The 144,179-nt window shown below is 43.0% G+C and overlaps 3 protein-coding genes across 3 annotated transcripts; all 3 read right to left on the bottom strand.

Annotated features, from left to right (window-relative positions):
- Positions 1-42,674: 42,674 nt before the first annotated feature.
- On the bottom strand, positions 42,675-64,825 carry LOC128591376 (solute carrier family 22 member 13-like). The gene is given in 13 exon segments (XM_053598833.1): positions 42,675-43,144; positions 50,888-51,001; positions 52,593-52,680; positions 59,538-59,647; positions 59,650-59,746; positions 60,204-60,304; positions 60,484-60,698; positions 60,914-61,008; positions 61,097-61,217; positions 61,425-61,593; positions 61,772-61,926; positions 62,125-62,228; positions 64,733-64,825. Coding segments are annotated over 13 exon segments (1,932 nt in total).
- A 3,472-nt stretch (positions 64,826-68,297) lies between these two features.
- Positions 68,298-116,166, bottom strand: SLC22A14 (solute carrier family 22 member 14). Its single transcript, XM_053598832.1, is given in 11 exon segments — positions 68,298-68,484; positions 70,072-70,272; positions 71,182-71,335; positions 73,130-73,344; positions 73,584-73,681; positions 73,909-74,029; positions 78,963-79,131; positions 80,148-80,302; positions 80,497-80,600; positions 80,767-81,258; positions 116,155-116,166. Coding segments are annotated over 11 exon segments (1,908 nt in total).
- A 6,829-nt stretch (positions 116,167-122,995) lies between these two features.
- On the bottom strand, positions 122,996-130,837 carry SLC22A13 (solute carrier family 22 member 13). Its single transcript, XM_053600080.1, has 10 exons — positions 130,416-130,837; positions 126,003-126,106; positions 125,650-125,804; positions 125,303-125,471; positions 124,975-125,095; positions 124,792-124,886; positions 124,362-124,576; positions 124,074-124,182; positions 123,369-123,584; positions 122,996-123,121 (listed from the first exon to the last, which is right to left on the bottom strand). Exons 1-10 carry the CDS (start codon positions 130,791-130,793, stop codon positions 123,028-123,030), a joined length of 1,656 nt encoding a protein of 551 aa, XP_053456055.1. The 5' UTR covers positions 130,794-130,837; the 3' UTR covers positions 122,996-123,027.
- Between the last annotated feature and the right edge of the window lie 13,342 nt (positions 130,838-144,179).

Raw genomic sequence — 144,179 nt, 5'->3', positions numbered from 1 at the left:
TCCCTTACAGTTACACAAATCAGCTGCCCATTTCTGCCTCTGTCATAACTGACTGAACAAGTCATCACTTTCTCCCTCTTTCTCCACAAGAGTCCCCTCCAGGGTGGCTCCACTGCTTCAGCTCCTAGACTCCTCAAGGTCACCAAAGCCAGCAGACCTTTCCCCAGCCTCACCTCTGTTGCCTTTGAGCCTGACCCTTCCCTTGTCCTTGAATCCTTGCCTTTCAGCACTCTTCCTTCTGGCTTTCTGACCATTTATCTAATGTCCATTTAACTGTCTCCTCTGGGGGTGCTAATGCCAGGGATGCAGAGGCTCTGCCCTTGGGTCCTTCTCCCAGGGAAATCCTACATATTCCCACAGCTTCAGGGCCCCTCCACCATGGAGGTCCCCTCCATATGCAGCCCATCAGATCCAGCCCTTTACCTGCCCTGTACTTGTTTGCTCACCAGATAGAAATGATGAGGGGGAACATAGGTGCCCCTCCCAGGAGAAACAGCAGCCTCCAGTGGTGAAGACTATAGGAAAGCGACACCAGGCTTAGGATACCCACAGAGAAACAGCAGTGTTCCAGGATGATGGCATGGGCCCGGTGCTCACCCACTAGCCACTCAGTAACTGTGAAGAGGTCAAGAGGACAAAACAATTGTCAGCTCAAAGTTCACAGGGTACCCCAGTATCCAACCTTTTCATATACCTGCCTTGATCTGGACAGTTTAGACTGGACACAGGGTTTTCTGCCTGGTTATGATCTGCACTAGGTCCAGAAACAGTCCTTCAAAGCCAGGAAGAGTGCCTGGGCTGCTTGCCTAATCTTCTGATCTCTCATACATAGCCTCCCATTTCTTCTCAATCTGGCTGATCCCTCTCAACTCCTCCTACCTAACCACATGCCTCTCATAGAGATGAGGTGCTATGCACAATATCCCACTTGTGGCCTGACACAGGGCAAGGCAAGCAATCACTGTCCTCCCCTTTGCTCTGAATCTATTAGTGCTCTGGCCATGAGGCCCAGGGCTCTATGGAGGACCTCCCAAGGAGAAGAGGTCACCTGCCAGGGAAGTCCGGACACATCCAGCATTTGCATTTATAAGACTGCACTCAGGGCTTCAGCATCACATAGGCCTCAGCTAAAATCCCAGCTTCTTCTCTGAAGTGCTGTTTGACCCTGAGCAAGTTGGTCAACTTCTCTGAAGTAACCTCCTCAGCTAAAGAAACTTTAGAATTTTTCCTACTTAATAGTGTCAGGATGAAATGAAACAATGCATATAAAGGGTTTAACAGCTGCCTGCCCCTTCTTCAGGCTCAATAAATGTAAGCCCTGGGGGTGGGATATGCAAGGAGGAAGTATTGGGGGAAGGAAAATGGGGGAATGTGTGACGTGTGAGGGGTTTAGGGTGGAAGATGAGGGTGTAAGGGCAGTCTGGGCACAGATGATCTGCCATCTTTAGACAGTGAAAAGTGGAGATTCTTTCCACTTCTGCTTTCCTAATTAGGTCCTGACTGTGTGTCCTGTGGGCTTCCACCAGGTCAGGCCCATACTGGAACACCCCACTCCTATGCCCCCACCAAGCTCACCATGGCCAGGCTGCCACTGTCTTTCAGCCCGGCCCTGCCCCTTTATGGTCACCTAAGGAGGTACTGGAGATGACATAGCCCACCATCGCCTGTGACACACAGAAGCGGAAGAACAAATATTGATGAAAACTGTTCACAAAGGCTGTCCCGAACCCGAAGATGACCAGCCCCATCAGCGACAGCAGGATGGCAGGGTGGCGGCCAAACCTATAGGAGTGAATGGGAGGATGCACAAAGTGCCAGGGTCTCCTTGGCTGGTCCCAGTCAGACTCCTGAGCCAGTACTTAAGCCTTACATGGAACCTGAGAAGACTGTAACACCGCCTCCCCAGCTTGAGAATCTTCACCTCTGAATGCCCAGGAGGAAAAGGCAAGGTATGCTGGGGAACGCTGGGGACTTACCTGTCACTTAAGAGCCCAAAGAAGAGAGAGCCTATCAGGATCCCTGCCACGAACATGGTCTTTACAATGCCCGTGTTCTGCTCCATGTCACACACCAGGTCAAACTGTGGGTCAGATACAGAGATCTGCCCAGGCTCTGCCTCCACAGGTTGACCTCAGGCTAATGGCTTCCCTTCTATGAGCCTCAGCTCCCCCACCTATTCAATGAGGGTGGGGGCATATCTCCGGGCCTGGGGGATAACCATGGATGACCCAGCACAAAGCACACCTCAACGTTCAGTGATCGCTTCGTGTTGCCAGGATAGATCCACCCATCTTGGCAAGTAACTGTGTCTTTGAGGCCAAACTGGATAATAGAAGGTAGATCCCAGGGCACAGGTAAGTACATGAAGCATGTCATAAAATGGCCACTGGAATCTCGGGGCACCGTCAGATTCAGCTGCTCATACTCTGTCAGGTTGGGGCCCACTGCCAGGATCCAGCTTGTGTTGCAATATGGCTTGTCATTTCTAAACACGAACAGGTCTGCAAACATGAAGAAGCCTGCCACGATGTTGGGGATGCAAGTGAGGGCCACCAGCCTCCACTGGAAAGTGCCAAACTCCCCGACTGCATCCAGAACATCAGAAAACTTATCATCCTGCTTGGTGAAAATGGCCCTCAATCTGTGTAACAGCCCCTCCAGAGACAGGGTATTGGAACATGTTAATGCCTCACGCCGGTTCAAGTTCCAGGAAGTGTCCTGGGATCCTCTCTTCACTTCTGGGTTGTTTTCTCCCGCCATCTGTTCAAAGAAACAATGCAGTTCAGTCTCTACTGATCCCTAATAGACTGGATATCAGACACCAGCGTGGGAGCCACTCACCAGAAATTGGTCTCTGGCTTCAAACCTTAATGTTACAAGTTCTTCCCACTTTTGCTTCTAAAGTTTTTTAGTTAGTACAATTGGTCCACCATTGGCCCAACCATCCCTGACTTTTAGTGCAAGGTTAAATAATAATGGTTTAGAAAGTGTTATTCTTCTGTTGTCATGAATGACCAAGTTCTGAGGACCGTTCCTACAACTTCCCCATGATCTAAACTTCCTTTACTCTAACAATGGACTTTCAAAAGGTAGGAGAGACTCTTTCTTCAACAAAACAAAGACCTGCATCGGCTCTTTTCCAGGAGCTAAGGCCCATGTGGAAGGCTGAAAGCCTTGGTCATAGTAAGTGGAGAGCCACACCTGGTACAGGGGACACCATAATAGTAGCGTGACAGACAGTAGCGTGGAGCCAAACTGCACAGGCAGGTAAGGTGGAGGAGGAAGGTAAGCAGTACTGACCATAAGGAGATTGCTACCTTGTAACTACATCAAGGTGCTAAACTAAGCTTAAAACTGCTTTGAGCCAAAACCTTCAGCAGACCTAAAAGCTCCTGGGCATGGCACACTTTGGCTCTGAGCAAAAGCAGAAACAAGCCTCCTCTGAAGGAAAATTTCTCCAAGTTGAGGCTTCAGGACTCCGACAGATGAATGTCAACTCAAGAGATTATGGCTTGAGAAGACAAGCCACTCTGACAGTGAACAGAATCCAAAGACAACAGACTTAAGACTGTTGTCTATTGGGACTGTCAGATACAGAACATAGAACATCTATTGTATCAACTTCCTAAAGAAATAAAAAAACAAATTGCAAAATGAACTTAGAATTCCTTTGGGAAGAAGACAGCAAAATTCTAAAAATCAAATCTTATTAAATGGGAATTTTAATTTTTGATGTTAAAAGAAGGTTAATCAAATTTGACACAAAGAATTAGTACAGGAGGCGGAGCAAGATGGCAGCCGAGTAACAGCTTCCTTGCATCTGGGCACCGTGAGTCTGGGGAGATAGGACTCCAGGCATCTCTGGCTGGTGGGATCTGCCTACCATCACCCCTGAGAGGATACAGGGAGTCAGCGAGAGACTTCTGGACCCCAAGAGGAGGACTAAAACAGTGGAAAACCGGAAAGTGGTCGCGTGTGTTCAATCCGTCTAAACCCGCCCGCAACTGTAAGTTCAGTAGCAGCGAGACTGCAAAGCAGAAAGGCCTTACCTGTGAACTGTTTTGGTGTCTTCGGACTTGGCACTCAGCTGAACTGCCTTGGGGAGAGCCTGAGCGGGAGTGTGGAGAACTTTGGCCTTTGTCTAGGGCCCCAGTCTGAGCCACTGAGCCAGATGGAGCTAATAGTGTTTGGCTCTGGGTCACAGGCAGACATTGTGAGCGATCTGCCCCGGCAAGCTCCACCCTTAGGGTCGCAGAGCTGGAATTGGGTGGGAGCTGGTAACCCAGCGACCAAGTAGCCTAAGGGCGGAGTCTGAGCCGCCTTGCAGCCCTAACCCTCGGGGGCAGAGGGAGACACAGGGTAAGTGGATAGCCACTTCAGCAGTGATTCCAGCGACAAGCACTTCCCTGAGAAAGCTTCTGCTCAGTAATTGAACAAGTTAAAAGTGCCTTTTAAGTGGGCTGAAGAGAGATTTAAGGTGTCTACCTGCTGGAGTTTGAGAAACTAGCAGCCTCCAGTCGTATCAGAACTGTGATTAACATCTCATACCCCAGAAGACCACGTGTTGCCCAGACAATATTCAATAACATATACATACTGCTTTGTTTTTGGTTGTTTTTTTGTTTTTTGTTTTTTTTTTTGGTTTGGTTGGTTTTTTTGTTTATTTTGATGTTGTGGATTGTTGTTTTGTTTTTTAAGTTCAACCTTTTCCATACAGATCCTTTTTCTTTCTCAATTTTTCTAGTTTAATTATAATTTCCCATTGCTGCCTATTTCAATAATTAGAACTTCATTTTTGTTACTGTTTCTACCGCTATTATTTGGTTTTTCCAGAAATTTTATCCCGTAAAGTTATCTGTTTGCTTGTTTGGGTTTGATTTGTAGCATTTTTGTCTTTCCTCTCTACTTGGTGGTGGTGGGGTACTGTGTCTGATCAGGTTAGCAAAGAGCTGCTGACCTCAAGGGAACCACCCAACTGGGCACCCCCAGAAGGTGGTTTTTTTTTAAGGTTGTATCAAAGTACCCTACTGTACACCTATATTGCTCTGTCTCCCTCTTTCTGTGCCTCTCTTCTTTTTGTCAATATTCCCTTTACCCACCCCCTCTCCTTTCTCTATTTTTCTTTTTTTTTCCTTATCACTTGGTCCTCCTTTCTTTCATCCCTTTTTTGCTCTTCAACCTTCTCACCCTTCTGGTCCTGTAACCCTTACTCCACAGGCACAAGAACTTAAAGAGCAAGAAGAAGTGAAAGGAAAATTAGGGCAAGGAAACAGACAAAAGAAATCACCCACGAGGAACAATCAGCAGAAAACTCCAGGCAACAGAAGAACCAGTCCAGAACAACCCCGCCAAGGGACCATGAGGTAGCTACTGCAGAGGATTCCACCTATACAGAAATGTTAGGAATGACAGAAAGGGAATTTAGAATACACATGTTGAAAACAATGAAAGAAATGATGGAAACAATGAAGGAAACTACTAATAAAGTGGAAAATAACCAAAAGGAAATCCAAAAACAGAATCAAATCAGAGATGAACAATATGAAGAATATAAAAAGGATATAGCAGAGCTGAAGGAAATGAAACAGTCAATCAGGGAACTTAAAGATGCAATGGAAAGTATCAGCAACAGGTTAGACCATGCATAAGAAAGAATTTCAGAGGTAGAAGACAAAGTTCTTGAGATAACTCAGATAGTAAAAGAGGCAGAAAAGAAGAGAGAGAAAGCAGAACATTCACTGTCAGAATTATGGGACTTTATGAAGCGTTCCAACATACGAGTTATAGGAATTCCAGAAGGGGAAGAAGAATGCCCCAGAGGAATGGAAGCCATACGAGAGAATATTATAAAAGAAAATTTCCCAAATATCACCAAAGATTCTGACACACTGCTTTCAGAGGGCTATCGGACCCCAGGTCGCCTCAACTCTAACCAAGCTTCTCCAAGACACATTGTGATGAACCTGTCCAAAGTCAAGACAAAAGAAAAGATTCTGCAAGCTGCCAGGAGTAAGCGCCAGTTGACCTACAGGGGCAAATCCATCAGAGTGACCGCAGACTTCTCTAATGAAACTTTCCAAGCAAGAAGACAATGGTCATCTACCTTTAATCTACTTAAACAGAACAATTTCCAGCCCAGAATTCTGTACCCTGCTAAGCTAAGCTTCAAAATTGACGGAGAAATTAAATCATTTACGGATATACAAACATTGAGGAAATTCGCCACAACAAGACCAGCTCTACAGGAAATACTTCAACCTGTTCTGCACACTGACCACCACAATGGATCAGCAGCAAAGTAAGAACTCAGAAATTAAAGGACAGAACCAAACCTCTACACTGATGCAAAACATAAAACTACGCAATGGACTCTCACAAAATAAGACGAATAGAATACTACCACACTTATCAATTATCTCAATTAATGTTAATGGCTTGAATGTCGCACTGAAGAGACATAGATTGGTTGACTGGATTAAAAAACACAAGCCATCCATTTGCTGTCTGCAAGAAACACACCTGGCTTCAAAAGACAAATTAAAGCTCCGAGTCAAGGGTTGGAAGACAATTTTTCAGGCAAATGGAATTCAGAAGAAAAGAGGAGTTGCAATCTTATTTTCAGATACATGTGGATTTAAAGCAACTAAAGTCAAAAAAGACAAAGATGGTCACTTTATATTGGTCAAGGGAAAAAGACAACAAGAAGACATTTCAATTCTAAATATCTATGCACCCAATTTAAATGCTCCCAGATTCTTGAAACAGACCTTACTCAGTCTGAGCAATATGATATCTGATAATACCATAATAACAGGGGACCTTAACACTCCTCTTACAGAGCTGGACAGATCCTCGAAACAGAAATAAAACAAGGATATAAGAGACTTAAATGAGACCCTAGAACAACTGTGCTTGATAGACGCATATAGAACACTCCATCCCAAAGATAAAGAATATACATTCTTCTCATCACCCCATGGAACATTCTCCAAAATTGATCATATCCTGGGACACAAAACAATTATCAACAGAATCAAAAGAATTGAAATTTTACCTTGTATCTTCTCAGACCATAATGCACTAAAGGTGGAACTCAACTCTAACAAAAATGCTCGACTCCACCCAAAGGCATGGAAACTAAACAATCTTCTGTTGAATAACAGATGGGTGCAGGAAGAAATAAAACAGGAAATCATTAACTTCCTTGAGCATAACAACAATGAAGACACAAGCTACCAAAACCTGTGGGATACTGCAAAAGCAGTTTTGAGAGGAAAATTCATCGCTTTAGACGCCTACATTCGAAAAACAGAAAGAGAGCACATCAACAATCTCACAAGAGATCTTATGGAATTGGAAAAAGAAGAACAATCTAAGCCTAAACTCAGTAGAAGAAAAGAAATATCCAAAATCAAATCAGAGATCAATGAAATTGAAAACAAAAGAATCATTCAGAAAATTAATGAAACAAGGAGTTGGTTTTTTGAAAAAATAAATAAAATAGATAAACCATTGGCCAGACTAACGAGGAATAGAAAAGTAAAATCTCTAGTAACCTCAATCAGAAATGATAAAGGGGAAATAACAACTGATCCCACAGAGATACAAGACATCATCTCTGAATACTACCAGAAACTCTATGCCCAGAAATTTGACAATGTGAAAGAAATGGATCAATATTTGGAATCACACCCTCTCCCTAGACTCAGCCAGGAAGAAATAAACCTCCTGAACAGACCAATTTCAAGCACTGAGATCAAAGAAACAATAAAAAATCTTCCAACCAAAAAAATGCCCTGGTCCAGATGGCTTCACTCCAGAATTCTATCAAACCTTCAAGGAAGAGCTTATTCCTCTACTGCAGAAATTATTCCAAAAAATTGAGGAAGAAGGAATCTTCCCCAACACATTCTATGAAGCAAACATCACCCTGATACCAAAACCAGGAAAAGACCCAAACAAAAAGGAGAATTTCAGACCAATCTCACTCCTGAACATAGACACAAAAATTCTCAACAAAATCCTAGCCAATAGATTACAGCTTATCATCAAAAAAGTCATTCATCATGACCAAGTAGGCTTCATCCCAGGGATGCAAGGCTGGTTTAACATACGCAAGTCTATAAACGTTATCCGCCATATTAACAGAGGCAAAAATAAAGATCACATGATCCTCTCAATAGATGCAGAAAAAGCATTTGATAAAATCCAGTATCCTTTTCTAATTAGAACACTGAAGAGTATAGGCATAGGTGGCACATTTCTAAAACTGATTGAAGCTATCTATGACAAACCCACAGCCAATATTTTACTGAATGGAGTAAAACTCAAAGCTTTTCCTCTTAGAACTGGAACCAGACAAGGTTGTCCTCTGTCACCTTTACTATTCAACGTAGTGCTGGAAGTTCTAGCCAATACAATTAGGCAAGACAAGGAAATAAAGGGAATCCAAATGGGAGCAGAGGAGGTCAAACTCTCCCTCTTTGCTGACGACATGATCTTATACTTAGAGAATCCCAAAGACTCAACCACAAGACTCCTAGAAGTCATCAAAAAATACAGTAATGTTTCAGGATATAAAATCAATGTCCACAAGTCAGTAGCCTTTGTGTACACCAATAACAGTCAAGATGAGAAGCTAATTAAGGACACAACTCCCTTCACCATAGTCTCAAAGAAAATGAAACACCTAGGAATATACCTAACGAAGGAGGTGAAAGACCTCTATAAAGAAAACTATGAAATCCTCAGAAAGGAAATAGCAGAGGATATTAACAAAGGGAAGAACATACCATGCTCATGGATGGGAAGAATCAACATTGTTAAAATGTCTATACTTCCCAAAGCAATCTACCTATTCAATGCCATTCCTATCAAAATATCAACATCATACTTTCAAGATTTGGAAAAAATGATTCTGCGTTTTGTATGGAACCGGAAAAAACCCCGTATAGCTAAGGCAGTTCTCTGTAACAAAAATAAAGCCGGGGGCATCAGCATACCAGACTTTAGTCTGTAGTACAAAGCCATAGTGCTCAAGACAGCATGGTACTGGCACAAAAACAGAGACATAGACACTTGGAATCAAATTGAAAACCAAGAAATGAAACTAACATTTTACAACCACCTAATCTTTGATAAACCAAACAAGAACATACCTTGGGGGAAAGACTCCCTATTCAATAAATGGTGTTGGGAGAACTGGATGTCTACATGTAAAAGACTGAAACTGGACCCACACCTTTCCCCACTCACAAAAATTGATTCAAGATGGATAAAGGACTTAAACTTAAGGCATGAAACAATAAAAATCCTCCAAGAAAGCATAGGAAAAACACTGGAAGATATTGGCCTGGGGAACGACTTCATGAAGAAGACTGCCATGGCAATTGCGACAACAAAAATAAACAAATGGGACTTCATTAAACTGAAAAGCTTCTGTACAGCTAAGGAGACAATAACCAAAGCAAAGAGACAACCTACACAATGGGAAAGGATATTTGCATATTTTCAATCAGACAAAAGCTTGATAACTAGGATCTATAGAGAACTCAAATTAATCCACATGAAAAAAGACAACAATCCCATACATCAATGGGCAAGAGACATGAATAGAACTTTCTCTAAAGACGACAGACGAATGGCTAACAACCACATGAAAAAATGTTCATCATCTCTATATATTAGAGAAATGCAAATCAAAACAACCCTGAGATATCATCTAACCCCAGTGAGAATGGCCCACATCACAAAATCTCAAAACTGCAGATGCTGGCGTGGATGTGGAGAGAAGGGAACACTTTTACACTGCTGGTGGGACTGCAAACTAGTACAACCTTTCTGGAAGGAAGTATGGAGAAACCTCAAAGCACTCAAGCTAGACCTCCCATTTGATCCTGCAATCCCATTACTGGGCATCTACCCAGAAGGAAAGAAATCCTTTTATCATAAGGACACTTGTACTAGACTGTTTATTGCAGCTCAATTTACAATCGCCAAAATGTGGAAACAGCCTAAATGCCCACCAACCCAGGAATGGATTAACAAGCTGTGGTATATGTATACCATGGAATACTATTCAGCCATTAAAAAAAATGGAGACTTTACATCCTTCGTATTAACCTGGATGGAAGTGGAAGACATTATTCTTAGTAAAGCATCACAAGAATGGAGAAGCATGAATCCTATGTACTCAATTTTGATATGAGGACAATTAATGACAATTATGGTTATGGGGGGGGGGACAGAAAGAGGGAAGGAGGGAGGTGGGTGGGGCCTTAGTGTGTGTCACACTTTATGGGAGCAAGACATGATTGCAAGAGGGACTTTACCTAAGAATTGCAATCAGTGTAACCTGGCTTATTGTACCCTCAATGAATCCCCAACAATAAAAAAAAAAAAAATTAGTACAGCTGAAATGTGAAGGAGAGGTTTATAGAAGGTTATAGATAGAAGGTTTAAAATGTATCTGACTGGAATCCCAGAAGGAGAAATGAAGAAGTATTATTAAAGAAATAAAAATAACTTTTCTAAAACATGAGAAATCTTGGGTTCAGGAAGCAACTGATGTCAAGGAGGATAAAATAGAAATAAATAAATAAGAAACCCATGGCTAGATTCATTGTAATGCAGCTGCAGGACACCAGTGAGAAAATATTTTGATAATCAGCTGAAGAGAAGACAATCACTGACTAATGAACACCTTCAGTGTCTGCTATCAAGAAGTACAGGCTGGCTCGGCACTTGTGTCTCAAGCGGCTAAGGCGTCAGCCACATACACCTGAACTGGCAGGTTCAAATCCAGCACAGGCCTACCAAACAACAATGATGGCTGCAACCAAAAAATAGCTGGGCATTATGGTGGGCGCCTGTAGTTCCAGTTACTTGGGAGGCGGAAGCAGGAGAATTGCTTGAGCCCAGGAGTTGGAGGTTGTTGTGAACTGTGATGCCATAGTACTCTACCCAGGGCGACAGCTTAAGGCTCAGTCTCAAAAAAAAAAAAAAAGAAAGAAAAGAAAGAAGAAGAAGTAGTACAGGCTGTTAAGCAACAAGGAAGTCAGAGATTATGAACAATACCTTCAAAATGGGTATCAAAAATTACGGTATGGCTAGAGTTGCTTACCCAGCAAAATTATTTGTTAAGAACTGTTCTCTTGGCCCCACACAGTGTCTCATGCTTGCAATCCTAGAACTCTGGGAGTCCGAGGTAGATGGATTGTCTGAGCTCAGAAGTTGGAGACCAGCCTGAGCAAGAGCGAGACCTCATCTCTAATAATAGCCGGGTGTTGTGGCAGGTACCTGTAGTCCCAACTACTCAAGAGGCTGAGGCAAGAGAATCACTTGAGCTCACAAGTTTCAGGTTGCTGTGAGCAGTGACACCATAGCACTCTATTGAGGGTGACAAAATGAGACTCTGTCTCAAGAAAAAAAAAAAAAAGAACTGTTATCTCTTTCTCTCTGTACATATGCCTTACCATGTGAACTTTATAATCAGTTATTGGTATTTAAAAAATAGCTGGCCGTACTTTTGATGAGATTGTATTGAATCTGTAGGTCAAATGGGACAGAATTTACATCTAACAACAGTATGAAATCCTCTAATCTAGGAGCATGGAAGGAAGACAGGTAGTTAGAAATATCTGCATTTCTTCAGTTAAAAAATCTTGTGGATACTTCGCAAGTGAAAGAAGAAATCACAGTGGAAATTTTAAAATATTCATAAATTATGAGTGATAAAATATAACATATTAAAACTTATTGGTATAGAGTTCAACTTTGTGGGAAATTTATAGCTTTAGGGTTTTATAATAGAATATTAAAAATATTCAAAATTGATCAACTAAACATCTAACGTAAAAAGTGAGGGAGAAAACAAACTAATAAATCAAACAAAGTAAAAGAAGGTGGTGATAAAGTTTAGACAAAAATAAATGAAATGTTAAACAAAAATATAGGGGAATTAACAGTCTGAAGTTATTTCTTAAATACATTAATAAGATAGACAAATCTGTGCTAAAATTATATAAAGAAATAAAAAAGAAGCCACAAATAAGTCTTATGTAAATACAAAAAGGAATATACAGATACAACAAAGTTTAAACATATTAACTAAATACTAACATCAACTTTATGCCAATAAATTTGAAAAGTTATGTGAATTAAATTCCCAGAAGAAAATTAATGAAAATAGAAATTAGAAAAAATAGCAGGTCTTCCAAGTTCTATAATGACTAAAGAAATTAAAGTAGAAGCTAAGAATCTCACCCCCCAAAAAACACAAGCTACCAAACTCACAAAGAACAACTTTTTTTTAGAGAATAAGAGGAGATATACTCCCAAGTCATTCTTACTTTGATTACAAAACTAGAAAACTGCAATACAAGAAAGTAAACTACAGATTTATTTCATTCATAAAAATAGATACAAAACCTCTAAAAACAATGTAGGTAAACCAAATCTGATAATCTATTAAATAAAAATACACCACTGTCAAGGTAGTTTTAACCAAGAAATGCGAACATAATTTTACTATTAGAAAATATAAAAATACTTCTATTACTAGATTAATAGAGTAAAAGCATGTGATCAGGTTTGTAGATGAAAAAATGTATTTGATAAAATTCAACACCAATTTATGAGTTTTTAGCAAAATCCTAGGAAAAATTGGAAATTCCTTGATGTAATAAAGAAAATCTATCCTCCCCACCCCCCGCAATTTCTGTGAGTGAAATGTTAAAATTATTCCACTGCAAATTAGGGAGAAGACAAAGATTTGCCCACAATCACTTCAACATTATACTGGTGGCCCTTGTTAGTGCAATTAGATAAGGAAATTAAAGGCATAGAGATTGAAAAGACAATAAAACCCCAAAGATACTGCAGATAACTAGAAACAACAGAATTTAGGAACGTAGCTATTTATAATGTGAATATATAAAAGACAATTACGTTGTTGTAAATCCCAAATAATTATAAAATATAATTTGTAAAAATATATATTCAAGGAAAAAAATATTCAAAGTCACTCAAAATTAGGGAAATGGAAACTACATCAATACTGAGAGAAAATTTCTCACCTATTACATTGTCAAAAGTTAAGAAATATGACAACACATTTGCTGGAGAGGCAATGGAGACCCAAATTCTTTCATGCTTTGCTAATGGGAAAGCAAAGTGGCATAACCTTTCTGAAGGACAATTTGGCAATATCTAATAGGCAAGAAAGAGTTAACCCAGGCAACCTGATTCACATGCACAGTTATCAATGTTGCACATTCTCAGAAGGTTCTTCTTGAGTGACTACTCCTTAGCTGGCTTCTGGGAATTGAGCTCTTGGAGTGTTCCCTGTGCTATCAGTGAAAGTGTAGTATTTTGCCTGCTTGGAGCCTTGAAACGCACTGTACCAACTTGTCTAGATAGTTTGTGCCTTATGATAAACATCTCCTTTCCTTCTTGTGGTCTGAAATTAGGCTGTAAATTTCAGTCACTACAGGTAACCATGAAGACATGGTGGACTCATGTAACCAATTCCTAATAAAAACCTTGGACTCTTAGGCACAAGGAGGTTTTCTGGCAGAAAAGACTTCATATATGTTACAGTTCACTGGTAGTAGAATAAAGGCATCCCAGATATTTCCACTAGGAAAGGACTACTGAAATATGGTACCTACTATCCTCCAAAGCCCAGACAATGTAACTTTTCCCTTTATGGACCTTGCATTGTACCCTTTTGCTATAATTAATTGCAGCAGTTAGTATATCAACCTTTGAGGTATGTGATACTTGTAGTGAAGCACAAAACCTTGCGGGTGGTTTGGAGGACCACTGGTACACCTAAGAAATGTATATATGAGGCTAAGCATATTGGCTCATGTCAGTAATCTGAGAGAACTTTAGGAGGCAGAAGCAGGTGTATCACTTGAGGCCAGGAGTTTGAGCCCAGTCTGGGCAACAATGCAAGAACTGTCTCTAAAAAAAAAAAAAAAAAAAAAAATTAAAAATTAAAAATAATCTATATATGCATTTACTTTTGACTTAGTAATCCCACATCCAGGAATTTGATCTGGAGATACAATTTCAACTCTAAGGAAATACAGGTGTACAAGGCTATTCGCTGCAGCTTTGACTATATTCCAAAATATAGGAAACAACCTAAAGTCAACATGTAGGACAGTGATTGAATAAATAGTGTGGTATATCCTCAAAATGCAATATTAAGATATTGCAAAAAAGGATGAGGAAAATTTTTGTGAACTGATAGGAAATGAGTTTCAGGCCATGGTGGTAAGTAAAAAATCAATATGCTCCATAGTATCTATAGTAAGAACACTTCATATAATAAATGAGGAAATAAGAGAATATACACATATCAGCTCATTTGTGAAAAAAATACAAGATAGTAAATCACAAATTAAGGAACTAGTTATCTATGAGGGTGAGTGGGTGGGAACAGGTGAAAAGAATGGGGAATGGAATGGGTGTGGTTGGGATGAGGGTAGAGACCCTTCTTTCAGTACAGCTTTTTATATAATTCTGACTCATAGAACCACAACAAAATTTAACATACACCTGCCCCTCAGGTAAGTAATTGATTAAAACCAACCAGGATGAACAGGGAAGCCAAACAATAACAAATAAACTTAACTGTAATACAAATAACACCATAACTACATTGAAGAGAGTAGGGAAGAAAAGAACTAACCCAGGTAACTTTGAAAAATAGCATATTGACTACTTATTGGAAAGCCAAGGATGAAAAGACCTCTGTACATAAATATTGTTACTCTAGTTAGTCAATTTCTCACAGAATGGGTTTGCAATTCTGAAACTCCTTTATGTGTATACTGGATTTAAGTATAAAGTAAATGTATTACACATATTGATAGTAATAACTAGGTTTCTGTCACAGAAAAGTGTTACAACTTTAAGTAGTGGGAAGATTAGAATAAAGACTGTGGTCTTTAATTAGAATCAAGGGTATAAGAATGAAATCTTGAAAGATGGATATGGAGATATGTGTGTCAATGGATACTTCCTACCTCTGCCCACTGAGAAGGCCCGGACACCGTAACACGTTAGTATCCATGATAACACCCAGTTCTCAGATCTTGGTTACTACATTTAAAAAATCAGGGTTTGTTTGGAAAAATGGTTGATTCCAGCCTAAAGTAGAGAAAGTACAATGCAATTATTAAATGTCTCATGGGGACAGAAAATAAGAATTGTCCCTAATATACTAGGACAAAACTGAACAAGTCACCAGTGGCCAAATACAGGACAATTTTAGTAACAACATAATAAAAGTAATAGAATATGACCCATAGGGTAGGTGGGAGACAAGATGGCGGACTGAAGCCAGCTTTCAACAAAGGCTCCCGTCCAGAAGGAGAGTTAAGGGACAGGAATTTAGTAAGTATCCTGGTGGACTTGAGCCTCACCAAGAGAGAAGGCTGAAGAACGCACATCAACACCGCTGAGGCAAATTGTGATCACAAGGACGCAAACAAAAGGTACAAAATCCACCACCAAGCGGACGGGAGTCCCCCTCCCCCATGAGACCGGCTCTAGAGCCCCACAATTGAACAAGCGGGCAGAAATTAAAGGCCCTCCCACTACACTCCACGGGAGAGACCTTCTAAAAACTGGACCTACCTCCCCTACTGGGGTGCCGTGGCGTTCTCCTGCCGGACATAGGGCTGAATAAAACTTAGGGAATCCTTTGCTGGCAACCCTGAATCCCCGGCGCTCCCCTCCCGCCCACTGAGGTCTGGAGGCCTGTCCACCAGGACTTCGGATCCTTGGGTGATTTCTCAAGGGGAGTGGACAGTCCCCGAGTTGCGACTGGTCAGCATTGACTCTGAGGCACGCCGAGTGAGGAGAGGGCACCGGGCTGAGGGGGAGTCATGCCTCGCGGCACTTCCCTGCGGTGCAGTGCAGCAACCCTCCCCAGGCATACGGGGCCCAAGACTGAATAAGACTCTGGCCTCCCCGCTGAGAGCTGAGAACCCCTACTCTCACTCGGGGTCTGAGGACCTATCCCCCAGGAGTTCGGCTCCTTGGGTGATTTCTCGAGGGGAGTGCACAGTGCCTGAGCTGCGTCAGCTCGAGGGGAGTGCACAGTGCCTGAGCTGCGTCAGGTCAGCGCTGACTCTGGGACACGTGAGCGAGGAGAGGGCACTCTGCTGAGGGGAAATCAAGCCTTGGCGGCACTTCCCTGCGGTGCAGTGCAGGAGCCCTCCCCGGACCGTAGTATTGCGTGAAACTGAATGAAACTCTAGCTTCCCCCCGCCCCACTCCCAATCAGGGTCTGGGGGCCCATCCCCCAAGAGTTCTGATTCTTGGGGGATCTCTTAAGGGGTGTGGACCCAGCACAAACTGCGGCCGCTCAGTGCTGACTCTGGGGCACGGGACAGAGCCCTTCTACAAGAAATTATGAAAGAAAATTTTCCAGACATGCCTAGAGAATCTGAAATTCAGATAGCAGACAGCTTCAGAACCCCAGCACGATTCAACCCCAATAAGCCATCTCCCAGACATATCATAATTAGCTTCACTAAAGTTAACATGAAAGAGAAGATTCTCAAAGCAGCCCGGCGAAAGAAAACTATAACGTACAAAGGTAAGAATATTAGAATAACTGCAGATCTCTCCACTGAAACTTTTCAAGCAAGAAGAGGCTGGTCATCAACTTTTAATCTCCTAAAGCAAAAAAACTTTCAACCCAGGATCTTGTATCCAGCTAAACTGAGTTTCATCTATGATGGAGAAATTAAATACTTCAATGACATTCATATGTTGAAAAAATTTGCCATAAGTAAACCAGCTCTTCAGGATGTTCTCAGACCTATCCTCCACAATGACCAACCCAATCCTATACCACAAAAGTAAACTCACTCAGAAACTTCGGATCAAACTCCAACTTCCACACTGGCGAAAGGATTAAAAATATCCACTGGACCTTTGAAAAACTCTATACCCAAAATTCCACCAGATTTATCAATACTCTCCATCAATGTGAATGGCTTAAACTGTCCTCTAAAGAGGCATAGGTTAGCTGACTGGATACAAAAACTCAAGCCAGATATTTGTTGCATACAAGAGTCACATCTCAACTTAAAAGACAAATACAGACTCAGGGTGAAAGGATGGTCATCCATATTTCAGGCAAATGGTAATCAGAAAAAAGCAGGTGTTGCAATTTTATTTGCAGATACGGTAGGCTTTAAACCATCAAAAGTAAGGAAGGACAAGAATGGTCACTTCATATTTGTTAAGGGTAATACTCAATATGACGAGATCTCAATTATTAATATCTATGCACCCAACCAGAATGCACCTCAATTTATAAGAGAAACTCTAACAGACATGAGTAACTTGATTTCCTCCAGCTCCATAATTGTTGGAGATTTCAACACTCCCTTGGCAGTGTTGGATCGATCCTCCAGAAAGAAGCTGAGCAAAGAAATCTTAGATTTAAACCTAACCATCCAATATTTAGATTTAGCAGACATCTACAGAACATTTCATCCCAACAAAATTGAATACACATACTTCTCATCAGCCCACGGAACTTACTCCAAAATTGATCACATTTTAGGTCACAAGTCTAACCTCAGTAAATTTAAAGGAATAAAAATTATTCCATGCATCTTCTCGGACCATCATGGAATAAAACTTGAATTGAGTAACAACAGGAATCTGCATACCCATACAAAAACATGGAAGTTAAATAACCTTATGCTGAATGATAGCTGGGTCAGAGATGAGATTAAGAAAGAAATCACCAATTTTTTGGAACAAAATGACAATGAAGACACAAGCTATCAGAACCTCTGGGACACTGCAAAGGCAGTTCTAAGAGGGAAATTTATAGCACTGCAAGCCTTCCTCAAGAGAACGGAAAGAGAGGAAGTTAACAACTTAATGGGACATCTCACGCAACTGGAAAAGGAAGAACATTCCAACCCCAAACCCAGTAGAAGAAAAGAAATAACCAAAATTAGAGCAGAATTAAACGAAATTGAAAACAAAAGAATAATACAACAGATCAATAAATCAAAAAGCTGGTTTTTTGAAAAGGTCAATAAAATAGATAAACCTCTGGCCAACCTAATCAGGAAAAAAAGAGTAAAATCTCTAATATCATCAATCAGAAACAACAAAGACGAAATAACCACAGACTCATCAGAAATCCAAAAAATCCTTAATGAATATTACAAGAAACTTCATTCTCAGAAATATGAAAATCTGAAGGAAATAGACCGATACTTGGAAGCACGCCACCTTCCAAGACTTAACCAGAATCAAGTGGAAATGTTGAACAGACCCATATCGAGTTCAGAAATAGCATCAACTATACAAAACCTCCCTAAAAAGAAAAGCCCGGGACCAGATGGTTTCACGTCAGAATTCTACCAAACCTTTAAAGAGGAATTAGTACCTATATTACTCAACCTGTTCCAAAATGTAGAAAAAGAAGGAAGACTACCCAACACGTTCTATGAAGCAAACCCACAGCCAATATCATATTGAATGGAGTTAAATTGGAATCATTTCCACTCAGATCAGGAACCAGACAAGGCTGCCCATTGTCTCCATTGCTTTTCAACATTGTAATGGAAGTTTTAGCCACCGCAATTAGGGAAGAAAAGGCGATCAAGGGTATCCATATAGGGTCAGAAGAGATCAAACTCTCGCTCTTCGCAGATGATATGATTGTGTATCTGGAAAACACTAGGGACTCTACTACAAAACTCCTAGAAGTGATCAAGGAATACAGCAGCGTCTCAGGTTACAAAATCAACATTCATAAGTCGGTAGCCTTTATATACACCAACAACAGTCAAATTGAAAAAGCAGTTAAGGGAGGAGAGACAAGATGGCGGACTGAAGCCAGCTTTCAACAAAGGCTCCCGTCCAGAAGGAGAGTTAAGGGACAGGAATTTAGTAAGTATCCTGGTGGACTTGAGCCTCACCAAGAGAGAAGGCTGAAGAACGCACATCAACACCGCTGAGGCAAGTTGTGATCACAAGGACGCAAACAAAAGGTACAAAATCCACCACCAAGCGGACGGGAGTCCCCCTCCCCCATGAGACCGGCTCTGTAGCCCCACAATTGAACAAGTGGGCAGAAATTAAAGCCCCTCCCACTACACTCCACGGGAGAGACCTTCTAAAAACTGGACCTACCTCCCCTACTGGGGTGCCGTGGCGTTCTCCTGCCGGACATAGGGCTGAATAAAACTTTGGGAATCCTTTGCCGGCAACCCTGAATCCCCGGCGCTCCCCTCCCGCCCACTGAGGTCTGGAGGCCTGTCCCCCAGGACTTCGGATCCTTGGGTGATTTCTCAAGGGGAGTGGACAGTCCCCGAGTTGCGTCTGGTCAGCATTGACTCTGAGGCGCGCCGAGTGAGGAGAGGGCACCGGGCTGAGGGGGAGTCACGCCTCGCGGCACTTCCCTGCGGTGCAGTGCACCAACCCTCCCCGGGCATACGGGGCCCAAGACTGAATCAGACTCTGGCCTCCCCGCTGAGAGCTGAGAACCCCTACTCTCACTCGGGGTCTGAGGGCCTATCCCCCAGGAGTTCGGCTCCTTGGGCGATTTCTCGAGGGGAGTGCACAGTGCCTGAGCTGCGTCAGGTCAGCGCTGACTCTGGGACACGTGAGCGAGGAGAGGGCACTCCGCTGAGGGGAAATCAAGCCTTGGCGGCACTTCCCTGCGGTGCAGTGCACCAACCCTCCCCGGGCATACGGGGCCCAAGACTGAATCAGACTCTGGCCTCCCCGCTGAGAGCTGAGAACCCCTACTCTCACTCGGGGTCTGAGGGCCTATCCCCCAGGAGTTCGGCTCCTTGGGTGATTTCTCGAGGGGAGTGCACAGTGCCTGAGCTGCGTCAGGTCAGCGCTGACTCTGGGATACGTGAGCGAGGAGAGGGCACTCCGCTGAGGGGAAATCAAGCCTTGGCGGCACTTCCCTGCAGTGCAGTGCAGGAGCCCTCCCCGGGCACAAGACTGAATAAGACTCTGGCCTCCCCGCTGAGAGCTGAGAGCCCCTACTCTCACTCGGGGTCTGAGGGCCTATCCCTCCGGAGTTCGGCTCCTTGGGTGATTTCTCGAGGGGAGTGCACAGTGCCGGAGCTGCGTCAGGTCAGCGCTGACTCTGGGATACGTGAGCGAGGAGAGGGCACTCCGCTGAGGGGAAATCAAGCCTTGGCGGCACTTCCCTGCGGTGCAGTGCAGGAGCCCTCCCCGGACCGTAGTATTGCGTGAAACTGAATGAAACTCTAGCTTCCCCCCGCCCCACTCCCAATCCGGGTCTGGGCGCCCATCCCCCAAGAGTTCTGATTCTTGGGGGATCTCTTAAGGGGTGTGGACCCAGCACAAACTGCGGCCGCTCAGTGCTGACTCTGGGGCGCGGGACAGAGGAGAAAAGGGTCGCCTGAGTGCCCACACCAGAGCAGCAGTTCCCTGGAGGTAGATCAACAGCCGTTTTTTCTTTAACGGCAGAACGCTCACTTCTGGATATTCTGAGGCCACACCCCCTGTCTCCCTGGGCAACCAGAGGAGGCCACCTGTGTCACGACTCACAAACCCAGAAGCCTCCAGGGCGGGGCCGACCCAGAGAGGGGTTCAGACACAATTCTCCAGCAGCAAAGACGTTTGAACTCAAAACAGCCCGTCTCCTGTAGGCGACGACAGGAACAGAGACAGAACCTCACAAAGTTGTCTGTTCTGTTCTGTTCTGTTAGCAGCATCCATCAGGGACGGGGCTAAGCCTGAGTGAACACCTCCTTCCCATCACCTGCATCAAACACTCAAAGATGTCAGGCCCCATCTCCTCCTGCTAGATAGCGGCAGTCTTCGGGGGCCTGGCAGACTTCCTCGCGATTCAGGCAGGTGCAAACCCCTGGAGTGTCTGTTCACTGCAGGCAACTGGGTTAGCCATCTGCAGAGATACCAGTGACTGGGTCCGACGGAGGGGCAAAGTGGGGAAGGAGACGTTAACCTTCCCAGACTGCTCTGTTTGCGGGGTGGCTCCTCCTGACTCCACGCTGCACTGGAGTGAGCTGTCTCAGAGGAGTCACCAGGCCCCTGTGATCCAGTTCCCAGAGACCTCTTGAACCCTTCCACCTGAGACAAGTGCCGATTGAGACAGTTGATTCGGACCTTTTGAACTGGGCTAATAGACTGAGGACTTTTCAGGTGGTGCCCTGGGTGTGCGATTGTAGGAAGGTTTGATTCTCCTTTTCCAACTGGGGCCAGAGGTGGGCAGGCAGGGTGACTTAATTGCTGATTTTTCCACACAGCTGAGACTTCAAGCCAGAGTAGAAGTTGCAATAGGATAGAACAGAAACCAGCTGAAAACAAGACAGAACCACTTTGCTCCACCACACCAGACAGGGCCCCAGTTTCTCAGGCCACAACACTGTACGGGCCCTCGATAAAACCCCAGGGGAAAAACCAAAGGGAGTAAACCATGGGGCGGAATCAGCGGAAAAACTCTGGTAACATGAATAACCAGAATAGATCAACCCCCCCAAGAAAAGATACGGCAGATGTGATTGAAGATCCCATTCATAAACAACTGGCTGAGATGTCAGAAGTCGAATTTAGAATTTGGTTTGCAGACAAGATTAATAAAATGGAATTAGGAATTCGTGGAGAAATTCAAAAACTGTCTCAAGAATTTAACGAATTTAAAGACAAAACCACCAAAGACTTAGACACACTGAAACAAGAACTTACAGCCCTCAAAGATATGAAAAATACAGTAGAATCCCTCAGTAACAGAATGGAGCAAGCAGAAGAAAGGATTTCTGACATTGAAGATAAAGTCTTCGAACGCTCCCAATCTCTCAAAGAGGAAGAGAAATGGAGAGCAAAAACGGATCACTCACTCAGAGAGCTCTCAGATAATTCGAAAAAACATAACATAAGGGTTATAGGAATTTCGGAGGCTGAAGACGTGGCAGCCAAGGGCACAGAGGCCCTTCTACATGAAATTATGAAAGAAAATTTTCCAGACATGCCTAGAGAATCTGAAATTCAGATAGCAGACAGCTTCAGAACCCCAGCACGATTCAACCCCAAAAAGCCATCTCCCAGACATATCATAATTAGCTTCACTAAAGTTAACATGAAAGAGAAGATTCTCAAAGCAGCCCGGCGAAAGAAAACTATAACGTACAAAGGTAAGAATATTAGAATAACTGCAGATCTCTCTGCTGAAACTTTTCAAGCCAGAAGAGGCTGGTCATCAACTTTTAATCTCCTAAAGCAAAAAAACTTTCAACCCAGGATCTTGTATCCAGCTAAACTGAGTTTCATCTATGATGGAGAAATTAAATACTTCAATGACATTCATATGTTGAAAAAATTTGCCATAAGTAAACCAGCTCTTCAGGATGTTCTCAGACCTATCCTCCACAATGACCAACCCAATCCTATACCACAAAAGTAAACTCACTCAGAAACTTCGGATCAAACTCCAACTTCCACACTGGCGAAAGGATTAAAAATGTCCATTGGACCTTTGAAAAACTCGATACCCAAAATTCCACCAGACTTATCCTTACTCTCCATCAATGTGAATGGCTTAAACTGTCCTCTAAAGAGGCATAGGTTAGCTGACTGGATACAAAAACTTAAGCCAGATATTTGTTGCATACAAGAGTCACATCTCAACTTAAAAGACAAATACAGACTCAGGGTGAAAGGATGGTCATCCATATTTCAGGCAAATGGTAATCAGAAAAAAGCAGGTGTTGCAATTTTATTTGCAGATACGGTAGGCTTTAAACCATCAAAAGTAAGGAAGGACAAGAATGGTCACTTCATATTTGTTAAGGGTAATACTCAATATGACGAGATCTCAATTATTAATATCTATGCACCCAACCAGAATGCACCTCAATTTATAAGAGAAACTCTAACAGACATGAGTAACTTGATTTCCTCCAGCTCCATAATCGTTGGAGATTTCAACACTCCCTTGGCAGTGTTGGATCGATCCTCCAGAAAGAAGCTGAGCAAAGAAATCTTAGATTTAAACCTAACCATCCAATATTTAGATTTAGCAGACATCTACAGAACATTTCATCCCAACAAAACTGAATACACATACTTCTCATCAGCCCACGGAACTTACTCCAAAATTGATCACATTTTAGGTCACAAGTCTAACCTCAGTCAATTTAAAGGAATAGAAATTATTCCGTGCATCTTCTCGGACCATCATGGAATAAAACTTGAATTGAGTAACAACAGGAATCTGCATACCCATACAAAAACATGGAAGTTAAATAACCTTCTGCTGAATGATAGCTGGGTCAGAGATGAGATTAAGAAAGAAATCACCAATTTTTTGGAACAAAATGACAATGAAGACACAAGCTATCAGAACCTCTGGGACACCGCAAAGGCAGTTCTAAGAGGGAAATTTATAGCACTGCAAGCCTTCCTCAAGAGAACGGAAAGAGAGGAAGTTAACAACTTAATGGGACATCTCACGCAACTGGAAAAGGAAGAACATTCCAACCCCAAACCCAGTAGAAGAAAAGAAATAACCAAAATTAGAGCAGAATTAAATGAAATTGAAAACAAAAGAATAATACAACAGATCAATAAATCAAAAAGCTGGTTTTTTGAAAAGGTCAATAAAATAGATAAACCTCTGGCCAACCTAATCAGGAAAAAAAGAGTAAAATCTCTAATATCATCAATCAGAAACAACAAAGACAAAATAACCACAGACTCATCAGAAATCCAAAAAATCCTTAATGAATATTACAAGAAACTTTATTCTCAGAAATATGAAAATCTGAAGGAAATAGACCGATACTTGGAAGCATGCCACCTTCCAAGACTTAACCAGAATCAAGTGGAAATGTTGAACAGACCCATATCAAGTTCAGAAATAGCATCAACTATACAAAACCTCCCTAAAAAGAAAAGCCCGGGACCAGATGGTTTCACGTCAGAATTCTACCAAACCTTTAAAGAGGAATTAGTACCTATATTACTCAACCTGTTCCAAAATGTAGAAAAAGAAGGAAGACTACCCAACACGTTCTATGAAGCAAATATCACCCTGATCCCCAAACCAGGAAAAGACCCAACAAGAAAAGAAAATTATAGACCAATATCACTAATGAATATAGATGCAAAAATATTCAACAAGATCCTAACAAACAGAATCCAGCAACACATCAAACAAATTATACATCATGACCAAGTTGGTTTTATCCCAGGGTCTCAAGGCTGGTTCAATATACGTAAATCTATAAATGTAATTCAGCACATAAACAAATTAAAAAACAAAGACCATATGATTCTCTCAATTGATGCAGAAAAAGCTTTTGATAATATCCAGCATCCCTTCATGATCAGAACACTCAAGAAAATTGGTCTAGAAGGGACTTTTCTTAAACTGATAGAGGCTATCTACAGCAAACCCACAGCCAATATCATATTGAATGGAGTTAAATTGGAATCATTTCCACTCAGATCAGGAACCAGACAAGGCTGCCCATTGTCTCCATTGCTTTTCAACATTGTAATGGAAGTTTTAGCCACCGCAATTAGGGAAGAAAAGGCGATCAAGGGTATCCATATAGGGTCAGAAGAGATCAAACTCTCGCTCTTCGCAGATGATATGATTGTGTATCTGGAAAACACTAGGGACTCTACTACAAAACTCCTAGAAGTGATCAAGGAATACAGCAGCGTCTCAGGTTACAAAATCAACATTCATAAATCGGTAGCCTTTATATACACCAACAACAGTCAAATTGAAAAAGCAGTTAAGGACTCTATCCCATTCACAGTAGTGCCAAAGAAGATGAAATATTTGGGAATTTACCTAACAAAAGACGTGAAAGATCTCTATAAAGAGAACTATGAAACTCTAAGAAAAGAAATAGCTGAAAATGTTAACAAATGGAAAAACATACCATGCTCATGGCTAGGAAGAATCAACATTATCAAAATGTCCATACTACCCAAAGCAATATATACTTTCAACGCACTCCCTATTAAAGCTCCACTGTCATATTTTAAAGATCTTGAAAAAACATTACTTCGTTTTATATGGAATCAGAAAAAACCTCGAATAGCCAAGACATTACTCAGAAATAAAAACAAAACAGGAGGAATCACACTACCAGACCTCAGACTTTACTACAAATCGATAGTGATCAAAACAGCATGGTATTGGCACAAAAACAGAGAAGTAGATATCTGGAATAGAATAGAGAACCAAGAGATGAATCCAGCTACTTACCGCTATTTGATTTTTGACAAGCCAATTAAAAACATTCAGTGGGGAAAAGATTCCCTATTTAACAAATGGTGCTGGGTGAACTGGCTGGCAACCTGCAGAAGACTGAAATTAGACCCACACCTTTCACCATTAACTAAGATAGACTCTCATTGGATTAAAGATTTAAACTTAAGACATGAAACTATAAAAATACTAGAGGAGAATGCAGGGAAAACCCTTGAAGAAATTGGTCTGGGTGAGTATTTCATGAGGAGAACCCCCCGGGCAATTGAAGCAGCTTCAAAAATACACTACTGGGACTTGATCAAACTAAAAAGCTTCTGCACAGCTAAGAACACAGTAAGCAGAGCAAGCAGACAGCCCTCAGAATGGGAGAAGATATTTGCAGGGTATAACTCTGACAAAGGTTTAATAACCAGAATCCACAGAGAACTCAAACGCATCAGCAAGAAAAAAACAAGTGATCCCATCGCAGGCTGGGCAAGGGATTTGAAGAGAAACTTCTCTGAAGAAGACAGGCGCACGGCCTTCAGACATATGAAAAAATGCTCATCATCTTTAATCATCAGAGAAATGCAAATCAAAACTACTTTGAGATATCATCTAACTCCAATGAGACTAGCCTATATCACAAAATCTCAAGACCAGAGATGTTGGCGTGGATGCGGAGAAAAGGGAACACTTCTGCACTGCTGGTGGGAATGCAAATTAATACATTCCTTTTGGAGGGATATATGGAGAACACTCAGAGATCTAAAAATAGATCTGCCATTCAATCCTGTAATTCCTCTGCTGGGCATATACCCAGAAGACCAAAAATCACAACATAACAAAGATATTTGTACCAGAATGTTTATTGCAGCCCAATTCATAATTGCTAAGTCATGGAAAAAGCCGAAGTGCCCATCGATCCACGAATGGATTAATAAATTGTGGTATATGTATACCATGGAATACTATGCAGCCTTAAAGAAAGATGGAGACTTTACCTCTTTCATGTTTACATGGATGGAGCTGGAACATATTCTTCTTAGTAAAGTATCCCAAGAATGGAAGAAAAAATATCCAATGTACACAGCCCTACTATGAAACTAATTTGGGACTCTCACATGAAAGCTATAACCCAGCTACAACTTAACAATAGGGGGAAGTGGGAAAGGGGGGGGTGGGTAGAGGGAGGGGAATCGGTGGGATCACACCTGTGGTGCATATTACAGGGGTATTTGCGAAACTTGGTAAATGTAGAATATAAATGTTTTGGCACAGTAACTGAGATAACGCCGGAAAGGCTATGTTAACCACTGGGATAAAAATGTGTCAAATGGTTTATGAAGTGAGTGTATGATGCCCCATAATCATATCATTGTATACACTTATGATTTAATAAAAAAATTAAAAAAAAAAAAAAAAAAAAAACAATAATATGTTACTTTCCCTAAGAGAAATAAAATGATGAAATTAGTGCATAAAAAAAAAAAAAAAAAAAGAATGTCAACAAAAAAATAGAATAAACATCATAACTTAATGGGGAAAAAAAAAAAAAAGAAAAAGAAAAAGCAGTTAAGGACTCTATCCCATTCACAGTAGTGCCAAAGAAGATGAAATATTTGGGAATTTACCTAACAAAAGACGTGAAAGATCTCTATAAAGAGAACTATGAAACTCTAAGAAAAGAAATAGCTGAAAATGTTAACAAATGGAAAAACATACCATGCTCATGGCTAGGAAGAATCAACATTATCAAAATGTCCCTACTACCCAAAGCAATATATAATTTCAACGCACTCCCTATTAAAGCTCCACTGTCATATTTTAAAGATCTTGAAAAAACATTACTTCGTTTTATATGGAATCAGAAAAAACCTCGAATAGCCAAGACATTACTCAGAAATAAAAACAAAACAGGAGGAATCACACTACCAGACCTCAGACTTTACTACAAATCGATAGTGATCAAAACAGCATGGTATTGGCACAAAAACAGAGAAGTAGATATCTGGAATAGAATAGAGAACCAAGAGATGAATCCAGCTACTTACCGCTATTTGATTTTTGACAAGCCAATTAAAAACATTCAGTGGGGAAAAGATTCCCTATTTAACAAATGGTGCTGGGTGAACTGGCTGGCAACCTGCAGAAGACTGAAATTGGACCCACACCTTTCACCATTAACTAAGATAGACTCTCATTGGATTAAAGATTTAAACTTAAGACATGAAACTATAAAAATACTAGAGGAGAATGCAGGGAAAACCCTTGAAGAAATTGGTCTGGGTGAGTATTTCATGAGGAGAACCCCCCGGGCAATTGAAGCAGCTTCAAAAATACACTACTGGGACTTGATCAAACTTAAAAGCTTCTGCACAGCTAAGAACACAGTAAGCAGAGCAAGCAGACAGCCCTCAGAATGGGAGAAGATATTTGCAGGGTATAACTCTGACAAAGGTTTATTAACCAGAATCCACAGAGAACTCAAACGCATCAGCAAGAAAAAAACAAGTGATCCCATCGCAGGCTGGGGAAGGGATTTGAAGAGAAACTTCTCTGAAGAAGACAGGCGCACGGCCTTCAGACATATGAAAAAATGCTCATCATCTTTAATCATCAGAGAAATGCAAATCAAAACTACTTTGAGATATCATCTAACTCCAATGAGACTAGCCTATATCACAAAATCTCAAGACCAGAGATGTTGGCGTGGATGCGGAGAAAAGGGAACACTTCTGCACTGCTGGTGGGAATGCAAATTAATACATTCCTTTTGGAAAGATATATGGAGAACACTCAGAGATCTAAAAATAGATCTGCCATTCAATCCTGTAATTCCTCTGCTGGGCATATACCCAGAAGACCAAAAATCACAACATAACAAAGATATTTGTACCAGAATGTTTATTGCAGCCCAATTCATAATAGCTAAGTCATGGAAAAAACACAAGTGCCCATCGATCCACGAATGGATTAATAAATTGTGGTATATGTATACCATGGAATACTATGCAGCCTTAAAGAAAGATGGAGACTTTACCTCTTTCATGTTTACATGGATGGAGCTGGAACATATTCTTCTTAGTAAAGTATCCCAAGAATGGAAGAAAAAATACCCAATGTACACAGCCCTACTATGAAACTAATTTGGGACTCTCACATGAAAGCTATAACCCAGCTACAACTTAACAATAGGGGGAAGTGGGAAAGGGGGGGTGGGTAGAGGGAGGGGAATCGGTGGGATCACACCTGTGGTGCATATTACAGGGGTATTTGCGAAACTTGGTAAATGTAGAATGTAAATGTTTTGGCACAGTAACTGAGATAACGCCGGAAAGGCTATGTTAACCACTGTGATAAAAATGTGTCAAATGGTTTATGAAGTGAGTGTATGATGCCCCATAATCATATCATTGTATACAGTTATGATTTAATAAAAAAATTAAAAAAAAAAAAGAATATGACCCATAGAATAAATATGCATGGGCGGAGACAAGATGGCTGACTGAAGCCAGTTTTCCACAGAGGCTCCCAGCCAGAAGGAGAGTTAAAGGACAGAAATTTAGCAAGTAACCTGGTGGATTAGAGCTGCACTAAGAGAGAAGGTTGAAAAACGCACATCAACCCTGCTGAGGGGAGCTGTGACCCCAAGGATACAAACAAAAGGTACAAAATCCATCACCTAGTAGACGGGAGTCCCCTCCCCCATGAGAACGGCTCGGAGTGCCCCACAAACAAACGAGCAGAGTTCAAAGGTCCTCCCACTACACTCCACGGGAGAGACCCTCTAAAAACTGGACCTACTTCCCCTATTAGGGTGCCACAGCGTTCTCCTACCAGGCATAAAACTGTATATATTCTCTACCTGCAACTCTGAGCTCCCAGCACTCCTCTCCACTCTCACTCTAAGGTTGGGAGGCCTGTCCCCCAGGAGTCCAGATTCTTGAGTGATAACTCGAGGGGTGTGGACAGTGCTTAAACTGCAGCTGTTCAGTGCTGACTCTGGGGCATGGGAGCAAGGAGAGGACAGTCAGCTGAGAGGGAACCATACTGGAGCAGCACTGCCCTGAGGTACAGAGCAGTAGCTGTCTTTTTGGCAATAATACAACTCACTCCCGGATATTCTGAAGCCACACCCCCATCTCCCTGGGTAACCTGAGGAGGCCGGGCATCTACTCAGGTGGCAACCACCACGGTAACAGATCTGGGACAGAAATGCAAGCCCTGTGAGTAAAGGGTTGGTCTGAGGTGGTACAGACCTGAGTGGAGCACCAGGACTAAAACCACACTCTCAGGCCAGAGAAGTTCCCAGGGCAGGGCTGACCCAGAGGACTGCTTTATTGAGCCTAAGACACACCCAGCCCTCAGGGGATCATCAGCCTATAGACAAAGGAAGGCAGCAAGCTAGAACTGACAGGTAACTGAATACAAACCTGCAGGAGCAAAGACAGGGACTAAGGCGCAGGCTCTGGGAACTCAAAACAGCTTCTCTTCTGCAGGGAAATTTAGCAGGGACAGTAACAAATTCCCACAAAGTTGTTTTGTTCTGTCAGTAAAATCAATCAGGGGCGGGGATGGAACTCAATGAACACCCCCCAGCCTCCATCAAGTGCCCGAGGTTGTCAGGCATCACCTCCTCCTGCTAGATAGAGGCAGAGCGTAATGGCCTGGCTGAGCAGAAATAGATTTCCTTGTGATTCAGGCAGGTGCAAACACCTGGAGTACCTGTTCACTAGAGGGAACTGGGTCACAGCCCTGTGGGGCTATCACTGACTGGGTGTGACAGAGGTGCAAGGTGGGGAAGGAGGCATCAACCTTCCCAGACTGATCTATTTGCTGGGTGGCTCCTCCTGATTCCACGTAGCACTGGAGTAAGCCATATCAGAATAGTCACCAGACCACTTTGATCCAAATGCCAGAGACCTTTTAAACTCTCCCAGCTGAGACAGGTGCTGACTGAGACAATTGATTTGGACCTCTGGACCTGAGCCAATTACCCGAGGACTATTCAGGTCATGCCCTGGGCATGTGGTTGTAGGAAGGTTTGATATTCCTTTTCCAATTGTTGCCTGTGGGGGGGGAGGGGCGGGGTGACTTAATTGCTGGTATTTCTCCACAGCTGACACTTCAACCCAGAGTAACTGTTTCACTAGGTCGAACAGAAACCAGCTGAAAACAAGACAGAAACACTTAGCCCCACCACACCAAACACAGCCCCAGTTTCTCAGGCCATAGCACTGTACAGGTCCTTGACAAAGCTCCAGGGGAAAAAATCAAAGAGTGTAAAACAATCATGGGGTGGAATCAGTGGAAAAACTCTGGTAACATGAATAACCAGAATAGAGCAATGCCCCACAAGGAAAGATATGGCAGATGTCACTGAAGATCCCATTCATAAACAGCTGGCCGAGATGTCAGAAATCGAATTCAGAATTTGGATTGCAAACAAGATTAATAAAATGGAGGAAAATTTGGAATTAGATATTCGAGCAGCAATTCAAAAGTCAGAATTAGAAATTCGAGGAGACATTCAAAAGTTGTCTAAAGAATTTAACGAATTTAAAGACAAAACCACTAAACATTTTGAAATACTGAAGCAAGAATTTGCAGTGCTCAAAAATCTGAAAAATACAGTAGAATCCTTCAGTAACAGAGTGGAGAAAGCAGAAGAAAGGATTTCTAACATTGAAGACAAAGCCTTTGAACGTTCCCAAACTCTCAAAGAGGAAGAGAAATGGAGAGCAAAAATGGATCATTCTTTCAGAGAGCTCTGGGATAATTAGAAGACTAATATCCAATTCATTAGAATCCCTGAAACTGATGAAGTGGCCCTGCTAGGCACAGAGGCCCTTCTCCATGAAATTATGAAAGAGAATTTTCCAGACATGCCAAGAGATTCTGAAATTCAGATAGCAGACAGTTTCAGAACCCCAGCATGACTAAATCCCAAAAAGACATCCACCAGGCATATCATAATTAACTTCACTAAAGTTAATATGAAGGAGAAAATTCTCAAAGCAGCCAGACGGAAGAAATCCATTACCTACAAAGGGAAGAATATTAGAATGACTGCAGATCTCTCTGCTGAAACTTTTCAAGCCAGAAGAGGGTGGTCATTGACTTTTAACCTCCTAAAGCAAAATAACTTTCAACCCCAGATCCTGTATCCAGCTAAACTGAGTTTCATGTATGATGGAGAAATTAAATACTTTTATGACATTCATATGTTGAAGAAATTTGCCATAACCAAACCAGCTCTTCAGGATATTCTCAGACCTATCCTCCATAATGACCAGCCCAATACTCTACCACAAAAGTAAACTCACTCAGAAACTTTAGATCAAACTCCACTTCCACAGTGGTGAAAGGATTAAAAATGTCCACTGGACTTTTGAAAAACACGATACCCAAAATTTTACCAGACTTGTCAATATTCTCCATAAATGTGAATAGCTTAAACTGTCCTCTCAAGAGGTACAGGTTAGCCGACTGGATACAAAAACTTAGGCCAGATATTTGCTGCACACAAGAGTCACATCTTACATTAAAAGACAAATTTAGACTCAGGGTGAAAGGATGGTCATCCATATTTCAGGCAAATGGTAATCAGAAAAAAAGCAGGTGTTGCAATTTTATTTGCAGATACAATAGGTTTTAAAACAACAAAAGTAAGGAAGGATAAGAATGGTCACTTCATATTTGTTCAGGGTAATACTCAATAAGATGAGATTTCAATTATTAATATCTATGCACCAAACCAGAATGCACTTCAATTTATAAGAGAAAGTCTAACAGACATAAGCAACTTCATTTTATCCAGCACCATAATAGTTGGAGATTTCAACACTCCTTTGGCAGTGTTGGATCGATCCTCCAATAAGAAGCTGAGCAAAGAAATTTTAGATTTAATCCTAACAATCCAACATTTGGATATAGCAGACATCTACAGAACATTTCATCCCAACAAAACTGAATACACATACTTCTCATCAGCCCACGGAACATACTCCAAAATCGATCACATCTTAGGTCACAAGTCTAACCTCAGTAAATTTAAAGGAATAGAAATTATTCCTTGCATCTTCTCGGACCACCATGGAATAAAAGTTGAGCTCAGTAACAACAGGAATCTGCATACTCATACAAAAACATGGAAGTTAAATAACCTTATGCTGAATGAGAGTTGGGTCAGAGATGAGATTAAGAAGGAAATTGCCAAATTTTTGGAACAAAATGACAATGAAGACATAAATTATCAGAACCTCTGGGATACCACAAAGGCAGTCCTAAGAGGGAAATTTATAGCACTGCAAGCCTTCCTCAAGAGAACAGAAAGAGAGGAAGTTAACAACTTAATGGGACATCTCAAGCAACTGGAAAAGGAAGAACATTCCAACCCCAAACCCAGTAGAAGAAAAGAAATAACCAAAATTAGAGCAGAATTAAATGAAATTGAAAACAAAAGAATTATACAACAGATCAATAAATCAAAAAGTTGTTTTTATGAAAATGTCAATAAAATAGATAAACCTTTGGCTAACCTAATCAGGAAAAAAAAGAGTAAAATCTCTAATCTCATCAATCAGAAACGACAAAGATGAAATAACAACAGACTCCTCAGAAATTAAAAAAATCCTTAATGAATATTACCAGAAAATTTATTCTCATAAATATGAAAATGTGAAGGAAATTGACCAATACTTGGAAGCACGTCACCTTCCAAGACTTAGCCAGAATCAAGTGGAAATGTTGAACAGACCCATATCAAGTTCTGAAATAGCATCAACCATACAAAACCTCCCTAAAAAGAAAAGCCCAGGACCAGATGGCTTCACATCAGAATTCTACCAAACCTTTAAAGTGGAATTAGTACCTATATTACTCAACCTGTTCCAAAATGTAGAAAAAGAAGGAAGACTACCCAACACGTTCTATGAAGCAAACATCACCCTGAACCCCAAACCAGTAAAAGATCCAACAAGGAAAGAAAATCATAGACCAATATCACTAATGAATATAGATGCAAAAATATTCAACAAGATCCTAACAAACAGAATGCAGCAACACATCAAACAAATTATACATCATGACCAAGTCGATTTTATCCCAGGGTCTCAAGGCTGGTTCAATATGCGCAAATCTATAAGTATAATTCAGCACATAAACAAACGAAAAAACAAAGACCATATGATTCTCTCAATTGGTGCAGAAAAAGCTTTTGATAATATACAGCATCCCTTCATGATCAGAATACTTAAGAAAATTGGTATAGAAGGGACATTTCTTAAACTGATAGAGGCCATCTACAGCAAACCCACAGCCAGTATCGTATTGAATGGAGTTAAATTGAAATCATTTCCACTCAGATCAGGAACCAGACAAGGCTGCCCATTGTCTCCACTGCTCTTAGCATTGTAATGGAAGTTTTAGCCACCATTAAAGGCTATCAAGGGTATCCATATAGTGTCAGAAGAGATCAAACTTTCACTCTTTGCAGATGATATGATTGTATATCTGGAAAACACCAGGGATTCTACTACAAAACTCGTAGAAGTGATCAAGGAATACAGCAGCGTCTCAGGTCACAAAATCAACATTCTTAACTTGGTAGCCTTTATATATACCAACAATAGTCAAGCTGAAAAAACAGTTAAGGACTCTATCCCATTCACAGTAGTGCCAAAGAAGATGAAATATTTGGGAATTTATCTAACAAAGGACGTGAATGATCTCTATAAAGAGAACTATGAAACTCTAAGAAAAGAAATAGCTGAAAATGTTAACAAATGAAAAAACATACCATGCTCATGGCTGGGAAGAATCAACATTGTTAAAATGTCCATACAACCCGTAGCAATATATAATTTTAACGCAATCCCTATTAAAGTTCCACTGTCATACTTTAAAGATCTTGAAAAAACAATACTTCATTTTATATGGAATCAGAAAAAACCTCGAATAGCCAAGATTTACTCAGAATAAAAACAAAGCAGAAGAAATCACGCTACCAGACCTCAGACTATACTGCAAATTGATTGTGATCAAAATAGCATGGTACTGGCACAAAAACAGAGAAGTAGATGTCTGGAACAGAATAGAGAACCAAGAGATGAGTCCAGCTACTTACCGTTATTTAATCTTTGACAAGCCAATTAAAAACATTCAATGGGGAAAGATTCCCTATTTAACAAATGGTGCTGGGTGAACTGGCTGGCAACCTCAGAAGACTGAAACTGGACCCACACCTTTCACCATTAACTAAGATAGACTCTCACTGGATTAAAGATTTAAACTTAAGACACGAAACTATAAAAATACTAGAAGAGAGTGTAGTGAAAACCCTTGAAGAAATCGGTCTAGGCGAGTATTTTATGAGGAGAACCCCCCTCCCCTGACAATTGAAGCAGCTTCGAAAATACACTACTGGGACCTGATCAAACTAAAAAGCTTCTGCACAGCCAAGAACACAGTAAGTAAAGCAAGCAGACAGCCCTCAGAATGGGAGAAGATATTTGCAGGTTATGTCTCTGACAAAGGTTTAACAACCAGAATCCACAGAGAACTCAAACGTATAAGCAAGAAAAGAACAAGTGATCACATTGCAGGCTGGGCAAGGGATTTGAGGAGAAACTTCTCTGAAGAAGACAGGCGCATGGCCTACAGACATATGAAAAAATGCTCATCATCTTTAATCATCAAAGAAATGCAAATCAAAACTACTTTGAGATATCATCTAACTCCAGTAAGATTAGCCCATATCACAAAATCCCAAGACCAGAGATGTTGGCACGGATGTGGAGAAAAGGGAACACTTCTACACTGCTGGTGGGAATGCAAATTAATACATTCCTTTCGGAAAGATGTTTGGAGAACACTTAGAGATCTAAAAATAGACCTGCCATTCAATCCTATAATTCCTCAATTAGGCATATACCCAGAAGACCAAAAATCACATCATAACAAAAATATTTGTACCAGAATGTTTATTGCAGCCCAATTCATAAATGCTCAGTCATGGAAAAAGCCCAAGTGCCCATCAATCCACGAATGGATTAATAAATTGTGGTATATATACACCATGGAATATTATGCAGCCTTAAAGAAAGATGGAGACTTTACCTCTTTCATGTTTACATGGATGGAACTGGAACATATTTTTCTTAATAAAGTATCTCAAGAATGGAAGAAAAAGTATCCAATGTACTGAGCCCTACTATGAAACTAATTTATGGCTTTCACATGAAAGCTATAACCCAGTTATAACCCAAGAATAGGGGGAAGGGGGAAAGGGAGGGGAGGGAGGTGGGCAGAGGGAGGGCGATTGGAGGGATTACACCCACGGTGCATCTAACAAGGGTATATGTGATGCTTAGTAAATGTAGAATGTAAATGTCTTAACACAATAACTAAGAAAATGCCAGGAAGGCCATGTTAACCAGTGTGAAGAAAAATGTGTCAAACGTTCTATAAAACCAGTGTATGGTGCCCCATGATCACATGAATGTACACAGCTATGCTTTAATAAAATAAAATAAAATAAAGTGCTACTTTTTCAAGTTATTCAAAGTATGATATTGGTGCTTTGATGGGGATTGTATTAAATCTATAGATTTCTTTGGGTAGTAGGGACTTTTTTTTTTTTTTTTAAGACAGAGTTTCACTCTGTGCCCTGACATTGAGTGTCATGGCATCATAGCTCACAGCAACCTCAAAGTTTGGGTTCAAAAGATCCTCTTGCCTCAGCCTGTCAAGTAGCTGGGACTACAGTTGCCTGCCACATCACCTGGCTATTTTTTAGAAATGGAGTCTGACTTTTGCTCAGGCTGGTCTCAAACTCCTGAGCTCAGGTGATCCACCTGGCTCAACCTCCCAAAGTCTTTTCAATGCTAGGATCATAGGTGTAAGCCAAGATGTTGAGCTGGTAGTATGGACATTTTAACAGTGTTGATTATTCCCAGCCATGAGTATGGTATGTTCTTCCATTTGTTAATGTCTTCTGCTATTTCTTAAGGTTTCATAATTCTCTTTGTAGAGGTCCTTCACCTCTTTTGTTATGTATATTCCCTAGGTATTTCACTTTCTTCGAAGCTACTGTGATGGGCATTGTCTTTGATGGACTTCTCAATTTTGCTGTTATTGACATATACAAAGCCTACTGATTTGTGGACATTGATTTATACCATGAGATGTCACTGTATTTCTTGATCACTTCCAGGAGTATTGGTGTTGAGTCTCTGGGGTTCTTTAAATATGAGATCATATCACTGGCAAAAAGCAAGAATTTGACTTCTTCTTCCCCCATTTGGATGACCTGAATATCCTTGTCTTGCCTGATTGCATTGGCTAGAACTTCCAGAAATATGTTGAATAGTGGTGGCAATAGAGAACATCCCTGTCTGCTTCCAGTTCTAAATGGAAAAGCTTTTAGTTTTATTCCATTCAGTATTATGTTAGCTGTGAGTCAGTCAAAGATGGCTTCAATCAGTTTAAGAAATGTGCCACTTATGTCCATTTTCTTAAGTATTCTTGTTAGAAAAGAATGCTGAATTTTGTCAAATGCTTTTTCTGCATCAATTGAGAGGATCATATGGTCTTTATTTTTGCTCCTTTTCACATGTTGACTTACATTTACGAATTTGTGTATTAAACCAGACTTGCATCCCTGGGATGAAGCCTATTTGATCATGATATATCAATTTTTTAATGTGTAGCTGTAATCTATTGACTACAATTTTGTTGAGTATTTTTGCATTGATATTCATCAGTGAAATTAGTCTGTAGTTCTCCTTTTTAGTTGGCTCCATTCCTCGTTTTGGTATTAGAGTGATGTTTGCTTCACGGAACATGTTGGGGAAGGTTCCTTCCTTCTCAGTATTTTAGAGTAGTTTCTGCAGTATAAGTACAAGTTCTTCTTTGAAGGTTTGATAGATTTCTGCTGTGAAGCCATTTGGTCCAGGGCTTTTGTTGTTGCTGGAATTTTTTTATTGTTTCTTCAATCTCAATGTTTGGTATTGGTCTGTTGAAGAGATCTAATTCTTCTTGGTTAAGTCTAGGGATACGGTGTGATTCCAGGTATTGGAAATTGGACAATTTCCTACAAATTGTAAAATTTCTGGGTGTAGAGTTTCTTGTAGTAGTCAGAGATAATCTCTTGTATGTCTGTGTTATAGGTTGTTATTTCCCCTTTTTTTGTTTCTGATTGAAGTTATTAGAGATTTTGCTTTTCAATTTGTAGTTGATCTGGTCAAAAGTTTATCAATTTTATTTATCTGTTTAAAGAACCAACTTTCTGTTTCATTAATTATTTCAATGATTCTTTTGTATTCAATTTCATTTATTTCTTATTTCAATTTGGCTGTTTCTTTTCATGTGCTAGGTTTGGGATCGGAATACTCTTCCTTTTCCATTTCCTTAAGCTGATTCATTAGACTGCTGATGTTCTCTCTTTCTGTTTTTCAAACGTAGGCATCTAATGAGATAAGTTTCCCTTTAGGACTGGTTTTGAAGTATCCCACAGTTTTTGGTAACTTGTAGTTTCATTGTTGTTATGTATTTAATAATTTCCTCGTATATCTTTTCCTTAACCCAGGTGCCATTCATTATAAGGTTGTTTACTTTCCATGCCATTGGTAGGCATGAAAATTTTTGTTGGATTTGAGTTCCACTTTTATTGTTTTGTGGACTGAAATGATAGAAGTTATAATTTCAATTCTTTTAATTTCATTGAAGTTTTATTTGTATCCTAGGATACAATCTATTTTGGAGTAGTTCCCATGGGCTGATGAGAAGAATGTATATTCCTTAGCTTTAAGATGGTGTGTTCTATATGTGTCTATTAAACCATTTTTTTAGGGTCACATTTAAGTCCCTTGTATCTTTGCTTAGTTTCTGTTTAGAGGATCTGTCCAGTTCTGACAGAGGAGTATCCCCAGCTATTGTGGGGTTATAGGATATCATAGTGCTCATACCAATCAAGGTCTGTTTCATAAATGTATGAGCATTTAAGTTGAGTGCATAAATATTTAGAATTGAAATGTCCTCTTATTGTGTTGTTCCCTTGACCAGAATTAAGTGACCAAGAACAACACATTTAGTAGAAAATATCAGGAAATATATCTCTGACTTTCATGTAAGAAAGAATTTCTTTTTTTTTTTTTTTTTATTGTTGGGGATTCATTGAGGGTACAATAAGCCAGGTTACACTGATTGCAATTGTTAGGTAAAGTCCCTCTTGCAATCATGTCTTGCTCCCATAAAGTGTGACACACACCAAGGCCCCACCCACCTCCCTCCTTCCCTCTTTCTGTTCCCCCCCATAACCATAATTGTCATTAATTGTCCTCATATCAAAATTGAGTACATAGGATTCATGCTTCTCCATTCTTGTGATGCTTTACTAAGAATAATGTCTTCCACTTCCATCCAGGTTAATACGAAGGATGTAAAGTCTCCATTTTTTTAATGGCTGAATAGTATTCCATGGTATACATATACCACAGCTTGTTAATCCATTCCTGGGTTGGTGGGCATTTAGGCTGTTTCCACTTAACCAAGACACAAAACCTATGCTATTTTACACCAATCATAACATTTTAAAATTATAAATTTGACTACTTCAATTGACCATCTTAAATGGTAGAAAATAAACCAGAACTTGGAGAAAATATGTCCAAACACATAACTGAAAAAGAATATGGAATGACCCCCACAAATCAGTAATTAGAGATAATAAAGAAAAAAGGCAAAAGACAGGAACAGGCATTTCATGAAGAGCAAACTTACATGGCCCACATGTGGGTAAAGAGATGCTAAATTACTCCAATAATGAGGGAAATTCAGTACTGTCAGAGATATAGTAGGAAATTAATAAATTCCTCAGACATGACAACAATGAAACCAAGAACATGGGTGACATTTACTATCACTTGATTGACAAAACTTGAGAAATTTGATAGTTCTGAAGGGTGCAGAGACTCTATCCTTTGCACATTTTTGGCAAGATCATCTGTAGGCCTACTTTGAAAAACAATTTGGCATTATCTTATGAAGTACGATAGTCCTATATATTGTGAATCAGTGATGCTGCTCCCAGGGTATATCCTAGGGAAATATTTATACACATGATCCAGTAAATAAGTATTTTATTGTTTAGCCCAACACACTTCAAATATGAAAAATACCCCAGCCCAAATGCACATCCACAGGAGAATGTCTAAATCATAGCACATTTATATAGTGAAATATAATACAGTAATGAAAAATAAACTTTAGCTCCATCCATCCATATGTAAGTCCCTAAAATATGATATAGATTGATAAAAGGAAGGCTTGGAACACTTTTATTCTTTTTATAAAGTTCAGAAAAAAAGCAAAACTGAAATCCAAAGGACCATTAGAGACTACTATGGGAAACTATATGCCAATACATTTTAAAACCTAGAAGAAATGAATGCATTCCTAGACACATACAGTTTACCAAGTCTGATCCATGAAGAAAGCTAAAACCTGAACAAACCAAACACAAGTAATGAAATAGAAGCAGTAACTAAAAGTCTCCCATCAAAAAGAAGCTGAGGACCCAGTGCCTTCACTGCTGAATTCTACCAAACATTCAACAAACTAATACCAATCCTACGTAAACTATTCCAAAAAATCAAAGAGTAGGGGATACTTCCAAACTCATCCTATGGGGCCTGATATAAGATCACCCTGATACCAAAAACCAAAGACACAGAAAAAATAGAAAACTATAGGCCAGAGAGGTTTTAGATTCTTCCTTCACAGGCTCAAAAGGAACCAATCCTGTGAAATCCTTCATTTTGGACTTCCAGCTCTCCAGAACACTGTGAAAAATAAATTTCCATTGTTAAATCGAAAAAAAAAAAAAGAAAGAAAGAAAAGAAAACTATAGGCCAGTATTTCTGATGAGCATTGATGCAAAAATCTTAACAGAACACTAGTGATCTGAATTCAACAACACATGCAAAAGGTTATTCATCATGATTAAGTGAGATTCATCCTAGTGATGTAAGGATAACTCAATATATGATGTATACGTCATACCAACATCAGGAAGGACAAAAACCATGTGATCATTTCAATTGATGCTTAAAAAGCATTCAATAAAATTCAACAGAACTTCATGATTAAAACTCTCAAAAAACTGGGTATAGAAACTCTCAAAAAACTGGGTTGAGGTTTAACCTCAACATTGTAAAAGTCATATATGACAGATTCATAGCTAGTATCTACTGAATGGGAAAAACTGAAAGCCTTTCCTCTAAGATGTGCAACAAGACAGGGTTGCCAATTTTCACTATTGTTGCTCAACATAGTACTAGAAATTCTAGCTAGAGCAATCAGACAAGAGAAAGAAATGAAGGGCATCCAAAATGGAAGGAAAGAAGTCAAGTACCTTTGCAGATGAGATGACCTTACCTCTAGAGTTACCTAAAAACTCCATTCAAAAACTATTAGCACTGATAAATTGAGTGAAGTTTCAGGAAACAAACTCAACATACAAAATTAGTAGCATTTCTATATATCAAGAGTAAACAATCTGTAAAAGAAACCAAGAAATGAATTCCATTTACCATACCTACAAATAAAATAAAATGCCTAGGAATAATGTAACCAAAGAAGTGAAAGATCTCTATAATGAAAATTATAAAACATTGGTGAAAGAAGTTGAGGACAATACAAAAAATTGGAAAGATATCCCATGTTTATGCATTGGAATAATCAAAATTGTTCAAATGTTCATACTACCCCCAAGTATCTACAGATTCAATGCTATCACCTTCAAAATACCAATGACATTCTTTAAAAACATGGAAAAAATAATCCTAAAACTTATAAAGAACCATAAAAGACCCACAGTAGCAAAATAATCCTGAGGAGAAAAAAGAGTGAAATTGGAGGAATCACATTATTTGGCCTCAAATTTTACTACAGAGCTGCTGTAACCAAAATAGTATGGTAATGGCATAAAAACAGACACATAGACCAATGGAACAGAATAAAGAACCCAGAAATAAATCTACACATCTATAGTGAACTTGTCTTCAATAAAGGTGGCAAGACTGTCCAATGGGGATAAGACAGTGGTGCAGGGAAAACTGGATATACATGCCCACAAGAGTGAAACCAGACCTGTATCTCTCACCATATACAAAAATAAAATCAAAAGGGCAGTAAATTTAAATCTAAGACCTGAAACTATAAAGATACTAAAATAAAACATTGGGAAAATGCCTCAGGACATTGTTCTGTACAAGGACCTCAAAAACATCCACAAAGGGCATGCAACCAAAGCAAATTTGGACAAATGAGAAATCAAGCTAAAATATTCCTGCACAGCAAAGGAAACAATTAACAAAGTGAAGAGACAGCCCACAGAATGGGAGAAAAATTGACAAACTATCCCTCTGACAAGGGATTAATAACTAGAATATATAAGGAGATCCAACAATCCAATAGGAAAAAAATAATTCATCTAAAAAATTGGCAAAGGATCTGAATAAACATTTCTCAAAAGAAGACAGACAAATAGGCAACAGGTATATGAAAAAATGCTCAACATCATTAGTCATCAGGGAAATGCAAATCAAAACTATGAGATATTATTTCACCCCAGTTAAAATGGCTTTTATCAAAGAGACAGGCAATACTAACTGCTGATGAGGATGTGGAGTGATGGGAACCCTGTACACTGTTGGTGGGAATGGGAACAAGTTCATCACAATGGAGAACAGTATGGAGGTTCTTCAAAAAACTGAAAATGTAGCTACCATGGGACCCAGCAATCCCACTGCTGGGTATATATCCAAGAAGGGGAAGTAAGTTTATTGAAAAGACATCTGGGGAGGGAGGCAAGATGGCCAACTGAAGCCAGATTTTGGCAAAGGCTCCCATCCAGAGGGAGAAATAATGACTGGAAATAACCCAATAAAGCAGAAGATCAGAGCTGAGCTGACAGAAAGCATCGATAGGTTCGCATCACTCTCCTACTGCAACAAACTGGGACTCCAAGGAAACAAATTACAGGTACAAAACCGATCCCAAAGAGAATGGGAATCCTTCCCTTCTTCCCTATCAGGAGAGCAGCTTGAGGCAAGTAGAGAACTGAGGATCTTTTGTTTCACAAAAAGGGAAAGAACAACTGAAGGCTGGGACTCCCTCCATGAAGAGATACCACTGCAAACCCAGGCAATCTCTTACCTGGGCCAAAAGTTGATCTAATATTCTCCCTACCTTCTTTAACTCCAAATCCACCCCTCCCCCCTCTCCCAGAGGTCTGGAAGACTACCCCCTGCAAAATCTGTTTGGCAGATTTTTGCTAGGGCAGGGCACCTCATGAGCTGTGGCACAGTTGCACTGAAACTATAACTTTAATACAGGTGGGGAGTCACAAGGGGAGAGAGACTTGCCCTGTGTTGGAAAGAACATAGCTCAGTCCTGCACTACTGACCACTGGGAACTGCAGCCCACTGGCTCCCCAGTTCAGCAGCCCCCAGTGGGTGGCTGGGCTCCCCACCAGACTCCTGCGACCAGCATATGCAGCAGTTACTGCCACCCAGCTCCATGGACCTGTGGCCGGCAACTCCTGCCCAGCTTCTGCGACCCACCACCCGTGGCCAGTGACTCCCGCCCAGGCCCTGCGATACATGGCCTGTGGCCGGAGACTCCTGCCTAGCTCCTGTGACCCATACACCTCACAGCCGCTGACTCCACCCTTTGGCTCCCCATCTGGCTCCTGTGACTCTTGCACCTGGGTGGCAACACCCTCCAGCTCCATGCCAGCTCCTGTGACCTGCACGCAGCAGTACCCCAGACTGGAGGCACCACTCCCAACAGTGACAGCTCCACTGTCCCTCCCTGTGGGGTCAAATAGAGCTGCCAGTGGACCCCTGCTGCCTAGATGCTGAAGACCTTTTGAACTCTCAAACCTGATGGGTGTTTGCGTCCACCAAGACAATTGGCTTGGTACTCTTGACCTGGGCTGATCACCCAGGGACCCACCAAATTTGTACCCTGGTTGTGTTCTTGTGGGAGTGTGGGATTCTCCCCTTCCAGTTGTCACCTTTGAGGGGATGGGTGGGGTGTCTTAGTTACTTCTATATCTCCACAGCTGAGATTTCAGCCCAAAGCCACTGATTCACTAGGATTAGACAGAGACTAGCTGAATACCAGTCAGCACCATCTAGCGCCACCACACCAAGCAGGTGCCCAGAGTTTCAGGCTGTAGTTCTGAATGGGACTTTTGTAAAGCTCTAAGGGAAAAGCCACAATCACCAGTCCCCGCCCGTTCTTTGGTAAAGGGCTCGTTAATTACAACTCCAGGAGCTCTCAATTCAGTTTCACCCTGCCAGCTTCTCTAGCCAAAAGGTGAAAAATAATCATGGGGTGGAATCAGGGGAAAAACTCTGGCAACATGAATAATCAGAGTAGATCAACTCCCCCAAGGAATTACAAAGGGGACACAAAAGAAGAGTCCATTTATAAACAAATGGCTAAGATGTCAGAAATAGAATTCAGAATTTGGATTGCAAATAAGATTAACAGAATGGAGGTAAAGATGGAAATAGAAATTCAAGTAGCAATTCCAAAGTTGTCTCAAGAATTCAATGAATTCAAAGACAACATCACCAAGGATTTTGACATTTTGAGACAAGAACTTGCAGCCCTCAAAGATCTGAGAAATACAGTAGAATCCTTCAGTAACAGAATGGAGCAGGCAGAAGAAAAGACCTCTGACACTGAAGACAAAGCTTTTGAATGCTCCCAAACACTCAAAGATGAAGAGAAGTGGAGAGCAAAAATGGATCATTCCCTGAGAGAATTGTAGGACCACTCCAAAAGAGCAAACATCTACCTCATAGGAATCCCTGAAGGAGAAGAGGATGGTCCAAAAGGCACAGATACTCTACTCCAAGAGATAACTAAGGAGAACTTCCCAAGCATGGCAAGAGATACTGAAATTCAGATAGGAGACAGTTTCTGAACCCCCGCATGACTCAAATTAAATAAAGCATCTTCTAGACACATTGTAATCAACATCACCAAAGTTAATATGAAGGAGAAAATCCTGCAAGCAGCCAGATGTAAAAAAATCATAACCTACAAGGGGAAGAATATTAGAATGACTGCAGATCTTTCTGCTATAACTTTTCAGGCAAGAAAAGATGGTCATTGATCTTCAATCTCCTAAAACAAAAAACCTTTCAGCCCAGGATGCAGTATGCAGCTAAATTGAGCTTCATTTGTCATGGAGAAGTTAAATACTTTAATGACATACACATGCTGAAAAATTTGCCATAACCAAACCAGCACATCAGGATATCCTCAGACCCATCCTCCATAATGACCAGCATAATGCTCTACCACCAAAGTAAACTCATTCTGAAATTTTTGACCAAAACCCAATTTCCACAGTGGTGAAAAGATTCAAAATTTCCACTGGACTTTTGAAAAACTTGACACCCAAAATACTACCAGGCTTATCAATACTCTCAATTAATGTGAATGGCTTAAACTGTCCTCTTAAGAGACATGGGTTGGCTGACTGGATACAAAAACTCAGGCCAGATATCTGCTGCATATAAGAAATCTCATCTTACCTTAAAGGATAAAAATAAAGTTAGGGTGAAGGGATGGGCATCTGTCATCCAGGCAAATGGAAATCAGAAAAAACAAGGGTGTCAATTTTATTCGCAGATACACTAGGCTTTAAACTAACAAAAGTAAGGAAGGACAAGGATGGTCACTTCATATTTGTTAAGGGAAACACTCAACATGATGAGGTGTCAATTGTTAACATTTATGCACTAAACCAGAATGCTCCTCAATTTATAAGGGAGACCCTAACAGACATGAGCAATTTAATATCTTCTAGCACCATAATAGTTGGAGAATTTAACACCCCTTTGGCAGTGTTGGATAGATCCTCCAATAAGAAACTAAGCAAAGAAATTTTGGACTTAAACTTCACCATAAAACAATTGAATTTAACAGACATCTACAGAACATTTCATCATAAACAAAACTGAATACACATTCTTCTCATCAGCCCATGGAACATCCTCCAAAATTGATCACAGCTTAGGTCACGAGTCCAACCTCAGCAAATTTAAAAGTATAGAAATTATTCCTTGTATTTTCTCAGATCATCATGCAATAAATGGAAACTATGGAACATGGAAACTAAATAACCTTATGCTGAACAATAGATGAGATTAAGAAGGAAATTGCCAAATTTCTGAAACAAAACAATGATGAAGACGTGAATTATCAGAACCTGTGGGATACTGAAAAGGCAGTCTTAAGAGGGAAATTTATAGCATTGCAAGCCTTCCTCAAGATAATGGAAAGAGAGGAAATCAATAACTTAATGGGACATCTTAAGCAACTGGAAAAGGAAGAACATTCCAACCCCAAACCCAGCAGAAGAAAAGAAATAACTAAAATTAGAGCACAATTAAATGAAATAGAAAACAAAAGAATTATTCAAAAGATCAATGAATCAAAAGTTGGTTTTTTGAAAAATTCAACAAAATGATAAACCTTTGGCCAACCTAACCAAAAATAGAAAATTAAAGTCCCTAATATCATCAATCAGAAATGACAAAAGCAAAATAACAACACACACCTCAGAAATTCAAAGAATCCTTAATGAATACTGCAAAAAACTTTATTCTCAAAAATATGAAAACATGAAAGAAATTGACCAATACTTGGAAGCACACCAACTTCCTAGATTTAATCAAAAAGAATTGGAAACACTGAACAGACCTATATCAAGTACTGACATCTAATCAACTATACGAAATCTTTCAAAAAAGAAGAGTCTGGGACCAGATGGCTTCACATCAGAATTCTACCAAACCTTTAAGGAGGAATGAGTACCTATATTACTTAACCTTTTCCAAAACATCAAAAAAGAAGGAATACTTCCCAACACATTCCATGAAGCAGATATCACCCTGATCCCCAAACCAGGAAAAGATCCAACAAGAAAAGAAAATTATAGACCAATATCTTTAATGAACATAGATGTAAAAATATTCAATAAGATCCTAGCAAACAGAATCCAGCAGGATATCAAACAAATTATACACATTATGACCAAGTGGGTTTTATCCCAGGGTCTCAAGGTTGGTTCAATATATGTAAATCCATAATACAATACGTCACATAAACAAACTAAAAAACAAAAACCATATGATTCTCTCAATAGATGTATAAAAAGCTTTTAATAATACCCATCATCCTTTTATGATCAGAACACTTAATAGGTATAGAAGGGACTTTTCTTAAACTGATAGAGGCCATCTACAGCAAACCCACAGCCACTATCATAATGAATGCAGTAAAATTAAAAACATTTCCACTCGGATCAGGAAGCAGGCAAGGTTGCCCATTATCTCCATTGCTTTTTAACATCCTAATGGAAGTCTTAGCCATTGCAATCAGGCAAGAGAAGGCAACGAAGGGTATACAAATAGGATCAGAGGAGATCAAACTTTCACTCTTCACAGATGATATGATTTTATACCTGGAAAACCCCAGGGACTTAACCACAAAACTCTTAGAAGTGATCGAGGAATACAGTAGCATCTCAGGATACAAAATCAATACTCACAAATCAGTAGCTTTTATATATACCAATAATAGTCAAGCCAAAAAAACAGTCAAGGACTCTATTCCCTTTATAGTCATACCAAAAAAGATGAAATATTTGGGAATTTACCTAACAAAGGACATGAAAGATCTCTATGAAGAGAATTATGAAACTCCAAGAAAAGAAATAGTTGAAGATCTTAACAAATGGAAAAACATACCATGCTCATGGCTAGGAAGAATCAACATTGTTAAAATGTCCATATTACCCAAAGCAATTTACAAATTTATTGCAATACCAATCAAAGCACCACCATCATACTTTAAAGATCTGGAATAAATAGTACTTTGTTTTATATGGAACCAGAAAAAGCCTTGAATAGCCAAGACATTACTCAGAAATAAAACAAATCAGGAGAAATCATGCTATATTATAAATCTATGGTAATCAAAACAGCATGGTACTAGCACAAAAATAGAGAGGTAGATGTATGGAACAGAATTGAGAACCAAGAGATGAACCCAGACACTTATCATCATTTGATCTTTGATAAGCCTATCAAAAATATAAATTGAGGGAAAGATTCCCTGTTTAACAGATAGTGCTGGGAGAATTGGCTGGCAACTTGTAGAAGACTGAAACTGGACCCACGTCTTTCACCATCAACAAAAATGTACTCTCACTGGATAAAAGATTTAAACTTAAAACATGAAACTATAAAGATTCTTGAAGAGAGTGCAGGAGAAAACACTCGAAGAAATTGTCCTGGGAGAATACTTTATGAGGAGGACCACCCCAGGGTAAAACCAAAGGAGGGATCTGATCAAACTAAAAAGCTTCTGACACAGTAAGTAAAGCAAGCAGACAGCCCTCAGAATGGGAGAGGATATTTGCAGGTTATGTTTCTGACAAAGGTTTGATAACCAGAATCCACAGAGAACTCAAACTTATTAATAAGAAAAGAACAAGTAATCCCATTTCATTGTGGGCAAAAGACTTGAACAGAAACTTCACTGAAGAAGATAGGCGCATGGCCTACAGACACATGAAAAAATGTTCATCGTCTTTAATCATGAGAGAAATGCAAATCAAAACCACTTTGAGATATCATCTAACTCCTCTAAGAGTGGCTCACATAGCAAAATCCTAAACCTTTAGACGTTGGCGTGGATATGGAGAAAAGGAACACTTTTGCACTGCTGGTGGGAGTGCAAGCTAATACATCCCTTTTGGAAAGAAGTATAGAGTAAGCTAATACATCCCTTTTGGATCTAAAAGTAGACCTGCCATTTGATCTTGCAATTCCTCTACTAGGTGTATATCCAAAAGACCAAAAATCACTTTAAAACAAACATATTTTCACCAGATTGTTCATTGCAGCTCAATGCATAATAGCCAAGTCATGGAAGAAGTCTTTAAGTGCCCATTGACCCATGAATGGATTAATAAATTGTGGTATATGTATACCATGGAATATTATGCAGCCTTAAAAAAGACAGAGACTACTTCTTTTATGTTTACATGGATGGAGCTGAAACATCCTACTTAGTAAAGTATCTCAAGAATGGAAGAAAAAATATCCAATATACTCAGTACTATTATGAAACCAATTTACAATCACTCACACTTTCATATGAAGAATATATCACAACTATGGCCCAAGATGAAGGAAGGAAGAGAGGGGTTGAGATGGGAGAGGAGAGGTCAGATCGAGGGAGGGTGAATGGTGGGATCACACCTATGGTGTATAATGCAAGGGTACATGTTGGATCTAATAGTATAGAATATAAACGTCTTAACATAATAATTAAGTAAACGAGATGAGGTATGTATTAACCAGTGTGGTGTAAGCGTTCCTAATTCTATATGAAATCAGCACATTTTACCCCATAAATGCGTTAATGTATACATGATCTATGTGTTTGTAATTTAATAAAAAAATAAAAATAAAAAAAATAAAAGACATCTGCATTCTCATGTTTATTGTAGCACTATTCACAATAACCAAGATACAGGTTCAACCTAAGTGTCCATCAACAGATGAATAGATAGAGAAATTGTGGTACTACATACATAATGGAATGTTATACAGCCCCCCCAAAAAATGAAATTCTGCCATTTGCAAAAACTTGGATGGAACAGGAGAACATTTCACTTCAGTTCAGTGAAATAGCCTAACATAGAAAGGAAAATCTTGCATATTCTCATACATGTGTGGGAGTTAAATATTAAAAACAATTGCTCTGGTGGGAACAGAGTAGAATGAGGTTTAACAGAGGTTGGGAAGAGTACAAGGAGAAGGAGGTAAAGTAGAGATGGTTAATGGATACAAAAATATAGTTATTATAAAGTTAGAAAGAACAATATTTGATAGCACAACCAAGTGACTCTAGTCAACAATAAGTTAAGCTATACATTCTAATAACTAAAAAAGTGGAATTGTAATGTTTCTAACACTAAAGACTAATAAATGCCTGAGGTAATGGATACCTCCATTACCCCAATTTGATTAATCCACACTATATACCTGTATCAAAATATCACATGCACCATACAAAGTTATACAACCATTTATGTACTGATAATAATAAAAAGCAAAATCTAAAGCAATTAAAAATTGAAAACAAAGAGAATTTTTAAAAAGAAACAAGCATGACTAGATAAGGTTATTGTTAATGTTTGCCATGTAATAAAACGGCCAAGTTTTTTAACACAAGGATGAAATTCAGATAATCATCTCTGCAAGGAGGCAGAGGGATGATGTCAGGAAGTGGTAGATGGAAGTCACTATTTATGCTCTGGGGATTTGCTTGGGTGATGGGTTCAGAAGTATCTGTATTTATTTTGGAAAAATATTGTTTCCAATGCCCTCTCCTGAGATAGTCACTCATTTTTCCTAAAGGGCCTCTTATCCTCTGATGGAGACTGGTAAAGGTGGCAGTCACACGCTGTGACTGCACGGTATGCCCTATTACTGAGATTTTGCCTGCCACTATGCTCTTCCTGTTTTCTTCAGCCAAAACTCACGGATCATGTCAATGGCTGCAGCTCTTTCATTACAGATCTGTTCACTTTATGGGTGCTGCTGGGCACCAGAGCTGTTTCCCACTGTCTCAGACAACTCTGCTGTACACATCAATGTGCAGAAGGCTCTCTGTGTTCCCTGGGCTAATGTCTACTCATTAGGATCATGATATAGCTCCTGCAGCAAGTGGTCACATTGTCCTACAGGAAGAGCAAACTGGAGTCTGCCCCACTCCATGAGGTGTTTTCTTCTCTACAGTCCCACCAGCATTGGCTTTGATTTTTGGTCATTTGTGGGTATGAGGAGACACCTTGTCTCTGCTGTGACTTTTTTTTTTTTTTTTTTTTTTTGAGGTAGAGTGCTATGGTGTTATAGCTCACAGCAACATCATGCTCTTGGGCTTAAGCAATTCTCTTACCTCAGCCTCCCAAGTAGCTGGGACTACAAGCACCCCCCACAACGCTCAGCTATTTTTTGTTGCTGTTGCAGTTACCTTTGTTGTTAATCAGGCCCAGGCCAAGTTTGAACCTACCAACCTTGGTGTATGTGCCCCACACCCTAACCACTGAGCTATGGGTGCCAAGCCTCTGCTGTGACTTTTTAAATACTGCTGAAGGCCAAGCACTCACATTGTCAAGTCAGGTATCCTCTGAAGAAACCCACATCCACATATTCTCACTTTTCCTATGCTTTGGTCTTTTGTGTACTTTTTTCCTAAGCACTAAGACCTATTTTCCAAAGGTGTCCAACCTTTTTTATTTTTCTACCATATACTGGAGGAAGAGAGTTGTCTTGGGTCACACATAAAATACACAGCACTAACAAAAGCTGATTAACAAAACATGGTCACACATAATTTTTGTGATATGCAATACCACAAATAAGCACAAAAAGTCCTCACAAAATCAGCATGTATCCTGCAGGACATATGTTGGACATCCCTATACATTTAAATAATAAACTAGAGCATCCTTACCAATCTCTAATTTCTGCCAAGCTTCCTGTGGATTCCCAGTATGCCAGGAACGTTTCTCCAGAGAAGTCTTTAGAGGAGAGGCCCTTGTCTGGTTGCAGGTAGCACACTGGTTGCCTAGAGGGTAGGGAGTTTAGGGGATCAAGTTATAGCCACAGAATCCACTCCCTACCCCTGATAGCAGGTGCCTCCACTGGGCTTTCTACCAAGATGCCTTGCCAGCCCCAGCTAGGGCTAGGACCTCTCTCAGAACCCCATGAGCCCTGCACTGCACTCTGGCACAGGGTAGCTGGGAATGGAGAAAAGCCCACTGTCTGGCTACAAGGGCACAGGCTCAAATCACATGCCTGAATACATCCCTTTTTGTCTGGGGACCCTACTTTCCTACCAGTAACACTTGAGGGCTGCTTGCTTCTCACTCTGTCACTCTGCTGTTCCATAATCCATGTGACAGGTGTCTAACTTGTTGCCGAGGGGACAAGCCCAACTTGCAGACACGTTACCCTTGGCTAGCTCATTTGGAGTGAGAATTAGTTGCCAACAGAAGATTCCAGAAAAATTCAGCATTTTCTTTTTGAACTTTGGCCAATGGGACACCATGCCCACATGGGCAACAACTGGCAAAGTGGACCAAGGACCCTTCTCTGGACTGAAGATCTGTTCTGCTTAGCCCAAGTCCTGCTACTTCTGATTTATTCCAGTGGGAAGTCCACAGGGGCTGGCACTGTGCCTGTTTGACTTGTCTATGCCTCTTGCCTCGCCCCAAAGTTCAGGATCTCCAATCTCAGCAGAATTAGAAGGTGTACAAGAGGCAGAGAACACAGAGGAACAGCATGGATGGGGGAGTGTGTGTCTTGTGAGCGCTGTGGGGAAGACTGAATAATGGTCCCTTTGAAGATAAATGTTTACCCTATGACGTGAATATGTTACCTTACATGGCAAGGGATCAGATTTGCAGATGAAATTGAAGTTACTAATCAGGTGACGTTCAAATAAATGAAGAGAGTATCTCAGGTTATCTGAGTGGGCCCAGTGCAATCATAAGATCCTTAAATGTGGAAGTGGGGCAGGAGAGCTGGCACCAGAAAAATGCAGGATGAGAAGGATTTGAATGTTCTCAGCTGGCTTTGAAGATACAGGGGTCTTTGAGCCAAAGAACCCCGCAGCCTCTGAATGTTGAGAAAAGGGAAGAAGTGATTCTGCCATGGAGCCTCCAGACAGGAACACAGCCCTGCCAACCCTTAGTTTTAGTCTAGTGAGCCCCATTTTGGACTGCTGATCACCAGAACTGAAGGAGACAATAAATTAATTCAGTTTTAAGCCACGAGGGGTGATAGTTTGTCCCAACAGCCAGAGGAGACAAACAGCATGTGCCTGTGTCAGGTTGGAGAGTGTAGGGGGAGGGGGTAGGAGACCTCCAGGGAGGGAGGGAGAAAACCATTGCTCTCCCCACAGAGACCTGCATTCCAGGCCAGAATCTGCCATATCAGCCTCCCCACAGTCCCCACTGTGTCCTCCCAGCACCACTTGAACACCCACAGTGGTCTAACAGTCTGAAGGCCCCAGAGCACTTACTCCCTCTTCTGACCCCTTGGTCTCTGCCAGGTGGACAGGCCCCCATGGGTTCTCAGTGAACAAAAGCAGAAACTAAAAGGTATAGCCAGGAGCAGCCCTCCTCCTGAGGGCAGAAGATGGCCAGCTACCTCACCTGAGAACTCGTGCTTCCCAGGAGGGCAGCCTGCTTCTTCCACAGATTTTCCACTGCCAAACAGGTACAGATCCTCTCCACATCTGTGCTAAGAATGTGGAACCATAGTTGTCAGTTATCATCAAAATTGTCACCCTCCACACCCTTCCTGTCCCTCCTTCCTGGATTTAGGACCATAAGCCAAAGCCAGTGCTCATCTGACTGCAGTCCAGACTCAGCCAGACCTTGGAAGTAGAACTCATGGGTTCCATTGGTGTCACAATGGTCCAGGGAGGTCCTTGGGCTAGGCTAGGAGTGGTGAGGGGCAGCATTCTACTCCATGGACACAACTGGCCACAGCCCCCAGGGACAGATTAGGCAAAATAGGCTGGGAAACTGCCACACGAGCCAGCCCCATGTGTCTGTGAACACTGTTCCCTGTGCCCAGAGCACACACCCTCTACTCAGGGACACGTTCCCGGCCTTCTAGATGTCTCTCAGTTGTCAGCTATCCCCCGAGCCTTCCTGACCCAATGGCTGGAAGTGGCTGTCCTGGTCCCGCACCCCTGTGCTCTGTCTCTCTGGGACACTCCTCCACCACCCTGGTTAGAGCTTCCTGTGTCTGGCCCATCTTCCCCATAAGCCAGAAGCCTCACTGCCAGCTTGTTTGACCAGGGCTCCAGTCTCTGTGCCTGGGGGTAAGGGGTGGGACACTAGGGTGGGGGAAATCAGCTCAGGGCCTGGAACACAGAAGAACTGGGGGGTGACTGACAGCCCTGGCTGGAGAAGGGAAAGCCTTGTACCTCTGAGCGAAGCTTCCCCTGCTGAAGCCCGCCAGCTTCACGCCTATTTCCTGGGGCTGTAGTAACAAAGAGCTCTTTTCTTCTCACCCCTGTCCAAGGTGTCACCCAGAGAAGCCCTAGTGAGAACAAGGAAGAGCAGCAAGGGAGGCTGGGCCCAGGTCTGCCTGATAGCCGGTCAGCAGATGCAGCATGTGCTCAGGACAGCAGCAAAACTGGGGTACTGCTACATTCTGAATGTTTGTCCCCACCAGAACTCACTGATGCTTCATCCCCAGTGTGACAGTGTGGAGAGGTGAGGCCTTTCAGGGGTGGTTGTGCCCTGTGACTACATTATGAAGGCCCCAGGCCTCACCTTGTGAATGGCTGAATAGGTCCTGAGTTAATGAGTTTTCATGGGAGTGGATCTGGTGGCTTTATGAGAATAGGAGAAGAGATGGGAGTGAACATGCTCAGCCCCGTTGCTCTGCAGAGAGTCCCCACGCCAGCAAGAAGGCCCTCACCCATGAGGCCCTTCAACTCTGGACTTGGCAACTTCTACAAATGTAAGAAGTAAATTCATTTTCCCCAACATCCTCTAGAAGTTTAAAAATAAAACGAAAGAAAGAAAAGAAATTCCTTTACTTATTTATTCTTAATTTTTAAAAATGTTCCTATTTATTTAGAGACAGAGCCTTGCTCATTCAGCCAGGCTAGAGTGCAGTGGTGTAGTTAGGAGCTCACTGCAACCACCAACTCTTCCTCAAAGTTATCCCTCAGCCAACTGAGGAGCTGGGACTACAGGCATATGTCAATGTGCCTGGCTAATTGTCCTATTGTTTGTAGAGATAGAGTCTCACTATATTGCCCAGGCTGGTCTCCAACTCCTAGCTTCAAGTGATCCTCCCACCTGGCACTCCTAAACTGCTAAGAATACAGGCATGAGGCAAGGCACACAGCCAAATTCATTTCTTTATAAATTACCCAGTTTCAGGTATTCTGATGTTAGCAACAGATAACACAAGTACTAAAACACTTAGATAATATTGAACAAATTTACTATATTTGAAAAAAGCCATCAAGGTATGAATCATAAGGAACCCAACTTATAGCTAATTTGTAGTTTACAATGGGTTTAGTATTCCCTTATGTGGGGGCAGGGCCCTTCAGGTTTCTTGGTGTCTGGGGTATCAGATCTTGTGTCTGACACTAGCACTTGTCTGATGTCTGTGAGTCACCTGAGTGGCTAGTCATAGGGCTCTCAGGCTCCCTAGAGTTCCCTACACTTAAGTAGAAGCCCTGGTGGGGTTACAGGTGGCATAGTGAACAACCAGCAGTCATGGTTGAGGCTGATAACTAGGGTGGGAGCACCCCATGCTTTGGTCATCTGAGACCTCATAACCTAGGCTCCATCTCTGGACTGTTCAGGTAGAGGGAAGCCCAAACAGCACAGATTAAATTTCTGATAATCTCAGTGAGATGACTTAACGAAAAAGTGTTCCTTGCAGATATACGTTTACAGAGTTAATAGTCATACTAGCTATAAAAGTCAATTATCTTGGTTAAATATTATGAAATCATTTTTGTTTCCCTTAATGACAAATTAAGAAGGCTAGTAACTATCAGGGTCCTTTCACACATCTGGACTGAATGCTCCCCATTCACCTAACTATCAAAGAACAAAAGCAACGAGGTAGGCAACCAGGGTCCAGGGAGGCCACCAAATCCAACCTGCAGGGCAAGGGCTAGCCTCAGGGAGTCCCTGGCACATCCTAGGCACCTGGGAAGCTGGGAATTTCTTACATTTAGACAACTGTCAGCCCAACTGTCACGAGTATCTGTGCCTGACACTAATGCTTGAATCATTGAGAGACCTCCAGGAGCAGAAGAAACCCCAGATGGAGCTACAGTCTCTCACCTGCAAAGAAACTTGAAGGCAAAGGCAAATTCAGTGCACAGGCTCCCCACTGACTGGCCTGAGGTAGAGGAAATAGAGAAGAGAGGTGGGGGGACCTTCAGCAGCTCCCAGGTCTTGGCAGGCAGAGGTGGGAGCAGGGGTAAGGGCCATGCCTGCCTCAGCATCACCACCACCTCTGTACAGGACAGTTCCTTCACTGCAGCAGAAGGGAGAGCAAAGGCACCTGTGGCTCAAGGAGTAGGGCGTCAGCCCCATATACCAGAGGTGGCAGGTTCAAACCCAGCCCTGGCCAAAAACTGCAAAAATAAAAATAAAATAAAATAAAAATAAATTAAAAAAAAAAAAGGAAGACTCAGAGGAAGGAAGTTTGTGGAGCTACTGTGCAATGGCCTCTCCCATCTCTGAAAGGAGGAGAAGGGATCTGCTAGGGGGGAGGGGGAGGGGAAGGATGCCGGAGCAGGGGTTAGAAATAGGCAGTGGTCAGAGCTGGACAACAAGCTAACTAGGGCAGCTGGGAGAAATTCTGGGTACTGCTGAAGACCCAATTGAGGAATGTGTCATGTGATTCTCAGAAGCAATGACTGGGAGTCTGGGGTGGAGGGAAAGGGAGGACAGACAATTGGGCTCACCTGCTGCTGTGGATTTGCTAGCTGGGTACAATATTGGCTACAGAGAGGATCACTTTGTCTGAAAAGAAATTAAAATGATAGCCTTCGTCCCCTAATCTGGGTAGAGAGGACAGTGAGAAGTGAGGAGAAAGTAAAAGGGTCAGGGGATCAGAAGGGCCATGAGGCATAAGGATGGTGCTATGGAAAGAAAGTTTGTCTCCCCAATTCATACATCAGAGCCCTAATCCCAATGTGGTGGTGTTTGAACATGGGGCCATTGGGAGTTAATTAGGTCATGGGGCCTTGGGATGAAATTAGTGGCCCTATAAGAACAGGAGAAGATGCCAGGTGTGGTGGCCTATGCCTGTAGTCCCAGCTACTCAGGAGGCTGAAGTGGGAAGAACCCCTTAGGCAGAGAGTTTGGGTCCAGCCCAGAGAACTTAGACTGACCTTTAAAACAAATAAAAAAGAAAAATAAAAACCCCAGTTAAGAGATAAACTTCTCTTTTTCCCTCTAGGTGTACATAACCATGAAAGGCCATGCAGGTGGAGGGGTGAACAAGAAGGTGGCCATGTGCAACCAGGAAGGGAGCCATCAACATAACCTGTATTCTGGCACCTGATCTCAGACATCCAACCTCCAAAACTGTAAGAAAATAAATTTCTATTTCTAAGCCACCTGGTCTGTGGTATTTTGTTGTAGCGGCTCAGGCTGAGTAAGACAGCTGGGAATAGTGGAGCAAACAAGCCAGAAAGATGGGAGGCTGAGATCAGAAAGTGAGAACTTTAAATGAGAGATTCACACATGTATTCACTTACATGTCAGACATTTTTGAGATGTTGGAGGTGAGGGCAGGGGTCGTGGTGGAAGAAAGGACCCTGAGATGGGTAGCAGAGTTTTAGATGGATAAGGATGGGTGACCTGGAGTTCCTGAGGTGGGAGCAAAGAGAGAGACCAGTTTCCAGAGGAGAAGTCTCCACAAGAAGGAAGAGTAATGCTGGCGAAGCAGCAATGGAGAGCTGGGGGTCCCCCACACCAGCTAGGACCTGGGAGAGAATGCACAGCCAGGGAGACACAGGGGATGAGAGCCACCAGGAAAAGGACTGAGAACCCAGGGCCTGTGCTGTATTCAGAGCCCTGGAACCAGAGACCCGGTATTGGATACTAGGGGGTAACGGGCTCAGGTGGGGATAGGCCTGAGTGTCAGTGTGGAGCTGGAGTCAGTGAGGACAGTGCCAAAGCAGTGAACTGCTGGCTGGCAAGTGTCGGGGTATCTGACACCGTGGACATGGGGTGTAGGGAACACTAGTGCTCAGTACACTGGTCTCAGTCTCCGAGATCCCTTGGTGGGGCGCAGCCATGGCACCTAGCAGCCAGGGTGCATCTTCTGCCCAGAAACAAAGAAGCCAGTCCTGTGTCCAGGTCACAGGCCAGAGGTGCGATTATCAAAGAGGCTTCACCTTCTCACAGGCTCTGAGATCCGCTGCTTCCCAGTTTCAGCACCATCAGCCCACTTCCTCACCAGCAGCTTGGGAGGATAAAGGAGGTGATAATGCTTGCTGTTGATTACTTTATTGCTGCAATGATGTCCTGCCTGGGTTGTCTGCTTCCACTTCTGCCCTCTTCCAACACATTCATCAGATAGAGCGAGATCTTTAAAATACAAATCTTACTGGGCCTTCCCCCAGCTTAAAGGAAAAAGAAATTCAGTGAGTATTGCCTTCAGAACTCAGTCCAAAATTAGAGATGTGGTCCTCCAAGCCCCACCCGTACCTGGTTCCTCAAACCCCCAGAAACCTTCCAAGCTGTAGCACCTGCCACCACTGCTCATTACCCAGTAAGAAAGCACTGCTGGAGCCCTGCCTGCCTTCTCTCCAACTGCCCTCAGCAGGGCCCTCTGCCTTATATGCTGGACCAGCTGCCTTGTTTAAAGCTACCATGTCCTCTCCTCTTCTCTTTGGCTCTTTTCCCAGGTTCTGGGGAGTCCTATGACAGCTACTGTAACCGTGGATCTTTGGACCCAGCATACAGGGCAAGTGACATGAGATCTTCCTAGCAGATTGGTGAGTGGGTCAGCAGGTGAGCGAGTGGAGGCAGGCATGTCCCCCCAATCTGTGCTGTCGGTGTTCAATAACACCAGTTTGGCACATGCTGGCCATGGCCTGACCCAGCGGGGCCCCTTCCTGTGGTGCTCCTCAGGGTAGAGAGCAGATCAGGACAGGACATCTTCTCCTCTGGGCCGATAATCTCAGCTGCTCACCTGCCATCAGCCACTGCTAAAGGACATTTACCCACTAAGCATAACAAGCTGCAAAACGTTTTTTTTTTTTTTGCAGTTTTTGGCCGGGGCTGGGTTTGAATCTGCCACCTCCAGTGAATGGGGCCAGCGCCCTACTCCTTTGAGCCACAGGTGCCACCCTCTGCAAAAATGCTTTTAAATATGAAGAGCAATTGCCCATAATCCTAATGAAAGAAAAGAAAAAGTCTCCAAAGATTCATCCAAAAGTTATAAGTGAATCTTTTTCATTCATGCTTCTGTCCATAAAATGTCCCTTTCAGTCTCTTCCTGGGAGTGATGGTCATTCTACCTCAAAGGCAGCAAGTGTGCACCTCTTAGAGCAGGAACTGACTTCACCTTGGAAATGGCCCTTCTCCTGCTTCTACCCAGAGATGTTTGTTGTTTTTTGTTTTCCTCACAAGTGGCAGTTTCAGCCCAGGTGACATATTGTGTCAAGAAAGTTGTGAGCATTCCGCAAGAGGACTCTGTGAATGGGTTTGCAGTGGGAAGCTAAATAGAACTTTTGCCCATCACTTGGAAGCTGGAAGCTCTAAGTAGGAAATATTCATGTGAAAGAGAAGAGCTGGGCACTTCCATGCTGGATTGAGTGACCTGGTCCATCGGCACACACCCGCTTCCCTGGGCTGTGTAGGAGAAGGTGAGCAAGTAGAAGGGACACACATTCCGAAAGAAACCTTCTCGAGCTGGGTGCCTGAAGGAAGGGAGATGGAAGCTTCTGCCTGATGGGAGGTCAGCTGGGGCATTGGGGCAGTGATGGGGCAAGCTCTTTTTCCAGCTTTTGGTGCACAAAGATGTATGGTGAAGGTTGAGGGGGTGAGGAGAGGGAGGCAGGGACTAGGTCCTGTTTGAGACACTTCTGGGATTGTGGTGGGTGGTGGGTGGTGGGTGGTGGGTCATGGCAGGTGTGCTGCCTCCATGAGCAAGGCTGCTCTTATCCCCATGTCCTCATGGTTCCTGGCCATGTCTAAGGGATGTTTGAGCCGCTCCCTGCTACTGATGGTCTAGCTCTTAGAGACCTCAGTCACACAAGTATGTGCTGCTCACAAAGGCCATCCCTGAGCAGGAGGTTCTTTCTGTGGGGTCCATTTCCTTTTCTTGGGGCATCAACTTAGGGAACTTGGAGGGAGAAGAAGCTTGTCACTGGCTGTCTAAGAATTGGTCCCCTGGCAAGGTCTCTCATCATCTCTGTCCCAAAGTAGGGAGAAACTGGCCCAATGCTAGGAAGACATCTGTGGGGTTGGCGGGTCCTATACTGGCCTGTTAGAAACCATGTCTAATGGTGAGGTGCAGGCCTAGGCATATAGAGAGGGGTAACCACTATGAGGCCAACATCCTGATTACAGAGCAAGCCAGCAGCTCACTGTGGGTGAGGCCTCTGTTCCCTTGATGCCGTCCTTCAGGCCCTGGCCACGTGTCTCTGGCAGCAGGATGCAAAGCAAGCCTACCACAATGGGGAAGCTGCCAATGATAGCAGGGGCAGGTTCACGTGGTACTCCTATAGCAGGATCAGCAGAGCCATGATGATGCCCCCAATCCATGAGAAGATGCCCACCAGCCCCATGACCATCTTCTTGGGGGAGGCCAGGGCAGGCTGAGCACACCTGTTCCCACCTCCAGGCCATACTCTGGCCCAGTTTACTTCCTCAGGAGAGCCAAGACCCATTCCTGAAGGGTCCCCAACTCCCATTAGCACATCCAGCACTCCTACTCCTGGCTGCTTCTCCCTCCTCCAGGCCTCTCTCTGCCTGCTGTACTCCAACTCACCTGCCAAAGGCTTCACCTCCTGAGCACCCCATTCCCCTTAGAAGTCCATTCACTCTTAGAAGTCCTGGCAGGGTCAGGGCATGGCCTAGTTCTATTATTTGTCCTCCACCAGCCTGGGGACAACTTGTGGGCTTATTTCTAGCTTCCCTGGGTTCCAACCAGCATTGTTGTCCTGGAGCCAGCCCCAGAGCTGTTTGTGAAAGGTGTGGGGGGGAGGGATGGCCACAACCAGAGTCTCTAGAGCAGAAGAAAAGAGGCCACACAGGCAGCTCTAAATGGATGGCAGTGGGGAAGAGCTCAATAGAGTACATGTAGGCAATGGTAAAGGCGGCAGCTGTGGTGATCTTTCCCACCACAGGTGCACCTGGGGGAGAATGCTAGCCAGCCACCAGACGGTAGATGGCCCCATCCCCTATTCCTACCCCTCAGTCTGCCTACCCAAGCTCCTCACCCCAGGGAAGCCCTTATTCCTGGAAACAGAACAATGGCCACTGGTCTAGCCCTGGCAACTGGGGTGGGGGGAGGGGCCGCCAGCCCTGGTACCTGCTGGGATGAAGATGATGGTGATACACATGAGGCCACCCAGAACCAGAGTCCCCAGCTGGCTCCATTTGCGGCCCCACTTCTGCATCATGAAGATGCTGGCATAGCGGGCAGGCACCTCCACTGCTCCAAAAATCAGCTGAGTCAGGTAGATGTCCAGACCAAAGTCTCCCACTTTGAGGCCCAGGCCGAAGTACCCAAGACTGCTCACAAACCTACAAAGTACCCAAGGGTCCATGTCACTGCTGGGGTTTGAGACATCATTGAACCTAGAGGGAGAGGCTACCACAGTCAGCAGTCACACAGAGACATGGGCACAGCTAGGGGAGACTGTACCAGAGAGAAGGACCGCTACTCCACTCATCCACGCCAGGAGACTGTCAGCCCTTTGGTGCTACCCATAGGGAGGGCATGGGCCCTGGGCACTCACCAGACACAGAAGAGAACCAGGGTCACCTTCCGGAGCTGGGGGTGTCTGAGCAGATCCAGGGCATTCCCTGAGGGTTCTGTCTGCTCTGAAACCAGCTGCAAGGAGGGTGCAGGGTAAGGCCCAGAGTGAGTCATACCTGGAGACAGCGCTGGGCAAGGGCTGGACCAGACCTATTGGAAGTACCTGGCTCAGGAGCTCTGGAGAGAGTTTCCGCTTGTTGACCAAGGCTGCCTTCTGGATCACTTGTTTAGCCTCCTCTATCCTCCCACGGGTCAGGAGCCACCGGGCAGATTCTGGCAGAGCCCTGTGGGCCAGGAATGGTGGTGACCTTGAGGCTGGGAGTCCTGTGGGGGGTCCCCACAGTTCTAGTGCAGGCTGAGCCCCACACCCCAGCCCTTAGAGGATCCTTCTCCAGCATGGCCTCTGTCATCCCAGGAGTGTGGGTGCTTCCCCCAGCCCAACACAGCATAGCTAAGCTAGGCCTGCTTGCTCCTGCCAGCTCTCTGCTCACCAGTAGTAGAAGAAGAGCAGTAGGACAGGGGCCGTGCCTGCGATCTGAAAGAGCCTCCAGTTGCGGACACCATAGGCAAGTCCTGCTAGTGCCATCTGCCCCAGGGCGAAGGCGCATTGGGTCAGGACCACGGCCTGGGTCCTCCATGAGGGCCCCACCCACTCTGTAACTGTGGGAACAGAGAATGAGACTGGGCCAGCTGGGCCAGCCCTGCCCACTCCCTCCCTATTCCTCCCAAAGCCACCATGTCAGGGGTGGGGCCTTAGGGCCAGCAGAGGAGGCTGTGATGTGGCTGCTTCAGATGTGGGTGCCTAACTGGGCTGAAGTCTCCTGGCCTAGATACTCACGCAGGGTGACACTACTGAAGGCAAATCCAGCGACAGCGATAGCCACAGCAAAGCGCAGGGCCATGTAGAGTTCAAACGTGTGCACGAAAGCTGTGGCCAGGCCGATGATGGCTAAGAGCAGCAGCTGCAGCAGGATGGCGGCTTTGCGGCCAAGCCTGAGGAAGCCAGGGGCAGGTCAGGGGAGGCCCTCCTGGAAACTCGCCTGGGTCTGGAGGAAAGGAGACCCCGCCCTGCCTGGGGGCTACCTCTGAGGAAGGGGCATGGCCTCATTATAAAGGCCAGTGGATGGGGCACAAGGGGGAAACGTGGGCTGGGGTCAGGAGCCGATGGGCATGCACTGGCCATGTCCTTACCAGTCACAGAGGGGTCCGAAGATGAGGGCCCCGACAAGGAGCCCACCCATGAACACTGACTGTGAGGTCTCCTTCAGGTACTTCCGATCGCACACCAGGTTGAACTGAGGCAGACACAGGCAGATGTGAGTCTAGGGCGGCCGCAAGGACAAGTCCTTCCTCACGTAGCCCACCACAAACCACGAAGGGACACAGATGCCAATTGTTCCCAAACTCTGTGCTAAGGCACCCCCCAGGCACCACAGTGAACTTACTGGTATGATCACTGTACATGTCACATTTGAAAAGGAAATGCAGCAGTACCTGACATCTGTCTGACATTGCACAAACCACTACTCATGAGAGCTCACAGTTTCATGGAGCAGACTACTTTCCATTCAATGGCATCATAGCCACGTGAGGACTTGTTCTTGGCTGCTGCTGTGAAGGAAAAGCAAACCGCACAGGAAAATCGATGCGGAGCTGAAAAGAGGCGGCAGTGTTAGAGCACCGAGAAGTCATGCAGTGCCCCGTAAGTACATACCCACTAATGGAAGATACACACTATATTTTTAAACAACTGCACTAAATCGTGAGGACATGAACACTTGCGGTCTAGACTTCATCACTTAGTATGCACTTAGGTATTTCTTTTGGTTTGGAGATGCCGTGTGAAATTACTGACACGTGCAGGATATAAAGTTTGGGAACCTCTGACAGTTAATTGCTGCCTCCCAACAAAGAGGCCTCTTACCCACAGCCAGGCACTCCTGTGACCCATTTGGGCCTCTCCCTGTTTCCCATGTGACTGCAGAATCTCCCTGGAAAGCTCACCACACACAGGCAGTCAGAATCCTAAGGAGCTTTCACGCATGCCTGGAAGAAGGCAGGACAGAGGAGCGCACCCGCACATACACTCACACACACAGAGAGTAAAAGAGAGAGAAACAGAAAAGAGCTAGCAAGCAAGGGAAGACGGGGGGTGGGGGGACCAAAGATGCTAACCCACCTAGAGACTTACAGAGAGAACCCACTACCCAGACTGGGAAACCAAAGGGGAAAATACACAGGTCCATCTAACTCTGTACATGTGTCTACGGTACGTGCACACAGCGTGAGTGAACTTGACCAACCCTCAGCCTCACTGGGTTGTGGGACCCTGAGGAGTTCTGTGTTCCCTGCACATAGCTCAGTTCCATATAAAGATGTTTGTGGGGAACATGCCTTCTGAGCTGTCCCCCAGCTCTGCAATAATCACTGATGCCTTTGAGTGCTCACACTGTGCTGGATGCTATGATAAATGCTTTGCATGCATTGTCTCATGAATTCTAACAACAATCTTGACTTTTCCTGGAGGAAAGAAAGGTGAAACAGCTAATCCTATGCCCTCGACCTGGATGGCAGGTGGTGAACTTGGGACTTCACTATTGCCCTAGACTGAGAATCAAGCAATGAAGGCTAACAAATGAACTAACACTTACAGCTAGCTAACTAGCCACCACCATGACTTTAATAACCATTAGCAAGAATTTAACCAATTTAACCAGGAGTTCCCATTGTGTTGATATTTGTATTCTCAAAGACAACTGTTAATGTTTAAGATCTTCCAATATGTATGAAATGATTCAATGACTGACCCCAGGGATAACGTGTGGAAGGACAGTTCTGTCCTGTTGGGATGTGTCCAGCAACCATGGATTTCTTTTATAGTAGGATGCCATTTACAATAACGAATAAGAAGGAGACTTGCTGCCATCATTCTTTGGAGTCAGAATTGTGTGTCCTTGTATGACTTTGAGTTCATTGCTCCATCTGTGTCTTGGTTTTTCACTTATGAACCAAGAATATCGGCAAGGTACAGTGGCTCATGCCTGTACTCCTAGCACTTGGGGAGGCTGAAGTGGGTGGATTGCTTGAACTCAAGAGTTTGAGGCCAGCCATTGCATCTCTACTAAAGACAGAAAAAATAGCCGGGTATTGTGGTGGGCACCTATAGTCCCAGCTACTTGGGAGGCTGAAGCAAGAGGAATGCTTGAGCCCAAGAGTTTGAGTTTTCTGTGAACTATAACACGTCATTCTAGCCTGGGATAACAGAATAAGCACCTGTCTAAAAAAATAAAACTGCAATACCTCCTTTCAAACTTGGAATAAAACATATTATATAGTGTCACCTGAAAGGATTAAAGGAACTAACACATATCACATCCTCAACTTGGTGGTTGTTATATAGAAAGTTCTCAGTTCATGTTAGCAAGGATAAGTGTGTTCTGGCCCCTGTGCCCACTAAGGTCTAAGCCAGTGACATAGAGTTCTCAGACCCATGACCTCTGCAAGAATAAGGGACAAGCTGTGGGAGACCTCCAAGGCTGGCACCCCTGGGTACTAGCCACTGTTCATGACATTCACTTAGCTCATTAAATCTACATTCCAACCTTGTCAAGGCCCATTTCCACTACTCAGCAGCAGACACTGAGGCGCAGAGACGTCCCAGCTAGCTCAAGCTCACCTGGTGCTGTCACACTGCAGATGGTACAGAGAGGAAGAGGACTCCCACTTGGGAGGCCAGTCATCACCCTCCCCAGCCCTAAGGCCCACAGTGGTCTGTCTGGGGCCTGCCAGTGATCTGCACTATCCCATCTTCATTTCTCGTGCACATTTTATCATCTCTCCCCAGTTCCAAAACCCTCAGTGGCTCCCTTTGGTCTCTATTCCCCAGCGCCATGTCTAAGACGCTTTAAGAGCTGGATCCTGCCAGTGTCTCAGCCTCTGTTCTGTCAGCCTTCCTCACATGTGTCAGGCATTTTCAAGCCTCCATACCCCAGCGATGACTGTTTTTTTCTGCTTCTCTTTCCCTCACTTTCCTACATATTCTGAAGTCACGGGACAGATCACACTATTCTTGCTTCTCATTGATGATCTGCTGTCCCCCATCACCCAAGATTCACAGGTTCACGTGGACTGGGTTGGGAGTTATTGTTCACTTTTACCAAGGATGGGGACCAGGAATGTTGACTGGTAGGTTGAGAGGAGACACATACTCCGAAACTTAACAGCACTCAGTCTGTGAGGAAATGTGTTCTTTTGCTTTCAAATTAGTACGGTTTGTATTTCAATTTAATTATGAAGCTGATATCCATAATAAACTGGGGATGTCAGCTGAGGGAGTGGAGAGCTCCTCCTCACTGACAGGAAGTAGACACAGGAGATCTCACAAGACAGCTCCACTCTGGAACCGAGCCTGGATTACCATGTGATACAAGGCACAAAGTACCAAAGGTGGACATTCCCTTGGGAGTCACAGTCCTTGGGAGGGTGAGGGCAGGACGGAGCTCGTCAGGGTAGTGTGAGAGGTCCGAGGCCCAACCCCAGTGCCAGCACTGTCTAGGTGGGTGACTGAGGACAAGGACAGAGGCTCCTGTGTGCTGCCAACACCCAGCCAGAGGCTGAGGGTGCACACTGTACTTGAGATGTTTTAAGTGTATACAAAATGATTTTAGCAATGCAGACAATTAAGTGCGTTGTTGTCAGCAATGGTGCTATGGGCAAAACATCTCCTCATATCCTACACAACGAACAGATTTCCATCTGCGTATGTAGCACTGTTTCTGACAAAGACGCAGCCACCATTGTGGTGATGGAGAGCATATATTCCCTTGGACTTCCTGACCCTGTGGGACAAGAGGACCGTGACAGGTAGCAGCTGCTGAGTACCCACTAATACTGACTAGTATTTCTAGTCAGTTTTAACGTCCTCATTCAAAAAATGAGTTCAAAGAAGCTTTTCATGCTTGTCAGGACCCAAATTGATCTCAGGGATGACCCCTCTGCTACTGAGAAATTTGTCAAGAGTAAACAGAACAAACAGAAGCCTGTCACTCCAGAGACTGCTGGAAGGGGGCTCTGCACTCACCCACAAGGCCTGAAGAGTGTGCTGACAACACAGCACCGGCTCCCTGAGCCTGCAGAACCGAAGAGCCACAGGCGTGAGCTGCCAGGAACATACCTCTAGAGCCCTTTCTGCATAGCTGGGGCCAGCATCAGACTAAATACAATGTTTAAATCAAACTAAACATTACCAGTTAGTTTCCTGCAGTCATGAGAAAAGCCCTGCATCCACCCATGTCTAGTCATGCAAGTTGAGAAATACTGGTGTGCCTAACTTTGAGTAGCTATTTATTGTCAGAAAAGTGATCATCACTTGCTCATTTTGGTGTTTCTAAATGTGTTTGTTTAAAGCAAGCATGCTCATCGTGACTTTCTAACCCAGTAATTCGAACTCTTAAAGAAACTCCTTGGTCCCACTCTATGTTCTAGCCCAGTGCTGTCTAATAGACATATAATATAAGCCACAGATGCAAGTCACATGTAGTTTTTAAATTTGTGGTAGTTGCACTTCAAAATGTTTTAAAAAACAGGTACAATTCATTGTAATATTTTATTAGCTTAACATAGCCAAAATAGTACCATGTTTACCTGCAATCTGTATAAAAAGCACTAATGAGGTATTTTATGTATTGTTTTGTACTGTCTTTGAAATCCAGCATGTTTTTACAATTAACAGACATCTCAATTCAGACTCACCACCCTTCAGCATCCTATAGCCACATCTGGTTAATGGCTACTGTCTGGGACAGCATGGGTCTAGTCTATTAAAATACTTAATGTCAAACTCTAGGTAAAGCAGAGTATTAGCCATGGTTTACATAGGTAGGTCCTATCTGGAATGAATTGACAAGCCCTGGCCCCTAAGCAAACTTGAAGTCGTATATGGGTGTGCTGGTCTTGATGCCAGCTGCCAGTTCCTTCACATCCACACGGTCCAAGCAGTTTTCTGTCCTGACCCCTTGCATGCTATTGTTCCCTGCAGTACTGGCTGAATCCTTCTCTAAAGCAACTTGAGGTCAGATGTTTAACATGGTTAATATGTTGGCCATCACATCTCCCAGACAGGCCTCACCCAGAAAGAGCAACAGAGACTTTTCAAGCATCCTGTGGTCCTATGAGCAGATACTTGGTTGAGACTCCTTTCTGGGCCCTTCGAAACCCACCTTGGAGGCCGTCCATTAAAGAGTGGAGGACCAGAAAATGATCCTGAAAGCAGAAGATGAGGGCTCCTGCTTCTTGCTGTCCAAAAGCTTGGGAACTTATGCCCAATGCAGTGTGGGGGCACCAAGTGTAGTAAAGGTTGAAGGCCAGCTCTGCCTCATTGCACTCCAACCCCACCACAGGAGGCCCAGAGCCTTGCTGCCCTGACTCCATTAGGACGGACATGATTCTCTGTCCTCCTCCCCTCAGAAGCTCTGAGGAATAGGATGGAGCTTCTTTTAGCAAATTCATGATCACCATTAAGGTGGTCAAAAGTGCAGTGAGGAGGTAGGCTCCGACCTCAGGAAGTCCCCTCCCAGAGAGAGAGGAGCTGGTGCTGAGGGCCTGGCCCAAGACCTTCCCAGTCTAGCCAGTTGGGCTCTGCCCAGAGGAGCCCCCATGCAGACTGGGAAAGGCAGACTCACCCACAGGGCAAGAGGGACTGGTGGGGAGAGAGCTGGGCTATGCAGGCTTGTCCTTTGGTATGGAGGTCACAGGTCAGCTAGGCTGGAGCAATCAGAGAATGCAGCCCCAAGGAGGAGGACTGAGATGGAAGATACCCAGGGACATGCTTATTTAGGAGCATCAGAGGAAAAACAGTGTGAGAAAGCCCCACGTGCTTAAAATGGGGCTTCAAAATCTGTCCTCAGCTGGATGCCCACCAAAGCTAATGGTGCCTAGGCTGGTGAGAAGGCTCAAGCCCACCTGTCATCCACCCTAGATCCTCATGGATATTACCCCTGCCTCCCACACCAAGAGCTCCTCACTGTCCCCCCAGGAGTAGCTAAAGACACCAAGAAGTCTGGGATCCTGCCTGAGCTGCCTTCCTCCAGGCCAGAGCCTATGGGGTCTCCAGACATAGCCACATTTGACCACCATCTTGTGGCTAACATGATGCTTTTATTGGAAGGATTCACAGCCTGGCTTTCCCAGAAGGGATAAATTCTGAATATGGACATCCAGCCTGGGAGCAGGACTGACCCTGCCCCCGACAGGGCACTGGGCCAGGACTTCGTGGTGTGGAGTCCACAACCCCATGCCCAGACACTCAACTCGAAACTGAGGAGGACGGAGGCCTGGCCTCAGGGAGCCTGATTGCTGTCTTCTGATCACCTCAATTGTTCCACAGCAGTATTAGAGGGTGTGTCCAGTCTCAGGATCTGGGCATTGAGAATCTTGTTCTTGTCCACTTCCTCAATCACAGCATAAGACAAGGTGTCCTCAGTCATCTCATTGTTATTCTTGCTTGTGACGGAGCCCTCAGAGGATGAGCCCTGAGATGTATCTTTCTGGGAGCTAGGAAAAACAGGAACTCTGAGGCACCTTCCTCTGTGCTCAATTCCTGAGAGGTGGGGCTTTCTCCCTCTCACAGGTCCCCAGCCCGGCTTCACCAGGAGCCCAGGAAGGAACCTCACCTCCAGGATCAGCCCTGCTCCATCTCCCAACCCCAGCCAGACCCTTCTCTTTTCTGTGCCCTTGGGTTTGGTCTACCATCCTCATCACTAGCATTTACTGAGAACTTGCCATGTGCCAAAGCCTGTGCCACCACTGTATGTGAGTTTAATCCTCTCAGAAACTCTGTGGGAGGGGAAGGATGGACTACATCTACCTTACCTCTCTGTGCCTCAGTGTTCTCATTTGTAAAATGGGAATAATCACAGGACATACCTCACATTTGGTTATTTTGAGGACAAAGAGAGTTAAGGCATATATAGACCAGGACCCACCACCTGGTAAATAATGCATGTTGGCTATTTCATTACTATGTTATTATTTCATTTTGCAAATGAAGAACCTGAGTCTCAGAGGTCTGAGGTAACTTCCCTGTGTACACACTAGGAAGCGAGAGCACAGTGGTAGCCCATGCAGCCTGCAGAGCCTGTGTCCTCAAATACTTTGCTCTCTTACTCTGTAGCATTGTACTTGCTCTCTCTACAGTGGGGCACACTCCTATTCATCCTTCAAAGCCCTGACTCCCCCCTAAATTAAAGTTATCTCTTGTTAGATCCTAAGGTCCTGCACATCCTGTTCTCAGAGTCTACTAGTGAAAACTGCTTGCACATCTGTCCCTCATCAACTATGACTTGCTCAAGGGTGGGGACCTCTGACTTCTTATTGACAGCTCAGCCCTGGCACAATGCCCAGCATATGTTGTCCTGGTGAGCGTTTGAGGGAGGGAGGGAAGGAGGTGGATGGTGGGCAGCAGGGCAACAGGAAGGCCAGAGGCAGCGACTCCCGTAGTTTAGAGCAGAGGACACTGTAGGACCTCAGGCAGCCTCTGCTCCACCTGGGCATTTACCCCAAGTCCAGGAAGAGAGTGATAGGCTCACAACCCCCAGCAGGGATGGTTCTGCCAATCAAGATAAGTCATGTTGAGGGGACGCTTAGGGAATAATAGGCCAGCAGTACCCAAGGAGGCACTATGGGGTTCTGGGCTCCCGGGCCCAATAGGACAGAGGCATTAATGAAGTCTGGGTTGTTTAAGAGGAGCAGAGAGTTCACTGACAGGAGAAAAGCTGTCCTCAGGGAGCCAGTTCCATGCCAGTACCCTGAGCTCTGGGAGAAGAAGGAGCCCAGGGCATCTCTGAAGGCTCCAGGAAGGTATCCACCAAAGCAGTGCCTCCGTCCAGAGGAGCAGACAGGGTCAAGGAAATGGGAGAACTTGACCCAGGAAAATCAGGAGAGATAGGTAGGCTGGGAGCTGGCAGAAGCTGGGCTGCTGTGGACCTGGGCAGGCAGCAGCATCCAGAAGAGCTAGGAGACTTGTGTGTACACAGACCTTTCTGGCAAAGAGGTACAGATACACAATACCTGACTTCTGTCAGTGCCAAGGGCTTCAGAACCAGGCCTCTTGCGGGCAGAGCTGGGGCCTGGCACACCTACCTCCTTTGTAGGAAGTAATCCAGGCTGTCAGAGAAGGGCTGATCTTGTGTTTCTGGCAGCAGATAGGTGAAGCCAAGGGCCAGAATAGCTGAGATGCAGCAGAAAAAGATAGGCAGATGGGAGGAGACTTTGTTCATGATTGTCAGAGATGAGATGGATCCAGCCCCGAAGAACAAAGAAGTGAGCCCCACACCTGTGGTTCTGAAAGTGAAGGCGAGAACTCGTCTGAAGGTCTCTGAGCCAAGCATGGCTGGAGTGGGAGAAGCAGCTCCTGAAAGCCCTCACCCTCCAGTCACCACTATGTCCTATTGCACTGTGTGACCATGGAGGATTTAGTTCCTAATTGATTCAAAGACAGCACTTTCTATTGGGCTTCCTTCATCAGGGTCAGGAAAGGGAAAGGTAAGAAGCATGCAGTGCTGTGTAGATGTGGGGGCAGAAGGCACCAGCAGTAGTGCTGGGTGGGCAGGAAGATGTTTCCTTGCTACCAACCACGGGAAAAGGCTGAGCCTCAGAGGGACCCAAACACCTTCCAGGCAGTGAGTGCAAGATGTGGACTGAGTCAGACCACCTGGGACCTAAGCCCATCTCTGAGACTTACCTTGGTAAGTGCCTTTATCTCTCTGTTCTTGTTGTTCAAAATATAGTTAATAGCATTTGTAGGCTTGGCGCAGTGGCTCACGCCTATAATCATAGCACTCTGGTAGGCCAAGGCAGGTGGATTGCCTGAGCTCAGTAGTTCAAGTCCAGCCTGAGCAAGAGTGAGACCCCATCTCTAAAAATAGCAAGGCATTGTGGCAGACACCTGTAGTCCCAGGTACTTGGGAGGCTGAGACAAGAGGATCACTTGTGCCCAAGAGTTTGAGGTTGCTGTAGGCTATGATGCCATGACACTCTACCAAGGGCAACAAAGTGAAACTATCTCAAAAAAAATAAAAAAGTAACATTTGTGGGAGTTTTTTGGATTGTTGTTGTTGTTGATTGAGATCATCCATGTAAACCACTCAGCGCTGTGCAGATCACCAGGTGAATGCTCAATCACAGCTGCTGTGTGTTCACCTTGTCATTATCTTTCCCTCCCCAAGCCCCCTCACCCAGCATACTCCATACCTGAGGACAGTGGGTAGGAGCTCAACATTGGAGACAAACAACACAGTGCATGCAGCACCCAGGCTGAACTGTCCAAGCGCAATCACCAGGATCTTTATGGATATCAGCTCTAGGGCCAGACAACACAGTCAGCTAAATCTGAGGCCATCCTCCCCTCCAGGCAGTGGAGGAGGCCTGCCCATCAGCCCTCTCTTGATCCCTCCCAGAAGGCATCTGAACAGTCCCCCCTGCCACCTGGTCAGCTGGGCAGCAGAATCAGACATTCAGTCAGAGGGTCAGTGTGCAGGGGCCCAGCCAGGCTGGAAGTTAGGACATCTGCAGTGGGAGAGTTGGTCAGTGGGGGTGGGGAGGCCCCAGGCTTCTAACAACAGGGATCCACTGCCTCACCCAGCATGACCTCACCCACTTCCTACTCCTCCTCAAGCCTTCATTTAAGGCCAGGCCTGCATCCTGTCTGCCAGGCCCACTCAGGGTACTCCACACGGGCTCTGTGAGGTGGGTAGGGCAGGGGGCATTTGTTTCTAGAGCCTCAACAGCTGGGTTTGGTGCTAATTATTCCAGGATGCCCAACTCTAGGCTGCTAGATGAGTATTCTGAGGCAGTAACACAGGTATGGTGACATGGGAGCCCACATTTGCCCAACCCATCACCCTCTGTAGACTCTGCCCCAGCCTTGCTCCCCACTCTGGGCCTGGTGTTTCTTGACTCTAGAATGAAATCGGAGATCTAGGTTATATCCACTGGGAGTCTTATTCCTAGTTTCTCTCACACATGTGTTTTGCGTATTTCTCCTTGACTCAATACATATTGAGCCACATTTTAAGAAAACCACCAAGGCCCCAGTGAGGTGGCTCAAGCCTGAATCCTAGAACTTTGGGAGGCCAAGGTGGGAGGATGGATCCTTTGAGGTCAGGAGTTTCAGACCAGCCTTAACAAGAGCAACATCCATGTCTACTAATAATGGAAAACTTACCCAACCATAGTAGGTGGGCTCACATAGTCCCAGCTACTCGGGTGGCTGAGGCAAGAGGATCACTTGAGTATGGGAGTCTGAGGTTGTTGAGATGTATGATGACACCACTGCACTCTTTAGCACAGGCTACAGAGCAAGAATCAGTGCCACCCCACAAAAATCAAATAAAACCCCAACCAAGCAATAGATAATAATGAATTTGTTTCACATTTTATGTTTGCCAATCAATACTGCCCACATTTGAGGGAGGCAGGGTTCCATTAGAGACCCACACAGGTCCAGAGAAAGGGAGGGAGCCCCTCACTGCAGACCTAGACATAGCCTTCACTGTCCTGGCCAGGCCCCCACAGGGCTCTGGACTCAGGAATTCTAAGTAGGTGTGCACTAGCACTTCCCTGTGGCTCTCCAGCTCCGTGTGCTGGGGATGTTCATTGTCTAGGGCTTGCTGACATTTTGAAAATATTGCCTATCCTCACTGCTCTTTTCTAGTGGAGATCCCGCAAGAGCAGGGTGCTGAGCCCATGGAAGGACAGGCCACCTAGCGAGAGCAGCTCCTGAGAACTGAATGGAAGATTCCACTCAATTTTTAGAGGCCAGGTTATTCCTGGAAGTTAAGGTTAATAGGGATTTCCCAGGCAAAGGGGCAACAGAAGGGAGGAGGGCCTGGTGTAGCAATTAAAAGAATATTTTTGCTGTCATCTGTTTATATTCAACATTAGATCTGCTTGTGGAGTGGGTTGGAATCAACTGGGGAAAGGCTGCCAACTCTCCCATGCAAAGATGATCACTCTGAACAGTAACAGCCCCTTCCTTCAGTTCTCTGAGAGTGTGGGGACCTTGTTTGGGGACCCTCCAGGGAGGGGCAGGAACAGGGTTGTGGACTATGGGTGCAGGAGCCAAATCCCAGTCACAGGTGCTGGCCAGGGACCTGGGAAGTGGGTAGGCTGGGCAGGCCCTTAAGAGGGGGAGCCGCACCTCCAGGGAGGAAAATGAAAAGCAGGCACAGGATGGCAGCTAGGAGGAGAGTCACAGCCAGGCTCCACTTCCTCTTTATCTGCTCCATAAGAAACATTGAGCACAGCCGGGCTGGCACCTCCATGAATACAGGGATCAACCCTCTGAAGTAGATGTTCACGCCCATATCTATCATCTTGAGACTCAGGGTAAAATAGCTGGAACTGATGGTAAACCTGGAGAGCCAGGAGAAACACACAGACAGACATACACAGGGCAGAGCCAGGGATAAAGACATGGGCAGAGGAGAGAGGGTCAGGGAAGGAAGGTGTGGAGGAGAGAAGTTGGCACAGAAACCCATTCTGTGTGTCATTGGGTCCTCTCCCCATGGCCTGGCCATTCCCCTCCTCCCTGACAGGAGTCTCTGGCCTGTGCATCTCTTTACAGTCCCTGTCAACCAGCTCTAGATACTCACCACATAATGGCCAATACCACAATCAGGTTGCGGAGTCGCTTATTGTTATAGAAGTCCAGGATAGATGCCTTAGTCACCTTCTTTCCATGGAGGTGCAGCTATAGGACAGACCGGACCAGCCAGAGGCAGGGCTGAAACCCAGGTTGCTCCCCACCCCCACAGGGCCCCCAAAGTCTGTGCCCCTAGACTTTGTGCCCCCAGCCAGCAGCTGGCATTCCACCTGCCCTGGCAATGTTCAGTTTTGCTGTCACCATGGTCCTCAGCAGTGAGCTGGGGTCAGCCTCTGGAGGACTGCCAGCCCCAGTCCTGGCCTGAAGCCTCCTACCTCATCAAGCAGAGTGAGAGGGATGGTCTTCTTGTTCACACTGGCTGCGTAGCACAGCACCTTCTCCGCCTCCTCCACGTTCCCATTCACCATCAGCCACCGTGGGGACTCCGGGACCATCCTGTGTGGCCCACTAATCTCTTATCTCACCATTTTAGGATGCATCAAGGACCCATATTGGCCCATCCCAGTCTCAGCAGTGGCCATCCAGACCCAGCATGAGGTGAGCTGAGATTCTGGAACCTTAATTAAAGGCCACCCCAACCTCAAGCTGCCCTCTGCTCCTCCCTGGCTGTCAGCCTTTCCCCTGTAAAACCCACACTCAGAACTCGATTACTGCTTGGTGACACACTGGCCACCTGCTACCTGTGCTTTCTGCCTGCTTTACTTACTCTCAGTCTTCTCTAAGAGCTCACGGGACCTCTTCACCTGCCCAAGGAGGTAGAGGGCACAACACACCAAGCCCACACTCTCTAGTTGAGACTCCATTCTCATAGCTGGAATTTATCCTGTTTCCCAACCTTCCCAACAGATTGGAGAGTGTGACAAGGAAGGAATCCATGACTGACCTCTGGGCTTGACCCTACTTGACTGCAGGAAGGAGTGAGGGAAGCCTCCACTCTGTCCTGTCTCTCCCTTGCCACATCCCTATTGCCTCTGGCCTGAGAATAACTCTTCCCTCCCATCCTACTAGCTTGTCAGTATCTACACAGATTAACATGTAAAGTCCTCTGTGCCAGGAATTCTGCACAGCGCCCTTGTATACATGGTCTTATTTGATGCTCATCCAAATCTGGACCCAGTATGATTATCCTAATTGAATTCTCAGTCTGGAGGAGCAGGGGCTTGCCCAAGGTCACAGAGGCAGAGCTGGTACCTCCTCAATCCTTAGAGCTGCTACAACCTGTTCACAAAGCTATGCCATCACCTCTGCTCATTTCTTGCACCACCTCTCCCTAGCTGACAAGGACTCTGTGGCTGGCTGCTGTAAACATACACTCAGGATGCTCGAGACAACTTCATTCCCTCTACTGTCCTGCCCCTCTTCCCTCCCTTCAGAGTCCAGCATCAGTCTTCTTTTTCTCCCCTAAGGCTGAGGAAGTCCACTAAAAACAAGCATCAAACTGAGAGTCTTCAAAAAGCTGGGGGATTGACCATATGCCCACTACCACAGGAATTTTTAAAAGATAGCAATTCTCAGGAACAAAGGGAATGGAGGAAAACTGTGACAAATGCACAGAAGCCCAAAAGTCAGTGGAGGAACACTTTTGACCATGTCAGCAGGTGCTCTGCTCTGATTCTCTGTATCTCCCCAAGTTCAGATGCTGACATTTGTCTCTAGTGCAATAGTATTAAGAGGTGGGACCTTTAGGAGGTGAGTAGGTCATGAGGGAAGAGCCTCTTAAATGGGATATGTAACTTTACATGAGAAGCCCACGGAAGATTGTTCATGGCCTTCCACCACAGGAGGATGCAGGAAAGAGCACTGTCCATGAGGCCTCATCAGACACCGAGATGGCTGGTGCCTTGACCTGGACTTCCTAGGTTCCACAACAGTGAACAACAAACTTCTGTTGTATATTAACCACCCAACCAGAAACATTCATTAAATGGACCAAGACAAATGGTACCAAGAGTGAGGAGCTGCTATAACAAATGTGGAAGCAGCTTTGGAAGTGGGTAATGGCAGAGGCTGGAAGAGTTTGGAGGTACATGGGGAAAGCCTGAATAGCCACAAATGGAATATTAAGGGTGACTCTGGTGAAGCCTCAGTAGAAGAGGAGCTGGTAAAGAAAGCCTTGATCTTCTTAGAGATTACCTAAGAGGTCTCAAATAGAATGGTGATAGAAATGTGGAGAGTGAAGTGATCTCAGATGGCAATGAGGAATATGATATTGCAAACTGGACTAAAAGCAAGTCTGTGATAAAATGGCAAAGAGCTGGGGTAAATGATAATCATGATCCATTGTTTTATGGAAAAAGGAACTTGTGAGTGACAATATAGGACATTTGGTAGAAGAAATCCCTAATCAGACTGTTGAAAGGACTGCATGGTTTCAGTCTCTTGACTGTTGATCGTAAAATGCAAACAGACAGAAATTAAAGATAGACTTTATAATCAGAAGGGAAGCAGAACTTGAAGAATTTGGAAATTCTCAGCCTGGACATGTTGTTTTGTTTTCACAGTTACAACGGTGTGTTTGGGACAGAACACTGAGGGTGTGGCCTAGCTACTGTTCGAAAAAGAGGCTGGTGTGGGTCAGCAGAGGCCAGGTGCTATTCATGAAGACACTAAACAGTGACCTCAATAGCATAGTGGAGATTGTTTGTTCTTCTCCTCTCATCACAGGCCCAGATTGCCAAGGTGAGGGAACAGAACTATGTCACAACAGGGATGGGCAGACACCCACAAAACATTGGTGCTCACTGCTAGGAGCCACGCCAACTCTGTGCTCCCCACATTCAGGTGCAGCCATCCTCAGCCAACCCACGTGTGAGGGTTGCACCACTTGCAATAACCCTGCTGCAGTGGCAGTCCCTCCTGAGGTCATGAGTAAGAAACCATGGCAGTGTTCACGTGATGTCAACTCTGCGAGAGCCCCCTGTATGAGAGCTGTCTAGGTGTCCCTGCCTCCACCTAGATTTCTAAGGATTCCCTGAAGAGCCTCTGTGCTGAGGGAAAGAAGACTGGCACAGTCTTCTGTGAGCCCCTTCTGTGAGCTGTCATGGTGAGCCCCTGCTAGGGCAATGCCCAGCAGATCCATGGGGGGCAGGGCCGCCCTGCAGACTGCCAGAGCCTCCAGCCTGCAGGTCCAGCCTGGGATAGCTGCAGGCACTTGACTCCAGTGGCTGAGAGATGTGCTTGGGCAGCGCCCAGTAAAGCCCCAGGTGTGGAGTTGCCCAGAGCTTGGGGACCAAATGCCTGCCCCCGTGTGTGCAGAAGACAGGACTTTGAATCAGAGAAAATTACTCTGGAGCCTTAAGAGTTGATATTTTCCCTGTTTGGTTTTGGATTTGGTTGGGACCTATTATCTCTTTCTTCTTTCCTATTTCTCTGGTTTAGAATAGGAATTTTTCTTCTGTGCCTGTCCCACCACTGTATTTTCGTAGCACATATTAGTTTGATTTCATAGGCTTAAAGCTGGAGGGGAATGTGTTTCAGGGTGAATCATGCTTGAGTGTCACCTGTATCTGACTCAGATTTTTTTACTTCATTATATATTTATTTTTATAATTTATAGAGAAAGGATCTCACTCTGTCTCCCAAACTGGAGTGCAGTGGCACAATTACAGGTTACTGCAGCCTATAACTCCTATATCCAAGACATCCTTCTGCCTCAGCCTCCCAAATAGTTAGGACTACAACTGTATATGACCATCCGTGCTTAACTTTTGAATATTTTTCAGAGTTGAGGTGTCTTTATGTTCCCAAGGCTGGTCTTTACCTCCCCGGCTCAAGTGATCCTCATGATCCTCATGATTCTTCCAAAGTTAGCAGGAGTAAGCCAGTGCACCTGGGTGCAAATGATAATTAGATGATACTCTGGACTTTAGGCTTTTTAGGTGATGATGAAACAAGTTAAGACTTTTGGGCCTACTGGGATGGAATTAATGTATTGCATGGAGAAAAATATGCATTTGAGAGTTATAGAATTAATGTTTGTCCCTCCCCCAATTCATACCCCACCTTTCTGCCCTGCCCTGCTCCTTTGCTTCTAATACAACACTATTAAGAGGAAGGACATTCTGCAGGTGGGTAGGTTATGAGAGAAGAGTTCTCATGTATTGATAAGTGGCCTTAGAAAAGAGGCCAAAGGGAGCCTGTTTGCCCCTTTTGCCATGTGAGAAAACATAGAAGGTGCCATCTACAAAAAGCAAACCCTTGCCAGATAGTGGATCTCCTCTTGATCTTGTGCTTTCCAGTCTCCAGAACTGTGAGCAATAAATTTGTGTTGTTCATAAATTACCCAGGCTAAGGTTTGGGTGTTTTGTTGTTGTTGTTGTTGTTGTTTTATATATAGGATCCTGAAGAGACTAAGACAGTTGGCAAAGTCCTGGCCACATGGAATGCACTGGGAAACGTAGGAGACCTGTCACACTTGCTTGGGTATCTCAAGGACTGCCAGACTGGTCTCCAGCATTTTTAAAACCTGGGAGGTCTCCAAGTCAGCTACATGAGCTCACTCTTAAATGGCAACCCCACTTATTATCATCCATACTATGTACAGCGTACCACTTGAAACACAGGGGATTTATAGCCAGGCAGGTGAGTTCAAATCCCTGGTCCCTCACTTAGCTGTGTGACCTTGGGCAAGCTATTTCCCCCTAAAAGCCTCAGTTCTCCTTCCTTTCCATCTGCTATGGCATGAGATTAACACCTGCCATGAAGATTAACTGTGATGATGTCAAGATTAAAAATGACAACTGCTTCATGTAGAACTGCCTAAACCTTCACACATGAGTTGTTTCAGCTGTCTTCCCCTTCCCTCCCTCCCTGCCTTCACCTCTGTCCCTTCCATTTGTGCACCTGCCCTCAGTCAGCCATGCCTTCTCTGCTTCTCAACCCCTCCTCCAAGTTTTCTTCCATCAGTTGCCCTCAGTCCCTCACATTGCTGTCTGAGACTCTCTTACATTTATACAAATCAGCTGCCCTTTCCTGCCACTGTCATAACTGACTGAACAAGTCATCACTTTCTCCCTTTCCCCACAAGAGTCCCCTCCAGGTGGCTCCACTGCTTCAGCTCCTAGACTCCTCAAGAAGGTCACCAAGGCCAGCAGATCCTTCCCCAGCCTCACCTCTGTTGCCTCGAGCCTGACCCTTCCCTTGTCCTTGAATCCTTGCCTTTCAGCACTCTTCCTTCTGACTTTCTGACCACCTATCTAATGTCCATTTAACTGTATCCTCTTGGGGTTAATGCCAGGGATGCAGAGGCTCTGCCTTTGGGTCCTTCTCCCAGGGAAATGCTACATATTCCCACAGCTTCAGGGCCCCTCCACCCCCTCCATATGCAGCCCATCAGACCCCTGTACCTGCCCTGTACTTGTTTGCTCACCAGATAGAGATGATGAGGGGGAACACAGGTGCCCCTCCCAGCAGAAACAGCAGCCGCCAGTGTGGAAAATTGTAGGTAAGCCACACTAGGAGCAGGTTCCCCACAGAAAAAAAGCAGTGTTCCAGGATGATGGCATGGGCCCGGTGCTCACCCACTAGCCACTCAGTAACTGTGCAGAGGCCAAGAGCACAAAACAATTGTCAGCTCAATGTTCTCAGGGTACACCAGTATCCAGCCTTTTCAGATACCTGCTTTGATCTGACTGGTCTTCTGCCTGGTTGTGATCTGCACTAGGTCCAGAGACAGTCCCTCAAAGCCAGGAAGAGTGCCTATGCTCCCCCAGGACACTTCCTGGGCTGCTTGCCTGACCTCCTGATCTCATACATAGCCTCCTATTGCTGCTCAACCTGGCTGATCATTCTCAACCCCTCCTTCCAAACCTCATGCCTCTCAGAGATGACCTGGTGCTATGCACAATATCCCACTTGGAGCCTGACACAGGGTAAGACAAGTAATCACTGTCCTCACCTTTGCTCTGAATGTATTAGTGCTCTGGCCATGAGGCCTAGGGCTCTGTGGAAGACCTCCCAAGGAGAAAAGGTCACCCACCAGTGAACTTTGGACACCTCGGGCATTTGCAGTTATAAGGCTGCACTCAGGGCTTCAGCATCACATAGGCTGGGGTTCAAATCCCAGCTTCTTCACTGAAGTGTTGTTTGACTCCTAAGCAAGTTGATTACCTTCTCTGAAGTATCCTCCTCAGCTAAAGTAATTTTAGAATTTTTCCTACTGAATAGAGTATTGTCAGGATGAAATGAAACAATGCATATAAAGGGTTTAGCAGCTGCCTGGCCCTTCTGCAAGGCTTAATAAATGTAAGCCCTGGGGTTGAAGATATACAAGGAGGAAGTATTGGGGGAAGGAAAGTTGGGGAATGTGTGAGGTGTGAGGGGTTTAAGGTTCACGATGAGGGTGGAAGGGCAGTCTGGGCATAGATGATCTTCAGGCAGCTAAAAGTGGAGATTCCTTCCACTTCTACTTTCCCAATTAGGTCCTGACTGTGTGTGCTGTGGGCTTCCACCAGGTCAGGCCCACTTTGAACCATCCCATTTCTATGCGCCCATCAAGCCCATCATGCCCAGGCTTGCCCTGTCTTTCTGCCCTGCCCTACCCCTTTATTGTCACCTAAGGATGTACTGGAGATGACATAGCCTACTATTGCCAGCGACGAACAGAAGCGGAAGAACAAATATAGTTGAAAACTGTTCACAAAGGCTGTCCCGAACCCGAAGATGACCAGCCCCAGCAGCGACAGCAGCATGGCAGGGTGGCGGCCAAACCTATAGGAGTGAATGGGAGGATGCACAAAGTGCCAGGATCTCCTTGGCTGGCCCTACTCAGATACTAGAGCCAGTCCTTAAACCTTACATGGAACCTGAGAAGACTGTAACACCGCCTCCCCAGCTTGAGAATCTTCACCTCTGAATGCCCAGGAGGAGAAGGTAAGGTAACATGGGGAACTTTGGGGACTCACCTGTCACTGAAGAGCCCGAAGATGAGAGAGCCTATCAGGATCCCTGCCATGAACATGGTCTGTACAGTGTCCTTGTCTGGCTCCATGTCACACACCAGGTCAAACTGTGGGTCAGATACAGAGATCTGCCCAGGCTCTGCCTCCACAGGTTGACCTCAGGCTAATGGCTTCCCCTCTATGAGCCTCAGCTCCCCCACCTGTTCAATGAGGATGGGGGCACATCTCTCTCGGCCTGTGGGGTAACCACGGATGACCCAGCACAAGGCACACCTCATTATTCAGTGATCGCCTTATGCTGCCAGGATAGATCCAACCTTCTTGGCAAGTATCTGTGTGGTTGAGGCCAAACTGGATAATAGAAGGTAGATCCCAGGGCACAGGTAAGTACATGAAGCATGTCATAAAATGGCCACTGGGATCTCGGGGCACCGTCAGATTCAGCTGCTCGTACTCTGTCAGGTTGGGGCCCACTGCCAGGATCCAGCTGGTGTTGCAATAGGGCTTGTCATATCCAAACACGAACACATCCACAGACATGAAGAAGCCTGCCATGATGTTGGGGATGCAAGTGAGGGCCACCAGCCTCCGCTGGAAAGTGCCAAACTCCCCTGCAGCATCCAGAACATTAGCAAATTTATCATCCTGTTTGGTGCAAATGGCTCTCAATTTGTTTAACAGCACCTCCACAGTCTGGGTATGGGAATACATTAATGCCTCATGCTGGTTCAAGTTCCAGAAAGTGTCCTGCGATCCTCTCTCCACCTTGGGGTTGTTTTCTCATACCATCTGTTCAAAGAAACAATGCAGCTCAGTGTCTACTGACACCTGTGCTGGACTGGATGTCAGAGACCAACATGGGAGCCACTTACCAGAATCTGCTTCTGGCTTCAAACCTTAATGTTATCAGTACTTCTCTCTTTTGTTTCTGAAGTCTCTTAGTATAATTCGTCCACCATTGACACAACCATCCCTCACTTTTAGTACAAACTTAGATTTTTAGTGGTTGAGAAAGTGTTGTGCTTCTGTTGTCATGAATGACCAAGTTCTTAAGACCCCTCTTGCAATTTCCCCTGACCTAAACTTTCTTTACTCTAACAATGAGGCACCAGTGCGCTTGCAAAAGGTAGGAGAGAGACTCTTTCTCCAACACAAACAAAGACCTGCATTGGGGGTCTAGGAGCTGAGGCCCATGAGGGAGGCTGAAAGCCTTGGCCATAGAAGGTGGGAGCCATGGCTGATACAGGGGGCACCATAAATAGTAGGGTGACAAATGGCAGCATGGAGCCAAACTGCACAGGCAGGTAAGGGGGAGAAGAAAGATAAGCAGTACTGACCATAAGGAGATTGTTATCTTGGAACTGCAACAAGGAGGGAAACTAAGCTTAAAACTGTTTTGAGCCAAAAACCTCAGCAGGCCTAAAAGCTCCTGGATAGGGCACACTTTGGCTCTGAGCAAGAACAGAAACCAGCCTCCTCTGAGGAAAATTTCTTCAAGTTGAGGCTGCAGGACTTTGACAGAGGAATGTCAAGTGGAAAGGTTATGGCTTGAGAAGGCAAGTCATTCTGACAGTGAATAGAACCCAGAGACAACAGACTTGGACTGTACGTGTTAGGACTGTCAGATACAGAATGTAGAACAGCTACTGTATCAACTTCCTAAAGAAATAAAAGATATAATTGCAAAATGAACTTAGAATTAGAAGACAACTTTGGAAGGAAGACAGAAGGATACATGTCGGATCTATTAAGTATAGAGTATAAGAGGACTCAGCAAGATGGCAGTCGAGTAACAGCTTCCTTGCAACTGAACATGGTGAGTCTGGGGAGACAAGACTCCAGGCATCTCTGGTTGGTGGGATCTGCCTATAAACATCCCTTTGAGGACCCAGGGACTCAGCGAGAGACTTCTGGAACCCAGGAAGAGGACAAAAGCAGTGGAAAACTGGCAAGTGGTTGTGTATGTTCGTTTGGTCTAATCCCACAGGCAGCTGTAAGTACAACAGCAGTGAGATTAAAACTGGAAAGGCCTTACCTATGAGCTGCTTTGGGTTTTTTGGACTTGGCACTCAGTTGAACTACCTTGGGAGAACTTGGGCAAGAGTGTAGAGGACTTTAAGAGTTGTCTAGGGCCCCAGACTGAGCCACTGAGGCAGACAGAGCTAATAGTGTTCAGCTGTGGGCCACACGGAGCCATTGTGGGAGAAGTACCCCCAGCAAGTTTCACCCTCAGGGTTGCAGAGCAAGGATCGGGCAGGAGCTAGTAATCTAGTGACTGAGCAGCCTAAAGGCAGGGACTGAGATGCCTTGCAGCCTTAGCCCTCAGGGGCATAATAAGTGAGACCAGTTTTGGCACGCTGGTTAAGTGGATAGCTACTTCAGGAGTGATCCCAGAGACAAGCGCTTTAATGGCAAAGCTTCTGCTTAGCCAAGTTTAGCAGTTTAAAGTGGCTTTTACATTGGCTGAGGTGAGATTTAGGCTCTCCACCCTGCAAGGTTTGAGAAATCAGCAGAGACCTCCAGTCTCTATCTTGTACAGGCATATCAGCAGTGTGATTTACATCTCATACACCAGAAGATCACCTGTTTCCCAGACAATATTCAGTAAGATATACACACTGCTTTGTTTTGTTTTGTTTTGTTGGTTGTTGTTTTGTTTTGTTTTTTAATTTCAACATTTTCCCTATAGATTTTTCTTTTCTTTTTTTCTTTTCTTTCTTCATTTTTCTAGTTTAAATATAATTTCCCATTGTTGCCTTTTTCAACAATTAGAACTTCATTTTTGCTAGTGTTTCTATGCCTATTATTTGGTTTCTCCCCCCAGTTTTATCCTGTAAAGTGTTCTGTTTGCTTGTTTTGGTTTGATTTATAAAGCATTTTTGTCTTTCCTCTCTACTTGGTGGAGGTGGGGAACTGTGTCTGAATAGGCTAGCAAAGAGCTGCTGACCTCAAGGGAACCACCCAATCTGACACCCCCAGAGATTGGGGGGGTTTAAGGTTGGGTCAAAGATCTCTACTGTACACCTATATTGCTCTGTCTCCCTCTTTCTGTGCCCCTCTTCTTTTTGTCAATATTCCCTTTTACCCACCCCCTCTCCTTTCTCTTTTTCCTTTCTTTTCTTTCTTTCTTTCTCTTTCTTTCTGTCTTTTTTCCCTTTTTGCTCTTCAATGTTCTCATCCTTCTGGTCCTATACTGAAAGGACTCATCAAAACCCTGGTCCAGAGGCACGGCAACTTAAAGAGCAAGAGAAAGTGAAAGGAAAATTAGGGCAAGGAAACAGATAAAAGAAATCACTAATGAGAAAGTATCAGTAGAAAAATCCTGGCAACATGAAAAACCAGTCCAGAGCCAACCCCCCAAGGAACCGTGAGGTAGCTACTGCAGAGGATTCCACCTATAAAGAAATGTTAAAAATGACAGAAAGGGAAGTTAGAATACAGATGATGAAACAATGAAGGAAATGATGGAAACAATGAAGGAAACTGCTGAAAAAGTGGAAAATAAACAAAAAGAAATCCAGAAACAGAATCAAATAAGAGATGAACAATATGATGAATATAAAAAGGATACAGCAGAGCTAAAGGTACTGAAGCAGTCAATTAGGGAACTTAAAGATGCAATAGAAAGTATGAACAACAGAATAGACCATGCAGAAGAAAGAATCTCAGCGGTAGAGAACAAAGCTCTTGAGATAACTCAGATAGTTAAACAGGCAGAAAAGAAGAGAGAGAAAGCAGAACATTCACTGACAGAATTATGGGACTTTATGAAGTGTTCAAACATACAAGTTATAAGTATCCCAGAAGGGGAAGAAGACTGTCCTAGGGGAATAGAAGCAATACTAGAGAATATTATAAATGAAAATTTCCCAAATATCAGCAAAGATTCTGACACACTCCTTTCAGAGGGATATTGGACCCCAGGTTGCCTCAATTGTAACCAAGCTTCTCCAAGACACATTGTGATGAACCTGTCCAAAGTCAAACAAAAGAAAAGATTCTGCAAGCTGCCAGGAGTAAGTGCCAGTTGACCTACAGAGGCAAATCCATCAGGGTGACTGCAGACTTTTCTAATGAAATATTCCAAGCAAGAAGACCATGGTCATCTACATTTAATCTACTTAAACAGAACAATTTCCAGCCCCGAATTCTATACCCTGCTAAGCTAAGCTTTAAAATTGAGGGAGAAATCAAATCATTTAATGGTATACCAACACTGAGGAAATTCACCACAACAAGACCAGCTCTACAGGAAATACTTCAACCTGTTCTACACACTGGATCTACAGCAAAGTAAGAACTCAGCAATTAAAGGACAGAACCTAACTTCCACACTGATGCAAAAGATAAAACTAAGCAATGGACTCTCACAAAATAAGACACTACCATACTTATCAATTATCTCAATAAATGTTAATGGCTTGAATTCCCCACTGAAGAGGCATAGATTGGCTAATTGGATTAAAAAACACAAGCCTCCATTTCCTGTCTGCAGGAAATACACCTAACTTCAAAAGACAAATTAAAACTCTGAGTTAAACGTTGGAAGACAATTTTTCAGACAAATGGAATTCAGAAGAAAAGAGGAGTTGCAATCTTATTTTCAGATACATGTGGATTTAAAGCAATTAAAGTAAAAAAAGACAAAGATGGTCACTTTATGTTGGTCAAGGGAAAAATACAAGAAGACATTTCAATTCTAAATATTTATGCACCCAATTTAAATGCTCCCAGATTCTTGAAACAGACCTTACTCAGTCTGAGCAATATGATATCCTATAACACGATAAGAGGGGACTTTAACACTCCTGTTACAGAGCTGGACAGATCCTCTAAACACAAATTAAACAAAGATATAAGGGACTTAAATGAGATCCTAGAACAACTGTGCTTGATAGATGCATATAGAACATTTCATCCCAAAGATAAAGAATATACATTCTTCTCATCACCCCATGGAACATTCTCCAAAATTGATCATATCCTAGGACACAAAACAAACCTCAACAGAATCAAAAGAATTGAGATTTTACCTTGTATCTTCACAAGGCACTAAAGGTGGAACTCAACTCCAACAAAAACCTTCAATCCCATACAAAGGCATGGAAATTAAACAACCTTCTCTTGAATGACACTTGGGTGCAGGAATAAATAAAACAGGAAATCACTAACTTCCTTGAGCATAACAACAATGACAACACAAGCTACTAAAACCTGTGGGATACTGCAAAAGCAGTTTTGAGAGGAAAATTTATCGCTTTAGATGCCTACATTTGAAAAACAGAAAGAGAGTGCATCAAGAAACTCACAAGCCATCTTATGGAATTGTTAAGAGAAGAACAATCTAAGCCTAAACCTAGTAGAAGAAAAGAAATCTCCAAAATTAAATCAGAGATCAATGAAATTGAAAACAAAAGAATCATTCAGAAAATTAATGAAACAAGGAATTGGTTTTTTGAAAAAAATAAATAAAATAGATAAACCTTTGGCCAGACTAACTAGAAATAGAAAAGTAAAATCTCTAGTAACTTCAATCAGAAATGATAAAGGGGGAAATAACAACTGATCCCACAGAGATACAAGAGATCATCTCTGAATACTACCAGAAACTCTATGCCCAGAAATTTGACAATGTGAAGGAAATGGATCAATATTTGGAATCACACCCTCTCCCTAGACTTGGCCAGGAAGAAACAGAGCTTCTGAACAGACCCATTTCATGCACTGAGATTAAAGAAACAATAAAAAAGCTTCCAAGAAAAAAATGCCCTGGTCCAGAGGGCTTCACACCAGAATTCTATCAAACCATCAAGGAAGAGCTTTTTCCCATCCTGCAGAAATTATTCCAAAAACTTGAGGAGGAAGGAATCGTCCGCTAACACATTCTATGAAGCAAACATCACCCTGATACCAAAACCAGGAAAAGACTCAACTAAAAAAGGATAATTTCAGACCAATTTCATTAATGAATATAGATGCAAAAATTCTCAACAAAATCCCAGCCAATAGATTATAGTTTATCATCAAAAAAGTCATACATCATGATCAAGTAGATTTCATCCCAGGGATGCAAGGCTGGTTTAACATACACAAGTCCATAAATGTTATTCACCATATTAACAGAAGCAAAAATAAAGACCATATGACACCCTTAATAGATGCAGAAAAAGCATTCGATAAAATCCAGCATCCTTTTCTAATTAGAACACTGAAGAGTATTGGCAGAGATGACACGTTTTTGAAACTGATTGAAGCTATCTATGACAAACCCACAGCTAATATTTACTGAATGGAGTAAAACTGAAAGCTTTTCCTCTTAGAACTGGAACCAGCTATGATTTAAGAAAAAAAAAAAGAAAAAAGAACTGGAACCAGACAAGGTTGTCCTCTGTCACCATTACTTTTCAACATAGTGCCTGGAAGTTCTAGCCAATACAATTAGGGAAGACAAGGAAATAAAGGGAATCCAAATGGGAGCAGAGGAGGTCAAACTCTCCCTCTTTGCTGACGACATGATCTTATACTTAGAGAACCCCAAAGACTCAACCACAACACTCCTGGAAGTCATCAAAAAATACAGTAATGTCTCAGAATATAAAATCAATGTCCACAAATCAGTTGTCTTTGTATAAGCCAATGATAGTCAAGATGAGAGGCTAATTAAGGACACAACTCCCTTCACCATAACTTCAAAGAAAATGAAATACCTAGGAATATACCTATCAAAAGAGGTGAAGGACCTATATAAAGAAAATTATGAAATCCTCAAAAAGGAAATAGCAGAGGATATTAACAAATGGAAGAACATACCATGCTCATGGATGGGAAGAATCAACATTGTTAAAATGTCTATAGTTCCCAAAGCAATCTACCTATTCAATGCCATTCCTATTAAAATACCAACATCGTACTTTCAAGATTTGGAAAAAAATGATTCTGCTTTTTGTATGGAACCAGAAAAAAGCCTGTATAGCTAAGGCAGTACTTAGTAATAAAAATAAAGCTGGGGGCATCACCATACCAGATTTTAGGCTGTACTACAAAGCCATAGTGGTCAAGACAGCATGGTACTGGCACAAAAATAGAGACAGACATTTGGAATTGAATAGAAAACCAGGAAATGAAACTAACATCTGATAACCACCTAATCTTCGATAAACCAAACAAGAAAACACCTTGGGGGAAAGACTCCCTATCTAATAAATGGTGCTGGGAGAACTGGATATTCACATGTAAAAACTGAAACTGGACACACACCTTCTCCACTCACAAAAATTAATTCAAGATGGATAAAGGACTTAAATTTAATGCATGAAATGATAAAAATCCTCAAAGAAAGCATAGGAAAAACACTGGAAGATATTGGCCTGGGGAAAGACTTCATGAAGAAGACTGCCGTGGCAATTGCAACAACAACAAAAATAAACAAATGGGACTTCATTAAACTGAAATGCTTCTTACAGCTAAGGAGACAACAACCAAAGCAAATAGACAACCTACACAATGGAAAAGGATATTTGCATATTTTGAATCAGACAAAAGCTTGATAACTAGGATCTATAGAGAACTCAAATTAATCCACATGAAAAAAGCCAACAATCCCATGTATCGATGGGCATGAGACATAGAACCTTCTCTAAAGAAGACAGATGAATGGCTAATAAACATATGAAAAAATGCTCATCATCCCTAATTATTAGAGAAATGCAAATGAAAAACACCCTGAGATACCATCTAACCCCAGCAAGAATGGCCCACATCACAAAACCTCAAAACTGCAGTTGCAGTTTTGGTTGCAGTGGGACTGCAAACTAATACAACCTTTTTGGAAGGAAGCATGCAGAAAAGAACTCAGGCTAGACTTCCCATTTGATCCTGCAATCTCATTACTGGGCATCTACCCAGAAGGAAAAAAAATCCTTTTATCATAAGGACACTGTTTATTGCAGCTCAATTTGCAATCGCCAAAATGTGGAAACAGCCTAAATGCCCACCAACCCAGAAATGGATTAACCCAGTACACCATGGAATACTATTTAGCCATTTAAAAAAATGGAGACTTTACATCCTTTGTATTAACCTGGATGGAAGTGGAACACATTATTCTTAGTAAAGCATCACAAGAATGGAGAAGCATGAATCCTATGTACTCGATTTTGATATGAGGACCCAAGGACATGGTGGGGGTGGGGGAAGGGGAGAGCAGTGAGAGAAAGGAGGGAGGGAGGGGTGGGGAAAGGAAGAGCAGAGAGAGGGAAGGAGGGAGGGGGGTGGGGCCTTGGTGTGTGCCACACCTTTGGGGGGCAAGACACAATTGTAAGAGGGACTTTACCTAACAATGAAATCAGTGTAACCTAGTTTCTTATACCCTCAAATGAATCTTCAACAATAAAAAAAATTTTTTTTCAAAAAAACTAAAAAGTATAGACTATAAATGTCTTAACACAATAATTAAATACATATTAACCAGTGTGATGTGAACACTCCTAATTCTATATGAAATCAGCACATTGTACCCCATAAATGCATTAATGTATACATGATCTATGTGTTTATGATTTAATTAACAAAATAAAAAAAATAAAAATAAAATGTGCTTAAATGTTTTCAGTCATGTTTTCCAACCCCTCACCCACTGACTGCGGGATTGACTTCTCAGAGCATCCCTCAAAACTCAGCCTCTGCATGATCAGTGCTTTATGTCTCAAAGCAACTTATTATATTCCGTATACCAGAAAAGTCTTCCATATAAGCTAAAAGCCAATTTGTTTAAAATGCCCCATATTGCAGCACCTGTGGCTCAATGGAGAAGGGTGCAGGCCCCATATGCCAGAGGTGGCGGGTTCAAGCCCAGCCCCAGCCAGAAACTGCAAAAAAATATATATATAATAATAAATAAATAAATAATAATAATATAATAAAATGGACCATATGATCCTTATTCTTTCCTCTGGAGAAGCACGTATTATGAATTTTCACTTTCACATTAGCTCTGAAGCAGGTGCCAACAAACTACTGCTCTTGCTTTTTAAAATACGGTTTACTGAAACATAGCTTTATCCATTCTTTTTGAGACAGCAACAAGTTGAGTAGTTGTGACAGAGACCTTATGGCCCATAAACCTAAAATATTTACTATCTGGCCCTTAAAAGTTTTCTTATCCCTGCTCAAAGTTTCTCAAACTGTCTATGGTGAATGACCCGTTTCCTTGTTTTATTTTCACTTTCCAGTCTCCCACAGACCAAGATACTTTTGTAAAACTCAGTACACATGAATTATTAAGATACATGAATATTTTTAATTATACAAAATACAAACCTTAATGTTTTATTGGATCTACCAGCACAAACACATATTTCAACAAATATAATTGAAACAAATACTATGAGAAATAGAAAAGAATTGCAGAAAATGTTCATGGTTTTTCTTGAATGTATGCATATATGAGAGATGACATTCATACCTTTTTGTTCTTCAGCTGTCGTAACTAAATAAAAAGTTTGCCTCAAAAAAAATCAAATGTGATTAAATGGGAAGTTGTGGTTGTTGATGTTAAAAGGTTAATCATATTTGACACAAAGAATTAGTACATTGGAATATATAGCTGAAATGTGAAGGAGAGGTAGAGATACGTGGTACATCAAAGGTTTAACATGTATCCAACTGGAATCCTAGAAGCATTATTTAAAGAAATAAAAACAATAACTTTTGTAAAACATGAGGAATATTAATCTGTTGATTCAGGAAACAACTGACTCAAGGAGGATATACATGAAAAAGAAACCCGTGGCTAGAAACATTGTAATGAAGCTGCAGGACACCAGTGAGGAAAGATTTTGATAATCAGCTAAAGAGAAGACAGATCACTGACTAATGAATACCTTCAGTGTCTGCTATCAAGAAGTACAGGCTGTTAAGCAATAAGGAAGTCAGAGAGTATAAACAATACCTTCAAAATGGATATAGAAAAATTATAGTGTGGCTAGAATTATTTATCCAGCAAAATTATCTGTTCTCTCTTTCTGTTCTCTCTTTCTCTTGAATATATGCCTTACCTTGTGAACTTTATAATCAGTTGTTGGTATTTAAAAAATAGCTGGCGGTACTTTTGATGAGATTGTATTAAATCCATAAGTCAAACGGGACATAATTTACATCTAACAACAGCATGAAATCTTCAAATCTGGGAGCATGGAATGAAGATAGGTAGTTAGAGATATCTGCATTTCTTGAATTAAAAAATCTTTTTGATACTTCAAGGGTGAAGGAAGAAATCACAGGGAAAAATTTTAAATTTTCATAAGTGAATGATAAAACTGTAATATACCAAAAATTACTGGTGGTATAAAAGTTCAACTTCATGGGAAATTTAGAGCTTTAGTGTTTTTTATAGAATATTTAAAAAATTCAAAATTGATCAACTAAATGTCTAACATAAGAAGTGAGGAAGAAAACAAAAGAATAAATCAAAATAAAGTAAAAAAATGTGGTAATAAAGTTAAGACAAAAATAGAGGAAACAGAAAACAAAAATGTAAGGGAATTAACAAAGTCCAAAGTTATTTCCTAAATAGATTCATAAGTAGACAAATCTCTGGTAAAATTATATAAAAAAATAAAAAAGCAGCCACAAATTAGTCTTATGTATATACAAAAGGGAATATACAGATACAAGTTTAAACATATTAACTAAATACTAACATTAACTTTATGCCAATGAATTTGAAAAGTTATGGGTATTAAGTTCCTAGATGAAAATAGAATTAAGAAAAAATAGAAAGCCTTACAATTTCTATAAAGACTAAACAAATTAAAGTAGAAGTGAAGAATCATCCCCCCAAAAAAAACATGAGCTACCAAACTTATACAGAACAACTTTTTTTTAGAGAGTAAGAGAAGAAGCACTCCCAAGTCATTCTTACTTTGATTACAAAACTAGAAAACTGAAAGGAAACCACAGATTCATTTCATTCATAAAAATAGATATAAAATCTCTAAAAACATAAGTAAACTAAATTTGACAATATATTAAAGAAAAATACAGGAATGTCAAGATAGTTTTAACCAAGAAATGCAAACATGTTTTTACTATTAGAAAATACAAAAATACTTCTATTACTAGATTAATGGAGTAAAAGCATGTGATCAGGTTTATAGATGCAAAAAAAAAGTGTATTTGATAAAATTCAACACAGATTTATGATTTTGTAGCAAAATCCCAGGAAAAATCAGAATTTCTTTGATGTAATAAAGAAAATCTATCCCTCTCTCCATCAAACTCAAGAGTGAAATGTTAAAATTATTCCACTGAAAATCAGGGAGAAGACAAAGATTTGCCCACAATTACTTCTTCAACTGGCCTTGCCAGAGCAATAAGATAAGGAAATTAGAGGCATAGAGATTGAAAAGACAATAAAACCCCAAAGATACTGCATATAATTAGATACAACAGGTGAACTTAGAAAGGTGACTGTTTATAATGTGAATAAATAAAAGATAATTGCAGGGGGGTGGAGCAAGATGATGAACCAGAAGGATCATTTGGCAGAGCTCTCCTAGTACAACCAAGAAAGAAAGAGAACCCAGCCATACCTGGCACAGGGACTGTACCCAGAGTTATAGATTGGAGTGCACAACAAGGTGGTGGTATACAGGAGACAGCATGTGATCCAGAGAGGTGGAAATCTGACACACCAGGCAAATAATTGGGAGCTGGTGGGAATGGGTGGCATCCCCACAGAGGTCCAGGGATAGGAAGAAGCCTTTCTGCAATTTTCGGATTTTAAGAGAAGCTGTACATTGAATGAAAAGCTTGAAAGAGTGGGCGGGCTCGAGCAATATTCGGCAGCCAGATTTGGGTGCCAGTTGGAGTAGATTTGCCATCAGTTTAGTGGAAGGCAGGGCACTTACACTGGAAAGGTCCCACCTGCCAGCGGGCACCGCTGTGGGAAGGTCATGAGAAGGTTGTGAACATGGGCCTAAAGCATGGCTTTCTTTGTTCTGCCTCCCTGGATAAGAACTCCACTCTTGGGACAGGCTCAGTGGCTTGTGCATTCTATGGGAACAGTTGTCAGGGGCACTGTGAGACCTGCCTCTGAAGGATTCTGGAGAGCTTTATGATCCCAAACCAGTAGGGTGTGAAGGCTCAGGAAATGATCAGGTGATCATAGAGGGCAACTAAGTATGAAACCAGGCATGGGAACTAGAGAGAGGTTGTCGGCTGTGTTCTCCATCCCCCTAAAAACCCATAGTGCCACCTGGTTTCTGGGCCATATATTGCAACATATATACATATATATAGTTTTATATATATATATATATATATAGTTTTATATATATAGTTTTATACATATACTATATATAGTTTTTTTAAAAAAATTTTTATTTTTGTATTTTTTTCTTCTTTTTGTTGCAGAGGTTGCTACTGTTGTTGCTATTTTTGGCTATTAGAGCTCTTTTGTTTTGTTGTGTTGTGTTTTTTGCTAATTTGTTTTGTTGGTTCTATTCTTAACATCCATTTTTACTTTCATCTAGAGAAGGACTCCTGTATTTTTTGGTTACATATTTTAACCTCATTTATTCTCTCTATGTCACTCTTCTCCATTCTCTTTTTTGATAGAGACTCTTCAACTGTTCTCATCTTTCCCACATAAATTGCTATTGTAACACCTAAGATATCTCCTCCTCTTTTTTTCCCCATTAGTCATTCTTATTTCTTCCTTTTTTCCTCTTCTCACCCTCTCCTTTATTTCATACAACTGTATTTCTAATTCTCTATAACTATTCTTATTTTACTATTATTATTATTTTCTTTTTTTCTTTTTCTGCTGAGAACTAGAATGGCACACTGATGGTCAGGCACCGCAGTACTCTGACTCAAGGAGGCCAAGAGATCATGGTCTAGAGAGCCCTTCTACCTTTGACCCTGGGAGGAAAGTATTATCAATTCCACATTGCAGATTGTTTCTATTTCTATTTCATTCTTATTTAATTTTTCCTTTTTGTTTCTTGTTTTTGCTCTTTTTTTTCTCTTCATATTTTTGGCAGAGGAAAAGACTGGCTTTGATCAGGCTGGTAAGGAGCTCCTGATTTCAAGGAACCCAACTGACACAATCCCTCAGAATCCTTGAATTATAGGCACGGCCTTAACACCATGCTAATCAATACCATTTCTTCTATCATTCTCATTCTCTCTTTTTATCCTCCTTCTTTCCTGTTCTTTAATTTTTTTTATCCCACCTCCTTTTTCCTTTTCCTTTTTCTTTTTCTCTTTCCTTCTTTTTTCTTCCTTGTTTCTTGTTTCTCCCTGCATGCCCTTTACCTTTCTCTTCCTTTTGCCCTTACACCAGGAGAACACTTGAACATCTAAATTCTGAGACAACTTAACTCGACACAAAGGAGGAAGTGATAAGTAAAAAGGTAGATAGGAAAGTGAACAAGAAGAAAGCACACATGAGGAGGAACCAACAAAAAAATTGAGGAAACATAAAAAACCAAAACAGAGCATCTCCTCTAAGGAACTATGATGCAGCTACTGCAGAAGACTCTACATATAAGGAATTAATGGATTTGACAGAGGGAATCAAAATATTTATCATAGGCTTGGCGCCTGTGGCTCAAGCGGCTAAGGTGTCAGCCACATATACCTGAGCTGGCGGGTTCGAATCCAGCCCGGACCTGCCAAACAACAATGATGGCTGCAACCAAAAAATAGCCAGGTGTTGTAGCGGGTGCCTGTAGTCCCAGCTACTTGGGAGGCAGAGGCAGGAGAATCGCTTGAGCCCAGGAATTGGAGGATGCTGTGAGCTGTGATACCACAGCACTCTACCCAGGGGTACAGCCTGAGGCTCTGTCTTAAAAATATATATATATTTATCATAAAGACAATAAAAGGAATGGACAAAAAAATGGAAAGACAGAACCAAAAGTTGGAAAAGAGATATATAGAGCATAGAAAGAATAGGGTGGAGGTTAAGGAAATTAAGGAGATAATCAGGGAATGTAAAGATGCAGCAGAAAGCATCAAAATTAGATTAGATCATGGGGAAGAAAGTATCTCAGATGTAGAGGATAAAGTTTTTGAGTTAACATAGTTAGTAAAATGGTTGAAGAAAAGAGAGAGAAAGCAGAATAGTGGCTTAGAAAACTCCCAGACTCCACAAAGCACTCAAACATATGAATAATAGGGATCTTTGAAAGAGAAGAAGATTGTTCCAAAGGAATGGAAGACCTACTTGAGACTATCACAAACGAAAACTTCTCAAGTTTTACTAAACACCTCCAAAACTCTTTTTACATGGATATCGAACCCCACATCAACTCAACTCTAACAGAGCATCTCCAAGACACTTTATAATGAACCTGTTCAAAGTCAAGATGAAAGAGAAATTCTCCCATCAACCAGGGTAAGCATCAACTAGCCTACAGGGGCAGAGCCATTAGGATAACAGCAGACTTTTCAACCAACACTTTCTAAGCCAGAAGACAATGGTCATCTGCCTTCAACATTCTTAAACAATTTTCAGCCCAGAATTCTGTATCCTGCTAAACAAAGCTGAAAAACTGATGGAGAAATCAAACCTTTTGCAAATGTACAAACACTGAGGATATATGCCACAACAAGACAAGCTCTACAGGAAATAATTAAATCTATTCTCAACACTGATCATCACAATGGACCACCTGCAAACTAAACACCCAGAACCTAAAGGTCAAGACTTACCTTCACAATGGTGCAAAGGATAAAACTACACAATAGAGGCTCAGCACCCATGGCTCAGTGAGGAGGGTGCTGGCCACATACAACAAGGTTGGCAGGTTCAAGCCCAGTCTGGGCCTGCTAAACAACAATGACACCTGCAACCATAAAATAGCTAGGTGTTGTGGCGGGCACCTGCAGTCCCACCTACTCGGGTGGCTGAGGCAACAGAATTGCTTAAGTACAAGAGTTTGAGGTTGCTGTGAGCCGGCGACGTAGTGAGACTCTGTCTCAAAAATAATAAATAAATAAATAAAACCAACTACACAACGGACTTTCACAAAATAAAAGGAATACGATTTCAACACACTTATCAATTCTCTCAATAAATATCAATGGATTGAATTCCCCAATGAAGAGGCACAGGCTGGCTGATTAAATGAAAAAAATCATAAGCCATCCATATACTGTCTCCAGGAAATGCACCTATCATTAAAGGACAAATCAAGACTCAGGATAAAGGGTTGGAAAACAGTACTCCAAGCAAATGGAAATCAGATGAAAAGAGGGGTTACAAACTTATTCTCAGATACAAGCAAATTTAAAGCAACTGAAGTTAAGAAAGACAAACATGGACACTGTATACTGGTCAAAGGAATAATACAACAAGACATTTCAATTTTAAATATTTATGCACCCAATTTAAATGCTCCCAGATTTATGAAACAGATCTTGACTAGCCTGAGCAATATGATATCCCATAACACCACAATAGTCAGGAACCTACACCTTTGTGACAGAACTGGACAGAACCTCTAAACAGAAACTAAACAAAGATACAAAGGACTTAAATGTGACCCTAAAGAAATGAGCTTAACATACATATACAGAACACACCATCTCAAAGCTAAAGAATATACATTTTTCTTATCAGCCCACGGTACATTCTCCAAAATAGACCACATCCTAGAATACAGATCAAACCTCAGCAAATTAAAAGACTAGAAATTATACCTAGTATCTTCTCAGATGACAAGGCAGTAAAGGTAGAATTCAACTCCAACAAAACCATTTATCACCACACAAAGATATGGAAACTAAACAACCTTATGATGAATGAAAATTGGGTTCAGGAAGAGATAAAAGGGGGAATTGTTAAAAACATCAAACATAACAACAATGAAGACATGAGTTACCAAAATCAGTGAGATAAAGAAAAGCAGTCTTCTGGGGAAGAGGGAAATTTATAGCATTAGGTGCCTAAATACGAAAAACAGAAAGAGAATGCATCAACAAATTCACAAGCCATCTTAAGGAATTGGAAAAAGAAGAACAAACTAATTCCAAACCCAGCATAGAAAAAGAAAATAATCAAAATTAAATCAGAGATTAACAAAATTGAAAACAAAAGAATCATTCAGAAAATTAATAAAACAAAAAGTTGGTTTTTCAAAAAAATAAATATAACCAATAATACTTGGGCCAGATTAACTAGAAACAGAACAGTAAAATCTCTAAGAATGTCAATCAGAAAGGATTAAGGGCAAATAACAATAGATGCCACAAGAAACTCTATGTGCAAAGATTTGACAATGTGGAAGAAATGGATCAATACCTGGAATCACACCCTCTTTCTAGACTTAACAAAAAAGAAGTAGATCTTTTGAACAGACCAATTTGAAGAACAGAGATCAAAGAAATAATAACAAAATCTCCCAAAAACAATAACAAAAAGAACAATATCAGACCCCAGGTGGCCTCAACTCTAACCGAGCTTCTCCAGGACACATTGTGATAACCTGTCCAAAGTCAAGACAAAAGCTCTGTTTGCTGGGTGGCTCCTCCTGACTCCACGCTGCACTGGGGTGAGCTGTGTCAGAGGAGTCACCAGGCCCCTGTGATCCAGTTCCCAGAGACCTCTTGAACCCTTCCACCCGAGACAAGTGCCGATTGAGACAGTTGATTCGGACCTTTTGAACTGGGCTAATAGACTGAGGACTTTTCAGGCGGTGCCCTGGGTGTGCGATTGTAGGAAGGTTTGATTCTCCTTTTCCAACTGGGGCCAGAGGTGGGCAGGCGGGGTGACTTAATTGCTGATTTTTCCACACAGCTGAGACTTCAAGCCAGAGTAGAAGTTGCAATAGGATCGAACAGAAACCAGCTGAAAACAAGACAGAACCACTTTGCTCCACCACACCAGACAGGGCCCCAGTTTCTCAGGCCACAACACTGTACGGGCCCTCGATAAAACCCCAGGGGAAAAACCAAAGGGAGTAAACCATGGGGCGGAATCAGCGGAAAAACTCTGGTAACATGAATAACCAGAATAGATCAACCCCCCCAAGAAAACATACGGCAGATGTGATTGACGATCCCATTCATAAACAACTGGCTGAGATGTCAGAAGTCGAATTCAGAATTTGGTTTGCAGACAAGATTAATAAAATGGAATTAGGAATTCGAGGAGAAATTCAAAAACTGTCTCAAGAATTTAACGAATTTAAAGACAAAACCACCAAAGACTTAGACACACTGAAACAAGAACTTACAGCCCTCAAAGATATGAAAAATACAGTAGAATCCCTCAGTAACAGAATGGAGCAAGCAGAAGAAAGGATTTCTGACATTGAAGATAAAGTCTTCGAACGCTCCCAATCTCTCAAAGAGGAAGAGAAATGGAGAGCAAAAACGGATCACTCACTCAGAGAACTCTCAGATAATTTGAAAAAAAACAACATAAGGGTTATAGGAATTTCGGAGAACGATGAAGTGCCTACCAAGGGCACAGAGGCCCTTCTACATGAAATTATGAAAGAAAATTTTCCAGACATGCCTAGAGAATCTGAAATTCAGATAGCAGACAGCTTCAGAACCCCAGCACGATTCAACCCCAATAAGCCATCTCCCAGACATATCATAATTAGCTTCACTAAAATTAACATGAAAGAGAAGATTCTCAAAACAGCCCGGCGAAAGAAAACTATAACGTACAAAGGTAAGAATATTAGAATAACTGCAGATCTCTCTGCTGAAACTTTTCAAGCCAGAAGAGGCTGGTCATCAACTTTTAATCTCCTAAAGCAAAAAAACTTTCAACCCAGGATCTTGTATCCAGCTAAACTGAGTTTCATCTATGATGGAGAAATTAAATACTTCAATGACATTCATATGTTGAAAAAATTTGCCATAAGTAAACCAGCTCCTCAGGATGTTCTCAGACCTATCCTCCACAATGACCAACCCAATCCTATACCACAAAAGTAAACTCACTCAGAAACTTCGGATCAAACTCCAACTTCCACACTGGCGAAAGGATTAAAAATGTCCACTGGACCTTTGAAAAACTCGATACCCAAAATTCCACCAGACTTATCAATACTCTCCATCAATGTGAATGGCTTAAACTGTCCTCTAAAGAGGCATAGGTTAGCTGACTGGATACAAAAACTCAAGCCAGATATTTGTTGCATACAAGAGTCAAATCTCAACTTAAAAGACAAATACAGACTCAGGGTGAAAGGATGGTCATCCATATTTCAGGCAAATGGTAATCAGAAAAAAGCAGGTGTTGCAATTTTATTTGCAGATACAGTAGGCTTTAAACCATCAAAAGTAAGGAAGGACAAGAATGGTCACTTCATATTTGTTAAGGGTAATACTCAATATGACGAGATCTCAATTATTAGTATCTATGCACCCAACCAGAATGCACCTCAATTTATAAGAGAAACTCTAACAGACATGAGTAACTTGATTTCCTCCAGCTCCATAATCGTTGGAGATTTCAACACTCCCTTGGCAGTGTTGGATCGATCATCCAGAAAGAAGCTGAGCAAAGAAATCTTAGATTTAAAACTAACCATCCAATATTTAGATTTAGCAGACATCTACAGAACATTTCATCCCAACAAAACTGAATACACATACTTCTCATCAGCCCACGGAACTTACTCCAAAATTGATCACATTTTAGGTCACAAGTCTAACCTCAGTAAATTTAAAGGAATAGAAATTATTCCATGCATCTTCTCGGACCATCATGGAATAAAACTTGAATTGAGTAACAACAGGAATCTGCATACCCATACAAAAACATGGAAGTTAAATAACCTTATGCTGAATGATAGCTGCGTCAGAGATGAGATTAAGAAAGAAATCACCAATTTTTTGGAACAAAACGACAATGAAGACACAAACTATCAGAACCTCTGGGACACTGCAAAGGCAGTTCTAAGAGGGAAATTTATAGCACTGCAAGCCTTCCTCAAGAGAACGGAAAGAGAGGAAGTTAACAACTTAATGGGACATCTCACGCAACTGGAAAAGGAAGAACATTCCAACCCCAAACCCAGTAGAAGAAAAGAAATAACCAAAATTAGAGCAGAATTAAATGAAATTGAAAACAAAAGAATAATACAACAGATCAATAAATCAAAAAGCTGGTTTTTTGAAAAGGTCAATAAAATAGATAAACCTCTGGCCAACCTAATCAGGAAAAAAAGAGTAAAATCTCTAATATCGTTAATCAGAAACAACAAAGACGAAATAACCACAGACTCATCAGAAATCCAAAAAATCCTTAATGAATATTACAAGAAACTTTATTCTCAGAAATATGAAAATCTGAAGGAAATAGACCGATACTTGGAAGCACGCCACCTTCCAAGACTTAACCAGAATCAAGTGGAAATGTTGAACAGACCCATATCAAGTTCAGAAATAGCATCAACTATACAAAACCTCCCTAAAAAGAAAAGCCCGGGACCAGATGGTTTCACGTCAGAATTCTACCAAACCTTTAAAGAGGAATTAGTACCTATATTACTCAACCTGTTCCAAAATGTAGAAAAAGAAGGAAGACTACCCAACACGTTCTATGAAGCAAACATCACCCTGATCCCCAAACCAGGAAAAGACCCAACAAGAAAAGAAAATTATAACCAATATCACTAATGAATATAGATGCAAAAATATTCAACAAGATCCTAACAAACAGAATCCAGCAACACATCAAACAAATTATACATCATGACCAAGTTGGTTTTATCCCAGGGTCTCAAGGCTGGTTCAATATACGTAAATCTATAAATGTAATTCAGCACATAAACAAATTAAAAAACAAAGACCATATGATTCTCTCAATTGATGCAGAAAAAGCTTTTGATAATATCCAGCATCCCTTCATGATCAGAACACTCAAGAAAATTGGTCTAGAAGGGACTTTTCTTAAACTGATAGAGGCTATCTATAGCAAACCCACAGCCAATATCATATTGAATGGAGTTAAATTGGAATCATTTCCACTCAGATCAGGAACCAGACAAGGCTGCCCATTGTCTCCATTGCTTTTCAACATTGTAATGGAAGTTTTAGCCACCGCAATTAGGGAAGAAAAGGCGATCAAGGGTATCCATATAGGGTCAGAAGAGATCAAACTCTCGCTCTTCACAGATGATATGATTGTGTATCTGGAAAACACTAGGGACTCTACTACAAAACTCCTAGAAGTGATCAAGGAATACAGCAGCGTCTCAGGTTACAAAATCAACATTCATAAGTCGGTAGCCTTTATATACACCAACAACAGTCAAATTGAAAAAGCAGTTAAGGACTCTATCCCATTCACAGTAGTGCCAAAGAAGATGAAATATTTGGGAATTTACCTAACAAAAGATGTGAAAGATCTCTATAAAGAGAACTATGAAACTCTAAGAAAAGAAATAGCTGAAAATGTTAACAAATGGAAAAACATACCATGCTCATGGCTAGGAAGAATCAACATTATCAAAATGTCCATACTACCCAAAGCAATATATAATTTCAACGCACTCCCTATTAAAGCTCCACTGTCATATTTTAAAGATCTTGAAAAAACATTACTTCGTTTTATATGGAATCAGAAAAAACCTCGAATAGCCAAGACATTACTCAGAAATAAAAACAAAACAGGAGGAATCACACTACCAGACCTCAGACTTTACTACAAATCGATAGTGATCAAAACAGCATGGTATTGGCACAAAAACAGAGAAGTAGATATCTAGAATAGAATAGAGAACCAAGAGATGAATCCAGCTACTTACCGCTATTTGATTTTTGACAAGCCAATTAAAAACATTCAGTGGGGAAAAGATTCCCTATTTAACAAATGGTGCTGGGTGAACTGGCTGGCAACCTGCAGAAGACTGAAATTGGACCCACACCTTTCACCATTAACTAAGATAGACTCTCATTGGATTAAAGATTTAAACTTAAGACATGAAACTATAAAAATACTAGAGGAGAATGCAGGGAAAACCCTTGAAGAAATTGGTCTGGGTGAGTATTTCATGAGGAGAACCCCCCGGGCAATTGAAGCAGCTTCAAAAATACACTACTGGGACTTGATCAAACTAAAAAGCTTCTGCACAGCTAAGAACACAGTAAGCAGAGCAAGCAGACAGCCCTCAGAATGGGAGAAGATATTTGCAGGGTATATCTCTGACAAAGGTTTAATAACCAGAATCCACAGAGAACTCAAACGCATCAGCAAGAAAAAAACAAGGGATCCCATCGCAGGCTGGGCAAGGGATTTGAAGAGAAACTTCTCTGAAGAAGACAGGCGCACGGCCTTCAGACATATGAAAAAATGGTCATCATCTTTAATCATCAGAGAAATGCAAATCAAAACTACTTTGAGATATCATCTAACTCCAATGAGACTAGCCTATATCACAAAATCTCAAGACCAGAGATGTTGGCGTGGATGCGGAGAAAAGGGAACACTTCTGCACTGCTTTTGGGAATGCAAATTAATACATTCCTTTTGGAAAGATATATGGAGAACACTCAGAGATCTAAAAATAGATCTGCCATTCAATCCTGTAATTCCTCTGCTGGGCATATACCCAGAAGACCAAAAATCACAACATAACAAAGATATTTGTACCAGAATGTTTATTGCAGCCCAATTCGTAATAGCTAACTCATGGAAAAAGCCCAAGTGCCCATCGATCCACGAATGGATTAATAAATTGTGGTATATGTATACCATGGAATACTATGCAGCCTTAAAGAAAGATGGAGACTTTACCTCTTTCATGTTTACATGGATGGAGCTGGAACATATTCTTCTTAGTAAAGTATCCCAAGAATGGAAGAAAAAATACCCAATGTACACAGCCCTACTATGAAACTAATTTGGGACTCTCACATGAAAGCTATAACCCAGCTACAACTTAACAATAGGGGGAAGTTGGAAAGGGGTGGGTGGGTAGAGGGAGGGGAATCGGTGGGATCACACCTTTGGTGCATATTACAGGGGTATTTGCGAAACTTGGTAAATGTAGAATGTAAATGTTTTGGCACAGTAACTGAGATAACGCCGGAAAGGCTATGTTAACCACTGTGATAAAAATGTGTCAAATGGTTTATGAAGTGAGTGTATGATGCCCCATAATCATATCATTGTATACAGTTATGATTTAATAAAAAATAAATAAATAAAAAAAAATTGACGGAGAAATCAAATCATTTACGGATATACAAACATTGAGGAAATTCGCCACAACAAGACCAGCTCTACAGGAAATACTTCAACCTGTTCTGCACACTGATCACCACAATGAATCAGCAGCAAAGTAAGAACTCAGAAATCAAAGGACAAAACCTAACCTCCACACTGATGCAAAAGATAAAACTAAGCAATGGACTCTCACCAAATAAGATGAATAGAATACTACCACACTTATCAATTATCTCAATAAATGTTAATGGCTTGAATTCCCCACTGAAGAGACATAGATTGGCTGACTGGATTAAAAAACACAAGCCATCCATTTGCTGTCTGCAAGAAACACATCTGGCTTCAAAAGACAAATTAAAGCTCCGAGTCAAGGGTTGGAAGACAATTTTTCAGGCAAATGGAATTCAGAAGAAAAGAGGAGTTGCAATCTTATTTTCAGATACATGTGCATTTAAAGCAACTAAAGTCAAAAAAGACAAAGATGGTCACTTTATATTGGTCAAGGGAAAAATACAACAAGAAGACGTTTCAATTCTAAATATTTATGCACCCAATTTAAATGCTCCCAGATTCTTGAAGCAGATCTTACTCAGTCTGAGCAATATGATATCTGATAATACCATCATAACAGGGGACTTTAACACTCCTCTTACAGAGCTGGACAGCTCCTCTAAACAGAAATTAAACAAGAATATAAGAGATTTAAATGAGACCCTAGAACAACTATGCTTGATAGACGCATATAGAGCACTCCACCCCAAAGATAAAGAATATACATTCTTCTCATTACCCCATGGAACATTCTCCAAAACTGATCATATCCTAGGACACAAAACAAATATCAACAGAATCAAAAGAATTGAAATTTTACCTTGTATTTTTTCATACCAAAAGGCACTAAAGGTGGAACTCAACTCTAACAAAAATGCTCAACCCCACCCAAAGGCATGGAAATTAAACAATCTTCTGTTGAATAACAGATGGGTGCAGGAAGAAATAAAACAGGAAATCATTAACTTCCTTGAGCATAACAACAATGAAGACACAAGCTACCAAAACCTGTGGGATACTGCAAAAGCAGTTTTGAGAGGAAAATTCATCGCTTTAGATGCCTACATTCGAAAAACAGAAAGAGAGCGCATCAACAATCTCACAAGAGATCTTATGGAATTGGAAAAAGAAGAACAATCTAAGCCTAAACTCAGTAGAAGAAAAGAAATATCCAAAATCAAATCAGAGATCAATGAAATTGAAAACAAAAGAATCATTCAGAAAATTAATGAAACAAGGAGTTGGTTTTTTGAAAAAATAAATAAAATAGATAAACCATTGGCCAGACTAACTAGAAATAGAAAAGTAAAATCTCTAGTAACCTCAATCAGAAATGATAAAGGGGAAATAACAACTGATCCCACAGAGATACAAGAGATCATCGCTGAATACTACCAGAAACTCTATGCCCAGAAATTTGACAATGTGAAAGAAATGGATCAATATTTGGAATCACACCCTCTCCCTAGACTTAGCCAGGAAGAAATGGACCTCCTGAACAGACCAATTTCAAGCACTGAGATCAAAGAAACAATAAAAAAGCTTCCAACTAAAAAATGCCCTGGTCCAGATGGCTTCACACCAGAATTCTATCAAACCTTCAAGGAAGAGCTGATTCCTGTACTGCAGAAATTATTCCAAAAAACTGAGGAAGAACGAATCTTCCCCAACACATTCTATGAAGCAAACATCACCCTGATACCAAAACCAGGAAAAGACCCAGACAAAAAGGAGAATTTCAGACCAATCTCACTCATGAATATAGATGGAAAAATTCTCAACAAAATTCTAGCCAATAGATTACAGCTTATCATCAAAAAAGTCATTCATCATGATCAAGTAGGCTTCATCCCAGGGATGCAAGGCTGGTTTAACATACGCAAGTCCATAAACGTTATCCACCATATTAACAGAGGCAAAAATAAAGATCACATGATCCTCTCAATAGATGCAGAAAAAGCATTTGATAAAATCCAGCATCCTTTTCTAATTAGAACACTGAAGAGTATAGGCATAGGTGGCACATTTCTAAAACTGATTGAAGCTATCTATGACAAACCCACAGCCAATATTTTACTGAATGGAGTAAAACTGAAAGCTTTTCCTCTTAGAACTGGAACCAGACAAGGTTGTCCTCTGTCACCTTTACTATTCAACATAGTGCTGGAAGTTCTAGCCAATACAATTAGGCAAGACAAGGAAATAAAGGGAATCCAAATGGGAGCAGAGGAGGTCAAACTCTCCCTCTTTGCTGATGACATGATCTTATACTTAGAGAACCCCAAAGACTCAACCACAAGACTCCTAGAAGTCATCAAAAAATACAGTAATGTTTCAGGATATAAAATCAATGTCCACAAGTCAGTAGCCTTTGTGTACACCAATAACAGTCAAGATGAGAAGCTAATTAAGGACACAACTCCTTTCACCATAGTTTCAAAGAAAATGAAATACCTAGGAATATACCTAACGAAGGAGGTGAAGGACCTCTATAAAGAAAACTATGAACTCCTCAGAAAGGAAATAGCAGAGGATATTAACAAATGGAAGAACATACCATGCTCATGGATGGGAAGAATCAACACTGTTAAAATGTCTGTACTTCCCAAAGCAATCTACCTATTCAATGCCATTCCTATCAAAGTACCTACATCGTACTTTCAAGATTTGGAAAAAATGATTCTGCGTTTTGTATGGAACCGGAAAAAACCCCGTATAGCTAAGGCAGTTCTTAGTAATAAAAATAAAGCTGGGGGCATCAGCATACCAGATTTTAGTCTGTACTACAAAGCCATAGTGCTCAAGACAGCATGGTACTGGCACAAAAACAGAGACATAGACACTTGGAATCGAATTGAAAACCAAGAAATGAAACTAACATTTTACAACCACCTAATCTTTGATAAACCAAACAAGAACATACCCCGGGGGAAAGACTCCCTATTCAATAAATGGTGTTGGGAGAACTGGATGTCTACATGTAAAAGACTGAAACTGGACCCACACCTTTCCCCACTCACAAAAATTGATTCAAGATGGATAAAGGACTTAAACTTAAGGCATGAAACAATAAAAATCCTCCAAGAAAGCATAGGAAAAACACTAGAAGATATTGGCCTGGGGAAAGACTTCATGAAGAAGACTGCCATGGCAATTGCAACAACAACAAAAATAAACAAATGGGACTTCATTAAACTGAAAAGCTTCTGTACAGCTAAGGAGACAATAACCAAAGCAAAGAGACCACCTACACAATGGGAAAGGATATTTGCATATTTTGAATCAGACAAAAGCTTGATAACTAGGATCTATAGAGAACTCAAATTAATCCACATGAAAAAAGCCAACAATCCCATATATCAATGGGCAAGAGACATGAATAGAACTTTCTCTAAAGACGACAGACGAATGGCTAACAAACACATGAAAAAATGTTCATCATCTCTATCTATTAGAGAAATGCAAATCAAAACCACCCTGAGATATCATCTAACCCCAGTGAGAATGGCCCACATCACAAAATCTCAAAACTGCAGATGCTGGCGTGGATGTAGAGAGAAGGGAACACTTTTACACTGCTGGTGGGACTGCAAACTAGTACAACCTTTCTGGAAGGAAGTATGGAGAAACCTCAAAGCACTCAAGCTAGACCTCCCATTTGATCCTGCAATCCTATTACTGGGCATCTACCCAGAAGGAAAGAAATCCTTTTATCATAAGGACACTTGTACTAGACTGTTTATTGCAGCTCAATTTACAATCGCCAAAATGTGGAAACAGCCTAAATGCCCACCAACCCAGGAATGGATTAACAAGCTGTGGTATATGTATACCATGGAATACTATTCAGCCATTAAAAAAAAATGGAGACTTTACATCCTTCGTATTAACCTGGATGGACGTGGAAGACATTATTCTTAGTAAAGCATCACAAGAATGGAGAATCATGAATCCTATGTACTCAATTTTGATATGAGGACAATTAATGACAATTATGGTTATGGGGGGGGACAGAAAGAGGGAAGGAGGGAGGTGGGTGGGGCCTTGGTGTGCGTCACACTTTATGGGGGCAAGACATGATTGCAAGAGGGACTTTACCTAACAATTGCAATCAGTGTAACCTGGCTTAGTGTACCCTCAATGAATCCCCAACAATAAAAAATATATATATATATATAAAAAAAAAAAGAAAAGAAAACAAAAGAATTATGCAGCAGATCAATAAATCAAAAAGTTGGTTTTTTGAAAAGGTCAATAAAATAGATAAATCTTTGGCTAACCTAACCAGGAAAAAAAGAGTGAAATCTCTAATCTCATCAATCAGAAACAACAAAGACAAAATAACAACAGACTCCTCAGAAATTCAAAATATCCTTAATGAATATTACAAGAAACTTTATTCTCAGAAATATGAAAATCTGAAGGAAATTGACCAATACTCGGAAGCAGGTCGCCTTCCAAAACTTAGCCAGAATCAAGTGGAAATGTTGAAAAGGTCTATATGAAGTCCTGAAATAGCATCAATGATACAAAATTTCCCTAAAAAGAAAAGCCTAGGACCAGATGGCTTCACGTCAGAATTCTACCAAACCTTTAAAGAGGAACTAGTGGGGCGGTGCCTGTGACTCAGTCGGTAAGGTGCCAGCCCCATATACCGAGGGTGGCGGGTTCAAACCCAGACCCTGCTGAACTGCAACCAAAAAATAGCTGGGCGTTGTGGCGGGCGCCTGTAGTCCCAGCTACTCGGGAGGCTGAGGCAAGAGAATCGTATAAGCCCAGGAGTTGGAGGTTGCTGTGAGCTGTATGATGCCACGGCACTCTACTGAGGGCCATAAAGCGAGACTCTGTCTCTACAAAAAAAATAAAATAAAAAAAATAAAGAGAAACTAGTACCTACAATTACTCAACCTGTTCCAAAATATAGAAAAAGAAGGAAGACTACCCAACACGTTCTATGAAGCAAACATCACCCTGATCCCCAAACCAGGAAAAGACCCAACAAGAAAAGAAAATTATAGACCAATATCACTAATGAATATAGATGCAAATATATACAACAAGATCCTAACAAACAGAATCCAGCAACACATCAAACAAATTATACATCATGACCAAGTCGGTTTTATCCCAAGGTCTCAAGGCTGGTTCAATATACGTAAATCTATAAATATAATTCAGCACATAAACAAATAAGAAAACAAAGACCATATGACTTTCTCAATTGATGCAGAAAAAACTTTTGATAATATCCAGCATCCCTTCATGATCAGAACACTTAAGAAAATTGGTATAGAAGGGACATTTCTTAAACTGATAGAGGCTATCTACAGCAAACCCACAGCCAATATCGTATTGAATGGAGTTAAATTGAAACATTTCCACATGGCTGCCCATTGTCTCCATTGCTCTTTAACATTGTAATGGAAGTTTTAGCCATTGCAATTAGGGAAGAAAAGGCGATCAAAGGTATCCATATAGGGTCAAAATGGATCAAACTTTTGCTCTTCACAGATGATATGATTGTACATCTGGAAAACACCAGGGATTCTACTACAAAACTCTTAGAAGTGATCAAGGAATACAGCAGCGTCTCAGGTTACAAAATCAACATTCGTAAATAGGTAGCCTTTATATATACCAAAAATAGTCAAGCTGAAAAAACAGTTAAGGACTCTATTCCATTCACAGTAGTGCCAAAGAAGATGAAATATTTGGGAGTTTATCTAACAAAGGACATGAAAGATCTCTATAAAGAGAACTATGAAACTCTAAGAAAAGAAATAGCTGAAAATGTTAACAAATGGAAAAACATACCATGCTCATGACTGGGAAGAATCAACATTGTTAAAATGTCCATATTACCCAAAGCAATAACAATTTTAATGCAATCCCTATTAAAGCTCCACTGTCATACTTTAAAGATCTTGAAAAAATAATACTTTGTTTTATATGGAATCAGAAAAAAACCTTGAATAGCCAAGACATTACTCACACATAAAAACAAAGCAGAAGGAATCACGCTACCAGACCTCAGAATATACCATAAATCGTTAGTGATCAAAACAGCATGGTATTGGCACAAAAACAGAGAGGTGGATATATGGAACAGAATAGAGAACCAAGAAACGAACCCAGCTACTTACCATGATTTGATCTTTGACAAACCAGTTAAAAACATTCAGTGGGGAAAAGATTCCTTATTTAACAAATGGTGCTGGGTGAACTGGCTGGCAACCTGTAGAAGACTGAAACTGGACCCACACCTTTCACCATTAACTAAGTAAGACTCTCACTGGATTAAAGATTTAAACTTAAAACATGAAACTATAAAAATACTAGAAGAGAGTGCAAGGAAAACTCTTGAAGAAATCGGTCTGGGCGAGTATTTTATGAGGAGGACCCCCGTGGCAATTGAAGCAGCTTCAAAAATACACTACTGGGACCTGATCAAACTAAAAAGCTTCTGCAAAGCCAAGAACACAGTAAGTACAGCAAGCAGACAGCCCTCAGAATGGGAGAAGATATTTGCAGGTTATGTCTTCGACAAAGGTTTAATAACCAGAATCCACAGAGAACTCAAACGTATAAGCAAGAAAAGGACAAGTGATCCCATCGCAGGCTGGGCAAGGGACTTGAAGAGAAACTTCTCTGAAGAAGAAAGGCAGGCACATGGCCTACAGACACATGAAAAAATGCACATCATCCTTAATCATCAGAGAAATGCAAATCAAAACTACTTTGAGATATCATCTAATTCCAGTAAGATTAGCCCATATTACAAAATCCCCAAACCAGAGTTGTTGACGTGGATGTGGAGAACAGGGAACACTTCTACACTGCTGGTGGGAATACAAACTAATACGTTCCTTTTGGAAAGATGTTTGGAAAACACTCAGAGATCTAAAAATAGACCTGACATTCAATCCTGCAATTTCTCTACTAGGTATATACCCAGAAGACCAAAAAAATCACATTATAACAAAGATATTTGTACCAGAATGTTTATTGCAGCTCAATTCATAATTGCTAAGTCATGGAAAAAGCTCAAGTGCCCACGAATGGATTAATTCTTCCACCCACCAATGGATTAATAAATTGTGCTATATGTATACTATGGAATATTATGCAGCCTTAAAGAAAGATGGAGACTTGGGCAAGACACGATTACAAGAGGGACTTTGCCTTACAAATGCAATCAATGTATTCTGGTTTATTGTACCCTCAATGAATCCCCAACAATAAAAAAAAAAAAAAGAGTACTACCTACTCCACAGCAAGCATTAAATAAAATATAATTTTACTTAGCAAAAAAAAAAAAAGAAAGAATGATGGAGACTTTACCTCTTTCATGTTTACATGGATGGAGCTGGAACATATTCTTCTTAGCAAAGTATCTCAAGAATGGAAGAAAAAGTATCCAATGTACTCAGCCCTACTATGAACCTAATGTATAGCTTTCATGTGAAAGCTATAACCCAATTATAGCCCAAGAATATGAGGAAAGGGGAAAGGAAGGGGAAGGAAGGGCGGAGGATGGGTGGAGGGAGGGTAATTGGTGGGACCACACCTATGGTGTATCTAACAAGGGTACATACGAAATTTACTAAATGTAGAATATAAATGTCTTAACACAATAACTATCTAACAAGGGTACATACGAAATTTACTAAATGTAGAATATAAATGTCCTAACACAATAACTAAGAAAATGCCATGAAGGCTATTTTAACCACTTTGATGAAAATATTTCAAATTGTATTTAAAACCAGCACATTCTACCCCCACGATTGTATAATGTACACAGCTATGATTTAATTAAAAAAAAGAATGAAAAAAAATCTTAGACATGAAACAATAAAAATCCTTGAAGAAAGTGTGGAGAAAATACTTGAAGATACCATCCTGGTGAAAGATTTTATGAAGAGGGCGGCGCCTGTGGCTCAAGGGAGTAGGGTGCTGGTCCCATGTACCGGAGGTGGTGTGTTCAAACCCAGCCCTGGCCAAAAACTGCAAAAAAAAAAAAAAAAAAAAAAAGATTTTGTGAAGAATATTTTTGTGGCAATGGCAACAACAACAAAAATAAACAAATGGTACTTAGTTATGTACAGTTAAGGAGACAATAACCAAAGCAAACAGATGACCTTTAGAATGGGAAAAGATACTTGCGTATTATGAATTGGACAAAAGCTGGATAACTAGAATTTATAGAGACCTCAAATTAATCAACAAAAAAAGACTCACAAGCCCAAATATCACTGAGATATGAAGAGAAATGAATAGAACCTTTTCTAAAGAAGACACATGAATGGCTAACATATGAAAAAATGCTTATCGTCCCTAATCGTCAGAGCAATGCAAATCAAAATTATCCTACAATATCACCTAACCCCCGTGAGAATGGTCCACATCACAAAGTCTTAAAGCTGCAGATGCTGGTGTGGATATGGAGAGAAGGAACATTTTTACACTGCTGGTGGGACTGCAAACTAATGTAACCTTTTTAGAAGGAAGTATGGAGAATTCTCAAAGAACTCAAATTAGACCTCCCATTTGATCCTGCAATCCCATTCCTGGGCATCTACCCAGAGTGAAAAAGATATCATTTTATCATAAGGAAATTTCTACTAGACTGTTTATTGCAGCTCAATTTATAATCACCAAAATGTGGAAACAACCTAAATGCTCACCAACCCAGGAATGGATTAACAAGCTGTTGTATATGTATACCATGGAATATAATTCAGCCATTAAAAGAGATGGGGACTACATCTTTTGTATTAACCTGGATTGAGGTGGAACACATACTTCTTAGTAAAGCATCACAGGAATGGAAAGCAAGAATCCAATGTACTCATTTCTAATATGAAGGCAATAGATGGTCTATTACAAGGTGGGGGGATACGGGAATGAAGGAGCAGGGAGAGGGGAGGTAGGAGGGTTGGAGGGGTCAGATGTATGGCACACCTCTTGGGGCCAAGACACAATTATAAGAGGGACTTTAACAAATGCAATCAATGTAATCTAGTTCTTTGTAGCCTCAGTGAATCCCAAACAATAAAAAATAAAAATTAAAAAAAAAAAGTATTTGGGCATTCTTTCTCTCAATTAGGCCTTGTCTTCCTGCAATATTTCTGGCATGAAAACAGACACATCAACCAATAAAACAGAATAAAGAACCCAGAAATAAATCCACACATCTATAGGGAACTTATCTTCAACAATGTTGGCAAGAACTTCCAGTGGGGATAGGACAGTGGTGCAGGGAAAACTGGACACACATACCCAGAAGAGTGAAACTAGAACCTTATCTGTGACCATATACAAAAATCTAATCAAATGCTTATAGACTTAAATCTAAGATCTGAAGCTGTAAAGCCACTAAAATAAAACATTAGGTAAATGCTTCAGTGTGGGAGTTAGGTAAGTTGACTTCTCAGAGGAGTGCCCCATCTCAATTCTGGGGTAAGCAAGGAAAATGCCTGCAGAGACATTGATGGGAGAGTTACAGCTGCATTCTCTGTATTTGTTATTTATCTACTAAGGCCTTCTATTTCTTTTTGATTCAACTTAGTATATTTTCTTAAAAAAACTAACTTTGATAAATTTTCCTAGAAATCTATTCATTTCTTCTATGTTATCCGATTGTTCCCATGTAATTGATCATAGTAGCCCCTTATGCTCCTTTTAATTTCTAAGACATCTGCTGTAATGTCTCTAATTTCATTTCTCATTTTAATTAATTGAGTCTTTTCTTTTTTTTTCTGGTTAGCCAAAGGATGGTGAATTTTACTGACTTTTCCCCCACGTACACAACTCTTAGTTTTACCCCTGCTATTTCTTGGTTTCCTGACATGAATAACTTGTTCCCTCAATTCACTTTCAGTCTATGTGTACCTTTAAAGCCAAAATGGGTTTCTTGTAAATTTTCTTCCATAGTTTATTTTTTCATAAAAACTCTCAACAAATTAACTATAGAAGAAAATTTCCTCAATACAATTAAAGCCATTTATGAAAATTCACAGCTAACATAGTCAATGGGGAAAAAAAGAAAAGAAAATGCCTGCAGATGGGCAGTTCCTGGGGGTTCTTTAGAAAAGAACCCAGAGGCACCTGCCATATGATCCACCTGGTTGGGACAGGCTGAGCCCATGCATTTGAAAGTCAACAGATGGAAAGAACCAAAGTCTTTGCATATATGAACTAAGAAACCTGGTCTGCTTCCCCTACCTGAATAGAACTAGTTTCTCCCTCCCTCTCTATTTGCATATACCTCTGGCAGTTTACCAACCCCCTGCCTCTTACCATGGTTTTCTCTCTATTCAGTCTTCCTGAAAACTTGGGATTCTTTCCACCCTCTCTTTTGCATATGCACCTTTGTTAAAACTAATAAAAACTTTCTGAAGAAGCCAGGAAGGCCCTGCATTATCTCAGTCTACCTACCCTGACTTAGTATAAGCCATCTCCAGACATCCTCAGACTTGTTTTTCCTTAAAACTGGTGCTAAGTAGTCTTATAAATTTAGAAAGAATAATATTTGATAGCACAACGAAGTGACTCTAGTCAACAATAAGTTAAGATATACATTTTAATAACTAAAAGAGTGGAATTGGAATGTTTCTAATACTAAAAAGTGATAAATGCCTAAGGTGATGGATACCTCCATTACCCCAATTTGATTAATCCACACTACATACCTATAGCAAAACATCACACGCACCCTACAAAGATATACAACTATTAAGTACCCATAAAAAGGAAAAGGAAATTTTTTTTAAATTAAAAACAAAGAGAATTTTTAAAAAGAAACAAGCAAGACTAGGTAAGGTTATTATTTAGGTTTGTCATGTAATAAAACTGCCATGTTTTTTAACACAAGGACGAAATTCAGGTAATCGACTCTGCAGGGAGGCAGAGGGATGATGTCAGGAAGTGGTAGATGGAAGTCATTAGTTATGCTCTGGGGATTTGCTTGATGATGGGTTCACAGGGATTTATTTTTATTCTGAAAAAAAATAATGCCTTCTCCTGAGACAGTCATTCATTTTTCCTGCAGGGCCTCTTATCCTCTGATGGAGACTGGTAAAGGTGGCAGTCACATGCTGTGACTGCACGGTATGCCCTATTACTGAGATTTTGCCTGCCACTACTTGCTCTTCCTGTTTTCTTCAGCCAAAACTCAGCTTCACACAGATCATGTCAATGGCTGCAGCTCTTTCATTACAGATCTGTTCACTTTATGGGTGCTGCTGGGCACCAGGGCTGTTTCCCACTGTCTTAGACAACTCTGCTGTACACATCAATGTGCAGAAGGCTCTCTGTGTTCCCTGGGATAATATCTATTCATTAGGATTGTGATATAGCTCCTGCAGCAAGTGGTCATATTGTCCTACTGGAAGAGCAAACTGGAGTCTGCCCCAGTCCATAAGGTGTGTCCTTCCCTACAGTCTCACCAGCATTGGCTTTGTAGTTTGTGTTGATTTTTGGTCATTTGTGGGTATGAGGAGATGCCATGTCTCTGTTGTGATTTTTTTGTATTATACTCGAGGCTGAGGACTCACATTGTCAAGTGAGGTGGCCTCTGAGGGTACATTCTTCACATGTTCTCACTTTTCCTACGCCTTGCTCCTTTGTCTATTGGGAATTTGCTCTCTATGCACTGAAGAATACACACCAAGGCAACTATTTTAGACAATAGACTGGGGAGTCTGTTCCAAACTCTCATTTCTGCCAAGCTCCCTGCAGATTCCCAGTATGCCAGGAACATTTCTCCAGACAAGTCTTGCCCTGCAGGTAGATAGCAGTTGGCTAGAGGGCCAACTGCTATCTACCTGTCTGGCTGCAGGTAGATAGCAGTTGGCTAGAGGGCCAAGTTGCAGCTATGGAATCCACTCTTCACCCAGGCCATCAGGTGCCTTCATTTGCTACCAAGCTGCCCTCCTAGCCCCAGCTAGGGCTAGGACCTCTCTCAGAATACCCACGAGCTCTGCACTCCATGCTGGCACAGGGTGGCTGGGGATGGAGAACAGCACACTCTCTGCTTAGGGAGACGGTCTGGCCGAAAGGACATAGGCTCAAATCACATGCCTGAATATTTCCATTTCTGTCTGGGGACCCTATTTTCCTACAAGTCACACTGGGGGGCTGCCTGTTTCTCACACTGTGACTCTATTGTTCCATAATCCATGTGACAGGGGTCTAACTTGTTGCTGAGGGGACAAGTCCAACTTGCAGATACGTTTCCCTTGGCTACCCCATTTGGAGTGAGAATTAGCTGCCAGCAGGAGAGGCCACAGAAATTGAACATTTTCTTTTTGAAGTTTGGCCAGTGGGACCGCATGCCCACATGGCAACAACTGGCAAAGGGGAGCAGGGGCCCTTCTCTGAACTGAAGATCTGCTCTGCTTAGCCCAGATCCTGCTACTTCTGATTTATTTCAGTTGGAGGTCCTGCAGAATGTGCCCATTTCACTTGTCTGTGTCTCCTGACTCACTCCAGAGGTCAGGATCCACAATCTCAGCAGAAATAGGAGGTGTACAAGAGGCAGAGAACACAGAGGAACAAGAGTCTGGGGAGGGCTGTGAGGAAGACTGAATAATGGTCCCCCTGAAGATAAATCTATATCCTACGATGTGGATATGTTACCTCACATGGCAAGGGATTAGATTTGCAGATGAAATTGAAGTTACTAACCAGGTGACTTTCAAATAAATGAAGAAACTATCTCAGGTTATCTGGGTGGGCCCGGTTGCAATCACAGGGATCCTTAAATGTGGAAGTGGGGCAGGAGAGCTGGTACCAGAAAAATGCAGGATGACAAAGATTTGAACATCCTCAACTGACTTTGAAAATATAGAGGTCCTAGAGCCAAGGAACCCAGTACCTCTGAAAGCTGAGAAGGGCAAGGAAATGATCTGCCACAGAGACTCCAGACAGGAACACAGCCCTATCAACACCTTAGTTTTAGTCTAGTGAGTGCCGTTTTGGACTTCTGATCACCAGAGCTAAAAAATGTAATAAATTTATGCTGTTTTAAGCCACTAAGGGTGGTAGTTTGTTCCAGCAGCCAGAGGAGATGAACAGGGTGTGCCTGTGTCAGGTTGGAGGATGTGCGGGGGAGGAGACTTCCAGGGAGGGAGGGAGAAAATCTTTGCTCTCCTCACAGAGACCTGCCTTCCAGGCCAGAGCCCACTGTACCAGCTTCCACTGCACAGGCCCCTGCCGTGTCCCCCCAACACCATCTGAATGCCCACAGTGGCTTAATAGTCTGAAGGCCCCAGAGCACTCCCTCTTCTGATCCCTAAGGTCCCCTGCCAGATGACAGGACCAGCCCATGGGTTCTCAGTGAAAAAAGCAGAAACTGAGGCCTGAAAGGCTTTAGCTTCAGCACAGGACATGGCCAGCTGCCTCACCTGAGAACTCATGCTTCCCGGGAAGGCAGCCTTGTCCTTCCACAGATTCCCTACTGCCAAACAGGCCCGGGGAGGTTCCTTTCCACATCTGACAACGTGAACCCACAGTTGCCAGTATCATCATAATCACCACCCTCCACACCTGCCTGTCCCTCCTCCCTGGAGATAGGACCACAAGCCAAAGCCAGTGCTCACCTGACCACAGTCCAGACCCAGCCAGACCTTGGAAGCAGAACTCTTGGGTTCCATTGGTGTCACAATGGTCCAGGGAGGTCCTTGGGTTAGGCTAGGAGTGGTAAGGGGCAGCATTCTACTCCACAGACACAATTGGCCAAAGACTAGGGACAGAATGGGCAAAGCAGGCTGGGAAACTGCCACATGGGCCAGCACCATGCATCTGTGCACACTGTTCCCTGTGCCCAGGACACCTACCCTCCACTCAGGGACACATTCCCAGCCTTTCTCAGTTGTCAGAACCTTCCTGACCCCATGGCTGGAAGTGGCTGTCCCACCCCTGCACCCCTGTGCTCTGTCTCTCTGTGACACTCCCCCACCAGCCTGGTCAGAGTTTCCTGTGTCTGACCCATCTGCCCCATAAGCCAGAGGCCTCTCTGTCAGCTTGTGGGACAAGGGCTCTAGTCTCTGTGCCTGGGGGTAAGGGGTGGGACAGTGGGGTGGGGGGATCAGTTCAGGGCCTGGAACAAGGGGAGTTGGGTTCTGACAGCCTTGGCTGGAGAAGGGAAAGCCTTGTACCTCTGAGCAAAGCTTCCACTGCTAAAGCCCGCCAGCTTCACCCCTGCTTCCTGGGGCTGTAGTAACAAAGAGCTCTTTTCTCCTCACCCATGTCCAGGGTGTCACCCAGAGAAGCTCTAGAGAGAACAAGGAACAGCAGCAAGGGAGGCTGGGCCTAGGTCTGCCTGATAGCCTGTCAGCAGATGCTCAGGACAGCAGCAAAACAGTCTCAATGTTTGTCCTTGCCAGAACTCACTGATACTTAATCCCCAGTGTGGTAGTGTGGAGGGGTTGGGCCTTTCAGAGGTGGTTGTGGCCTGTGGCTACATTATGAGGTGAATGGTTGAATGGGTCCTGGATTAATGAGTTTTCATTGGGAGTGGATCTGGTGGCTTTCTGAGAACAGAAAAGATGGGAATGAACACACTCAGCCCCCTTGTTCTGCAGAAGTCCCCATACCACCAAGAAGGCCCTGACCCCATGAGGCCCTTCAACATTGGACATGGCAACTTCTACAAATGTAAAAAGTAAATTCCTTTTCTCCAACATCCTCTAGCAGTTTAAAAAAAAAAAAAAGAAATGCTTTTCCCTTTTTTGGTTCTTAATTTTTAAAAATGTTCCTATTTATTTAGAGACAGAGCCTCACTCAGTCAACCAGGCTAGAGTGCAGTGGCGCAGTCAGGAGATCACTGTAACCACCACCAACTGCTCAAGAGATCGTCCCACCTCAGCTTCCTGAGCAGCTGAAACTACAGGCATATGTCAATACCACAGGCTAATTACCCTATTTTTTATAGAGATAGAGTCTCACTATTTTGTCCAGGCTGGTCTTGAACTCCTAGCTTCAAGTGATCCTCCCAAACTGCTAAGTGCTTTGGTACTCCCAAAGTGCTAAGAATACAGGCATGAGACAAGGCACACAGCCAAATTCATTTCTTTATAAGTTACCCTTTCAGGTATTCTGATATAAGCAACAGATAATGCAAGCACTAAAACACTTAGATAGATATTAACCAAATTTACTACATTTGAAAAAAGCCACTAAAGTATGAGTCACAGGGAGCCTTATTTATGGCTAGTTGGTTGTTTACTATGAGTTCAGTATTCGCTTACGTGTGAGCAGTGCCTGGAGGCCTCTTGGTGTCTTGGGCTTCACATGTTCTATCTGACACTAGCACCCCTCTAATATTTATGGGTCTCCTGAGTGGCTAGTCATAGAGCCCTCAGGCTCCCTACAGTTCCCCAGACTTAAGCAGAATTATGACGGGGGCTGCAGGTGGCATAGTCTGCACCCAGTGGTCACGGGTGAGGCTGATAACAAGGGTGAGATCACCCCTTTGCTTTGGTCATCTGAGACCTATAAAAATATAGGAACCATCTCTTGACTCTGAGTAAAGGGGAGCCCAAACAACATAGATTAAATTTCTGATAATCTCAGTGAGATGGAGGTTATGGCCTAAAGAAACATAGTATTTCTTGCAGATATAGGTTTACAGAGTTAATATTCATACTAGCTAAGAAAGTCAGTTACCTTGGTTCAAAACTATGAAATCATTTTTGTTTCCCTTAATGACAGATTAAGAAGACTAGTAACTATCAGGGTCCTTTCACATATCAGGACTGAATGTTCCCAATTCCCCTAACTGCCAAAGAGCAAAAGCAAGGAGGTAGGCAACCAGGGTCCAATGAGGCCACCATCTCTACCCTGCAGGGCAAGAGCTAGCCCAGGGAGGCCCTGGACACATGCTGGCCACCAAGGAAGCTAGGAACTTCTTTGTTCCATATAGATAACAGTCAGCCCAACTGTCAGGAGCATCTGTGCCTGACACTAATGCTGGGATCATCTGGAGACCTCAAGGAGCAGGAGAAATCCCAGAGGAAGCTACAGTCTCTCATCTCCAAAGAAACTTAAAGGCGAAAGCAAATTCAGTGCTTAGGCTCCCCACTGTCTGGCCTGAGGTGGAGGAAATAGAGAAGAGAGGTGGGGAGACCTTCAGCAGCTCCCAGGTCTTGGCAGGCAGAGGTGGGAGCAGGGGTAAGGGCCATGCCTGCCTCAGCATCACCACCACCTCTGTACAGGACAGTTCCTTCACTGTAGCAAAAGGGAGAGCTCAGGGGAAGGCTAAAGATTCAGGGGAAGGAAGTTTGGGGAGCCGCCATGTGATGGCCTCTCCCATCTCTGAAAGGAGGAGAAGGGATTTGCTAGGAGGTAGGGAGAGGGGAAGGATGCTGAATAGAGGTTAGAAATAGCCACCGGTCGAGCTGGACAACAAGCAGACTAGGATCAACTGGGAGAAATTTTGGGTACTGCTAAACACCCAATTGAGGAATCTAGAAGCAATGGCTGGGAGTGTGGGTGTAGGGAAAGGGAGGACAGACAATTGGGCTCACTTGCTGCTGTGGATTTGCTAGTTGGGTACAACTGAATGGTAAAAGGGTTCTAGCATAGAGCATTGGCAACAGAGAGGATCACATTGTCTGAAAAGGCATTAAAATGATAGCCTCTATCCTCTAATCTGGGTAAAGAGGACAGTGAGAGGTGGGGAGAAAGTAAAAGGTTCAGGAGATCAGAGGGCCCATGAGGCATAAGGATGGTGCTATGGAAAGAAAGTTTGTGTCTCCCCAATTCATACATCAGAGCCCTAACTCCCAATGTAATGTAGAGTTAATTTGGTTACGAGGGTGGGGCCCTCAGAATGGAGGGATGGCCCTATAAGAAGGGGAGAAGAAGAGAGGTGTGATGGCCTGTACCTGTAGTCACAGCTACTCAGGAGGCTGAGGTGGGAAGAGCCTCTTGAAGCTGAGAGTTTGAGTCCAGCCCAGGGAATGTAGACCCACCTCTAAAAACAAAAGAAAAAGAAAAATCCCAGTGGAGAGTGGTATACAGGAAGGGGGCACTCACCAAAACCTGACTATGCTGGCTTCTGATCTTGGACATTCATTCAGCTTCTAGAATGAATAGAAGCAAATAAATTTGTTTCTAAGGCACCTGGTCTGTGATACTTTGGCATAACAGCACAGTCTAACTAAAACAGATAGGAATAATGGAGCAAACAAGCCAGAAAGATGGAAGGCTGGCATCAGAGAGTGACAACTTTGAATGACAGATTAATTCATGTATTCACTTAAATGCCAGACTTCACTGACATTTACTTACATGCCATTTTTGAGACATTGGAGGTGAGGGTAGAAGCTGGGGTGTAAGAGAGGACACTGAGACGGGTAGCAGAGTTTTAGATAGATGAGGCCATGTGACCTAGAGGTCCTGAGGTGGGAGCAATGAAGAGAGAGACCAGTTTCCAGAGGAGGAGTCTCCGCAGAGGGAAGGGTAGTGCAGGAGAAGCAGTAACAGAGAACAGTGGGCCCACCACCCCCCACATTGGCTCAGGAGAGAGTGCATAGCCTGGGAGACACAGGGGATGAGAACCACCAGCAGAGGGGCTGAGGACCCGGTGACCATGCTATATTCACAGCCACAGATCCAGAGACACGGTGTTACGTGCCTGGGGGGAATGAGCTCAGGTGGGGATAGGCCTGCGGACCCAGAGTCAGTGAAGCCAGTGCAAAGGAGTGAACAGCTGACTGGGGAGTATCTGACACTGTGGACATGGGGTGTGGGAAACACCAGGTGCTCAGTGCACTCTCACAGGTCCCTTGGCAGGGGGCAGCCACGGGACACAGCAGCCAGGATGTATCTTCTGGGGAGAAACAAAGGAGACCCAGAGCCAAGCCCTGCGCCCAAGTCACAGACCAGGGCTGCAATTATCAAGGGGGCTTCACCTCTTCACTGGCTCTGAGACCTGCTGCTGCCCAGTTTTAGCACCATCAACCCACTTGCTCACCAAAAGCCTGTGAGGATAAAGGAGTTGATGATGCTTGCTGTTGATTACTTTATTGCTATAATGATGTCCTGCCTGGGCTGTGTGCTTCCGTTTTTTTTTTTTTTTTTTTTATTGTTGGGGATTCATGGAGGGTACACAGAACCAAGTTACATTGATAGCCTTTGTCAGATAAAGACCTTCCTGTAGTTGTGTCCCGCTCCCAAAAGGTGTTGCCCTCTTCCTAGACATTTGTCAGATAGAGCGAGATCTTTAAAATACAAATCTTACTGGGCCTTCCCCCAGCTTAAAGGAAAAAGAAATTCAGTGAGCATTACCCTCAGAACACAGTTCAAAATTAGAGATGTGGTCCTCCAAGCCCCACCCGTACCTGGTTCCTCAAACCCACAGAAACCTTCCAAGCTGTAGCACCTGCCACCACTGCTCATTACCCAGTAAGAAAGCACTGCTGGAGCCCTGCCTGCCTTCTCTCCAACTGCCCTCAGCAGGGCCCTCTGCCTTATATGCTGGACCAGCTGCCTTGTTTAAAGCTACCATGTCCTCTCCTCTTCTCTTTGGCTCTTTTCCCAAGGTTCTGGGGAGCCCTATGACAGCTACTGTAACTGTGGATCTTTGGGCCCAGAGTGCAGGACAAGAGACAAGGGATCTTCCTGGTACCTTGGTGAGTGGGTGAGCAGGTGAGCAAGTGAGGAAGATCCCCAGAGCATGTGAGATTAGAACCCTCAAGACTTAGTGTAAAGGGTACTATGAAACCATCCATTCTACAATGGGAATGCTGAGGGTAAATACAGCCCAACATACTAAGAGTGAGATCTGAGGCTTGCACCAGTCCCTACAAGGCTAATCACAGTGCTGAGACATGGATCCACTACTAGCATGTCCCCCAAATCTGGAGTGTCCTGTGTTCAATAACACCCTTTGGAGGACAGGCATGGTTTGGCACATGCTGCCATGGCCTGACCAGTAGGGCCCCTTCCTGTCTTGCTCCTCAGGGTAGAGAGCAGATCAGGACAGCACATCTTCTCCTCTGGGGCCCAGAGTCTCAGCTGCTCACCTGCCACTGCTAAAGGACATTTACCCACTAAGCAGAACAAGCTACAAAACGCTTTTAAATACAAAGAGAAATTGCCCACAATCCTAAGGAAAGAAAAGAAGTCTCTAAAGATTCACCCCAAAACAATAAGTGAATCTTTTTCATTCTTTTTCATATGCTTCTGTCCATAAAGTGTCCCTTTCGGTCTCTTCCTGGGAGTGATGATCATTCTACCTCAAAGGCAACAGATGTGCACTTCATAGAGCAAGCACTGGTTTCACCTTAGAAATGCCACTTCCCCTGCTTCTACTCAGAGGTTTTTTGTTGTTTTTTATTTTCTCACAAGTTGGCAGTTTTAGCCTGGTAATACATTGTGTCAAGAAAGACTTGTGAGTGTTCTGCAAGAGGACTCTGAGAATGGGCTTCCAGGGGGAAGCTAAATAGAACTTTTGTCCATCATCTGGAAGCTGGGAGCTCTAAGTAGAAAATATTCATGTGTAGCTCAGTCGGTAGGGCGCCGGCCCCATATACCGAGGGTGGCAGGTTCAAACTCAGCCCCGGCCAAACTGCAACAAAAGATAGCCAGGCATTGTGGCAGGCTCCCATAGTCCAGGCTACTCGGGAGGCTGAGGCAAGAGAATCACCTAAGCCCAAGAGCTGGAGGTTGCTGTGAGCTGTGACGCCACAGCACTCTACCGAGGGTGACAGAATGAGACTATGTCTCTAAAAAAAAAGAAGAAGAAGAAAATATTCATGTGAAAGAGAGGAGCTGGGCACTTCCATGCTGGATTGAAAGACCTTGTCCAGCAGCACACATCCCCCACCCCAGGCTGTGTAGGGGAAGGTTAGCAAGTGAGAGGGACACATGTCTGAGAGAAACCTTCTCAAGCTGGGTGCCTGTGGGAAGGGACATGGAAGCTTCTGTCTGGTGCGAGGTCAGCTGGGGCCATGGGGCAGTGGTGGAGCAAGTTCTTTGTCCAGTTTTATGTGCACAAAGATATATGGTGAAGGTTGGGGGGTAAGGAGAGGAAGGCAGGGATGGAGGTCCTGTCTGAGACACTTCAGGGTGGTGGGTTGTGGGCCACGGGTGGGCTGCCTCCATGAGCAAGGCTGTGCTGCCTCCATGAGCAAGGCTGCTCTTGTCCCCATGTCCTTATCACGTCCAAGGGATGTTTGAGCCGCTCCCTGCTCAAACCACAATGATGATGGCCAAAACCACAATCTCCAGAGCAGAGTAGCTGCTGATGGTCTAGCTCTTAAAGACCTCAGTCACAAGTATGTGCTGCTCACAAAGGCCAGCCCTGGGCAGGAGGTTCTTCCTGTGGGGTCCGTTTCCTTTTCTTGGGGCATTGACTTAGGGGACCTAAAGGGAACAGAAGCCTGTCACTGGCTGTCCAGGAATTGGTCTCCTCTGACAATGTCTCTCACCATCTCTGCCCCCAAAGTAGGGAGAAAATGACCCAAAGCCAGCCAGACATCAGAGGGGTCAGAAGGTCTTATATTGGCCTCTTAGCAACCACAGACTAATGGCGAGGTGGAGGGCTGGGAATACAGAGAAGGGCGGCCACTATGAGGCCCACATCCTGGCTTTAGACAAGCCAGCAACTCACCGTGGGTGGGGCCTCTGCTCCAGGTCCTCAATGCCATCCTTCAGGGGCTGGCCACGCGTCTCTGGCAGCAGGATGCAAAGCAAGCCTGCCACAATGGGGAAGCTGCCAATGATGAGCAGGGGCAGGCCTGCATGGTACTCCTCCAGCAGGATCACCAAAGGTGTGACGATGCCCCCAATCCGTGAAAAGATGCCCACCAGCCCCATGCCGGTCTGCCTGGAGGAGGCCAGGGCAGGATAAGCAGACATATTCCCACCTCCAGGCTACACTCTGGCCCAGCTTACTTCCTCAGGAGAGCCAACACCCATTCCACAGGGTCCCCAGCTCCTTCCTTCCTATCTAACACTCCTGCTTCTGGCAGCTGCTTCTTCATTCTCCAGGCCTCTCTCCCTCTCTGCCTGCTGTACTCCTGCTCACCTGTCAAAGGCTACACTTCCTGAGCACCCCATTCCCCTTAGAAGTCCATTCGCTCTTAGAAGACATGGCAAGGTCAGGGCATAGCCTGCTACCATTATTTGTCCTCCACCAGCCTAGGGACAACTCGAGACTTGGGCTGCATTTCCACCTTCCCTGGGCACTGCCCAGCACTGCCATCCTGTAGCCACCCCCCAGAGCTGTTTGTGAAAGGATGATGGGGGTGGAGGAGGGTTGGCCAAAACCACAATCTCCAGAGCAGAGTAACAGGGCCACACAAACAGCTCTTACCGGACGATAGTGGGGAAGAGCTCAGCAGAGTACACGTAGGCAATGGTAAAGGCGGCAGCTGTGGCGATCTTCCCCACCACAGCCAGCACAGTGACCACCACAGGTGCACCTGGGGGAGAATGCTAGCCAGCCACCAGACAGTAGATGGCCCCATCACCTATTCTTACCCCTCCGTCTGCCTACCCAACCTCCTCATCCCAGGGAAGCCCTTATTCCTGGAAACAGAACAATGGCCACTGGTCTAGCCCTGGCAACTGGGGTAGGGGCAGGGGCCGCCAGCCCTGGTACCTGCTGGGATGAAGATGATGGTGATACACATGAGGCCACCCAGAACCAGAGTCCCCAGCTGGCTCCATTTGCGGCCCCACTTCTGCATCATGAAGATGCTGGCATAGCGGGCAGGCACCTCCACTGCTCCAAAAATCAGCTGAGTCAGGTAGATGTCCAGACCAAAGTCTCCCACTTTGAGGCCCAGGCCGAAGTACCCAAGACTGTTCACAAACCTATAAAGTACCCAATGGTCCATGTCACTGCTGGGGTTTGAGACATCACTGCACCTAGAGGGAGAGGCTACCACAGTCAGCAGTCACACAGAGACATGGGCACAGCTAAGGGAGACTGTCCCAGAGAGAAGGACCGCTACTCCACTCATCCACGCCAGGAGACTGTCAGCCCTTTGGTGCTACCCATAGGGAGGGCATGGGCCCTGGGCACTCACCAGACACAGAAGAGAACCAGGGTCACCTTCCGGAGCTGGGGGTGTCTGAGCAGATCCAGGGCATTCCCTGAGGGTTCTGTCTGCTCTGAAACCAGCTGCGAGGAGGGTGCAGGGTAAGGCCCAGAGTGAGTCATACCTGGAGACAGCGCTGGGCAAGGGCTGGACCAGACCTATTGGAAGTACCTGGCTCAGGAGCTCTGGAGAGAGTTTCCGCTTGTTGACCAAGGCTGCCTTCTGGATCACTTGTTTAGCCTCCTCTATCCTCCCACGGGTCAGGAGCCACCGGGCAGATTCTGGCAGAGCCCTGTGGGCCAGGAATGGTGGTGACCTTGAGGCTGGGAGTCCTGTGGGGGGTCCCCACAGGACTAGTGCAGGCTGAGCCTCACACCCCAGCCCTTAGAGGATCCTTCTCCAGCATGGCCTCTGTCATCCCAGGAGTGTGGGTGCTTCCCCCAGCCCAACACAGCATAGCTAAGCTAGGCCTGCTTGCTCCTGCCAGCTCTCTGCTCACCAGTAGTAGAAGAAGAGCAGTAGGACAGGGGCCGTGCCTGCGATCTGAAAGAGCCTCCAGTTGCGGACACCATAGGCAAGTCCTGCTAGTGCCATCTGCCCCAGGGCGAAGGCGCATTGGGTCAGGACCACGGCCTGGGTCCTCCATGAGGGCCCCACCCACTCTGTAACTGTGAGAACAGAGAATGAGACTGGGCCAGCTGGGCCAGCCCTGCCCACTCCCTCCCTATTCCTCCCAAAGCCACCATGTCAGGGGTGGGGCCTTAGGGCCAGCAGAGGAGGCTGTGATGTGGCTGCTTCAGATGTGGGTGCCTAACTGGGCTGAAGTCTCCTGGCCTAGATACTCACGCAGGGTGACACTACTGAAGGCAAATCCAGCGACAGCGATAGCCACAGCAAAGCGCAGGGCCATGTAGAGTTCAAACGTGTGCACGAAAGCTGTGGCCAGGCCGATGATGGCTAAGAGCAGCAGCTGCAGCAGGATGGCGGCTTTGCGGCCAAGCCTGAGGAAGCCAGGGGCAGGTCAGGGGAGGCCCTCCTGGAAACTCGCCTGGGCCAGGAGGAAAGGAGACCCCGCCCTTCCTGGGGGCTACCTCTGAGGAAGGGGCATGGCCTCATTATAAAGGCCAGTGGATGGGGCACAAGGGGGAAACGTGGGCTGGGGTCAGGAGCCGATGGGCATGCACTGGCCATGTCCTTACCAGTCACAGAGGGGCCCGAAGATGAGGGCCCCGACAAGGAGCCCACCCATGAACACTGACTGTGAGGTCTCCTTCAGGTACTTCCGATCGCACACCAGGTTGAACTGAGGCAGACACAGGCAGATGTGAGTCTAGGGCGGCCGCAAGGACAAGTCCTTCCTCACGTAGCCCACCACAAACCACGAAGGGACACAGATGCCAATTGTTCCCAAACTCTGTGCTAAGGCACCCCCCAGGCACCACAGTGAACTTACTGGTATGATCACTGTACATGTCACATTTGAAAAGGAAATGCAGCAGTACCTGACATCTGTCTGACATTGCACAAACCACTACTCATGAGAGCTCACAGTTTCATGGAGCAGACTACTTTCCATTCAATGGCATCATAGCCACGTGAGGACTTGTTCTTGGCTGCTGCTGTGAAGGAAAAGCAAACCGCACAGGAAAATCGATGCGGAGCTGAAAAGAGGCGGCAGTGTTAGAGCACCGAGAAGTCATGCAGTGCCCCGTAAGTACATACCCACTAATGGAAGATACACACTATATTTTTAAACAACTGCACTAAATCGTGAGGACATGAACACTTGCGGTCTAGACTTCATCACTTAGTATGCACTTAGGTATTTCTTTTGGTTTGGAGATGCCATGTGAAATTACTGACACGTGCAGGATATAAAGTTTGGGAACCTCTGACAGTTAATTGCTGCCTCCCAACAAAGAGGCCTCTTACCCACAGCCAGGCACTCCTGTGACCCATTTGGGCCTCTCCCTGTTTCCCATGTGACTGCAGAATCTCCCTGGAAAGCTCACCACACACAGGCAGTCAGAATCCTAAGGAGCTTTCACGCATGCCTGGAAGAAGGCAGGACAGAGGAGCGCACCCGCACATACACTCACACACACAGAGAGTAAAAGAGAGAGAAACAGAAAAGAGCTAGCAAGCAAGGGAAGACGGGGGGTGGGGGGACCAAAGATGCTAACCCACCTAGAGACTTACAGAGAGAACCCACTACCCAGACTGGGAAACCAAAGGGGAAAATACACAGGTCCATCTAACTCTGTACATGTGTCTACGGTACGTGCACACAGCGTGAGTGAACTTGACCAACCCTCAGCCTCACTGGGTTGTGGGACCCTGAGGAGTTCTGTGTTCCCTGCACATAGCTCAGTTCCATATAAAGATGTTTGTGGGGAACATGCCTTCTGAGCTGTCCCCCAGCTCTGCAATAATCACTGATGCCTTTGAGTGCTCACACTGTGCTGGATGCTATGATAAATGCTTTGCATGCATTGTCTCATGAATTCTAACAACAATCTTGACTTTTCCTGGAGGAAAGAAAGGTGAAACAGCTAATCCTATGCCCTCGACCTGGATGGCAGGTGGTGAACTTGGGACTTCACTATTGCCCTAGACTGAGAATCAAGCAATGAAGGCTAACAAATGAACTAACACTTACAGCTAGCTAACTAGCCACCACCATGACTTTAATAACCATTAGCAAGAATTTAACCAATTTAACCAGGAGTTCCCATTGTGTTGATATTTGTATTCTCAAAGACAACTGTTAATGTTTAAGATCTTCCAATATGTATGAAATGATTTAATGACTGACCCCAGGGATAATGTGTGGAAGGACAGTTCTGTCCTGTTGGCGTGTGTCCAGTAACCACGGATTTCCTTTATAGTAAGAGGCCATTTACAATAACGAATAAGAAGGAGACTTGCTGCCGTCACTCATTAGTCAGAATTTTGTGGCCTTGTGGAGTTCATTGCTCCATCTGTGTCTTGGTTTCCCACTTACAAACCATTAATAATGGTGAGATGCGGTAGTTCAAGCCTCTAATCCTAGCACTCTGGGAGGCTGAGGTGGGTGGATTGCTTGAGCTCAAGAGTTTCAGACCAGCTGGAGCATCTCTACTAAAAAATAGAAAATACAGCCAGGTATTGTGGCAGGCACCTGTAGTCCCAGGTACTTGGGAAGCTGAAGCAAGAGGATCACATGAGCTGGAGACTTAGAGGTTTCTGTGAACTACAACATGGCACTCTAGCCTGGGGTAACAAAACAAGCACCTGTCTACAAAAAAATAAAAATACAATACCTCCTTTAAACTTGGAAGAAAACATACTACATAGCCTAGTCTGAAAGGACTAAAATAATTAACTCATATCACATGCTCAACTTGGGGGCTGTTTTGTAGGAAGTTCCCTGTTCATGCTGGCAAGGATCAGTGTGTGTTGGCCCCTGTTCCCACTGTGACAAAGACATTTGAGACACAAGACCTCTTCAAGAATGAGTGACAGGCTGTGGGAGACCTCCAAAGCTGGCACCCATGGGTACCAGCCACTGTTCATGACATTCACTTAGCTCATTAAATCTACATTCCAACCTTGTCAAGGCCCATTTCCACTACTCAGCAGCAGACACTGAGGCGCAGAGACGTCCCAGCTAGCTCAAGCTCACCTGGTGCTGTCACACTGCAGATGATACAGAGAGGAAGAGGACTCCCACTTGGGAGGCCAGTCATCACCCTCCCCAGCCCTAAGGCCCACAGTGGTCTGTCTGGGGCCTGCCAGTGATCTGCACTATCCCATCTTCATTTCTCGTGCACATTTTATCATCTCTCCCCAGTTCCAAAACCCTCAGTGGCTCCCTTTGGTCTCTATTCCCCAGCGCCATGTCTAAGACGCTTTAAGAGCTGGATCCTGCCAGTGTCTCAGCCTCTTTTCTGTCAGCCTTCCTCACATGTGTCAGGCATTTTCAAGCCTCCATACCCCAGCGATGACTGTTTTTTTCTGCTTCTCTTTCCCTCACTTTCCTACATATTCTGAAGTCACGGGACAGATCACACTATTCTTGCTTCTCATTGATGATCTGCTGTCCCCCATCACCCAAGATTCACAGGTTCACGTGGACTGGGTTGGGAGTCATTGTTCACTTTTACCAAGGATGGGGACCAGGAATGTTGACTGGTAGGTTGAGAGGAAACACATACTCCGAAACTTAACAGCACTCAGTCTGTGAGGAAATGTGTTCTTTTGCTTTCAAATTAGTACTGTTTGTATTTCAATTTAATTATGAAGCTGATATCCATAATAAACTGGGGATGTCAGCTGAGGGAGTGGAGAGCTCCTCCTCACTGACAGGAAGTAGACACAGGAGATCTCACAAGACAGCTCCACTCTGGAACCGAGCCTGGATTACCATGTGATACAAGGCACAAAGTACCAAAGGTGGACATTCCCTTGGGAATCACAGTCCTTGGGAGGGTGAGGGCAGGACGGAGCTCGTCAGGGTAGTGTGAGAGGTCCGAGGCCCAACCCCAGTGCCAGCACTGTTTAGGTGGGTGACTGAGGACAAGGACAGAGGCTCCTGTGTGCTGCCAACACCCAGCCAGAGGCTGAGGGTGCACACTGCACTTGAGATGTTTTTAAGTGTATAGAAAATGATTTTAGCAATGCAGACAATTAAGTGCGTTGTTGTCAGCAATGGTGCTATGGGCAAAACATCTCATATCCTACACAACGAACAGATTTCCATCTGAGTGTGTAGCACTGTTTCTGACAACGACGCAGTCACCATTGTGGTGATAGAGAGCATATATTCCCTTGAACTTCCTGACCCTGTGGGACAAAAGGACCGTAACAGGTAGCAGCTATACCCACAAACAGATGTATTTCTAGTCGGTTTTAGTGTCCTCATTCAAAAAATGAGTTCAAAGAAGTTTTTCTAGCTTATCAAGACCCAAATTGATTTTAGGGATGACCCCTCTGCTACTGAGAAACTTGTGAAGAGCAAACAGAACAAATGGAAGCCTGTCATTCCAGGTCTCTCCTAAAAGAATGAAGTTAGCAAGAGCAAATGCTTAGTTATCCACAGGGTAAATCACACTCATGGCTCTTCTCCAGCATCCCAGGAACTAGAAAGAGAAGCTGAAACATAGGATGCCCAAGTCAAGCAAACAGGAAGGCAGGCAAGTGGACAGGGAAAGGGACAGCATGAGAGTCAGGAAAGCACAGGAAGATACGTAGACATGCAGGGACAGACTGAAATACAACAGGAAATGAATGACACATGAGAACATTAGATAGTGAGAAAGGACAGGAAAACAGGAAGAACAGGAAGAAAGGCAGGCAACTGGACAGATGGGCAGAGGGACAAGCAAAGAGAGGGACAGACAAAAAGACAGGCAAAAATGGATGGACTTGCAGGCGGAGCAGACAGAGAAAATGAGAGAGGTAGATGGGAGGCAGAAGGGCCAATAGGGAGATGACAAAGAGAAAATAGGATAACTGGCAAAAAGAAAAACATGCATACCAATAGTCAACCATATACAGGGATGGGGCAGAGACACACAACACCAGTGACCGAGGGCAAAGGGTCAGGCAGACAGGCAAAAGGACAGCCCTACCTCATTTGTTAAGGATTGGGACCGGTTCTCAGGGTAGTCCCAGCCCTTATCACAAGGCTGTGTCTCGTTGAAGCGGTGGTTGAGGATGTCTTCCAGGCTGGCACCATCAGGAGGTGGCCAGAACATTAGGCAGGGTTCAGGGCTGCCTGCAGCATCCAGAGGCACACTCAGTACCAGCTGGTCAGCAGCACTCAGGTTGAGAGTGTGGTTCTTGACCCAGGCCACTGAGCAGTGGTGTGGCTCATCCAGGACCATGAAGACATGAGCAAAAAAATAGTAGACATATAGGAAGTTGGGGATACCGAGGAGGATCGTTAGCTGTATCTGGAAGCGACCAAAGTCGCCTATTTCAGCCAGGACATGGGCAAATTGAGACATGTCTGCTGGTCACCACCTCCTCAGTCTACGGATACCAGGTAGCTGCAGCTTGGCTTTGGTAGCACTTGCTCCTCTGGGAAGTGGTATCAGCTGCATTAATCTTTAGCATTTTTCTTTAATCCATCCTTGTCAGCTCCACCTGTCACACTTCAACCCACTAGGTGTGGCCTGGGAAGGGTAGAATATGATTTTTTTTTAAAGTCCACTCTGCTTTTAGCATCTGAGGCCATTTTATTGACTGTAAAAGATACCAATTATGATAAAAGGAACCAGGAGAACCTTCTCAGTCATAGTGCTCTGGAGATTTAGGCAAACGATGTTTGCCTTACAGCAGGAACCAATCCCACCCAGCTCAAATGCTGCTTCCTCCCATTACCACAGTGCCCAAATTTTCAAGGAAATAGTCACAGCACTCAGAGGGACAAAGAGGTCCTTTCTAGGGACCAGGCCACATTAGGCAGTGGAGGATGACTCAGGAGAGCAGCAGGTACCCAGCCTACATGTTAACTTTTATGGTCTTTCCCCCTGGGGGTAGCCAATTCCAGGAGGCAGCCTGCAGGAGAAGAGACTCAACAAAGTCTCAAATGCACTTCCTTTCCAGCATCAAAGACAATCCAATAATACAAAGCAATTACGGAACAGCCAAGAGTTTCATTTTCAAAATGGAGATTTAAAAAAAAAAAAAAACGCAAGGTGCCCAGAGTAGTCTCAGCCTCCCTAAGAAATCTCAGTGATAACAAAGGAACACAGGACCTCTCTCCCTCAACCACAGTGTGCTCACATGAACACATACACATGCATAAGAAAGCAACTCCATGTTCTGAATATTAAAGATGTTTTATTGGGAGCGGCACCTGTGGCTCAGTCGGTAAGGTGCTGGCCCCATATACCGAGGGTGGTGAGTTCAAACCGAGCCCCAGCTGAACTGCAACCAAAAATAGCTGGGCGTTGTGGCCGGCGCCTGTAGTCCCAGCTACTCAGGAGGCTGAGGCAAGAGAATTGCTTAAGCCCAGGAGCTGGAGGTTGCTATGAGCTGTGTGACACCACGGCACTTTACCGAGGGCCATAAAGTGAAACTCTGTCTCTACAAAAAAAAAAAGATGTTTTATTGACTATAAGCGATACCAGTATCACAAGAGAAACCAGGAGGACCTTCTCAGGCCCAGCATGGGTGAAGGGAATACAAGGAAGCACAATTGCACAGGGTAGCCCTGGATGGAGTGTGTCCTTTTTGGCCACTTGGCTGGCACAGCTGCTGGCAGCCTATTACCCAGTCAACCTGGGGTATAGGTTATGACAGAGTAGATAGTGGAGGGCAGAGGAAAGCCCTGCCACATTGTACCAAGAGAACACTGCTCTTTTCCCCTTCCCAAGCTCTCTCACGAGGCTCGCCATTGTCCTCTTTTACTGCACCTAGCTTCCTTGAGTGTTTCATTCTCAGCATTGCCTCTGTTGGACTACCAAGAAAAGAGGTAGTCACTAGTTGCCACTGCTCAGTTTGATGTTCCCTTCATGGGGGAAAACTAAGGTGGAGATGCAAGCCCTCAGCCCTCATCATCTCCTCACTCAATTCAGGAAAAGCATTTTGCTTTATTAGTCTCCAAGTAGCCAAGGGAGCTACAGCTGAGAGGTAGGAAGTTTGGGCTCCGCTACTGATTTATCTGTCCCTTTATCTGCCTTAATTTCCCCATCTGTGTAAATGGACAGCTTGAACTAGATCACCTTTAAGGATGCTTTCACTTGTTGGTGTGTTATTCTAAAATAGAGACAGGCTGGGGAGAGTGGCTCATTCCTGTAATTCCTACACTTTGGAAGGCTGAGTTAGGAGGATTGCTTGAGCCCAGGAGTTTGAGACCACCCTGGGCAACACAGTGGCAACAGGTATGTGCCACCAAGCCTAGCTAATTTTTTTAATAGTCCCAGTTACTAGGGAGGATGAGGCAGGAGGACTGCCTGAGCCCAGGAGTTTGAGGTTGTAGTGGACTATGATTGCACTATTGCACTCCAGCCTAGGTGACAGAGTAAAACTTTGTCTTAAAAAAAAATCAGTAAAGACAGATTAATTAAAAGATTCCCAGTAGAGGAATGAGACATAACCAATGACCTTCCTAGAGTCCATCTTCAATTGAAACTATGACTTGCAAATCTTGGTACTGAGACACCGAGGATCACTGGTTTCACTCTCTACACTCCCTAAATCCTAATTTTTAAGTTTACTTCTTTCTCCTCTTAACTTTGCCCTTCCTCCCCTGCAAATCCAAGAAAATTGCCAGGACTCCCATAATGCTTAGAGGTCTTCTCTTTGAAGACTCCTAGAATCTCTGCCACTCCAGGGATCTCTGCTTTGCTGTTTCACTAACATTGGAGGTTGTATCCAACAGCAGAATGCCTGCTGGTCTCAGACTTCCCAATGCAGCCTGATTACCCCCACTGAGTGCCTGCAGGATGGGGGTGGAACAGCCTCTGGCCCTTTAGGGAGAACCAGTAAGTTGTCTCCCACATCCTCCTCTCCTTGTACCTGCCTTCATTCAAGGCCAGAACTAAGATCAAAGAGGGGTGTAACAACAGTTTTCTGACCACCAGAGCAATTTTCTTGGGTTGTTTTTTTTTTTTTGCAGTTTTAGACTGGGGCTGGGTTTGAACCTGCTACCTCCAGTATATGGGGCCAGCACCCTACTCCTTTAAGCCACAGGCACTGCCCTCCACCAGAGCAGTTTTAAGTAGAATGAATACATTTTCCATATAGGAAGTGTCAATCATAGGCACTCAAGTCAAGGGAGTGGAAGGTGGTGTCTGTGTGGGGAGAAGGAGAGGAAGGTATCTCTCAAAGATCCCTTGTAGGGAGGGACTAGATCAGCAGTTCTCAACCTGTGGGTTGCAACCCACAGGAACTGCATTAAAGGGCCGTGCCATAAGAAAGGTTGAAAACCACTGGACTAGATGGTATCTCAAATCTCTTCCAAACTTGCAAATTAATCACTCTTGTAAATAAAAATTTGTAGTATGATATGGTCTAGATATTTGGGACCCCCTAAACTTCATGTTGCACCCGATTGCCAGTTTTGAGGTGGGGTGTAGGGTATAGTGGGAGGTGTTTGGATCATTGGGCGGATCCATCATGAATGACTTGGTACCCTCACTGAAGTAATAAGGGAACTCTGTTTACATGAGAACTGGCTGTTTAAAAGAGCCTGGCATCTCTTCCTCTTTCTTGCTTCTTTTCTCACCATATGACAGACCTCTCCCCTTTGCCTTCTACCTTGACTAGAAGCTTCCACCATAAGTCAAATGCTGGCTCCATACTTGTTGTACAGTCGGCCAAACCATCAGCCAAATAAACCTCTTTTCTTTATAAATTACCCAGCCGTAGGTATTCCTTTACAGCAACACAAAATGAATTAACACAAGGTAGAATTCTGGTTTCTAGTCTGGCACGTAAAAAGTCTGGAAGTTGGCTCGGCACCTGTGGCTCAAGCGGCTAAGGCACCAGCCACATACACCTGAGCTGGCGGGTTCGAATCCAACCCAGGTCCACCAAACAACAATGATGACTGCAACCAAAAAAAATAAAAGTCTGGAAGTTACCACTCCATTTTAACAAGCAAAAAGTTGAAGGAACTGAAAAATCAGCAACTCTTCCTTGATCTGTCAGGAAGTGAAGTCACATAAGAAATTGTTGCCCTTAAAGTTAGAGAGATATACAAGCGAATGAACACAGAGAATTACAACTTACCAGACCAGAAATCCGCAAGAAGAAATTCTGTAGAAAGCAGTACTGGGTTAAGAGCACTTAAATCTGTAACTGACAAACTCCTAGAGGCTCAATGCAAATAACTCTGAGAGTTAAAAACTGCAAAGAAGAACCCCACACTTCTTTGAGTTTTACCTCCAAGATCCCTACTGAGTTCACAAAGTGAAAATCAGAGAAAAATTTCTTTGTGCTTCCAGCAAGAGGAGGTGAAAAGTAACCATTTGAAAGAAGCCAGAGCATTCTGGGCTTGTTTGTCTGTTATTAGACAAGGTCTTGCTCTGTTGCTTGGGGTAAAGCACAGGGGTGTCATTATGGATCACTGCAACCTCAAACTCCTGAGCTTATGCAATCCTCCTGCCTCAGCCTCCTGAGTATCTGAGGCTACAGGTGCAAGCCATAAACATCACCATGCCCAGCTAATTTAAAAAAAAATTTTTTTTGTAGAGATGGGGTGGGGGTTCTCCATTGCCCAGGGTGGTTTTAAAGCGAGTGATCCTCCTGCCTCAGCCTCATTCTGTTTTCTTAGCAAGGCCAGCCCTCTATCAGATCTTAACCTAACTGGAAGAGAAATACTGAGCTCAAGTCCACTCTGGCTATCTTGTTTCACCTAAGAGGGGATGAGACTGAGAAATACTTGTGAAGTTCACAGCCTAGAAATACAGGCTCACTCAAAGACTGAGACCTAATCATAGGATCTGCTTCCCTACATCTTACTACCACATCACTAAAGGCCTATTTAGAGGAATTTCTTTTACTTAGTACATCATGTCCAGGTTTCAACAAAAGATTACAAGGCATACTGAAGGGCAAAAACACAGTTTGAAGAGAAAGAGCAGGCATCAGAAACACACTCAAATATGGCAGGAAATGTTGGAATTATCAGACTGGGAATTTAAAACTATGATGAAACACCAATGATTTCTTTTTGTATGTTCAGTTGTCCTACATAAACAAATATACAAAAATACTCATCAGTGGGGTCAGTCACTGACCACCCACTTTGGGATGCTGTTAGGAAAAACTGAAAAACTATTTTCCTCTCTCATACTAAAGAACAACACAGTCAACACTAAAGATTTCTGTGACTTCAGAAGACATAAGAGATTTCTCCTCACCAGTGAGCAATCAGTTCTATAGTAGATACCAGCTGTGCTTGGTGTTCTCCAATTTAATTTCAACACTATATATCTGGAGACAGGGTCAGATCCTGGTTAAGAGCTTGGTCCCCAAGACTGCTCCCTCACTCAGTGCAGATACCAGTCACAAGTCCAGGCCTTCAGAACTTCTAACTGGCTTCAAGTTGGGGTTTCTAAGATCCCCTCTTTGGGCATGATTAATTTGCCAGAGCAACCCACAGAACTAAGGGAAATGCTTACATTTACCAATTTATTACAAAGGATATTTTAAAGGATACAAATAGCCAGATGAAAAGATACATACGGTGAAGTCCGGAAGAGTACTGAGCATAGGAAGTTCTGTCTCTGTGGAGTTGAGGTGTGTCACACTCCCAGTACATGGATGAGTTCTTGTTCAGCTTCCTGCCAACCTTCACATGTTCAGCTCTCTAGAAGAACCTGAATCCTGTCTTCTTCAGCCTTTTTATGGAGACTTGCATAATTGAAACATGGACAAGTTTTGAAATGTGATTGGATAACAAGGGTATTATTTAAACCCAGCAAGGCCTGTCTGTTTAGATTCTTCTTGGCATTTCTGTGCAGTCTTCTTTCCTCCAGGGTATGGGAAAGGACTCCTCTCTGGAATGAGGGCATTATGACCCACAATCAGATTAGGGTCCTGCTATGTGCAGGTTAAAGCACAGTAGGAGATCAGAGAGAAAGTCTGTTTATTATAACAAGGGCTATGTTACCAGGGACAGGAACCATGGATGAAAATACACACATCTGTATATCTATCTGTATGTGTACACACACACACACGAGGCCTGACAATTATGTTTGCGAACTCATCGTAGAAAAAGTGCTACATTCCTCATTGCTACACTGTGGTCACTTTCAAAGTACTCCCCTTGGGAAGTTATGCGTCAATGCCAGTGCCTAGTTCACATTCAAACAATTTTGGAACTCTTTTTCCGGAATGGCCATCAGAGGTGTTATCATATTACCCTTAATGTTCTGAATATCATCAAAATGTCTTCAATATTTCCTTTATCTTCAGGTAAAAAAAAAAAAAAAAAAAAGTCATTGGTTGCCAGATCAGGTGAGTAGGGAGGGTGTTACAATACAGTTATTTGTGTACTGGCTAAAAAACCCCTCAGAGACAGTGACATGTTAGCTGTGATGCAGGAGCCATGAGTTGTTGGCAAAAAGTTTTGGGTTGTTTTCATCTAATCTTTTCAGGAATTCCAAATAGTAAACTTGGTTAACTATTCATCCATTTGGCACAAATACATAATGAACAATCCCTTTGATATCAAAAAAGGTTAGCAGATTGTTTGGACTTTTGATTTGAACTGACAGACCTTTTATGCTCATGGAGAATTGGCTGACTTCATTGTGCACTTTGACACCGTTTCAGGGTCCTGTTGGTACACCCATGTTTCATCACCAGTGATAACATGGCCTCTCCAAAAGGTCTTGGCAAACTTTGACTCTACTTTGCTTTTGTTCATTGGTGTCCTCCTTCAGGACCATTTTTACACAAATCTTTGTCATGCCAAGATTTTCAGTTATGATTTTCCTGTTTCTCAATCCATGTCTACTTAGTCTGCTATGCTTCTCACAGTCACCTGATGATTCTGATACAAAATTTGGCAAATTTTTGTAATGTTATTGTCAGTTCTGCTTATTACCGGCTGCACTGAGCCTCTCAGCAGTGCCTCTCTCCCCTCAGAAAAACGTTTAATCCATTTATACACTGCTATTTCCTTCATGGCATTATCTCCATAAATTTGGACTAATATGTCCCTAATTTCACTTTTGCTCTTGCCAAGTTTAACAAGAAATTTGATATTTGTTGTTTTAATTCAAGCACCAACATTCTCATGATGCCACACAAAACACACAACAATACTGAACGCTACTCAGCAAGACATTTTGCCACATGGTGATATGAATGCAATTGTGGGACACCGACATATCAAGGTTACGAAACTGTACTGAGTTGCTTATACAGTGCTGCCAACGTAGGTGCATGGTGGCAAGTTCACAATCTTAATTGTCAGACCTTGTTGTTTATCAGAAATTCTGAAGAATAGCACTGAAGAATAAGTAAAATAAAAATGTTTATTTTCCTTAACTTTAACTGAACCTACAGAAAACAATTTGTTCAAAATAATAATTAAAAAATTGTATTATCTTTGCTTGTGTACATATATGTTTGTGTATAACTGAAGTGAACGTATATAATGCAACAATACAAAGGATGGTAGGGGAGGAACTTAAATTAGTTATAAATACATACAGTCTGGGCAACAGAGTGAGACTCTGTCTCAAAAAAAAATAGGTATGAAGAAAAAGTGCAACAAATAGAAATAGTAACAAATATGTGTTAATCCAAATACATCAACAGGAGATCACTTTAAATATCATTGGTCAAACACATTAATTAAAAGGCAGATTGTCAGAGTAGATTAAAAAAACCCAAACCAATTATGTTTTCTAAAAGAAACATATAAAGACACAAAGATTAAAAGTGAAGGAAAGGGCTTAATGTCCGTAGCTCACTGGTTAGGGTGCCAGCCACATACACCAAGGCAGGCGGGTTCAAACCCTGCTGGGGCCTGCTAGACAACAATAACTGCAACAACAAAAAAATTGTTGGGCATTGCGGCAGGCACCTGTAGTCCCAGCTACTTGGGAGGCTGAGGCAAGAGAATCGCTTGAGCCCTACAGTTTGAGGTTACTGTAATGCCATGGCACTCTACCGAGGGCAACATATTGAGACTCTGTCTAAAAAAAAAAAAAAAAAGTGAAGAAAAGAAGAAAAACATACTTACTAAATACTAATCAAAACAAAGTGAGAGTAGCTGTATTAATTTCAGACAGAAGACACTTCAGAGCAAGGAAAGTTATCAGGGACAAAAAGGGGCACTACATAATGATAAAGGGATCAATTCTTCAAGTAGGCACAATAAACTTTAATCTGTATGTGCCTAGCAAAGGACAGCAAAATATGTCAGGCAAAAACTCAAAGACGTGCCTAGAGAATCAGATTAGCCCATGATGATGGTTAACATTCACATTCAATACAATTTGAATCTATTGACAAATTTACACCTTTCACAAAAATTAACTCAAGATGGATCACAGACGTAAATATAAAATGCAAAACTATGAAACCCTTAGAAAACAACAAAGGAGGGAGGAGACAACATGGCTGACTAAAGCCAGCTTTCCACAGAGGCTCCCGTCCAAAAGGAGAGTTAAAGGACAGAAATTTAGCAAATAACCTGGCGGATTAGAGCAGCGCCAAGAAGGTTAAAGAATGCACATCAACCCTGCTGAGGCGAGCTGCGACCCCAAGGATACAAACAAAAGGTACAAAATCCATCACCAAGAGGATGGGAGTCCCCTCCCCCATGAGAATGTGCCGGAGTACCCCATAAACAAACGAGCAGAGTTCAAAAGTCCTCCCATTATACTCCACAGGAGAGACCCTCTAAAAACTGGACCTACTTCCCTTACTAGGGTGCCATGGCACTCTCCTGCCAGGCATAAAACTGTGTAAAACTGTATATATTCTCTACCTGCAATTCTGAGCTCTCAGCACTCCCCTACACTCTCATTCTTGAGGTCTAGAGGCCTGTCCCCCAGGAGTCCAGCTTCTTGGGTGTTTTCTCAAAGGATGTGGACAGAACCTGGACTGCAGCTGGTCAGTGCTGATTCTGCCGCACAGGACTAAGGAGAGGAGGACGGTTGGCTGAGAGGGAACCATGCCAGAGTGGCGGTGCCCTGAGGCGCAGAGCAACAGCTGTTTTTTGGCAACAATAGGGCTCACCCCTGGATATTCCAGAGTCACACCCCATCTCTCTGGGCAACCAGAGGAGGCCAGGCATCTTCTCAGGTGGCAACCACCAGTGGAATAGATCTGGGACAAAAACACAGGCTCCGTGAGTAAAGGGTTTGCCTGAGGCGGTAGTGGCCTGGGTGGAGTGCAAGGACTAGAAAACGCACACGCAAAGCCGAGAGATTCCCAGGGTGGGGCTGACCCAGAGGACCACTTTACTGAGCCCAAGATGCACCTGGGCTTAAACAAAGAAGGGCAGGCAGAGGTTAGAACTGACAGGTAACTGTGCAGTGAATACAAACTACAGCTGAGACCGTATAGCGGCACAAACAGGGCTTGAGGCACAGGTTCTGGGAACTCAAAACAGCTTCTCTTCTGCAGGGGAATTTAGTAGGGACAGAAACTAATTCCTGCAAAGTTGTTCTGTCCTGTCAGTAACATCAATCAGGGGTGGGGCTGGAACTGAGTGAACAGCCCCAGCCTCCCGAGATTGTCAGGCCTCACCTCCCAATGCCAGATACTGGCGGAGAGCAGCAGCCTGGCTGAGCAGACACAAATCCCCTTGTGATTCAGGCAGGTGCAAACCCCTGCAGTATTTGCTCATTGGAGGCAACTGGGTCACAGCACTGTGGGGTTATCAGTGACTGGGTGTGACAGAGGTGCAAGGTGGAGAAGGAGGCATCAACCTTCCCAGACTAATCTATCTGCTGGGTGGGTCCTCCTGATCTCACAGAGTACCAGAGCAAGTCTATTTGAGTTGTCAGCAAACCCCTGTGATCTAGTTGCCAGAGACCTTTTAAACTCTCCCACCTGAGACCTGTGCCGACTAAGACAACTGATTTGGACCTTTTGAACTGAGCCAAGCATGTGAGGACTATCTAAGTGGTGCCCTGGGTGTATGGTTGTAGGAAAGTTTGATTCTCCTTTTCCAATAGTTACCTGTGGGGGGTGGGGTGAATTAATTGCTGGTATTTCTCCACAGCTAAGACTACAACCCATAGTAATTGTTTCACTAGGGTTGGACAGAGGCCAACTCAAAACAAGACAGAGCCACATAGCCCCACCACAACAAACAGGTCCCCAGTTTCTCAGGCCGTACTGTATGAAAACTCGGCAAAGCTACAGGGGAAAAGTCAAACGATGTAAAATAATCATGGCACGGAATGAGTGGAAAAACTCTGGTAAAACAAATAACCAGAGTAGATCAACCCCCCCCCCACCCCAGGAAAGATATGGTAGATATAATTGAAGATCCCATTCATACAGCTGGCCAAGAAGTCAGAAATCGAATTTAGAAATTGGAATGCAGACATTAAGAAAATGGAGGAAAATTTGGAATTAGAAATTCGAGGAGCAATTCAAAAGTCGGAATTATAGAAATTCGAAGAGAAATTCAAAAGTCCCAAGAATTGAATGAATTTAAAGACAAAACCACCAAAGATTTTGACACACTAAAGCAAGAATTTGCAGTCCTCAAAGATCTGAAAAGTACAGTAGAATCCCTCAGTAACAGAGTGGAGCAAGCAGAAGAAAGGATTTCTGACATTAAAGACAAAGCTTTTCAATGCTCCCAAACTCTCAACGAGGAAGAGAAATGGAGAGCAAAAATGGATCATTTTCTCAGAGAGTTCTGGGATAATTCAAAGAAGGCTAATATCCATCTCGTTGGAATCCCTAAAAGCAATGAAGTGACTTCGCAAGGCACAGAGGCCCTTCTCCACGAAATTATGAAAGAGAATTTTCCAGATATGCAAAGAGATTCTGAAATTCAGACAGCAGACAGCTTCAGAACCACAGCACGACTCAACCCAAATAAGACATCCCCCAGGCACATCATAATTAACTTCACTAAAGTTAATATGAAGGAGAAAATTCTCAAAGCAGCCAGACGTAAAAAAACCATTACCTACAAAGGGAAGAATATTAGAATGTCTGCAGATCTCTCCGCTGAAACTTTTCAAGGCAGAAGAGGTTGGTCATTGACATTTAATCTCCTAAAACAAAATAACCTTTCAACCCCGGATCCTGTATCCAGCTAAACTGAGTTTCATTTATGATGGAGAAATTAAATACTTTAATGACATTCCCATGTTGAAGAAATTTCGCATAACCAAACCAGCTCTTCAGGATATTCTCAGACCTATCCTCTGTAATGACCAGCCCAATCCTCTACCACAAAAGTAAACTCACTCAGAAACTTTTAATCAAACTCCAACTTCCACAGCGGTGAAAGGATTAAAAATGTCCACTGGCGTTCGAAAAACTCGATACCCAAAATTTTACCAGACTTATCAATATTCTCCATTAATGTGAATGGCTTAAACTGTCCTCTACAGAGGCACAGGTTGGCTAACTGGATACAAAAACTCAGGCCAGATATTTGCTGCATACCAGAAACTCATCTTATCTTAAAAGATAAATATAGACTCGGGGTGAAAGGATGGTTGTCCATATTTCAGGCAAATGGTCATCAGAAAAAACCTGGTGTTGCAATTCTATTTGCAGATACAATAGGCTTTAAAGCAACAAAAGTAAGGAAGGATAAGGATGGTCACTTCATATTTGTTAAGGGTAATACTCTATGATAAGATTTCAATTATTAATATTTATGCACACAACCAGAATGCACCTCAATTTATAAGAGAAACTAAAAGACATGAGCAACTTGATTTCCTCCAGCTCCATAACAGTCGGAGATTTCAACACTCCTTTGGCAGTTTTGGATAGATCCTCCAATAAGAAGCTGAGCAAACAAATTTTAGATTTAAACCTAACCATCCAACATTTGGATTTACCAGACATCTACAGAACATTTCATCCCAACAAAACTGAATACACATACTTCTCATCAGTCCACGGAACATGCTCCAAAATCAATCACATCTTAGGTCACAAGTCTCACCTCAGTAAATTTAAAGGAATAGAAATTATCCTTGCATCTTCTCAGACCACCATGGAATAAAAGTTGAACTCAGTAACAATAGGAATCTACATACTAATACAAAACCATGGAAGTTAAATACCTTATGCTGAATGATAGCTGGGTCATAAATGAGATTAAGAAGGAAATTGCCAGATTTTTAGAACAAAACGACAGTGAAGGCACGATTATCAGAACATCTGGGATACCACCAAGGCAGTCCTAAGAGGGAAATTTATAGCACTGCAAGCCTTCCTCAAGAGAATGGAAAGAGAGGAAGTTAACAACTTAATGGGGCATCTCAAACAACTGGAAAAGGAAGAACATTCCAACCCCAAACCCAGTAGAAGAAAAGAAATAACCAAAATTAGAGCAGAATTAAGTGAAATTGGAAACAAAAGAATTATACAACAGATCAATAAGTCAAAAAGTTGGTTTTTCAAAAAGGTCAATAAAATTGGCTAACCTAACCAGGAAAAAAAGAGTAAAATCTCTAATCACATCAATCAGAAACAACAAAGACGAAATAACAACAGACTCCTCAGAAATTCAAAAAATTCTTAATGAATATTACAAGAAACTTTATTCTCAGAAATATGAAAATCTGAAGGAAATTGACCAATACTTGGAAGCACATCGCCTTCCAAGACTTAGCCAGAATCAAGTGGAAATGTTGAACAGGTCTGTATCAAGTTCTGAAAGAGCATGAGCCATACAAAATCTCCCTAAAAAGAAAAGCCCGAGACCAGATGGCTTCACGTCAGAATTCTATCAAACCTTTAAAGAGGAACTAGTACCTATATTATTCAACCTGTTCCAAAATATAGAAAAAGAAGGAAGACTACCCAACACATTCTATGAAGTAAACATCACCCTGATCCCCAAACCAGGAAAAGACCCAACAAGAAAAGAAAATTATAGACCAATATCACTAATGAATATAGATGCAAAAATATTCAGCAAGATCCTAACAAAAAGAATCCATCAACAACACATCAAACAAATTATATGTCATGACCAAGTCAGTTTTACCCCAAGGTCTCAGGGTGGTTCAATATACGTATATCTATAAATATAATTCAGCACATAAACAAATAATAAAACAAAGACCATATGATTCTCTCAATTGATGCAGAAAAAGCTTTTGATAATATCCAGCATCCCTTCATGATCAGAACACTTAAGAAAATTGGTATAGAAGGGACATTTCTTAAACTGACAGAGGCCATCTACAGCAAACCCACAGCCAATATCGTATTGAATGGAGTTAAATTGAAATCATTTCCACTCAGATCAGGAACCAGACAAGGCTGCCCATTGTCTCCACTGCTCTTCAACTTTGTAATGGAAGGTTTAGCCACTGCAATGAGGGAAGAGAAGGCGATCAAGGGTATCCATATAGGGTCAGAAGAGATCAAACTATCGCTCTTCACAGATGGTATGATTGTACATCTGGAAAACACCAGGGATTCTACTACAAAACGGTTAGAAATGATCAAGGAATACACCAGCATCTCAGGTTACAAAAATCAACATTCATAAATCGGTAGCCTTTATATATACCAACAATAGTCAAGCTGAAAAAACAGTTAAGGACTCTATTCCATTCACAGTAGTGCCAAAGAAGATGAAATATTTGGGAGTTTATCTAACAAAGGACATGAAAGATCTCTATAAAGAGAACTATGAAACTCTAAGAAAAGAAATAGCTGAAAATGTTAACAAATGGAAAAACATACCATGCTCATGG

Source organism: Nycticebus coucang, chromosome 8 (genome assembly GCF_027406575.1).
Source record: "Nycticebus coucang isolate mNycCou1 chromosome 8, mNycCou1.pri, whole genome shotgun sequence".
NCBI classification, from domain to species: domain Eukaryota; kingdom Metazoa; phylum Chordata; class Mammalia; order Primates; family Lorisidae; genus Nycticebus; species Nycticebus coucang.
The sequence above is the reverse complement of the archived record's forward strand: the minus strand, read 5'-3'. Positions and strand labels throughout refer to the sequence as shown.

Excerpts from the sequence above, each read along its gene's own strand:
- SLC22A13 (XM_053600080.1), bottom strand. The coding sequence starts at position 130,793 with ATGTCTCAATTTGCCCATGTCCTGGCTGAAATAGGCGACTTTGGTCGC. Across the intron at positions 124,577-124,791 it reads CTGGTTCTCTTCTGTGTCTG|GTTTGTGAACAGTCTTGGGT; the intron begins GTGAGTGCCCAG and ends GGTACTTTATAG. Across the intron at positions 123,122-123,368 it reads GAGCAGAGGCCCCACCCACG|GTCCCCTAAGTCAATGCCCC; the intron begins GTGAGTTGCTGG and ends TGTTCCCTTTAG.